We start from the raw sequence: 144,179 nt of genomic DNA, 5'->3' as shown, positions 1-144,179 counted from the left end.
GGGTCAGACTAATTTGCATGTAGCCAGGTTCTGAACTGGGATGGTGCAGTGAGCTAAAAAACGGTGATGGATCAAGCCCTGATCTTTTGACTGGGTAGGAGTGTTCTGCTTAATTCAGATACTCTGTCCATCACCACCTCCTTTTATGAATCGTTTTGGCCACCACAAGTGTGGAAGGGTATACTCAGATGTGAGTCCCTTGCTCACTGCACCATCAGGATTCAAGCAAGCCGGCCGAAGACGGCTGCAATGCCAGAAACCGGTCCCCGGAAGCTTGTTTCCTTTCCAGTAAAGAATTGACTTGGTAGTTTGGTCTGCCCTGTTCCCATGATGCACTGGGCCAGGGTCAGACTAATTTGCATGCAGCCAGGTTCTGAACTGGGATGGTGCAGTGAGCTAAAAAACGGTGATGGATCAAGCCCTGATCTTTTGACTGGGTAGGAGTATTCTGCTTAATTCAGATACTCTGTCCATCACAACCCCCTTTTATGAATCGTTTTGGCCACTACAAGTGTGGAAGGGTATACTCAGATGTGAGTCCCTTGCTCACTGTACCATCAGGATTCAAGCAAGCCGGGCCGAAGACGGCTGCAATGCCAGAAACCGGTCCCAAGAAGCTTGTTTCCTTTCCAGTAAAGAATTGGCTTGGTAGTTTGGTCTGCCCTGTTCCCATGATGCACTGGGCCAGGGTCAGACTAATTTGCATGTAGCCAGGTTCTGAACTGGGATGGTGCAGTGAGCTAAAAAACGGTGATGGATCAAGCCCTGATCTTTTGACTGGGTAGGAGTGTTCTGCTTAATTCAGATACTCTGTCCATCACCACCCCCTTTTATGAATCGTTTTGGCCACCACAAGTGTGGAAGGGTATACTCAGATGTGAGTCCCTGCCGGGCCGAAGACGGCTGCAATGCCAGAAACCGGTCCCCGGAAGCTTGTTTCCTTTCCAGTGAAGAATTGGCTTGGTAGTTTGGTCTGCCCTGTTCCCATGATGCACTGGGCCAGGGTCAGACTAATTTGCATGTAGCCAGGTTCTGAACTGGGATGGTGCAGTGAGCTAAAAAACGGTGATGGATCAAGCCCTGATCTGTTGACTGGGTAGGAGTGTTCTGATTAACTCAGATACTCTGTCCATCACCACCCCCTTTTTGTAATTATTTTGGCCACCATGAGTGTGGAAGGGTATGCTCAGACATGAGTCCCTTGCTCATTGCACCATCAGGATTCAAGCAAGCCGGGCCGAAGACGGCTGTAATGCCAGAAACCGGTCCCCGGAAGCTTGTTTCCTTTCCAGTGAAGAATTGGCTTGGTAGTTTGGTCTGCCCTGTTCCCATGATGCACTGGGCCAGGGTCAGACTAATTTGCATGTAGCCAGGTTCTGAACTGGGATGGTGCAGTGAGCTAAAAAACGGTGATGGATCAAGCCCTGATCTTTTGACTGGGTAGGAGTGTTCTGATTAACTCAGATACTCTGTCCATCACCACCCCCTTTTATTAATCGTTTTGGCCACCACAAGTGTGGAAGGGTATACTCAGATGTGAGTCCCTTGCTCACTGCACCATCAGGATTCAAGCAAGCCGGGCCGAAGACGGCTGCAATGCCAGAAACCGGTCCCCGGAAGCTTGTTTCCTTTCCAGTAAAGAATTGGCTTGGTAGTTTGGTCTGCCCTATTCACATGATGCACTGGGCCAGGGTCAGACTAATTTGCATGTAGCCAGGTTCTGAACTGGGATGGTGCAGTGAGCTAAAAAACGGTGATGGATCAAGCCCTGATCTTTTGACTGGGTAGGAGTGTTCTGCTTAATTCAGATACTCTGTCCATCACCACCTCCTTTTATGAATCGTTTTGGCCACCACAAGTGTGGAAGGGTATACTCAGATGTGAGTCCCTTGCTCACTGCACCATCAGGATTCAAGCAAGCCGGCCGAAGACGGCTGCAATGCCAGAAACCGGTCCCCGGAAGCTTGTTTCCTTTCCAGTAAAGAATTGACTTGGTAGTTTGGTCTGCCCTGTTCCCATGATGCACTGGGCCAGGGTCAGACTAATTTGCATGCAGCCAGGTTCTGAACTGGGATGGTGCAGTGAGCTAAAAAACGGTGATGGATCAAGCCCTGATCTTTTGACTGGGTAGGAGTATTCTGCTTAATTCAGATACTCTGTCCATCACAACCCCCTTTTATGAATCGTTTTGGCCACTACAAGTGTGGAAGGGTATACTCAGATGTGAGTCCCTTGCTCACTGTACCATCAGGATTCAAGCAAGCCGGGCCGAAGACGGCTGCAATGCCAGAAACCGGTCCCAAGAAGCTTGTTTCCTTTCCAGTAAAGAATTGGCTTGGTAGTTTGGTCTGCCCTGTTCCCATGATGCACTGGGCCAGGGTCAGACTAATTTGCATGTAGCCAGGTTCTGAACTGGGATGGTGCAGTGAGCTAAAAAACGGTGATGGATCAAGCCCTGATCTTTTGACTGGGTAGGAGTGTTCTGCTTAATTCAGATACTCTGTCCATCACCACCCCCTTTTATGAATCGTTTTGGCCACCACAAGTGTGGAAGGGTATACTCAGATGTGAGTCCCTGCCGGGCCGAAGACGGCTGCAATGCCAGAAACCGGTCCCCGGAAGCTTGTTTCCTTTCCAGTGAAGAATTGGCTTGGTAGTTTGGTCTGCCCTGTTCCCATGATGCACTGGGCCAGGGTCAGACTAATTTGCATGTAGCCAGGTTCTGAACTGGGATGGTGCAGTGAGCTAAAAAACGGTGATGGATCAAGCCCTGATCTGTTGACTGGGTAGGAGTGTTCTGATTAACTCAGATACTCTGTCCATCACCACCCCCTTTTTGTAATTATTTTGGCCACCATGAGTGTGGAAGGGTATGCTCAGACATGAGTCCCTTGCTCATTGCACCATCAGGATTCAAGCAAGCCGGGCAGAAGACAGCTGTAATGCCAGAAACCGGTCCCCGGAAGCTTGTTTCCTTTCCAGTGAAGAATTGGCTTGGTAGTTTGGTCTGCCCTGTTCCCATGATGCACTGGGCCAGGGTCACACTAATTTGCATGTAGCCAGGTTCTGAACTGGGATGGTGCAGTGAGCTAAAAAACGGTGATGGATCAAGCCCTGATCTTTTGACTGGGTAGGAGTGTTCTGATTAACTCAGATACTCTGTCCATCACCACCCCCTTTTATGAATCGTTTTGGCCACCACAAGTGTGGAAGGGTATACTCAGATGTGAGTCCCTTGCTCACTGCACCATCAGGATTCAAGCAAGCCGGGCCGAAGATGGCTGCAATGCCAGAAACCGGTCCCCGGAAGCTTGTTTCCTTTCCAGTAAAGAATTGGCTTGGTAGTTTGGTCTGCCCTGTTCCCATGATGCACTGGGCCAGGGTCAGACTAATTTGCATGTAGTCAGGTTCTGAACTGGGATGGTGCAGTGAGCTAAAAAACTGTGATGGATCAAGCCCTGATCTTTTGACTGGGTAGGAGTGTTCTGCTTAATTCAGATACTCTGTCCATCACCACCTCCTTTTATGAATCGTTTTGGCCACCACAAGTGTGGAAGGGTATACTCAGATGTGAGTCCCTTGCTCACTGCACCATCAGGATTCAAGCAAGCCGGGCCGAAGACGGCTGCAATGCCAGAAACCGGTCCCCGGAAGCTTGTTTCCTTTCCAGTAAAGAATTGGCTTGGTAGTTTGGTCTGCCCTGTTCCCATGATGCACTGGGCCAGGGTCAGACTAATTTGCATGCAGACAGGTTCTGAACTGGGATGGTGCAGTGAGCTAAAAAACGGTGATGGATCAAGCCCTGATCTTTTTACTGGGTAGGAGTGTTCTGCTTAATTCAGATACTCTGTCCATCACCACCCCCTTTTATGAATCGTTTTGGCCACCACAAGTGTGGAAGAGTATACTCAGATGTGAGTCCCTTGCTCACTGCACCATCAGGATTCAAGCAAGCCGGGCCGAAGACAGCTGCAATGCCAGAAACCGGTCCCCGGAAGCTTGTTTCCTTTCCAGTAAAGAATTGGCTTGGTAGTTTGGTCTGCCCTGTTCCCATGATGCACTGGGCCAGGGTCAGACTAATTTGCATGTAGCCAGGTTTTGAACTGGGATGGTGCAGGGAGCTAAAAAACGGTGATGGATCAAGCCCTGATCTTTTGACTGGGTAGGAGTGTTCTGCTTAATTCAGATACTCTGTCCATCACCACCCCCTTTTATGAATCGTTTTGGCCACCACAAGTGTGGAAGGGTATACTCAGATGGGAGTCCCTTGCTCACTGCACCATCAGGATTCAAGCAAGCCGGGCCGAAGACGGCTGCAATGCCAGAAACCGGTCCCCGGAAGCTTGTTTCCTTTCCAGTAAAGAATTGGCTTGGTAGTTTGGTCTGCCCTGTTCCCATGATGCACTGGGCCAGGGTCAGACTAATTTGCATGTAGCCAGGTTCTGAACTGGGATGGTGCAGGGAGCTAAAAAACGGTGATGGATCAAGCCCTGATCTTTTGACTGGGTAGGAGTGTTCTGCTTAATTCAGATACTCTGTCCATCACCACCCCCTTTTATGAATCGTTTTGGCCACCACAAGTGTGGAAGGGTATACTCAGATGTGAGTCCCTTGCTCACTGCACCATCAGGATTCAAGCAAGCCAGGCCGAAGACGGCTGCAATGCCAGAAACCGGTCCCCGGAAGCTTGTTTCCTTTCCAGTAAAGAATTGGCTTGGTAGTTTGGTCTGCCCTGTTCCCATGATGCACTGGGCCAGGGTCAGACTAATTTGCATGTAGCCAGGTTCTGAACTGGGATGGTGCAGAGAGCTAAAAAACGGTGATGGATCAAGCCCTGATCTGTTGACTAGGTAGGAGTGTTCTGATTAACTGAGATACTCTGTCCATCACCACCCCCTTTTTGTAATTATTTTGGACACCATGAGTGTGGAAGGGTATGCTCAGACATGAGTCCCTTGCTCATTGCACCATCAGGATTCAAGCAAGCCGGGCCGAAGACGGCTGTAATGCCAGAAACCGGTCCCCGGAAGCTTGTTTCCTTTCCAGTGAAGAATTGGCTTGGTAGTTTGGTCTGCCCTGTTCCCATGATGCACTGGGCCAGGGTCAGACTAATTTGCATGTAGCCAGGTTCTGAACTGGGATGGTGCAGTGAGCTAAAAAACGGTGATGGATCAAGCCCTGATCTTTTGACTGGGTAGGAGTGTTCTGATTAACTCAGATACTCTGTCCATCACCACCCCCTTTTATGAATCGTTTTGGCCACCACAAGTGTGGAAGGGTATACTCAGATGTGAGTCCCTTGCTCACTGCACCATCAGGATTCAAGCAAGCAGGGCCGAAGACGGCTGCAATGCCAGAAACCGGTCCCCGGAAGCTTGTTTCCTTTCCAGTAAAGAATTGGCTTGGTAGTTTGGTCTGCCCTGTTCCCATGATGCACTGGGCCAGGGTCAGACTAATTTGCATGTAGCCAGGTTCTGAACTGGGATGGTGCAGTGAGCTAAAAAACGGTGATGGATCAAGCCCTGATCTTTTGACTGGGTAGGAGTGTTCTGCTTAATTCAGATACTCTGTCCATCACCACCTCCTTTTATGAATCGTTTTGGCCACCACAAGGGTGGAAGGGTATACTCAGATGTGAGTCCCTTGCTCACTGCACCATCAGGATTCAAGCAAGCCGGGCCGAAGACGGCTGCAATGCCAGAAACCGGTCCCCGGAAGCTTGTTTCCTTTCCAGTAAATAATTGGCTTGGTAGTTTGGTCTGCCCTGTTCCCATGATGCACTGGGCCAGGGTCAGACTAATTTGCATGTAGCCAGGTTCTGAACTGGGATGGTGCAGTGAGCTAGAAAACGGTGATGGATCAAGCCCTGATCTTTTGACTGGGTAGGAGTGTTCTGCTTAATTCAGATACTCTGTCCATCACCACCCCCTTTTATGAATCGTTTTGGCCACAATAAGTGTGGAAGGGTATATTCAGATGTGAGTCCCTTGCTCATTGCACCATCAGGATTCAAGCAAGCCGGGCCGAAGACAGCTGCAATGCCAGAAACCGGTCCCCGGAAGCCTGTTCCCTTTCCAGTAAAGAATTGGCTTGGTAGTTTGGTCTGCCCTGTTCCCATGATGCACTGGGCCAGGGTCAGACTAATTTGCAAGTAGCCAGGTTCTGAACTGGGATGGTGCAGTGAGCTAAAAAACGGTGATGGATCAAGCCCTGATCTTTTGACTGGGTAGGAGTGTTCTACTTAATTCAGATACTCTGTCCATCACCACCCCCTTTTTATGAATCGTTTTGGCCACCACAAGTGTGGAAGGGTATACTCAGATGTGAGTCCCTTGCTCACTGCACCATCAGGATTCAAGCAAGCCGGCCGAAGACGGCTGCAATGCCAGAAACCAGTCCCCGGAAGCTTGTTTCCTTTCCAGTAAAGAATTGGCTTGGTAGTTTGGTCTGCCCTGTTCCCATGATGCACTGGGCCAGGGTCAGACTAATTTGCATGTAGCCAGGTTCTGAACTGGGATGGTGCAGTGAGCTAAAAAACGGTGATGGATCAAGCCCTGATCTTTTGACTGGGTAGGAGTGTTCTGCTTAATTCAGATACTCTGTCCATCACCACCCCCTTTTATGAATCGTTTTGGCCACCACAAGTGTGGAAGGGTATACTCAGATGTGAGTCCCTTGCTCACTGCACCATCAGGATTCAAGCAAGCCGGGCCGAAGACGGCTGCAATGCCAGAAACCGGTCCCCGGAAGCTTGTTTCCTTTCCAGTAAAGAATTAGCTTGGTAGTTTGGTCTGCCCTGTTCCCATGATGCACTGGGCCAGGGTCAGACTAATTTGCATGTAGCCAGGTTCTGAACTGGGATGGTGCCGTGAGCTAAAAAACGGTGATGGATCAAGCCCTGATCTTTTGACTGGGTAAGAGTGTTCTGCTTTATTCAGATACTCTGTCCATCACCACCCTCTTTTTGTAATTATTTTGGCCACCATGAGTGTGGAAGGGTATGCTCAGACATGAGTCCCTTGCTCATTGCACCATCAGGATTCAAGCAAGCCGGGCCGAAGACGGCTGTAATGCCAGAAACCGGTCCCCGGAAGCTTGTTTTCTTTCCAGTGAAGAATTGGCTTGGTAGTTTGGTCTGCCCTGTTCCCATGATGCACTGGGCCAGGGTCAGACTAATTTGCATGTAGCCAGGTTCTGAACTGGGATGGTGCAGTGAGCTAAAAAACGGTGATGGATCAAGCCCTGATCTTTTGACTGGGTAGGAGTGTTCTGCTTAATTCAGATACTCTGTCCATCACCACCTCCTTTTATGAATCGTTTTGGCCACCACAAGTGTGGAAGGGTATACTCAGATGTGAGTCCCTTGCTCACTGCACCATCAGGATTCAAGCAAGCCGGCCGAAGACGGCTGCAATGCCAGAAACCGGTCCCCGGAAGCTTGTTTCCTTTCCAGTAAAGAATTGACTTGGTAGTTTGGTCTGCCCTGTTCCCATGATGCACTGGGCCAGGGTCAGACTAATTTGCATGCAGCCAGGTTCTGAACTGGGATGGTGCAGTGAGCTAAAAAACGGTGATGGATCAAGCCCTGATCTTTTGACTGGGTAGGAGTATTCTGCTTAATTCAGATACTCTGTCCATCACAACCCCCTTTTATGAATCGTTTTGGCCACTACAAGTGTGGAAGGGTATACTCAGATGTGAGTCCCTTGCTCACTGTACCATCAGGATTCAAGCAAGCCGGGCCGAAGACGGCTGCAATGCCAGAAACCGGTCCCAAGAAGCTTGTTTCCTTTCCAGTAAAGAATTGGCTTGGTAGTTTGGTCTGCCCTGTTCCCATGATGCACTGGGCCAGGGTCAGACTAATTTGCATGTAGCCAGGTTCTGAACTGGGATGGTGCAGTGAGCTAAAAAACGGTGATGGATCAAGCCCTGATCTTTTGACTGGGTAGGAGTGTTCTGCTTAATTCAGATACTCTGTCCATCACCACCCCCTTTTATGAATCGTTTTGGCCACCACAAGTGTGGAAGGGTATACTCAGATGTGAGTCCCTGCCGGGCCGAAGACGGCTGCAATGCCAGAAACCGGTCCCCGGAAGCTTGTTTCCTTTCCAGTGAAGAATTGGCTTGGTAGTTTGGTCTGCCCTGTTCCCATGATGCACTGGGCCAGGGTCAGACTAATTTGCATGTAGCCAGGTTCTGAACTGGGATGGTGCAGTGAGCTAAAAAACGGTGATGGATCAAGCCCTGATCTGTTGACTGGGTAGGAGTGTTCTGATTAACTCAGATACTCTGTCCATCACCACCCCCTTTTTGTAATTATTTTGGCCACCATGAGTGTGGAAGGGTATGCTCAGACATGAGTCCCTTGCTCATTGCACCATCAGGATTCAAGCAAGCCGGGCCGAAGACGGCTGTAATGCCAGAAACCGGTCCCCGGAAGCTTGTTTCCTTTCCAGTGAAGAATTGGCTTGGTAGTTTGGTCTGCCCTGTTCCCATGATGCACTGGGCCAGGGTCAGACTAATTTGCATGTAGCCAGGTTCTGAACTGGGATGGTGCAGTGAGCTAAAAAACGGTGATGGATCAAGCCCTGATCTTTTGACTGGGTAGGAGTGTTCTGATTAACTCAGATACTCTGTCCATCACCACCCCCTTTTATTAATCGTTTTGGCCACCACAAGTGTGGAAGGGTATACTCAGATGTGAGTCCCTTGCTCACTGCACCATCAGGATTCAAGCAAGCCGGGCCGAAGACGGCTGCAATGCCAGAAACCGGTCCCCGGAAGCTTGTTTCCTTTCCAGTAAAGAATTGGCTTGGTAGTTTGGTCTGCCCTATTCACATGATGCACTGGGCCAGGGTCAGACTAATTTGCATGTAGCCAGGTTCTGAACTGGGATGGTGCAGTGAGCTAAAAAACGGTGATGGATCAAGCCCTGATCTTTTGACTGGGTAGGAGTGTTCTGCTTAATTCAGATACTCTGTCCATCACCACCTCCTTTTATGAATCGTTTTGGCCACCACAAGTGTGGAAGGGTATACTCAGATGTGAGTCCCTTGCTCACTGCACCATCAGGATTCAAGCAAGCCGGCCGAAGACGGCTGCAATGCCAGAAACCGGTCCCCGGAAGCTTGTTTCCTTTCCAGTAAAGAATTGACTTGGTAGTTTGGTCTGCCCTGTTCCCATGATGCACTGGGCCAGGGTCAGACTAATTTGCATGTAGCCAGGTTCTGAACTGGGATGGTGCAGTGAGCTAAAAAACGGTGATGGATCAAGCCCTGATCTTTTGACTGGGTAGGAGTGTTCTGCTTAATTCAGATACTCTGTCCATCACCACCCCCTTTTATGAATCGTTTTGGCCACCACAAGTGTGGAAGGGTATACTCAGATGTGAGTCCCTGCCGGGCCGAAGACGGCTGCAATGCCAGAAACCGGTCCCCGGAAGCTTGTTTCCTTTCCAGTGAAGAATTGGCTTGGTAGTTTGGTCTGCCCTGTTCCCATGATGCACTGGGCCAGGGTCAGACTAATTTGCATGTAGCCAGGTTCTGAACTGGGATGGTGCAGTGAGCTAAAAAACGGTGATGGATCAAGCCCTGATCTGTTGACTGGGTAGGAGTGTTCTGATTAACTCAGATACTCTGTCCATCACCACCCCCTTTTTGTAATTATTTTGGCCACCATGAGTGTGGAAGGGTATGCTCAGACATGAGTCCCTTGCTCATTGCACCATCAGGATTCAAGCAAGCCGGGCAGAAGACAGCTGTAATGCCAGAAACCGGTCCCCGGAAGCTTGTTTCCTTTCCAGTGAAGAATTGGCTTGGTAGTTTGGTCTGCCCTGTTCCCATGATGCACTGGGCCAGGGTCACACTAATTTGCATGTAGCCAGGTTCTGAACTGGGATGGTGCAGTGAGCTAAAAAACGGTGATGGATCAAGCCCTGATCTTTTGACTGGGTAGGAGTGTTCTGATTAACTCAGATACTCTGTCCATCACCACCCCCTTTTATGAATCGTTTTGGCCACCACAAGTGTGGAAGGGTATACTCAGATGTGAGTCCCTTGCTCACTGCACCATCAGGATTCAAGCAAGCCGGGCCGAAGATGGCTGCAATGCCAGAAACCGGTCCCCGGAAGCTTGTTTCCTTTCCAGTAAAGAATTGGCTTGGTAGTTTGGTCTGCCCTGTTCCCATGATGCACTGGGCCAGGGTCAGACTAATTTGCATGCAGACAGGTTCTGAACTGGGATGGTGCAGTGAGCTAAAAAACGGTGATGGATCAAGCCCTGATCTTTTTACTGGGTAGGAGTGTTCTGCTTAATTCAGATACTCTGTCCATCACCACCCCCTTTTATGAATCGTTTTGGCCACCACAAGTGTGGAAGAGTATACTCAGATGTGAGTCCCTTGCTCACTGCACCATCAGGATTCAAGCAAGCCGGGCCGAAGACAGCTGCAATGCCAGAAACCGGTCCCCGGAAGCTTGTTTCCTTTCCAGTAAAGAATTGGCTTGGTAGTTTGGTCTGCCCTGTTCCCATGATGCACTGGGCCAGGGTCAGACTAATTTGCATGTAGCCAGGTTTTGAACTGGGATGGTGCAGGGAGCTAAAAAACGGTGATGGATCAAGCCCTGATCTTTTGACTGGGTAGGAGTGTTCTGCTTAATTCAGATACTCTGTCCATCACCACCCCCTTTTATGAATCGTTTTGGCCACCACAAGTGTGGAAGGGTATACTCAGATGGGAGTCCCTTGCTCACTGCACCATCAGGATTCAAGCAAGCCTGGCCGAAGACGGCTGCAATGCCAGAAACCGGTCCCCGGAAGCTTGTTTCCTTTCCAGTAAAGAATTGGCTTGGTAGTTTGGTCTGCCCTGTTCCCATGATGCACTGGGCCAGGGTCAGACTAATTTGCATGTAGCCAGGTTCTGAACTGGGATGGTGCAGGGAGCTAAAAAACGGTGATGGATCAAGCCCTGATCTTTTGACTGGGTAGGAGTGTTCTGCTTAATTCAGATACTCTGTCCATCACCACCCCCTTTTATGAATCGTTTTGGCCACCACAAGTGTGGAAGGGTATACTCAGATGTGAGTCCCTTGCTCACTGCACCATCAGGATTCAAGCAAGCCAGGCCGAAGACGGCTGCAATGCCAGAAACCGGTCCCCGGAAGCTTGTTTCCTTTCCAGTAAAGAATTGGCTTGGTAGTTTGGTCTGCCCTGTTCCCATGATGCACTGGGCCAGGGTCAGACTAATTTGCATGTAGCCAGGTTCTGAACTGGGATGGTGCAGAGAGCTAAAAAACGGTGATGGATCAAGCCCTGATCTGTTGACTAGGTAGGAGTGTTCTGATTAACTGAGATACTCTGTCCATCACCACCCCCTTTTTGTAATTATTTTGGACACCATGAGTGTGGAAGGGTATGCTCAGACATGAGTCCCTTGCTCATTGCACCATCAGGATTCAAGCAAGCCGGGCCGAAGACGGCTGTAATGCCAGAAACCGGTCCCCGGAAGCTTGTTTCCTTTCCAGTGAAGAATTGGCTTGGTAGTTTGGTCTGCCCTGTTCCCATGATGCACTGGGCCAGGGTCAGACTAATTTGCATGTAGCCAGGTTCTGAACTGGGATGGTGCAGTGAGCTAAAAAACGGTGATGGATCAAGCCCTGATCTTTTGACTGGGTAGGAGTGTTCTGATTAACTCAGATACTCTGTCCATCACCACCCCCTTTTATGAATCGTTTTGGCCACCACAAGTGTGGAAGGGTATACTCAGATGTGAGTCCCTTGCTCACTGCACCATCAGGATTCAAGCAAGCAGGGCCGAAGACGGCTGCAATGCCAGAAACCGGTCCCCGGAAGCTTGTTTCCTTTCCAGTAAAGAATTGGCTTGGTAGTTTGGTCTGCCCTGTTCCCATGATGCACTGGGCCAGGGTCAGACTAATTTGCATGTAGCCAGGTTCTGAACTGGGATGGTGCAGTGAGCTAAAAAACGGTGATGGATCAAGCCCTGATCTTTTGACTGGGTAGGAGTGTTCTGCTTAATTCAGATACTCTGTCATTCACCACCTCCTTTTATGAATCGTTTTGGCCACCACAAGGGTGGAAGGGTATACTCAGATGTGAGTCCCTTGCTCACTGCACCATCAGGATTCAAGCAAGCCGGGCCGAAGACGGCTGCAATGCCAGAAACCGGTCCCCGGAAGCTTGTTTCCTTTCCAGTAAATAATTGGCTTGGTAGTTTGGTCTGCCCTGTTCCCATGATGCTTTGGGCCAGGGTCAGACTAATTTGCATGTAGCCAGGTTCTGAACTGGGATGGTGCAGTGAGCTAGAAAACGGTGATGGATCAAGCCCTGATCTTTTGACTGGGTAGGAGTGTTCTGCTTAATTCAGATACTCTGTCCATCACCACCCCCTTTTATGAATCGTTTTGGCCACAATAAGTGTGGAAGGGTATATTCAGATGTGAGTCCCTTGCTCATTGCACCATCAGGATTCAAGCAAGCCGGGCCGAAGACAGCTGCAATGCCAGAAACCGGTCCCCGGAAGCCTGTTCCCTTTCCAGTAAAGAATTGGCTTGGTAGTTTGGTCTGCCCTGTTCCCATGATGCACTGGGCCAGGGTCAGACTAATTTGCAAGTAGCCAGGTTCTGAACTGGGATGGTGCAGTGAGCTAAAAAACGGTGATGGATCAAGCCCTGATCTTTTGACTGGGTAGGAGTGTTCTACTTAATTCAGATACTCTGTCCATCACCACCCCCTTTTTATGAATCGTTTTGGCCACCACAAGTGTGGAAGGGTATACTCAGATGTGAGTCCCTTGCTCACTGCACCATCAGGATTCAAGCAAGCCGGCCGAAGACGGCTGCAATGCCAGAAACCAGTCCCCGGAAGCTTGTTTCCTTTCCAGTAAAGAATTGGCTTGGTAGTTTGGTCTGCCCTGTTCCCATGATGCACTGGGCCAGGGTCAGACTAATTTGCATGTAGCCAGGTTCTGAACTGGGATGGTGCAGTGAGCTAAAAAACGGTGATGGATCAAGCCCTGATCTTTTGACTGGGTAGGAGTGTTCTGCTTAATTCAGATACTCTGTCCATCACCACCCCCTTTTATGAATCGTTTTGGCCACCACAAGTGTGGAAGGGTATACTCAGATGTGAGTCCCTTGCTCACTGCACCATCAGGATTCAAGCAAGCCGGGCCGAAGACGGCTGCAATGCCAGAAACCGGTCCCCGGAAGCTTGTTTCCTTTCCAGTAAAGAATTAGCTTGGTAGTTTGGTCTGCCCTGTTCCCATGATGCACTGGGCCAGGGTCAGACTAATTTGCATGTAGCCAGGTTCTGAACTGGGATGGTGCAGTGAGCTAAAAAACGGTGATGGATCAAGCCCTGATCTTTTGACTGGGTAGGAGTGTTCTGCTTTATTCAGATACTCTGTCCATCACCACCCTCTTTTTGTAATTATTTTGGCCACCATGAGTGTGGAAGGGTATGCTCAGACATGAGTCCCTTGCTCATTGCACCATCAGGATTCAAGCAAGCCGGGCCGAAGACGGCTGTAATGCCAGAAACCGGTCCCCGGAAGCTTGTTTTCTTTCCAGTGAAGAATTGGCTTGGTAGTTTGGTCTGCCCTGTTCCCATGATGCACTGGGCCAGGGTCAGACTAATTTGCATGTAGCCAGGTTCTGAACTGGGATGGTGCAGTGAGCTAAAAAACGGTGATGGATCAAGCCCTGATCTTTTGACTGGGTAGGAGTGTTCTGCTTAATTCAGATACTCTGTCCATCACCACCTCCTTTTATGAATCGTTTTGGCCACCACAAGTGTGGAAGGGTATACTCAGATGTGAGTCCCTTGCTCACTGCACCATCAGGATTCAAGCAAGCCGGCCGAAGACGGCTGCAATGCCAGAAACCGGTCCCCGGAAGCTTGTTTCCTTTCCAGTAAAGAATTGACTTGGTAGTTTGGTCTGCCCTGTTCCCATGATGCACTGGGCCAGGGTCAGACTAATTTGCATGCAGCCAGGTTCTGAACTGGGATGGTGCAGTGAGCTAAAAAACGGTGATGGATCAAGCCCTGATCTTTTGACTGGGTAGGAGTATTCTGCTTAATTCAGATACTCTGTCCATCACAACCCCCTTTTATGAATCGTTTTGGCCACTACAAGTGTGGAAGGGTATACTCAGATGTGAGTCCCTTGCTCACTGTACCATCAGGATTCAAGCAAGCCGGGCCGAAGACGGCTGCAATGCCAGAAACCGGTCCCAAGAAGCTTGTTTCCTTTCCAGTAAAGAATTGGCTTGGTAGTTTGGTCTGCCCTGTTCCCATGATGCACTGGGCCAGGGTCAGACTAATTTGCATGTAGCCAGGTTCTGAACTGGGATGGTGCAGTGAGCTAAAAAACGGTGATGGATCAAGCCCTGATCTTTTGACTGGGTAGGAGTGTTCTGCTTAATTCAGATACTCTGTCCATCACCACCCCCTTTTATGAATCGTTTTGGCCACCACAAGTGTGGAAGGGTATACTCAGATGTGAGTCCCTGCCGGGCCGAAGACGGCTGCAATGCCAGAAACCGGTCCCCGGAAGCTTGTTTCCTTTCCAGTGAAGAATTGGCTTGGTAGTTTGGTCTGCCCTGTTCCCATGATGCACTGGGCCAGGGTCAGACTAATTTGCATGTAGCCAGGTTCTGAACTGGGATGGTGCAGTGAGCTAAAAAACGGTGATGGATCAAGCCCTGATCTGTTGACTGGGTAGGAGTGTTCTGATTAACTCAGATACTCTGTCCATCACCACCCCCTTTTTGTAATTATTTTGGCCACCATGAGTGTGGAAGGGTATGCTCAGACATGAGTCCCTTGCTCATTGCACCATCAGGATTCAAGCAAGCCGGGCCGAAGACGGCTGTAATGCCAGAAACCGGTCCCCGGAAGCTTGTTTCCTTTCCAGTGAAGAATTGGCTTGGTAGTTTGGTCTGCCCTGTTCCCATGATGCACTGGGCCAGGGTCAGACTAATTTGCATGTAGCCAGGTTCTGAACTGGGATGGTGCAGTGAGCTAAAAAACGGTGATGGATCAAGCCCTGATCTTTTGACTGGGTAGGAGTGTTCTGATTAACTCAGATACTCTGTCCATCACCACCCCCTTTTATTAATCGTTTTGGCCACCACAAGTGTGGAAGGGTATACTCAGATGTGAGTCCCTTGCTCACTGCACCATCAGGATTCAAGCAAGCCGGGCCGAAGACGGCTGCAATGCCAGAAACCGGTCCCCGGAAGCTTGTTTCCTTTCCAGTAAAGAATTGGCTTGGTAGTTTGGTCTGCCCTATTCACATGATGCACTGGGCCAGGGTCAGACTAATTTGCATGTAGCCAGGTTCTGAACTGGGATGGTGCAGTGAGCTAAAAAACGGTGATGGATCAAGCCCTGATCTTTTGACTGGGTAGGAGTGTTCTGCTTAATTCAGATACTCTGTCCATCACCACCTCCTTTTATGAATCGTTTTGGCCACCACAAGTGTGGAAGGGTATACTCAGATGTGAGTCCCTTGCTCACTGCACCATCAGGATTCAAGCAAGCCGGCCGAAGACGGCTGCAATGCCAGAAACCGGTCCCCGGAAGCTTGTTTCCTTTCCAGTAAAGAATTGACTTGGTAGTTTGGTCTGCCCTGTTCCCATGATGCACTGGGCCAGGGTCAGACTAATTTGCATGCAGCCAGGTTCTGAACTGGGATGGTGCAGTGAGCTAAAAAACGGTGATGGATCAAGCCCTGATCTTTTGACTGGGTAGGAGTATTCTGCTTAATTCAGATACTCTGTCCATCACAACCCCCTTTTATGAATCGTTTTGGCCACTACAAGTGTGGAAGGGTATACTCAGATGTGAGTCCCTTGCTCACTGTACCATCAGGATTCAAGCAAGCCGGGCCGAAGACGGCTGCAATGCCAGAAACCGGTCCCAAGAAGCTTGTTTCCTTTCCAGTAAAGAATTGGCTTGGTAGTTTGGTCTGCCCTGTTCCCATGATGCACTGGGCCAGGGTCAGACTAATTTGCATGTAGCCAGGTTCTGAACTGGGATGGTGCAGTGAGCTAAAAAACGGTGATGGATCAAGCCCTGATCTTTTGACTGGGTAGGAGTGTTCTGCTTAATTCAGATACTCTGTCCATCACCACCCCCTTTTATGAATCGTTTTGGCCACCACAAGTGTGGAAGGGTATACTCAGATGTGAGTCCCTGCCGGGCCGAAGACGGCTGCAATGCCAGAAACCGGTCCCCGGAAGCTTGTTTCCTTTCCAGTGAAGAATTGGCTTGGTAGTTTGGTCTGCCCTGTTCCCATGATGCACTGGGCCAGGGTCAGACTAATTTGCATGTAGCCAGGTTCTGAACTGGGATGGTGCAGTGAGCTAAAAAACGGTGATGGATCAAGCCCTGATCTGTTGACTGGGTAGGAGTGTTCTGATTAACTCAGATACTCTGTCCATCACCACCCCCTTTTTGTAATTATTTTGGCCACCATGAGTGTGGAAGGGTATGCTCAGACATGAGTCCCTTGCTCATTGCACCATCAGGATTCAAGCAAGCCGGGCAGAAGACAGCTGTAATGCCAGAAACCGGTCCCCGGAAGCTTGTTTCCTTTCCAGTGAAGAATTGGCTTGGTAGTTTGGTCTGCCCTGTTCCCATGATGCACTGGGCCAGGGTCACACTAATTTGCATGTAGCCAGGTTCTGAACTGGGATGGTGCAGTGAGCTAAAAAACGGTGATGGATCAAGCCCTGATCTTTTGACTGGGTAGGAGTGTTCTGATTAACTCAGATACTCTGTCCATCACCACCCCCTTTTATGAATCGTTTTGGCCACCACAAGTGTGGAAGGGTATACTCAGATGTGAGTCCCTTGCTCACTGCACCATCAGGATTCAAGCAAGCCGGGCCGAAGATGGCTGCAATGCCAGAAACCGGTCCCCGGAAGCTTGTTTCCTTTCCAGTAAAGAATTGGCTTGGTAGTTTGGTCTGCCCTGTTCCCATGATGCACTGGGCCAGGGTCAGACTAATTTGCATGTAGTCAGGTTCTGAACTGGGATGGTGCAGTGAGCTAAAAAACTGTGATGGATCAAGCCCTGATCTTTTGACTGGGTAGGAGTGTTCTGCTTAATTCAGATACTCTGTCCATCACCACCTCCTTTTATGAATCGTTTTGGCCACCACAAGTGTGGAAGGGTATACTCAGATGTGAGTCCCTTGCTCACTGCACCATCAGGATTCAAGCAAGCCGGGCCGAAGACGGCTGCAATGCCAGAAACCGGTCCCCGGAAGCTTGTTTCCTTTCCAGTAAAGAATTGGCTTGGTAGTTTGGTCTGCCCTGTTCCCATGATGCACTGGGCCAGGGTCAGACTAATTTGCATGCAGACAGGTTCTGAACTGGGATGGTGCAGTGAGCTAAAAAACGGTGATGGATCAAGCCCTGATCTTTTTACTGGGTAGGAGTGTTCTGCTTAATTCAGATACTCTGTCCATCACCACCCCCTTTTATGAATCGTTTTGGCCACCACAAGTGTGGAAGAGTATACTCAGATGTGAGTCCCTTGCTCACTGCACCATCAGGATTCAAGCAAGCCGGGCCGAAGACAGCTGCAATGCCAGAAACCGGTCCCCGGAAGCTTGTTTCCTTTCCAGTAAAGAATTGGCTTGGTAGTTTGGTCTGCCCTGTTCCCATGATGCACTGGGCCAGGGTCAGACTAATTTGCATGTAGCCAGGTTTTGAACTGGGATGGTGCAGGGAGCTAAAAAACGGTGATGGATCAAGCCCTGATCTTTTGACTGGGTAGGAGTGTTCTGCTTAATTCAGATACTCTGTCCATCACCACCCCCTTTTATGAATCGTTTTGGCCACCACAAGTGTGGAAGGGTATACTCAGATGGGAGTCCCTTGCTCACTGCACCATCAGGATTCAAGCAAGCCGGGCCGAAGACGGCTGCAATGCCAGAAACCGGTCCCCGGAAGCTTGTTTCCTTTCCAGTAAAGAATTGGCTTGGTAGTTTGGTCTGCCCTGTTCCCATGATGCACTGGGCCAGGGTCAGACTAATTTGCATGTAGCCAGGTTCTGAACTGGGATGGTGCAGGGAGCTAAAAAACGGTGATGGATCAAGCCCTGATCTTTTGACTGGGTAGGAGTGTTCTGCTTAATTCAGATACTCTGTCCATCACCACCCCCTTTTATGAATCGTTTTGGCCACCACAAGTGTGGAAGGGTATACTCAGATGTGAGTCCCTTGCTCACTGCACCATCAGGATTCAAGCAAGCCAGGCCGAAGACGGCTGCAATGCCAGAAACCGGTCCCCGGAAGCTTGTTTCCTTTCCAGTAAAGAATTGGCTTGGTAGTTTGGTCTGCCCTGTTCCCATGATGCACTGGGCCAGGGTCAGACTAATTTGCATGTAGCCAGGTTCTGAACTGGGATGGTGCAGAGAGCTAAAAAACGGTGATGGATCAAGCCCTGATCTGTTGACTAGGTAGGAGTGTTCTGATTAACTGAGATACTCTGTCCATCACCACCCCCTTTTTGTAATTATTTTGGACACCATGAGTGTGGAAGGGTATGCTCAGACATGAGTCCCTTGCTCATTGCACCATCAGGATTCAAGCAAGCCGGGCCGAAGACGGCTGTAATGCCAGAAACCGGTCCCCGGAAGCTTGTTTCCTTTCCAGTGAAGAATTGGCTTGGTAGTTTGGTCTGCCCTGTTCCCATGATGCACTGGGCCAGGGTCAGACTAATTTGCATGTAGCCAGGTTCTGAACTGGGATGGTGCAGTGAGCTAAAAAACGGTGATGGATCAAGCCCTGATCTTTTGACTGGGTAGGAGTGTTCTGATTAACTCAGATACTCTGTCCATCACCACCCCCTTTTATGAATCGTTTTGGCCACCACAAGTGTGGAAGGGTATACTCAGATGTGAGTCCCTTGCTCACTGCACCATCAGGATTCAAGCAAGCAGGGCCGAAGACGGCTGCAATGCCAGAAACCGGTCCCCGGAAGCTTGTTTCCTTTCCAGTAAAGAATTGGCTTGGTAGTTTGGTCTGCCCTGTTCCCATGATGCACTGGGCCAGGGTCAGACTAATTTGCATGTAGCCAGGTTCTGAACTGGGATGGTGCAGTGAGCTAAAAAACGGTGATGGATCAAGCCCTGATCTTTTGACTGGGTAGGAGTGTTCTGCTTAATTCAGATACTCTGTCCATCACCACCTCCTTTTATGAATCGTTTTGGCCACCACAAGGGTGGAAGGGTATACTCAGATGTGAGTCCCTTGCTCACTGCACCATCAGGATTCAAGCAAGCCGGGCCGAAGACGGCTGCAATGCCAGAAACCGGTCCCCGGAAGCTTGTTTCCTTTCCAGTAAATAATTGGCTTGGTAGTTTGGTCTGCCCTGTTCCCATGATGCACTGGGCCAGGGTCAGACTAATTTGCATGTAGCCAGGTTCTGAACTGGGATGGTGCAGTGAGCTAGAAAACGGTGATGGATCAAGCCCTGATCTTTTGACTGGGTAGGAGTGTTCTGCTTAATTCAGATACTCTGTCCATCACCACCCCCTTTTATGAATCGTTTTGGCCACAATAAGTGTGGAAGGGTATATTCAGATGTGAGTCCCTTGCTCATTGCACCATCAGGATTCAAGCAAGCCGGGCCGAAGACAGCTGCAATGCCAGAAACCGGTCCCCGGAAGCCTGTTCCCTTTCCAGTAAAGAATTGGCTTGGTAGTTTGGTCTGCCCTGTTCCCATGATGCACTGGGCCAGGGTCAGACTAATTTGCAAGTAGCCAGGTTCTGAACTGGGATGGTGCAGTGAGCTAAAAAACGGTGATGGATCAAGCCCTGATCTTTTGACTGGGTAGGAGTGTTCTACTTAATTCAGATACTCTGTCCATCACCACCCCCTTTTTATGAATCGTTTTGGCCACCACAAGTGTGGAAGGGTATACTCAGATGTGAGTCCCTTGCTCACTGCACCATCAGGATTCAAGCAAGCCGGCCGAAGACGGCTGCAATGCCAGAAACCAGTCCCCGGAAGCTTGTTTCCTTTCCAGTAAAGAATTGGCTTGGTAGTTTGGTCTGCCCTGTTCCCATGATGCACTGGGCCAGGGTCAGACTAATTTGCATGTAGCCAGGTTCTGAACTGGGATGGTGCAGTGAGCTAAAAAACGGTGATGGATCAAGCCCTGATCTTTTGACTGGGTAGGAGTGTTCTGCTTAATTCAGATACTCTGTCCATCACCACCCCCTTTTATGAATCGTTTTGGCCACCACAAGTGTGGAAGGGTATACTCAGATGTGAGTCCCTTGCTCACTGCACCATCAGGATTCAAGCAAGCCGGGCCGAAGACGGCTGCAATGCCAGAAACCGGTCCCCGGAAGCTTGTTTCCTTTCCAGTAAAGAATTAGCTTGGTAGTTTGGTCTGCCCTGTTCCCATGATGCACTGGGCCAGGGTCAGACTAATTTGCATGTAGCCAGGTTCTGAACTGGGATGGTGCAGTGAGCTAAAAAACGGTGATGGATCAAGCCCTGATCTTTTGACTGGGTAAGAGTGTTCTGCTTTATTCAGATACTCTGTCCATCACCACCCTCTTTTTGTAATTATTTTGGCCACCATGAGTGTGGAAGGGTATGCTCAGACATGAGTCCCTTGCTCATTGCACCATCAGGATTCAAGCAAGCCGGGCCGAAGACGGCTGTAATGCCAGAAACCGGTCCCCGGAAGCTTGTTTTCTTTCCAGTGAAGAATTGGCTTGGTAGTTTGGTCTGCCCTGTTCCCATGATGCACTGGGCCAGGGTCAGACTAATTTGCATGTAGCCAGGTTCTGAACTGGGATGGTGCAGTGAGCTAAAAAACGGTGATGGATCAAGCCCTGATCTTTTGACTGGGTAGGAGTGTTCTGCTTAATTCAGATACTCTGTCCATCACCACCTCCTTTTATGAATCGTTTTGGCCACCACAAGTGTGGAAGGGTATACTCAGATGTGAGTCCCTTGCTCACTGCACCATCAGGATTCAAGCAAGCCGGCCGAAGACGGCTGCAATGCCAGAAACCGGTCCCCGGAAGCTTGTTTCCTTTCCAGTAAAGAATTGACTTGGTAGTTTGGTCTGCCCTGTTCCCATGATGCACTGGGCCAGGGTCAGACTAATTTGCATGCAGCCAGGTTCTGAACTGGGATGGTGCAGTGAGCTAAAAAACGGTGATGGATCAAGCCCTGATCTTTTGACTGGGTAGGAGTATTCTGCTTAATTCAGATACTCTGTCCATCACAACCCCCTTTTATGAATCGTTTTGGCCACTACAAGTGTGGAAGGGTATACTCAGATGTGAGTCCCTTGCTCACTGTACCATCAGGATTCAAGCAAGCCGGGCCGAAGACGGCTGCAATGCCAGAAACCGGTCCCAAGAAGCTTGTTTCCTTTCCAGTAAAGAATTGGCTTGGTAGTTTGGTCTGCCCTGTTCCCATGATGCACTGGGCCAGGGTCAGACTAATTTGCATGTAGCCAGGTTCTGAACTGGGATGGTGCAGTGAGCTAAAAAACGGTGATGGATCAAGCCCTGATCTTTTGACTGGGTAGGAGTGTTCTGCTTAATTCAGATACTCTGTCCATCACCACCCCCTTTTATGAATCGTTTTGGCCACCACAAGTGTGGAAGGGTATACTCAGATGTGAGTCCCTGCCGGGCCGAAGACGGCTGCAATGCCAGAAACCGGTCCCCGGAAGCTTGTTTCCTTTCCAGTGAAGAATTGGCTTGGTAGTTTGGTCTGCCCTGTTCCCATGATGCACTGGGCCAGGGTCAGACTAATTTGCATGTAGCCAGGTTCTGAACTGGGATGGTGCAGTGAGCTAAAAAACGGTGATGGATCAAGCCCTGATCTGTTGACTGGGTAGGAGTGTTCTGATTAACTCAGATACTCTGTCCATCACCACCCCCTTTTTGTAATTATTTTGGCCACCATGAGTGTGGAAGGGTATGCTCAGACATGAGTCCCTTGCTCATTGCACCATCAGGATTCAAGCAAGCCGGGCCGAAGACGGCTGTAATGCCAGAAACCGGTCCCCGGAAGCTTGTTTCCTTTCCAGTGAAGAATTGGCTTGGTAGTTTGGTCTGCCCTGTTCCCATGATGCACTGGGCCAGGGTCAGACTAATTTGCATGTAGCCAGGTTCTGAACTGGGATGGTGCAGTGAGCTAAAAAACGGTGATGGATCAAGCCCTGATCTTTTGACTGGGTAGGAGTGTTCTGATTAACTCAGATACTCTGTCCATCACCACCCCCTTTTATTAATCGTTTTGGCCACCACAAGTGTGGAAGGGTATACTCAGATGTGAGTCCCTTGCTCACTGCACCATCAGGATTCAAGCAAGCCGGGCCGAAGACGGCTGCAATGCCAGAAACCGGTCCCCGGAAGCTTGTTTCCTTTCCAGTAAAGAATTGGCTTGGTAGTTTGGTCTGCCCTATTCACATGATGCACTGGGCCAGGGTCAGACTAATTTGCATGTAGCCAGGTTCTGAACTGGGATGGTGCAGTGAGCTAAAAAACGGTGATGGATCAAGCCCTGATCTTTTGACTGGGTAGGAGTGTTCTGCTTAATTCAGATACTCTGTCCATCACCACCTCCTTTTATGAATCGTTTTGGCCACCACAAGTGTGGAAGGGTATACTCAGATGTGAGTCCCTTGCTCACTGCACCATCAGGATTCAAGCAAGCCGGCCGAAGACGGCTGCAATGCCAGAAACCGGTCCCCGGAAGCTTGTTTCCTTTCCAGTAAAGAATTGACTTGGTAGTTTGGTCTGCCCTGTTCCCATGATGCACTGGGCCAGGGTCAGACTAATTTGCATGTAGCCAGGTTCTGAACTGGGATGGTGCAGTGAGCTAAAAAACGGTGATGGATCAAGCCCTGATCTTTTGACTGGGTAGGAGTGTTCTGCTTAATTCAGATACTCTGTCCATCACCACCCCCTTTTATGAATCGTTTTGGCCACCACAAGTGTGGAAGGGTATACTCAGATGTGAGTCCCTGCCGGGCCGAAGACGGCTGCAATGCCAGAAACCGGTCCCCGGAAGCTTGTTTCCTTTCCAGTGAAGAATTGGCTTGGTAGTTTGGTCTGCCCTGTTCCCATGATGCACTGGGCCAGGGTCAGACTAATTTGCATGTAGCCAGGTTCTGAACTGGGATGGTGCAGTGAGCTAAAAAACGGTGATGGATCAAGCCCTGATCTGTTGACTGGGTAGGAGTGTTCTGATTAACTCAGATACTCTGTCCATCACCACCCCCTTTTTGTAATTATTTTGGCCACCATGAGTGTGGAAGGGTATGCTCAGACATGAGTCCCTTGCTCATTGCACCATCAGGATTCAAGCAAGCCGGGCAGAAGACAGCTGTAATGCCAGAAACCGGTCCCCGGAAGCTTGTTTCCTTTCCAGTGAAGAATTGGCTTGGTAGTTTGGTCTGCCCTGTTCCCATGATGCACTGGGCCAGGGTCACACTAATTTGCATGTAGCCAGGTTCTGAACTGGGATGGTGCAGTGAGCTAAAAAACGGTGATGGATCAAGCCCTGATCTTTTGACTGGGTAGGAGTGTTCTGATTAACTCAGATACTCTGTCCATCACCACCCCCTTTTATGAATCGTTTTGGCCACCACAAGTGTGGAAGGGTATACTCAGATGTGAGTCCCTTGCTCACTGCACCATCAGGATTCAAGCAAGCCGGGCCGAAGATGGCTGCAATGCCAGAAACCGGTCCCCGGAAGCTTGTTTCCTTTCCAGTAAAGAATTGGCTTGGTAGTTTGGTCTGCCCTGTTCCCATGATGCACTGGGCCAGGGTCAGACTAATTTGCATGCAGACAGGTTCTGAACTGGGATGGTGCAGTGAGCTAAAAAACGGTGATGGATCAAGCCCTGATCTTTTTACTGGGTAGGAGTGTTCTGCTTAATTCAGATACTCTGTCCATCACCACCCCCTTTTATGAATCGTTTTGGCCACCACAAGTGTGGAAGAGTATACTCAGATGTGAGTCCCTTGCTCACTGCACCATCAGGATTCAAGCAAGCCGGGCCGAAGACAGCTGCAATGCCAGAAACCGGTCCCCGGAAGCTTGTTTCCTTTCCAGTAAAGAATTGGCTTGGTAGTTTGGTCTGCCCTGTTCCCATGATGCACTGGGCCAGGGTCAGACTAATTTGCATGTAGCCAGGTTTTGAACTGGGATGGTGCAGGGAGCTAAAAAACGGTGATGGATCAAGCCCTGATCTTTTGACTGGGTAGGAGTGTTCTGCTTAATTCAGATACTCTGTCCATCACCACCCCCTTTTATGAATCGTTTTGGCCACCACAAGTGTGGAAGGGTATACTCAGATGGGAGTCCCTTGCTCACTGCACCATCAGGATTCAAGCAAGCCTGGCCGAAGACGGCTGCAATGCCAGAAACCGGTCCCCGGAAGCTTGTTTCCTTTCCAGTAAAGAATTGGCTTGGTAGTTTGGTCTGCCCTGTTCCCATGATGCACTGGGCCAGGGTCAGACTAATTTGCATGTAGCCAGGTTCTGAACTGGGATGGTGCAGGGAGCTAAAAAACGGTGATGGATCAAGCCCTGATCTTTTGACTGGGTAGGAGTGTTCTGCTTAATTCAGATACTCTGTCCATCACCACCCCCTTTTATGAATCGTTTTGGCCACCACAAGTGTGGAAGGGTATACTCAGATGTGAGTCCCTTGCTCACTGCACCATCAGGATTCAAGCAAGCCAGGCCGAAGACGGCTGCAATGCCAGAAACCGGTCCCCGGAAGCTTGTTTCCTTTCCAGTAAAGAATTGGCTTGGTAGTTTGGTCTGCCCTGTTCCCATGATGCACTGGGCCAGGGTCAGACTAATTTGCATGTAGCCAGGTTCTGAACTGGGATGGTGCAGAGAGCTAAAAAACGGTGATGGATCAAGCCCTGATCTGTTGACTAGGTAGGAGTGTTCTGATTAACTGAGATACTCTGTCCATCACCACCCCCTTTTTGTAATTATTTTGGACACCATGAGTGTGGAAGGGTATGCTCAGACATGAGTCCCTTGCTCATTGCACCATCAGGATTCAAGCAAGCCGGGCCGAAGACGGCTGTAATGCCAGAAACCGGTCCCCGGAAGCTTGTTTCCTTTCCAGTGAAGAATTGGCTTGGTAGTTTGGTCTGCCCTGTTCCCATGATGCACTGGGCCAGGGTCAGACTAATTTGCATGTAGCCAGGTTCTGAACTGGGATGGTGCAGTGAGCTAAAAAACGGTGATGGATCAAGCCCTGATCTTTTGACTGGGTAGGAGTGTTCTGATTAACTCAGATACTCTGTCCATCACCACCCCCTTTTATGAATCGTTTTGGCCACCACAAGTGTGGAAGGGTATACTCAGATGTGAGTCCCTTGCTCACTGCACCATCAGGATTCAAGCAAGCAGGGCCGAAGACGGCTGCAATGCCAGAAACCGGTCCCCGGAAGCTTGTTTCCTTTCCAGTAAAGAATTGGCTTGGTAGTTTGGTCTGCCCTGTTCCCATGATGCACTGGGCCAGGGTCAGACTAATTTGCATGTAGCCAGGTTCTGAACTGGGATGGTGCAGTGAGCTAAAAAACGGTGATGGATCAAGCCCTGATCTTTTGACTGGGTAGGAGTGTTCTGCTTAATTCAGATACTCTGTCATTCACCACCTCCTTTTATGAATCGTTTTGGCCACCACAAGGGTGGAAGGGTATACTCAGATGTGAGTCCCTTGCTCACTGCACCATCAGGATTCAAGCAAGCCGGGCCGAAGACGGCTGCAATGCCAGAAACCGGTCCCCGGAAGCTTGTTTCCTTTCCAGTAAATAATTGGCTTGGTAGTTTGGTCTGCCCTGTTCCCATGATGCTTTGGGCCAGGGTCAGACTAATTTGCATGTAGCCAGGTTCTGAACTGGGATGGTGCAGTGAGCTAGAAAACGGTGATGGATCAAGCCCTGATCTTTTGACTGGGTAGGAGTGTTCTGCTTAATTCAGATACTCTGTCCATCACCACCCCCTTTTATGAATCGTTTTGGCCACAATAAGTGTGGAAGGGTATATTCAGATGTGAGTCCCTTGCTCATTGCACCATCAGGATTCAAGCAAGCCGGGCCGAAGACAGCTGCAATGCCAGAAACCGGTCCCCGGAAGCCTGTTCCCTTTCCAGTAAAGAATTGGCTTGGTAGTTTGGTCTGCCCTGTTCCCATGATGCACTGGGCCAGGGTCAGACTAATTTGCAAGTAGCCAGGTTCTGAACTGGGATGGTGCAGTGAGCTAAAAAACGGTGATGGATCAAGCCCTGATCTTTTGACTGGGTAGGAGTGTTCTACTTAATTCAGATACTCTGTCCATCACCACCCCCTTTTTATGAATCGTTTTGGCCACCACAAGTGTGGAAGGGTATACTCAGATGTGAGTCCCTTGCTCACTGCACCATCAGGATTCAAGCAAGCCGGCCGAAGACGGCTGCAATGCCAGAAACCAGTCCCCGGAAGCTTGTTTCCTTTCCAGTAAAGAATTGGCTTGGTAGTTTGGTCTGCCCTGTTCCCATGATGCACTGGGCCAGGGTCAGACTAATTTGCATGTAGCCAGGTTCTGAACTGGGATGGTGCAGTGAGCTAAAAAACGGTGATGGATCAAGCCCTGATCTTTTGACTGGGTAGGAGTGTTCTGCTTAATTCAGATACTCTGTCCATCACCACCCCCTTTTATGAATCGTTTTGGCCACCACAAGTGTGGAAGGGTATACTCAGATGTGAGTCCCTTGCTCACTGCACCATCAGGATTCAAGCAAGCCGGGCCGAAGACGGCTGCAATGCCAGAAACCGGTCCCCGGAAGCTTGTTTCCTTTCCAGTAAAGAATTAGCTTGGTAGTTTGGTCTGCCCTGTTCCCATGATGCACTGGGCCAGGGTCAGACTAATTTGCATGTAGCCAGGTTCTGAACTGGGATGGTGCAGTGAGCTAAAAAACGGTGATGGATCAAGCCCTGATCTTTTGACTGGGTAGGAGTGTTCTGCTTTATTCAGATACTCTGTCCATCACCACCCTCTTTTTGTAATTATTTTGGCCACCATGAGTGTGGAAGGGTATGCTCAGACATGAGTCCCTTGCTCATTGCACCATCAGGATTCAAGCAAGCCGGGCCGAAGACGGCTGTAATGCCAGAAACCGGTCCCCGGAAGCTTGTTTTCTTTCCAGTGAAGAATTGGCTTGGTAGTTTGGTCTGCCCTGTTCCCATGATGCACTGGGCCAGGGTCAGACTAATTTGCATGTAGCCAGGTTCTGAACTGGGATGGTGCAGTGAGCTAAAAAACGGTGATGGATCAAGCCCTGATCTTTTGACTGGGTAGGAGTGTTCTGCTTAATTCAGATACTCTGTCCATCACCACCTCCTTTTATGAATCGTTTTGGCCACCACAAGTGTGGAAGGGTATACTCAGATGTGAGTCCCTTGCTCACTGCACCATCAGGATTCAAGCAAGCCGGCCGAAGACGGCTGCAATGCCAGAAACCGGTCCCCGGAAGCTTGTTTCCTTTCCAGTAAAGAATTGACTTGGTAGTTTGGTCTGCCCTGTTCCCATGATGCACTGGGCCAGGGTCAGACTAATTTGCATGCAGCCAGGTTCTGAACTGGGATGGTGCAGTGAGCTAAAAAACGGTGATGGATCAAGCCCTGATCTTTTGACTGGGTAGGAGTATTCTGCTTAATTCAGATACTCTGTCCATCACAACCCCCTTTTATGAATCGTTTTGGCCACTACAAGTGTGGAAGGGTATACTCAGATGTGAGTCCCTTGCTCACTGTACCATCAGGATTCAAGCAAGCCGGGCCGAAGACGGCTGCAATGCCAGAAACCGGTCCCAAGAAGCTTGTTTCCTTTCCAGTAAAGAATTGGCTTGGTAGTTTGGTCTGCCCTGTTCCCATGATGCACTGGGCCAGGGTCAGACTAATTTGCATGTAGCCAGGTTCTGAACTGGGATGGTGCAGTGAGCTAAAAAACGGTGATGGATCAAGCCCTGATCTTTTGACTGGGTAGGAGTGTTCTGCTTAATTCAGATACTCTGTCCATCACCACCCCCTTTTATGAATCGTTTTGGCCACCACAAGTGTGGAAGGGTATACTCAGATGTGAGTCCCTGCCGGGCCGAAGACGGCTGCAATGCCAGAAACCGGTCCCCGGAAGCTTGTTTCCTTTCCAGTGAAGAATTGGCTTGGTAGTTTGGTCTGCCCTGTTCCCATGATGCACTGGGCCAGGGTCAGACTAATTTGCATGTAGCCAGGTTCTGAACTGGGATGGTGCAGTGAGCTAAAAAACGGTGATGGATCAAGCCCTGATCTGTTGACTGGGTAGGAGTGTTCTGATTAACTCAGATACTCTGTCCATCACCACCCCCTTTTTGTAATTATTTTGGCCACCATGAGTGTGGAAGGGTATGCTCAGACATGAGTCCCTTGCTCATTGCACCATCAGGATTCAAGCAAGCCGGGCCGAAGACGGCTGTAATGCCAGAAACCGGTCCCCGGAAGCTTGTTTCCTTTCCAGTGAAGAATTGGCTTGGTAGTTTGGTCTGCCCTGTTCCCATGATGCACTGGGCCAGGGTCAGACTAATTTGCATGTAGCCAGGTTCTGAACTGGGATGGTGCAGTGAGCTAAAAAACGGTGATGGATCAAGCCCTGATCTTTTGACTGGGTAGGAGTGTTCTGATTAACTCAGATACTCTGTCCATCACCACCCCCTTTTATTAATCGTTTTGGCCACCACAAGTGTGGAAGGGTATACTCAGATGTGAGTCCCTTGCTCACTGCACCATCAGGATTCAAGCAAGCCGGGCCGAAGACGGCTGCAATGCCAGAAACCGGTCCCCGGAAGCTTGTTTCCTTTCCAGTAAAGAATTGGCTTGGTAGTTTGGTCTGCCCTATTCACATGATGCACTGGGCCAGGGTCAGACTAATTTGCATGTAGCCAGGTTCTGAACTGGGATGGTGCAGTGAGCTAAAAAACGGTGATGGATCAAGCCCTGATCTTTTGACTGGGTAGGAGTGTTCTGCTTAATTCAGATACTCTGTCCATCACCACCTCCTTTTATGAATCGTTTTGGCCACCACAAGTGTGGAAGGGTATACTCAGATGTGAGTCCCTTGCTCACTGCACCATCAGGATTCAAGCAAGCCGGCCGAAGACGGCTGCAATGCCAGAAACCGGTCCCCGGAAGCTTGTTTCCTTTCCAGTAAAGAATTGACTTGGTAGTTTGGTCTGCCCTGTTCCCATGATGCACTGGGCCAGGGTCAGACTAATTTGCATGCAGCCAGGTTCTGAACTGGGATGGTGCAGTGAGCTAAAAAACGGTGATGGATCAAGCCCTGATCTTTTGACTGGGTAGGAGTATTCTGCTTAATTCAGATACTCTGTCCATCACAACCCCCTTTTATGAATCGTTTTGGCCACTACAAGTGTGGAAGGGTATACTCAGATGTGAGTCCCTTGCTCACTGTACCATCAGGATTCAAGCAAGCCGGGCCGAAGACGGCTGCAATGCCAGAAACCGGTCCCAAGAAGCTTGTTTCCTTTCCAGTAAAGAATTGGCTTGGTAGTTTGGTCTGCCCTGTTCCCATGATGCACTGGGCCAGGGTCAGACTAATTTGCATGTAGCCAGGTTCTGAACTGGGATGGTGCAGTGAGCTAAAAAACGGTGATGGATCAAGCCCTGATCTTTTGACTGGGTAGGAGTGTTCTGCTTAATTCAGATACTCTGTCCATCACCACCCCCTTTTATGAATCGTTTTGGCCACCACAAGTGTGGAAGGGTATACTCAGATGTGAGTCCCTGCCGGGCCGAAGACGGCTGCAATGCCAGAAACCGGTCCCCGGAAGCTTGTTTCCTTTCCAGTGAAGAATTGGCTTGGTAGTTTGGTCTGCCCTGTTCCCATGATGCACTGGGCCAGGGTCAGACTAATTTGCATGTAGCCAGGTTCTGAACTGGGATGGTGCAGTGAGCTAAAAAACGGTGATGGATCAAGCCCTGATCTGTTGACTGGGTAGGAGTGTTCTGATTAACTCAGATACTCTGTCCATCACCACCCCCTTTTTGTAATTATTTTGGCCACCATGAGTGTGGAAGGGTATGCTCAGACATGAGTCCCTTGCTCATTGCACCATCAGGATTCAAGCAAGCCGGGCAGAAGACAGCTGTAATGCCAGAAACCGGTCCCCGGAAGCTTGTTTCCTTTCCAGTGAAGAATTGGCTTGGTAGTTTGGTCTGCCCTGTTCCCATGATGCACTGGGCCAGGGTCACACTAATTTGCATGTAGCCAGGTTCTGAACTGGGATGGTGCAGTGAGCTAAAAAACGGTGATGGATCAAGCCCTGATCTTTTGACTGGGTAGGAGTGTTCTGATTAACTCAGATACTCTGTCCATCACCACCCCCTTTTATGAATCGTTTTGGCCACCACAAGTGTGGAAGGGTATACTCAGATGTGAGTCCCTTGCTCACTGCACCATCAGGATTCAAGCAAGCCGGGCCGAAGATGGCTGCAATGCCAGAAACCGGTCCCCGGAAGCTTGTTTCCTTTCCAGTAAAGAATTGGCTTGGTAGTTTGGTCTGCCCTGTTCCCATGATGCACTGGGCCAGGGTCAGACTAATTTGCATGTAGTCAGGTTCTGAACTGGGATGGTGCAGTGAGCTAAAAAACTGTGATGGATCAAGCCCTGATCTTTTGACTGGGTAGGAGTGTTCTGCTTAATTCAGATACTCTGTCCATCACCACCTCCTTTTATGAATCGTTTTGGCCACCACAAGTGTGGAAGGGTATACTCAGATGTGAGTCCCTTGCTCACTGCACCATCAGGATTCAAGCAAGCCGGGCCGAAGACGGCTGCAATGCCAGAAACCGGTCCCCGGAAGCTTGTTTCCTTTCCAGTAAAGAATTGGCTTGGTAGTTTGGTCTGCCCTGTTCCCATGATGCACTGGGCCAGGGTCAGACTAATTTGCATGCAGACAGGTTCTGAACTGGGATGGTGCAGTGAGCTAAAAAACGGTGATGGATCAAGCCCTGATCTTTTTACTGGGTAGGAGTGTTCTGCTTAATTCAGATACTCTGTCCATCACCACCCCCTTTTATGAATCGTTTTGGCCACCACAAGTGTGGAAGAGTATACTCAGATGTGAGTCCCTTGCTCACTGCACCATCAGGATTCAAGCAAGCCGGGCCGAAGACAGCTGCAATGCCAGAAACCGGTCCCCGGAAGCTTGTTTCCTTTCCAGTAAAGAATTGGCTTGGTAGTTTGGTCTGCCCTGTTCCCATGATGCACTGGGCCAGGGTCAGACTAATTTGCATGTAGCCAGGTTTTGAACTGGGATGGTGCAGGGAGCTAAAAAACGGTGATGGATCAAGCCCTGATCTTTTGACTGGGTAGGAGTGTTCTGCTTAATTCAGATACTCTGTCCATCACCACCCCCTTTTATGAATCGTTTTGGCCACCACAAGTGTGGAAGGGTATACTCAGATGGGAGTCCCTTGCTCACTGCACCATCAGGATTCAAGCAAGCCGGGCCGAAGACGGCTGCAATGCCAGAAACCGGTCCCCGGAAGCTTGTTTCCTTTCCAGTAAAGAATTGGCTTGGTAGTTTGGTCTGCCCTGTTCCCATGATGCACTGGGCCAGGGTCAGACTAATTTGCATGTAGCCAGGTTCTGAACTGGGATGGTGCAGGGAGCTAAAAAACGGTGATGGATCAAGCCCTGATCTTTTGACTGGGTAGGAGTGTTCTGCTTAATTCAGATACTCTGTCCATCACCACCCCCTTTTATGAATCGTTTTGGCCACCACAAGTGTGGAAGGGTATACTCAGATGTGAGTCCCTTGCTCACTGCACCATCAGGATTCAAGCAAGCCAGGCCGAAGACGGCTGCAATGCCAGAAACCGGTCCCCGGAAGCTTGTTTCCTTTCCAGTAAAGAATTGGCTTGGTAGTTTGGTCTGCCCTGTTCCCATGATGCACTGGGCCAGGGTCAGACTAATTTGCATGTAGCCAGGTTCTGAACTGGGATGGTGCAGAGAGCTAAAAAACGGTGATGGATCAAGCCCTGATCTGTTGACTAGGTAGGAGTGTTCTGATTAACTGAGATACTCTGTCCATCACCACCCCCTTTTTGTAATTATTTTGGACACCATGAGTGTGGAAGGGTATGCTCAGACATGAGTCCCTTGCTCATTGCACCATCAGGATTCAAGCAAGCCGGGCCGAAGACGGCTGTAATGCCAGAAACCGGTCCCCGGAAGCTTGTTTCCTTTCCAGTGAAGAATTGGCTTGGTAGTTTGGTCTGCCCTGTTCCCATGATGCACTGGGCCAGGGTCAGACTAATTTGCATGTAGCCAGGTTCTGAACTGGGATGGTGCAGTGAGCTAAAAAACGGTGATGGATCAAGCCCTGATCTTTTGACTGGGTAGGAGTGTTCTGATTAACTCAGATACTCTGTCCATCACCACCCCCTTTTATGAATCGTTTTGGCCACCACAAGTGTGGAAGGGTATACTCAGATGTGAGTCCCTTGCTCACTGCACCATCAGGATTCAAGCAAGCAGGGCCGAAGACGGCTGCAATGCCAGAAACCGGTCCCCGGAAGCTTGTTTCCTTTCCAGTAAAGAATTGGCTTGGTAGTTTGGTCTGCCCTGTTCCCATGATGCACTGGGCCAGGGTCAGACTAATTTGCATGTAGCCAGGTTCTGAACTGGGATGGTGCAGTGAGCTAAAAAACGGTGATGGATCAAGCCCTGATCTTTTGACTGGGTAGGAGTGTTCTGCTTAATTCAGATACTCTGTCCATCACCACCTCCTTTTATGAATCGTTTTGGCCACCACAAGGGTGGAAGGGTATACTCAGATGTGAGTCCCTTGCTCACTGCACCATCAGGATTCAAGCAAGCCGGGCCGAAGACGGCTGCAATGCCAGAAACCGGTCCCCGGAAGCTTGTTTCCTTTCCAGTAAATAATTGGCTTGGTAGTTTGGTCTGCCCTGTTCCCATGATGCACTGGGCCAGGGTCAGACTAATTTGCATGTAGCCAGGTTCTGAACTGGGATGGTGCAGTGAGCTAGAAAACGGTGATGGATCAAGCCCTGATCTTTTGACTGGGTAGGAGTGTTCTGCTTAATTCAGATACTCTGTCCATCACCACCCCCTTTTATGAATCGTTTTGGCCACAATAAGTGTGGAAGGGTATATTCAGATGTGAGTCCCTTGCTCATTGCACCATCAGGATTCAAGCAAGCCGGGCCGAAGACAGCTGCAATGCCAGAAACCGGTCCCCGGAAGCCTGTTCCCTTTCCAGTAAAGAATTGGCTTGGTAGTTTGGTCTGCCCTGTTCCCATGATGCACTGGGCCAGGGTCAGACTAATTTGCAAGTAGCCAGGTTCTGAACTGGGATGGTGCAGTGAGCTAAAAAACGGTGATGGATCAAGCCCTGATCTTTTGACTGGGTAGGAGTGTTCTACTTAATTCAGATACTCTGTCCATCACCACCCCCTTTTTATGAATCGTTTTGGCCACCACAAGTGTGGAAGGGTATACTCAGATGTGAGTCCCTTGCTCACTGCACCATCAGGATTCAAGCAAGCCGGCCGAAGACGGCTGCAATGCCAGAAACCAGTCCCCGGAAGCTTGTTTCCTTTCCAGTAAAGAATTGGCTTGGTAGTTTGGTCTGCCCTGTTCCCATGATGCACTGGGCCAGGGTCAGACTAATTTGCATGTAGCCAGGTTCTGAACTGGGATGGTGCAGTGAGCTAAAAAACGGTGATGGATCAAGCCCTGATCTTTTGACTGGGTAGGAGTGTTCTGCTTAATTCAGATACTCTGTCCATCACCACCCCCTTTTATGAATCGTTTTGGCCACCACAAGTGTGGAAGGGTATACTCAGATGTGAGTCCCTTGCTCACTGCACCATCAGGATTCAAGCAAGCCGGGCCGAAGACGGCTGCAATGCCAGAAACCGGTCCCCGGAAGCTTGTTTCCTTTCCAGTAAAGAATTAGCTTGGTAGTTTGGTCTGCCCTGTTCCCATGATGCACTGGGCCAGGGTCAGACTAATTTGCATGTAGCCAGGTTCTGAACTGGGATGGTGCAGTGAGCTAAAAAACGGTGATGGATCAAGCCCTGATCTTTTGACTGGGTAAGAGTGTTCTGCTTTATTCAGATACTCTGTCCATCACCACCCTCTTTTTGTAATTATTTTGGCCACCATGAGTGTGGAAGGGTATGCTCAGACATGAGTCCCTTGCTCATTGCACCATCAGGATTCAAGCAAGCCGGGCCGAAGACGGCTGTAATGCCAGAAACCGGTCCCCGGAAGCTTGTTTTCTTTCCAGTGAAGAATTGGCTTGGTAGTTTGGTCTGCCCTGTTCCCATGATGCACTGGGCCAGGGTCAGACTAATTTGCATGTAGCCAGGTTCTGAACTGGGATGGTGCAGTGAGCTAAAAAACGGTGATGGATCAAGCCCTGATCTTTTGACTGGGTAGGAGTGTTCTGCTTAATTCAGATACTCTGTCCATCACCACCTCCTTTTATGAATCGTTTTGGCCACCACAAGTGTGGAAGGGTATACTCAGATGTGAGTCCCTTGCTCACTGCACCATCAGGATTCAAGCAAGCCGGCCGAAGACGGCTGCAATGCCAGAAACCGGTCCCCGGAAGCTTGTTTCCTTTCCAGTAAAGAATTGACTTGGTAGTTTGGTCTGCCCTGTTCCCATGATGCACTGGGCCAGGGTCAGACTAATTTGCATGCAGCCAGGTTCTGAACTGGGATGGTGCAGTGAGCTAAAAAACGGTGATGGATCAAGCCCTGATCTTTTGACTGGGTAGGAGTATTCTGCTTAATTCAGATACTCTGTCCATCACAACCCCCTTTTATGAATCGTTTTGGCCACTACAAGTGTGGAAGGGTATACTCAGATGTGAGTCCCTTGCTCACTGTACCATCAGGATTCAAGCAAGCCGGGCCGAAGACGGCTGCAATGCCAGAAACCGGTCCCAAGAAGCTTGTTTCCTTTCCAGTAAAGAATTGGCTTGGTAGTTTGGTCTGCCCTGTTCCCATGATGCACTGGGCCAGGGTCAGACTAATTTGCATGTAGCCAGGTTCTGAACTGGGATGGTGCAGTGAGCTAAAAAACGGTGATGGATCAAGCCCTGATCTTTTGACTGGGTAGGAGTGTTCTGCTTAATTCAGATACTCTGTCCATCACCACCCCCTTTTATGAATCGTTTTGGCCACCACAAGTGTGGAAGGGTATACTCAGATGTGAGTCCCTGCCGGGCCGAAGACGGCTGCAATGCCAGAAACCGGTCCCCGGAAGCTTGTTTCCTTTCCAGTGAAGAATTGGCTTGGTAGTTTGGTCTGCCCTGTTCCCATGATGCACTGGGCCAGGGTCAGACTAATTTGCATGTAGCCAGGTTCTGAACTGGGATGGTGCAGTGAGCTAAAAAACGGTGATGGATCAAGCCCTGATCTGTTGACTGGGTAGGAGTGTTCTGATTAACTCAGATACTCTGTCCATCACCACCCCCTTTTTGTAATTATTTTGGCCACCATGAGTGTGGAAGGGTATGCTCAGACATGAGTCCCTTGCTCATTGCACCATCAGGATTCAAGCAAGCCGGGCCGAAGACGGCTGTAATGCCAGAAACCGGTCCCCGGAAGCTTGTTTCCTTTCCAGTGAAGAATTGGCTTGGTAGTTTGGTCTGCCCTGTTCCCATGATGCACTGGGCCAGGGTCAGACTAATTTGCATGTAGCCAGGTTCTGAACTGGGATGGTGCAGTGAGCTAAAAAACGGTGATGGATCAAGCCCTGATCTTTTGACTGGGTAGGAGTGTTCTGATTAACTCAGATACTCTGTCCATCACCACCCCCTTTTATTAATCGTTTTGGCCACCACAAGTGTGGAAGGGTATACTCAGATGTGAGTCCCTTGCTCACTGCACCATCAGGATTCAAGCAAGCCGGGCCGAAGACGGCTGCAATGCCAGAAACCGGTCCCCGGAAGCTTGTTTCCTTTCCAGTAAAGAATTGGCTTGGTAGTTTGGTCTGCCCTATTCACATGATGCACTGGGCCAGGGTCAGACTAATTTGCATGTAGCCAGGTTCTGAACTGGGATGGTGCAGTGAGCTAAAAAACGGTGATGGATCAAGCCCTGATCTTTTGACTGGGTAGGAGTGTTCTGCTTAATTCAGATACTCTGTCCATCACCACCTCCTTTTATGAATCGTTTTGGCCACCACAAGTGTGGAAGGGTATACTCAGATGTGAGTCCCTTGCTCACTGCACCATCAGGATTCAAGCAAGCCGGCCGAAGACGGCTGCAATGCCAGAAACCGGTCCCCGGAAGCTTGTTTCCTTTCCAGTAAAGAATTGACTTGGTAGTTTGGTCTGCCCTGTTCCCATGATGCACTGGGCCAGGGTCAGACTAATTTGCATGCAGCCAGGTTCTGAACTGGGATGGTGCAGTGAGCTAAAAAACGGTGATGGATCAAGCCCTGATCTTTTGACTGGGTAGGAGTATTCTGCTTAATTCAGATACTCTGTCCATCACAACCCCCTTTTATGAATCGTTTTGGCCACTACAAGTGTGGAAGGGTATACTCAGATGTGAGTCCCTTGCTCACTGTACCATCAGGATTCAAGCAAGCCGGGCCGAAGACGGCTGCAATGCCAGAAACCGGTCCCAAGAAGCTTGTTTCCTTTCCAGTAAAGAATTGGCTTGGTAGTTTGGTCTGCCCTGTTCCCATGATGCACTGGGCCAGGGTCAGACTAATTTGCATGTAGCCAGGTTCTGAACTGGGATGGTGCAGTGAGCTAAAAAACGGTGATGGATCAAGCCCTGATCTTTTGACTGGGTAGGAGTGTTCTGCTTAATTCAGATACTCTGTCCATCACCACCCCCTTTTATGAATCGTTTTGGCCACCACAAGTGTGGAAGGGTATACTCAGATGTGAGTCCCTGCCGGGCCGAAGACGGCTGCAATGCCAGAAACCGGTCCCCGGAAGCTTGTTTCCTTTCCAGTGAAGAATTGGCTTGGTAGTTTGGTCTGCCCTGTTCCCATGATGCACTGGGCCAGGGTCAGACTAATTTGCATGTAGCCAGGTTCTGAACTGGGATGGTGCAGTGAGCTAAAAAACGGTGATGGATCAAGCCCTGATCTGTTGACTGGGTAGGAGTGTTCTGATTAACTCAGATACTCTGTCCATCACCACCCCCTTTTTGTAATTATTTTGGCCACCATGAGTGTGGAAGGGTATGCTCAGACATGAGTCCCTTGCTCATTGCACCATCAGGATTCAAGCAAGCCGGGCAGAAGACAGCTGTAATGCCAGAAACCGGTCCCCGGAAGCTTGTTTCCTTTCCAGTGAAGAATTGGCTTGGTAGTTTGGTCTGCCCTGTTCCCATGATGCACTGGGCCAGGGTCACACTAATTTGCATGTAGCCAGGTTCTGAACTGGGATGGTGCAGTGAGCTAAAAAACGGTGATGGATCAAGCCCTGATCTTTTGACTGGGTAGGAGTGTTCTGATTAACTCAGATACTCTGTCCATCACCACCCCCTTTTATGAATCGTTTTGGCCACCACAAGTGTGGAAGGGTATACTCAGATGTGAGTCCCTTGCTCACTGCACCATCAGGATTCAAGCAAGCCGGGCCGAAGATGGCTGCAATGCCAGAAACCGGTCCCCGGAAGCTTGTTTCCTTTCCAGTAAAGAATTGGCTTGGTAGTTTGGTCTGCCCTGTTCCCATGATGCACTGGGCCAGGGTCAGACTAATTTGCATGTAGTCAGGTTCTGAACTGGGATGGTGCAGTGAGCTAAAAAACTGTGATGGATCAAGCCCTGATCTTTTGACTGGGTAGGAGTGTTCTGCTTAATTCAGATACTCTGTCCATCACCACCTCCTTTTATGAATCGTTTTGGCCACCACAAGTGTGGAAGGGTATACTCAGATGTGAGTCCCTTGCTCACTGCACCATCAGGATTCAAGCAAGCCGGGCCGAAGACGGCTGCAATGCCAGAAACCGGTCCCCGGAAGCTTGTTTCCTTTCCAGTAAAGAATTGGCTTGGTAGTTTGGTCTGCCCTGTTCCCATGATGCACTGGGCCAGGGTCAGACTAATTTGCATGCAGACAGGTTCTGAACTGGGATGGTGCAGTGAGCTAAAAAACGGTGATGGATCAAGCCCTGATCTTTTTACTGGGTAGGAGTGTTCTGCTTAATTCAGATACTCTGTCCATCACCACCCCCTTTTATGAATCGTTTTGGCCACCACAAGTGTGGAAGAGTATACTCAGATGTGAGTCCCTTGCTCACTGCACCATCAGGATTCAAGCAAGCCGGGCCGAAGACAGCTGCAATGCCAGAAACCGGTCCCCGGAAGCTTGTTTCCTTTCCAGTAAAGAATTGGCTTGGTAGTTTGGTCTGCCCTGTTCCCATGATGCACTGGGCCAGGGTCAGACTAATTTGCATGTAGCCAGGTTTTGAACTGGGATGGTGCAGGGAGCTAAAAAACGGTGATGGATCAAGCCCTGATCTTTTGACTGGGTAGGAGTGTTCTGCTTAATTCAGATACTCTGTCCATCACCACCCCCTTTTATGAATCGTTTTGGCCACCACAAGTGTGGAAGGGTATACTCAGATGTGAGTCCCTTGCTCACTGCACCATCAGGATTCAAGCAAGCCGGGCCGAAGACGGCTGCAATGCCAGAAACCGGTCCCCGGAAGCTTGTTTCCTTTCCAGTAAAGAATTGGCTTGGTAGTTTGGTCTGCCCTGTTCCCATGATGCACTGGGCCAGGGTCAGACTAATTTGCATGTAGCCAGGTTCTGAACTGGGATGGTGCAGGGAGCTAAAAAACGGTGATGGATCAAGCCCTGATCTTTTGACTGGGTAGGAGTGTTCTGCTTAATTCAGATACTCTGTCCATCACCACCCCCTTTTATGAATCGTTTTGGCCACCACAAGTGTGGAAGGGTATACTCAGATGTGAGTCCCTTGCTCACTGCACCATCAGGATTCAAGCAAGCCAGGCCGAAGACGGCTGCAATGCCAGAAACCGGTCCCCGGAAGCTTGTTTCCTTTCCAGTAAAGAATTGGCTTGGTAGTTTGGTCTGCCCTGTTCCCATGATGCACTGGGCCAGGGTCAGACTAATTTGCATGTAGCCAGGTTCTGAACTGGGATGGTGCAGAGAGCTAAAAAACGGTGATGGATCAAGCCCTGATCTGTTGACTAGGTAGGAGTGTTCTGATTAACTGAGATACTCTGTCCATCACCACCCCCTTTTTGTAATTATTTTGAACACCATGAGTGTGGAAGGGTATGCTCAGACATGAGTCCCTTGCTCATTGCACCATCAGGATTCAAGCAAGCCGGGCCGAAGACGGCTGTAATGCCAGAAACCGGTCCCCGGAAGCTTGTTTCCTTTCCAGTGAAGAATTGGCTTGGTAGTTTGGTCTGCCCTGTTCCCATGATGCACTGGGCCAGGGTCAGACTAATTTGCATGTAGCCAGGTTCTGAACTGGGATGGTGCAGTGAGCTAAAAAACGGTGATGGATCAAGCCCTGATCTTTTGACTGGGTAGGAGTGTTCTGATTAACTCAGATACTCTGTCCATCACCACCCCCTTTTATGAATCGTTTTGGCCACCACAAGTGTGGAAGGGTATACTCAGATGTGAGTCCCTTGCTCACTGCACCATCAGGATTCAAGCAAGCCGGGCCGAAGACGGCTGCAATGCCAGAAACCGGTCCCCGGAAGCTTGTTTCCTTTCCAGTAAAGAATTGGCTTGGTAGTTTGGTCTGCCCTGTTCCCATGATGCACTGGGCCAGGGTCAGACTAATTTGCATGTAGCCAGGTTCTGAACTGGGATGGTGCAGTGAGCTAAAAAACGGTGATGGATCAAGCCCTGATCTTTTGACTGGGTAGGAGTGTTCTGCTTAATTCAGATACTCTGTCCATCACCACCTCCTTTTATGAATCGTTTTGGCCACCACAAGGGTGGAAGGGTATACTCAGATGTGAGTCCCTTGCTCACTGCACCATCAGGATTCAAGCAAGCCGGGCCGAAGACGGCTGCAATGCCAGAAACCGGTCCCCGGAAGCTTGTTTCCTTTCCAGTAAATAATTGGCTTGGTAGTTTGGTCTGCCCTGTTCCCATGATGCACTGGGCCAGGGTCAGACTAATTTGCATGTAGCCAGGTTCTGAACTGGGATGGTGCAGTGAGCTAGAAAACGGTGATGGATCAAGCCCTGATCTTTTGACTGGGTAGGAGTGTTCTGCTTAATTCAGATACTCTGTCCATCACCACCCCCTTTTATGAATCGTTTTGGCCACAATAAGTGTGGAAGGGTATATTCAGATGTGAGTCCCTTGCTCATTGCACCATCAGGATTCAAGCAAGCCGGGCCGAAGACAGCTGCAATGCCAGAAACCGGTCCCCGGAAGCCTGTTCCCTTTCCAGTAAAGAATTGGCTTGGTAGTTTGGTCTGCCCTGTTCCCATGATGCACTGGGCCAGGGTCAGACTAATTTGCATGTAGCCAGGTTCTGAACTGGGATGGTGCAGTGAGCTAAAAAACGGTGATGGATCAAGCCCTGATCTTTTGACTGGGTAGGAGTGTTCTGCTTTATTCAGATACTCTGTCCATCACCACCCTCTTTTTATAATTATTTTGGCCACCATGAGTGTGGAAGGGTATGCTCAGACATGAGTCCCTTGCTCATTGCACCATCAGGATTCAAGCAAGCCGGGCCGAAGACGGCTGTAATGCCAGAAACCGGTCCCCGGAAGCTTGTTTTCTTTCCAGTGAAGAATTGGCTTGGTAGTTTGGTCTGCCCTGTTCCCATGATGCACTGGGCCAGGGTCAGACTAATTTGCATGTAGCCAGGTTCTGAACTGGGATGGTGCAGTGAGCTAAAAAACGGTGATGGATCAAGCCCTGATCTTTTGACTGGGTAGGAGTGTTCTGCTTAATTCAGATACTCTGTCCATCACCACCTCCTTTTATGAATCGTTTTGGCCACCACAAGTGTGGAAGGGTATACTCAGATGTGAGTCCCTTGCTCACTGCACCATCAGGATTCAAGCAAGCCGGCCGAAGACGGCTGCAATGCCAGAAACCGGTCCCCGGAAGCTTGTTTCCTTTCCAGTAAAGAATTGGCTTGGTAGTTTGGTCTGCCCTGTTCCCATGATGCACTGGGCCAGGGTCAGACTAATTTGCATGTAGCCAGGTTCTGAACTGGGATGGTGCAGGGAGCTAAAAAACGGTGATGGATCAAGCCCTGATCTTTTGACTGGGTAGGAGTGTTCTGATTAACTCAGATACTCTGTCCATCACCACCCCCTTTTATGAATCGTTTTGGCCACCACAAGTGTGGAAGGGTATACTCAGATGTGAGTCCCTTGCTCACTGCACCATCAGGATTCAAGCAAGCCGGGCCGAAGACGGCTGCAATGCCAGAAACCGGTCCCCGGAAGCTTGTTTCCTTTCCAGTAAAGAATTGGCTTGGTAGTTTGGTCTGCCCTATTCCCATGATGCACTGGGCCAGGGTCAGACTAATTTGCATGTAGCCAGGTTCTGAACTGGGATGGTGCAGTGAGCTAAAAAACGGTGATGGATCAAGCCCTGATCTTTTGACTGGGTAGGAGTGTTCTGCTTAATTCAGATACTCTGTCCATCACCACCTCCTTTTATGAATCGTTTTGGCCACCACAAGTGTGGAAGGGTATACTCAGATGTGAGTCCCTTGCTCACTGCACCATCAGGATTCAAGCAAGCCGGCCGAAGACGGCTGCAATGCCAGAAACCGGTCCCCGGAAGCTTGTTTCCTTTCCAGTAAAGAATTGACTTGGTAGTTTGGTCTGCCCTGTTCCCATGATGCACTGGGCCAGGGTCAGACTAATTTGCATGCAGCCAGGTTCTGAACTGGGATGGTGCAGTGAGCTAAAAAACGGTGATGGATCAAGCCCTGATCTTTTGACTGGGTAGGAGTGTTCTGCTTAATTCAGATACTCTTTCCATCACCACCCCCTTTTATGAATCGTTTTGGCCACCACAAGTGTGGAAGGGTATACTCAGATGTGAGTCCCTGCCGGGCCGAAGACGGCTGCAATGCCAGAAACCGGTCCCCGGAAGCTTGTTTCCTTTCCAGTGAAGAATTGGCTTGGTAGTTTGGTCTGCCCTGTTCCCATGATGCACTGGGCCAGGGTCAGACTAATTTGCATGTAGCCAGGTTCTGAACTGGGATGGTGCAGTGAGCTAAAAAACGGTGATGGATCAAGCCCTGATCTGTTGACTGGGTAGGAGTGTTCTGATTAACTCAGATACTCTGTCCATCACCACCCCCTTTTTGTAATTATTTTGGCCACCATGAGTGTGGAAGGGTATGCTCAGACATGAGTCCCTTGCTCATTGCACCATCAGGATTCAAGCAAGCCGGGCAGAAGACGGCTGTAATGCCAGAAACCGGTCCCCGGAAGCTTGTTTCCTTTCCAGTGAAGAATTGGCTTGGTAGTTTGGTCTGCCCTGTTCCCATGATGCACTGGGCCAGGGTCACACTAATTTGCATGTAGCCAGGTTCTGAACTGGGATGGTGCAGTGAGCTAAAAAACGGTGATGGATCAAGCCCTGATCTTTTGACTGGGTAGGAGTGTTCTGATTAACTCAGATACTCTGTCCATCACCACCCCCTTTTATGAATCGTTTTGGCCACCACAAGTGTGGAAGGGTATACTCAGATGTGAGTCCCTTGCTCACTGCACCATCAGGATTCAAGCAAGCCGGGCCGAAGATGGCTGCAATGCCAGAAACCGGTCCCCGGAAGCTTGTTTCCTTTCCAGTAAAGAATTGGCTTGGTAGTTTGGTCTGCCCTGTTCCCATGATGCACTGGGCCAGGGTCAGACTAATTTGCATGTAGTCAGGTTCTGAACTGGGATGGTGCAGTGAGCTAAAAAACGGTGATGGATCAAGCCCTGATCTTTTGACTGGGTAGGAGTGTTCTGCTTAATTCAGATACTCTGTCCATCACCACCTCCTTTTATGAATCGTTTTGGCCACTACAAGTGTGGAAGGGTATACTCAGATGTGAGTCCCTTGCTCACTGCACCATCAGGATTCAAGCAAGCCGGGCCGAAGACGGCTGCAATGCCAGAAACCGGTCCCCGGAAGCTTGTTTCCTTTCCAGTAAAGAATTGGCTTGGTAGTTTGGTCTGCCCTGTTCCCATGATGCACTGGGCCAGGGTCAGACTAATTTGCATGTAGGCAGGTTCTGAACTGGGATGGTGCAGTGAGCTAAAAAACGGTGATGGATCAAGCCCTGATCTTTTTACTGGGTAGGAGTGTTCTGCTTAATTCAGATACTCTGTCCATCACCACCCCCTTTTATGAATCGTTTTGGCCACCACAAGTGTGGAAGAGTATACTCAGATGTGAGTCCCTTGCTCACTGCACCATCAGGATTCAAGCAAGCCGGGCCGAAGACAGCTGCAATGCCAGAAACCGGTCCCCGGAAGCTTGTTTCCTTTCCAGTAAAGAATTGGCTTGGTAGTTTGGTCTGCCCTGTTCCCATGATGCACTGGGCCAGGGTCAGACTAATTTGCATGTAGCCAGGTTTTGAACTGGGATGGTGCAGGGAGCTAAAAAACGGTGATGGATCAAGCCCTGATCTTTTGACTGGGTAGGAGTGTTCTGCTTAATTCAGATACTCTGTCCATCACCACCCCCTTTTTATGAATTGTTTTGGCCACCACAAGTGTGGAAGGGTATACTCAGATGTGAGTCCCTTGCTCACTGCACCATCAGGATTCAAGCAAGCCGGCTGAAGACGGCTGCAATGCCAGAAACCAGTCCCCGGAAGCTTGTTTCCTTTCCAGTAAAGAATTGACTTGGTAGTTTGGTCTGCCCTGTTCCCATGATGCACTGGGCCAGGGTCAGACTAATTTGCATGCAGCCAGGTTCTGAACTGGGATGGTGCAGTGAGCTAAAAAACGGTGATGGATCAAGCCCTGATCTTTTGACTGGGTAGGAGTATTCTGCTTAATTCAGATACTCTGTCCATCACAACCCCCTTTTATGAATCGTTTTGGCCACTACAAGTGTGGAAGGGTATACTCAGATGTGAGTCCCTTGCTCACTGTACCATCAGGATTCAAGCAAGCCGGGCCGAAGACGGCTGCAATGCCAGAAACCGGTCCCAAGAAGCTTGTTTCCTTTCCAGTAAAGAATTGGCTTGGTAGTTTGGTCTGCCCTGTTCCCATGATGCACTGGGCCAGGGTCAGACTAATTTGCATGTAGCCAGGTTCTGAACTGGGATGGTGCAGTGAGCTAAAAAACGGTGATGGATCAAGCCCTGATCTTTTGACTGGGTAGGAGTGTTCTGCTTAATTCAGATACTCTGTCCATCACCACCCCCTTTTATGAATCGTTTTGGCCACCACAAGTGTGGAAGGGTATACTCAGATGTGAGTCCCTGCCGGGCCGAAGACGGCTGCAATGCCAGAAACCGGTCCCCGGAAGCTTGTTTCCTTTCCAGTGAAGAATTGGCTTGGTAGTTTGGTCTGCCCTGTTCCCATGATGCACTGGGCCAGGGTCAGACTAATTTGCATGTAGCCAGGTTCTGAACTGGGATGGTGCAGTGAGCTAAAAAACGGTGATGGATCAAGCCCTGATCTGTTGACTGGGTAGGAGTGTTCTGATTAACTCAGATACTCTGTCCATCACCACCCCCTTTTTGTAATTATTTTGGCCACCATGAGTGTGAAAGGGTATGCTCAGACATGAGTCCCTTGCTCATTGCACCATCAGGATTCAAGCAAGCCGGGCCGAAGACGGCTGTAATGCCAGAAACCGGTCCCCGGAAGCTTGTTTCCTTTCCAGTGAAGAATTGGCTTGGTAGTTTGGTCTGCCCTGTTCCCATGATGCACTGGGCCAGGGTCAGACTAATTTGCATGTAGCCAGGTTCTGAACTGGGATGGTGCAGTGAGCTAAAAAACGGTGATGGATCAAGCCCTGATCTTTTGACTGGGTAGGAGTGTTCTGATTAACTCAGATACTCTGTCCATCACCACCCCCTTTTATGAATCGTTTTGGCCACCACAAGTGTGGAAGGGTATACTCAGATGTGAGTCCCTTGCTCACTGCACCATCAGGATTCAAGCAAGCCGGGCCGAAGACGGCTGCAATGCCAGAAACCGGTCCCCGGAAGCTTGTTTCCTTTCCAGTAAAGAATTGGCTTGGTAGTTTGGTCTGCCCTATTCACATGATGCACTGGGCCAGGGTCAGACTAATTTGCATGTAGCCAGGTTCTGAACTGGGATGGTGCAGTGAGCTAAAAAACGGTGATGGATCAAGCCCTGATCTTTTGACTGGGTAGGAGTGTTCTGCTTAATTCAGATACTCTGTCCATCACCACCTCCTTTTATGAATCGTTTTGGCCACCACAAGTGTGGAAGGGTATACTCAGATGTGAGTCCCTTGCTCACTGCACCATCAGGATTCAAGCAAGCCGGCCGAAGACGGCTGCAATGCCAGAAACCGGTCCCCGGAAGCTTGTTTCCTTTCCAGTAAAGAATTGACTTGGTAGTTTGGTCTGCCCTGTTCCCATGATGCACTGGGCCAGGGTCAGACTAATTTGCATGCAGCCAGGTTCTGAACTGGGATGGTGCAGTGAGCTAAAAAACGGTGATGGATCAAGCCCTGATCTTTTGACTGGGTAGGAGTGTTCTGCTTAATTCAGATACTCTGTCCATCACCACCCCCTTTTATGAATCGTTTTGGCCACCACAAGTGTGGAAGGGTATACTCAGATGTGAGTCCATGCCGGGCCGAAGACGGCTGCAATGCCAGAAACCGGTCCCCGGAAGCTTGTTTCCTTTCCAGTGAAGAATTGGCTTGGTAGTTTGGTCTGCCCTGTTCCCATGATGCACTGGGCCAGGGTCAGACTAATTTGCATGTAGCCAGGTTCTGAACTGGGATGGTGCAGTGAGCTAAAAAACGGTGATGGATCAAGCCCTGATCTGTTGACTGGGTAGGAGTGTTCTGATTAACTCAGATACTCTGTCCATCACCACCCCCTTTTTGTAATTATTTTGGCCACCATGAGTGTGGAAGGGTATGCTCAGACATGAGTCCCTTGCTCATTGCACCATCAGGATTCAAGCAAGCCGGGCAGAAGACAGCTGTAATGCCAGAAACCGGTCCCCGGAAGCTTGTTTCCTTTCCAGTGAAGAATTGGCTTGGTAGTTTGGTCTGCCCTGTTCCCATGATGCACTGGGCCAGGGTCACACTAATTTGCATGTAGCCAGGTTCTGAACTGGGATGGTGCAGTGAGCTAAAAAACGGTGATGGATCAAGCCCTGATCTTTTGACTGGGTAGGAGTGTTCTGATTAACTCAGATACTCTGTCCATCACCACCCCCTTTTATGAATCGTTTTGGCCACCACAAGTGTGGAAGGGTATACTCAGATGTGAGTCCCTTGCTCACTGCACCATCAGGATTCAAGCAAGCCGGGCCGAAGATGGCTGCAATGCCAGAAACCGGTCCCCGGAAGCTTGTTTCCTTTCCAGTAAAGAATTGGCTTGGTAGTTTGGTCTGCCCTGTTCCCATGATGCACTGGGCCAGGGTCAGACTAATTTGCATGTAGTCAGGTTCTGAACTGGGATGGTGCAGTGAGCTAAAAAACTGTGATGGATCAAGCCCTGATCTTTTGACTGGGTAGGAGTGTTCTGCTTAATTCAGATACTCTGTCCATCACCACCTCCTTTTATGAATCGTTTTGGCCACCACAAGTGTGGAAGGGTATACTCAGATGTGAGTCCCTTGCTCACTGCACCATCAGGATTCAAGCAAGCCGGGCCGAAGACGGCTGCAATGCCAGAAACCGGTCCCCGGAAGCTTGTTTCCTTTCCAGTAAAGAATTGGCTTGGTAGTTTGGTCTGCCCTGTTCCCATGATGCACTGGGCCAGGGTCAGACTAATTTGCATGTAGCCAGGTTTTGAACTGGGATGGTGCAGGGAGCTAAAAAACGGTGATGGATCAAGCCCTGATCTTTTGACTGGGTAGGAGTGTTCTGCTTAATTCAGATACTCTGTCCATCACCACCCCCTTTTATGAATCGTTTTGGCCACCACAAGTGTGGAAGGGTATACTCAGATGGGAGTCCCTTGCTCACTGCACCATCAGGATTCAAGCAAGCCGGGCCGAAGACGGCTGCAATGCCAGAAACCGGTCCCCGGAAGCTTGTTTCCTTTCCAGTAAAGAATTGGCTTGGTAGTTTGGTCTGCCCTGTTCCCATGATGCACTGGGCCAGGGTCAGACTAATTTGCATGTAGCCAGGTTCTGAACTGGGATAGTGCAGGGAGCTAAAAAACGGTGATGGATCAAGCCCTGATCTTTTGACTGGGTAGGAGTGTTCTGCTTAATTCAGATACTCTGTCCATCACCACCCCCTTTTATGAATCGTTTTGGCCACCACAAGTGTGGAAGGGTATACTCAGATGTGAGTCCCTTGCTCACTGCACCATCAGGATTCAAGCAAGCCAGGCCGAAGACGGCTGCAATGCCAGAAACCGGTCCCCGGAAGCTTGTTTCCTTTCCAGTAAAGAATTGGCTTGGTAGTTTGGGCTGCCCTGTTCCCATGATGCACTGGGCCAGGGTCAGACTAATTTGCATGTAGCCAGGTTCTGAACTGGGATGGTGCAGAGAGCTAAAAAACGGTGATGGATCAAGCCCTGATCTGTTGACTAGGTAGGAGTGTTCTGATTAACTGAGATACTCTGTCCATCACCACCCCCTTTTTGTAATTATTTTGGACACCATGAGTGTGGAAGGGTATGCTCAGACATGAGTCCCTTGCTCATTGCACCATCAGGATTCAAGCAAGCCGGGCCGAAGACGGCTGTAATGCCAGAAACCGGTCCCCGGAAGCTTGTTTCCTTTCCAGTGAAGAATTGGCTTGGTAGTTTGGTCTGCCCTGTTCCCATGATGCACTGGGCCAGGGTCAGACTAATTTGCATGTAGCCAGGTTCTGAACTGGGATGGTGCAGTGAGCTAAAAAACGGTGATGGATCAAGCCCTGATCTTTTGACTGGGTAGGAGTGTTCTGATTAACTCAGATACTCTGTCCATCACCACCCCCTTTTATGAATCGTTTTGGCCACCACAAGTGTGGAAGGGTATACTCAGATGTGAGTCCCTTGCTCACTGCACCATCAGGATTCAAGCAAGCAGGGCCGAAGACGGCTGCAATGCCAGAAACCGGTCCCCGGAAGCTTGTTTCCTTTCCAGTAAAGAATTGGCTTGGTAGTTTGGTCTGCCCTGTTCCCATGATGCACTGGGCCAGGGTCAGACTAATTTGCATGTAGCCAGGTTCTGAACTGGGATGGTGCAGTGAGCTAAAAAACGGTGATGGATCAAGCCCTGATCTTTTGACTGGGTAGGAGTGTTCTGCTTAATTCAGATACTCTGTCCATCACCACCTCCTTTTATGAATCGTTTTGGCCACCACAAGGGTGGAAGGGTATACTCAGATGTGAGTCCCTTGCTCACTGCACCATCAGGATTCAAGCAAGCCGGGCCGAAGACGGCTGCAATGCCAGAAACCGGTCCCCGGAAGCTTGTTTCCTTTCCAGTAAATAATTGGCTTGGTAGTTTGGTCTGCCCTGTTCCCATGATGCACTGGGCCAGGGTCAGACTAATTTGCATGTAGCCAGGTTCTGAACTGGGATGGTGCAGTGAGCTAGAAAACGGTGATGGATCAAGCCCTGATCTTTTGACTGGGTAGGAGTGTTCTGCTTAATTCAGATACTCTGTCCATCACCACCCCCTTTTATGAATCGTTTTGGCCACAATAAGTGTGGAAGGGTATATTCAGATGTGAGTCCCTTGCTCATTGCACCATCAGGATTCAAGCAAGCCGGGCCGAAGACAGCTGCAATGCCAGAAACCGGTCCCCGGAAGCCTGTTCCCTTTCCAGTAAAGAATTGGCTTGGTAGTTTGGTCTGCCCTGTTCCCATGATGCACTGGGCCAGGGTCAGACTAATTTGCAAGTAGCCAGGTTCTGAACTGGGATGGTGCAGTGAGCTAAAAAACGGTGATGGATCAAGCCCTGATCTTTTGACTGGGTAGGAGTGTTCTACTTAATTCAGATACTCTGTCCATCACCACCCCCTTTTTATGAATCGTTTTGGCCACCACAAGTGTGGAAGGGTATACTCAGATGTGAGTCCCTTGCTCACTGCACCATCAGGATTCAAGCAAGCCGGCCGAAGACGGCTGCAATGCCAGAAACCAGTCCCCGGAAGCTTGTTTCCTTTCCAGTAAAGAATTGGCTTGGTAGTTTGGTCTGCCCTGTTCCCATGATGCACTGGGCCAGGGTCAGACTAATTTGCATGTAGCCAGGTTCTGAACTGGGATGGTGCAGTGAGCTAAAAAACGGTGATGGATCAAGCCCTGATCTTTTGACTGGGTAGGAGTGTTCTGCTTAATTCAGATACTCTGTCCATCACCACCCCCTTTTATGAATCGTTTTGGCCACCACAAGTGTGGAAGGGTATACTCAGATGTGAGTCCCTTGCTCACTGCACCATCAGGATTCAAGCAAGCCGGGCCGAAGACGGCTGCAATGCCAGAAACCGGTCCCCGGAAGCTTGTTTCCTTTCCAGTAAAGAATTAGCTTGGTAGTTTGGTCTGCCCTGTTCCCATGATGCACTGGGCCAGGGTCAGACTAATTTGCATGTAGCCAGGTTCTGAACTGGGATGGTGCAGTGAGCTAAAAAACGGTGATGGATCAAGCCCTGATCTTTTGACTGGGTAGGAGTGTTCTGCTTTATTCAGATACTCTGTCCATCACCACCCTCTTTTTGTAATTATTTTGGCCACCATGAGTGTGGAAGGGTATGCTCAGACATGAGTCCCTTGCTCATTGCACCATCAGGATTCAAGCAAGCCGGGCCGAAGACGGCTGTAATGCCAGAAACCGGTCCCCGGAAGCTTGTTTTCTTTCCAGTGAAGAATTGGCTTGGTAGTTTGGTCTGCCCTGTTCCCATGATGCACTGGGCCAGGGTCAGACTAATTTGCATGTAGCCAGGTTCTGAACTGGGATGGTGCAGTGAGCTAAAAAACGGTGATGGATCAAGCCCTGATCTTTTGACTGGGTAGGAGTGTTCTGCTTAATTCAGATACTCTGTCCATCACCACCTCCTTTTATGAATCGTTTTGGCCACCACAAGTGTGGAAGGGTATACTCAGATGTGAGTCCCTTGCTCACTGCACCATCAGGATTCAAGCAAGCCGGCCGAAGACGGCTGCAATGCCAGAAACCGGTCCCCGGAAGCTTGTTTCCTTTCCAGTAAAGAATTGACTTGGTAGTTTGGTCTGCCCTGTTCCCATGATGCACTGGGCCAGGGTCAGACTAATTTGCATGCAGCCAGGTTCTGAACTGGGATGGTGCAGTGAGCTAAAAAACGGTGATGGATCAAGCCCTGATCTTTTGACTGGGTAGGAGTATTCTGCTTAATTCAGATACTCTGTCCATCACAACCCCCTTTTATGAATCGTTTTGGCCACTACAAGTGTGGAAGGGTATACTCAGATGTGAGTCCCTTGCTCACTGTACCATCAGGATTCAAGCAAGCCGGGCCGAAGACGGCTGCAATGCCAGAAACCGGTCCCAAGAAGCTTGTTTCCTTTCCAGTAAAGAATTGGCTTGGTAGTTTGGTCTGCCCTGTTCCCATGATGCACTGGGCCAGGGTCAGACTAATTTGCATGTAGCCAGGTTCTGAACTGGGATGGTGCAGTGAGCTAAAAAACGGTGATGGATCAAGCCCTGATCTTTTGACTGGGTAGGAGTGTTCTGCTTAATTCAGATACTCTGTCCATCACCACCCCCTTTTATGAATCGTTTTGGCCACCACAAGTGTGGATGGGTATACTCAGATGTGAGTCCCTGCCGGGCCGAAGACGGCTGCAATGCCAGAAACCGGTCCCCGGAAGCTTGTTTCCTTTCCAGTGAAGAATTGGCTTGGTAGTTTGGTCTGCCCTGTTCCCATGATGCACTGGGCCAGGGTCAGACTAATTTGCATGTAGCCAGGTTCTGAACTGGGATGGTGCAGTGAGCTAAAAAACGGTGATGGATCAAGCCCTGATCTGTTGACTGGGTAGGAGTGTTCTGATTAACTCAGATACTCTGTCCATCACCACCCCCTTTTTGTAATTATTTTGGCCACCATGAGTGTGGAAGGGTATGCTCAGACATGCGTCCCTTGCTCATTGCACCATCAGGATTCAAGCAAGCCGGGCAGAAGACGGCTGTAATGCCAGAAACCGGTCCCCGGAAGCTTGTTTCCTTTCCAGTGAAGAATTGGCTTGGTAGTTTGGTCTGCCCTGTTCCCATGATGCACTGGGCCAGGGTCACACTAATTTGCATGTAGCCAGGTTCTGAACTGGGATGGTGCAGTGAGCTAAAAAACGGTGATGGATCAAGCCCTGATCTTTTGACTGGGTAGGAGTGTTCTGATTAACTCAGATACTCTGTCCATCACCACCCCCTTTTATGAATCGTTTTGGCCACCACAAGTGTGGAAGGGTATACTCAGATGTGAGTCCCTTGCTCACTGCACCATCAGGATTCAAGCAAGCCGGGCCGAAGATGGCTGCAATGCCAGAAACCGGTCCCCGGAAGCTTGTTTCCTTTCCAGTAAAGAATTGGCTTGGTAGTTTGGTCTGCCCTGTTCCCATGATGCACTGGGCCAGGGTCAGACTAATTTGCATGTAGTCAGGTTCTGAACTGGGATGGTGCAGTGAGCTAAAAAACGGTGATGGATCAAGCCCTGATCTTTTGACTGGGTAGGAGTGTTCTGCTTAATTCAGATACTCTGTCCATCACCACCTCCTTTTATGAATCGTTTTGGCCACCACAAGTGTGGAAGGGTATACTCAGATGTGAGTCCCTTGCTCACTGCACCATCAGGATTCAAGCAAGCCGGGCCGAAGACGGCTGCAATGCCAGAAACCGGTCCCCGGAAGCTTGTTTCCTTTCCAGTAAAGAATTGGCTTGGTAGTTTGGTCTGCCCTGTTCCCATGATGCACTGGGCCAGGGTCAGACTAATTTGCATGTAGACAGGTTCTGAACTGGGATGGTGCAGTGAGCTAAAAAACGGTGATGGATCAAGCCCTGATCTTTTTACTGGGTAGGAGTGTTCTGCTTAATTCAGATACTCTGTCCATCACCACCCCCTTTTATGAATCGTTTTGGCCACCACAAGTGTGGAAGAGTATACTCAGATGTGAGTCCCTTGCTCACTGCACCATCAGGATTCAAGCAAGCCGGGCCGAAGACAGCTGCAATGCCAGAAACCGGTCCCCGGAAGCTTGTTTCCTTTCCAGTAAAGAATTGGCTTGGTAGTTTGGTCTGCCCTGTTCCCATGATGCACTGGGCCAGGGTCAGACTAATTTGCATGTAGCCAGGTTTTGAACTGGGATGGTGCAGGGAGCTAAAAAACGGTGATGGATCAAGCCCTGATCTTTTGACTGGGTAGGAGTGTTCTGCTTAATTCAGATACTCTGTCCATCACCACCCCCTTTTATGAATCGTTTTGGCCACCACAAGTGTGGAAGGGTATACTCAGATGTGAGTCCCTTGCTCACTGCACCATCAGGATTCAAGCAAGCCGGGCCGAAGACGGCTGCAATGCCAGAAACCGGTCCCCGGAAGCTTGTTTCCTTTCCAGTAAAGAATTGGCTTGGTAGTTTGGTCTGCCCTGTTCCCATGATGCACTGGGCCAGGGTCAGACTAATTTGCATGTAGCCAGGTTCTGAACTGGGATGGTGCAGGGAGCTAAAAAACGGTGATGGATCAAGCCCTGATCTTTTGACTGGGTAGGAGTGTTCTGCTTAATTCAGATACTCTGTCCATCACCACCCCCTTTTATGAATCGTTTTGGCCACCACAAGTGTGGAAGGGTATACTCAGATGTGAGTCCCTTGCTCACTGCACCATCAGGATTCAAGCAAGCCAGGCCGAAGACGGCTGCAATGCCAGAAACCGGTCCCCGGAAGCTTGTTTCCTTTCCAGTAAAGAATTGGCTTGGTAGTTTGGTCTGCCCTGTTCCCATGATGCACTGGGCCAGGGTCAGACTAATTTGCATGTAGCCAGGTTCTGAACTGGGATGGTGCAGAGAGCTAAAAAACGGTGATGGATCAAGCCCTGATCTGTTGACTAGGTAGGAGTGTTCTGATTAACTGAGATACTCTGTCCATCACCACCCCCTTTTTGTAATTATTTTGGACACCATGAGTGTGGAAGGGTATGCTCAGACATGAGTCCCTTGCTCATTGCACCATCAGGATTCAAGCAAGCCGGGCCGAAGACGGCTGTAATGCCAGAAACCGGTCCCCGGAAGCTTGTTTCCTTTCCAGTGAAGAATTGGCTTGGTAGTTTGGTCTGCCCTGTTCCCATGATGCACTGGGCCAGGGTCAGACTAATTTGCATGTAGCCAGGTTCTGAACTGGGATGGTGCAGTGAGCTAAAAAACGGTGATGGATCAAGCCCTGATCTTTTGACTGGGTAGGAGTGTTCTGATTAACTCAGATACTCTGTCCATCACCACCCCCTTTTATGAATCGTTTTGGCCACCACAAGTGTGGAAGGGTATACTCAGATGTGAGTCCCTTGCTCACTGCACCATCAGGATTCAAGCAAGCCGGGCCGAAGACGGCTGCAATGCCAAAAACCGGTCCCCGGAAGCTTGTTTCCTTTCCAGTAAAGAATTGGCTGGGTAGTTTGGTCTGCCCTGTTCCCATGATGCACTGGGCCAGGGTCAGACTAATTTGCATGTAGCCAGGTTCTGAACTGGGATGGTGCAGTGAGCTAAAAAACGGTGATGGATCAAGCCCTGATCTTTTGACTGGGTAGGAGTGTTCTGCTTAATTCAGATACTCTGTCCATCACCACCTCCTTTTATGAATCGTTTTGGCCACCACAAGGGTGGAAGGGTATACTCAGATGTGAGTCCCTTGCTCACTGCACCATCAGGATTCAAGCAAGCCGGGCCGAAGACGGCTGCAATGCCAGAAACCGGTCCCCGGAAGCTTGTTTCCTTTCCAGTAAATAATTGGCTTGGTAGTTTGGTCTGCCCTGTTCCCATGATGCACTGGGCCAGGGTCAGACTAATTTGCATGTAGCCAGGTTCTGAACTGGGATGGTGCAGTGAGCTAGAAAACGGTGATGGATCAAGCCCTGATCTTTTGACTGGGTAGGAGTGTTCTGCTTAATTCAGATACTCTGTCCATCACCACCCCCTTTTATGAATCGTTTTGGCCACAATAAGTGTGGAAGGGTATATTCAGATGTGAGTCCCTTGCTCATTGCACCATCAGGATTCAAGCAAGCCGGGCCGAAGACAGCTGCAATGCCAGAAACCGGTCCCCGGAAGCCTGTTCCCTTTCCAGTAAAGAATTGGCTTGGTAGTTTGGTCTGCCCTGTTCCCATGATGCACTGGGCCAGGGTCAGACTAATTTGCATGTAGCCAGGTTCTGAACTGGGATGGTGCAGTGAGCTAAAAAACGGTGATGGATCAAGCCCTGATCTTTTGACTGGGTAGGTGTGTTCTGCTTTATTCAGATACTCTGTCCATCACCACCCTCTTTTTGTAATTATTTTGGCCACCATGAGTGTGGAAGGGTATGCTCAGACATGAGTCCCTTGCTCATTGCACCATCAGGATTCAAGCAAGCCGGGCCGAAGACGGCTGTAATGCCAGAAACCGGTCCCCGGAAGCTTGTTTTCTTTCCAGTGAAGAATTGGCTTGGTAGTTTGGTCTGCCCTGTTCCCATGATGCACTGGGCCAGGGCCAGACTAATTTGCATGTAGCCAGGTTCTGAACTGGGATGGTGCAGTGAGCTAAAAAACGGTGATGGATCAAGCCCTGATCTTTTGACTGGGTAGGAGTATTCTGCTTAATTCAGATACTCTGTCCATCACAACCCCCTTTTATGAATCGTTTTGGCCACCACAAGTGTGGAAGGGTATACTCAGATGTGAGTCCCTTGCTCACTGTACCATCAGGATTCAAGCAAGCCGGGCCGAAGACGGCTGCAATGCCAGAAACCGGTCCCCGGAAGCTTGTTTCCTTTCCAGTAAAGAATTGGCTTGGTAGTTTGGTCTGCCCTGTTCCCATGATGCACTGGGCCAGGGTCAGACTAATTTGCATGTAGCCAGGTTCTGAACTGGGATGGTCCAGTGAGCTAAAAAACGGTGATGGATCAAGCCCTGATCTTTTGACTGGGTAGGAGTGTTCTGCTTAATTCAGATACTCTGTCCATCACCACCCCCTTTTATGAATCGTTTTGGCCACCACAAATGTGGAAGGGTATACTCAGATGTGAGTCCCTTGCTCACTGCACCATCAGGATTCAAGCAAGCCGGGCCGAAGACGGCTGCAATGCCAGAAACCGGTCCCCGGAAGCTTGTTTCTTTTCCAGTAAAGAATTGGCTTGGTAGTTTGGTCTGCCCTGTTCCCATGATGCACTGGGCCAGGGTCAGACTAATTTGCATGTAGCCAGGTTCTGAACTGGGATGGTGAAGTGAGCTAAAAAACGGTGATGGATCAAGCCCTGATCTTTTGACTGGGTAGGAGTGTTCTGCTTAATTGAGATACTCTGTCCATCACCACCCCCTTTTATGAATCGTTTTGTCCACCACAAGTGTGGAAGGGTATACTCAGATGTGAGTCCCTTGCTCACTGCACCATCAGGGTTCAAGCAAGCCGGGCCGAAGACGGCTGCAATGCCAGAAACCGGTCCCCGGAAGCTTGTTTACTTTCCAGTAAAGAATTGGCTTGGTAGTTTGGTCTGCCCTGTTCCCATGATGCACTGGGCCAGGGTCAGACTAATTTGCATGTAGCCAGGTTCTGAACTGGGATGGTGCAGTGAGCTAAAAAACGGTGATGGATCAAGCCCTGATCTTTTGACTGGGTAGGAGTGTTCTGCTTAATTCAGATACTCTGTCCATCACCACCCCCTTTTATGAACTGTAAGAATCTGGGCACACGATTATACAAAGAAGCCTTACAAATTCTACGCTTCAACTCTTCTCCCAGGTATGCAATCCCTGTGGCCAAGTTTTTGAGGTGGATGTGGCAGATCCACTCTAAATTATCCAACACGAATATGCAGGTAAACTAAGCTAAGTGGGGCTCATTTAAGCTCAACCGGGCGTATGAGATCGATTTCAATCAATGTGTTATTTTTTAGTCTTGTTTTAATATGTAGTTCTTGAAAAGATGGCTCTACTTGCTTTTCTGCACAAATATATTAACTTAGATTCTAACCTTGATCTTAACTTTTGTATTCTGGAGCTATTTTCAATCTATTTGTTTTTTCCTGTATGTTTTTTGTTTTTTTTATAGACTTTATTTCGATTTAAAAAAATCACAAAAGTCAGCAGTACAAACACAGGGTCTAAAAATCATTGTAGACATTATATTACACTATTCCAATGCACGTGACTGTGGCTGAATCCTATAGTACACTTTGATAAAACTATAAATAATTTAATACAACACTGAAACCCACCTATTAGTGGACCAAGAACAGTTCACCTTTAAAAAGAGCATCGAACAGTACATTAAAATCATGAGAAACAAGTGACACAAGTTAAAAAGCAAAAAGAGGGGGGAGAATTACATACGCCTCCCTGCAGACCAGCGAATCACCCACGCCCAGCCCAAAAACTTAGCTAGGGCAATCACATAGGGGCCATCCACTGCGGTTTTAAATAGTCTAAATGCCTCGCTGTGGACCCTGGTCCCCATAGAAATACACGTGGGTTTTAGCCAATATCTCCTCGGGTTGTGATACGCTGGTCTGCAAATAACATATGGCCCACAGATTCATCCTTATCTGGGCAAAAAGGACATTTACTATTGACTGATCAATAAATAACATCTTTTATTGAACACGCCCGTCTCTTCCTTTTCTCTACAATCTGGTGAAACTAAGAATGCACGTACTGACTGAGTAAAATAAGTTGTCTTTTGTTTTTACACGACTCTAGAGATACACTCTTGATTAGGGGAGAGCAAAGTTGTCATGTTCTATGGTTGTCAGAAACTAAATCCCTTCTTGTCTATCCAGGGAGGTTCAACTCCTCCTTGCCTATTCGAGAAAGTTTCTAGTGAACTCTGAGCTAGCTGGCAAACCCAAAACTTTAAGTCTAATATCGACAGTAGAAGACCTAGTTAACGTCTGGTCTAGGTCTATACTATTGGAGGTATTATTCCAATGCGCAGAGCCTATTGGGATAATAGGAACTACACTACATGGCGCCCAACGTGGGGCGCCATGTAGTGTAGTTCCTATTGGGATAATAGGAACTACACTACACTGGGATGCAGGTTAGACCACTTAGAAGTAAAGACCTTGGTGGGTAAAGTACCAACTCTGAGCTGATGGAATAATTTACGGTCTTGAGTTGAGGAAATTAAATCCCAGTACTGTTCATATTTAGGTTCGGATTTAAAGTATAGGAAGGTGCTTGACAATATGAGACTGTTGGAAGATGTATACTGTCTGGAATAGATCCAGTACCAATCGGCTGTCTTTAGCTTTTTGTTTGAGGGGAAGTCACTTCCCTCAGGTGAAGTCCACAATCGGTTCAATCCCAACTCACAAAGAATAGTTTAACAGCCCTGAACAACTCTATTTTATTATTCACATCCATATCCCGAATTTCCCGCACGGCCAACGCGTAGTTGGCTAGTTCGGGAGTCACCCAGAGTCTTCGCCAGTATATTATTGATCTATACCGGGCAACATCTCTTATGGAATGACATCCCAGGTCCATATAGAGAGGAATTAGGAGGGTTGATTGCGGCAACCCCGTTAAGGATCTTAAAAATTTGTTTTGTGCGACCACCAGCACTTCCAGATTCTCTTGCGCCCACAACTCTGAACCGTACAAAATTGCGGCACTGATTTTGGAATTGTAAATCTGCAGTACTGGGGCCACGGATTTGGTATAGGAGCGACTATGCTCCCTAAGCAATACACCCTAGAGTTGGGCATGTTTAACCATGACACAGTCGATTTGGAGCTTCCAGGACATCTTCCTGTCAAGGGTTTCCCCGAGATAAGAAAAAGTCTCTGTTAGCTCCAAAGACCCTTTCTACATCCTAACTTCACCGATATGTTTAGCGGAGTTCTGGAGGACCATAAACTACGTTTTGTCAACATTGACAACGAGGCCATGGTCCTCACGAACTCTTCGAATCTCATCAGGGCATGTTGGAGACCCTGTCTTGTTTTGGATACGATGAGAGTGTTGTCGGCGAACATTAGGAGTGGGATCTTTTTTCCACCTAGGCTGGGGGCATCAGTTGAACAGTTTTCAAAGAATTTCAATACCCCATTTATATAGATGGAAAATAGAGTGGGAGCAAGGACGCACCCCTGCCTGACCCCCTTCTCAACCGGGAACTTGTCGGTGGTATGACCTGCCCTATCCCACCTAACCTGGGCAAAATTGTCTGTGTGCAATATAACAACAAAAGACAAAATCTCCAGTGCCATACCCAACTTTAAAACGCTATGCCAGAGTTTGGAGCATGGCACTAGGTCAAATGCAGACCTATGGTCCACAAATGCTGCATAGATGGAACCTTTCCCCAAAGTAACAGTACGCCAATAGATGAGAATGAACCTTAACACCTGGTCCACTGTACTGATAGATCAACGGAAACCAGCTTGTAGGTCTGACAGGATGTTACTGTCATCCATCCATGCCTGTATTCTCCCTAGAAATACTCTTTCTGTATGCAATCGATCAGGCTGATCGGTCTATAGTTACCTGGATGGGAACGATCCCCCTTTTTAAAAATAGGAAGGATGACAGCACCAGCCCAGGAACTTGGAACCAATCCCCCTTGAACAATGGCATTCATTAAAAGTTGGATATATTTTGCCCAGGATGGCAGATCTTGTACAAAAAGGTCTGTAGGAATGCAGTCTAAACCCGAAGCCCTTCCTTTGGGAACTTTGAGGAGGGCTACTTCTACCTCCTTACTGGAGATGCTAAGTGGGAAGGAGGATGATGGCACAACAAAGGTGTCCTGGGTGCCCGAGTTAGTAGTAAATTGGTCTTTGAAGTGGCAGACCCACTGGTCCGGCTCCACATGATTTGTGTGCTTTTATGACTTGCTCAGTCGAATAAAGCTATCTCGATGATGATGATGATATTGCTCTACATGTGAACTTGGCTCCAGTGTGCCATTTGTCATGGATAAATACTGATCCCGTAATGCTAAGACCTAGTCTGTTCGCACAGTCAGGTGGTAGAGGGTTAGCTAAATAGTTACTACATTCAGACGATGGGTAAGACTTCAAAAAATGCCTCGGTGCAGTAACTCTTTTTCCCACTGTGTGTGACCCCTCTCTTGCCCTGACTTCTCCATTGTTGATATCTCTTCCATTATTTCTTGTTTTTCTGTCAGGACTTGTAGGACTTCAGGGGTGTTGTCAAATCTATGTGGGTTGTTTTAACTCGTGGAGTTACAGGGATAACGAGTCGGTTGTAGATGTGCTTTTATGCTGCATAAAAAGAGGTGCGTGCGATATTTGGGGATACCTCTTTAAGGAGATGCAATCTGTCAACTGCAGCAGCATGGGGGATGAGGGAGCATACATAACAACTGTTGTTGCATGTGGATGCATGTATACCATGCATGTGCTGGTAATACATATTTGCTAATAAAGCAGTATGGAGAGGGTGATGGCCAGCATTATTATCAACAGTTGTGCGCATGCATGTAATAATTGATATAGGATCAAAGGAATAAAAATGCACTAGGGCTAAGAATAGCTAGTAAAATATTTAGGTTTTGGCAGGCTGTCCATGGAGATGATAAGTTGACAATGTCTGTTCGTTATTCCTAACAAGGTGGTGAGGCGGGAGGAAATATTATTGTAAACATGGGTGCCAAAGTCGGACCTGGTCCCCTTCAGGAAAATCCCACTGGGGTATGTACCTCATGAACCAGAAAATTAACAGTAGACTTGACATCACAGTGGACACAACGGTCCGGCTTCTTAAGAATGGGCAGACTGCAACTATCAGATAGTGATAATGATTAAATCTGTCAATCACATCATTGTAGTCAATGTGCAGTTCCTTAAAGGGTCCTTGAAGTCCAGGTATTATGGAAGCTATTAGCTTAAAGGTGAGGCATGGGGAATACTGCTGGCACACGGTACAGATGTGTATAATAATGCAAATTAATATTTTATAGCAGTCTTGTTAAAGCATGCATTTCTTTCTATGCTTGTTCCTTTTAGAATCTATTATGTCATTGCTTCTGTGTTAGAATGTTATGGTTTGAACTGGAAGGGACGGTTGTTGAGTGTCCCTGGAAACTGTGGAGACAAACAGTCATTAAACTAATTGATCTCACACTTACCTGTTTCAGTGTGATTACTTCAAATTGGCGACAAGTTGGATGACTGGTTGTGTCTCCATCCACGCGGGTGGCTTCAGATGTGTCCTCCCTAAAGTCTCCTGTGTTTTATTTTTCTTTGTTCGGAGCTGTTTGTTCTACTTTTTCTTCTGCAGTGGAGTTTTTGGCATCATTGGTAGTGTGACATGTGTGTGCCGATGGGACACTGTGTCTCGACATTGTCCTGCAGCTCTGTGCCCAGCTGTTTTGTGAATTTGTCACATTGCTGAGGGATCTGATATTTGGATGGTCCGTAGGTCATTCCCATCCCTCGAGGATCTTCTCGACACTCTTTGGCTGCTAGTGATATTGCTCCCGGTGAGTGCCGTTCATTTCTCTTGCTGACTGCCGCCTGCCTACCTTTATTGCCTGCGTGCTCCTAAGGGGATCCAATGCGTTGCCATTGTGATCCGCTCTTCCCCGACGTTGCTCCTCATCTGATGATGTTGTAGAACGTAGGTGTTGTAATGCCCGTCGTCAATCACAGCTCCACGTCCATTCGGAGAATTATGACGTACACCGTCAGCCATTGTCCTGCTCACAGTGGAATTTCGAACGGAGTACAGTCTGCGACAGACTGCATGTTCTGTCACTTACGTGTTGTGAGGAGATCGCAACACATTCAACATCACGCATCTTGTGGAACTTCATCCTGTTGTGGGTGAGCTAATTGTGTGCGAGTTGAGGCTGAATGCTACGCGCGGGGATTCTATTTCCTCTACATCAACGTTATTTTATTTCAGTCTGAATGTTCTTTTGTCAAGTTCAGACGCGTTGAGGCTGACTCTCAATTTGGTTCTTCTCCTGTATGATTTATCTGCTGCCTGAACACTTTGCTGTCTCTATTTTTTACGAGTTATTTTTCAAATGTGTCACGAGTCATAACACTGTTTTCTTTTGGGTACTACTTCTTTATCAAACTGCAGTTTGGCTTTCATCATTCTGCTTATACTATTTTATAGACAAATCTATGTTTTTCAATTCTGTGCAATGTGTGTAACAGTTTTTTAACTTCTTTCCCTTTACAGGATCAGTTTATTGACTTCAGTGTTTTAATTCTTTTTTTAAACCTGTATTAGTTCATCAATATTGTGTATGATGCAAAATGTACAACCCCCCCTCCTTTTTTACAGCTTCCAGGTGGTCCACCAATTTGGTGGGAAATATGGTATAGGGCGTTTGAGAAATATTTAGCAGCCATGGGAGATACCAGGTTTGGTGCTGAGAGGAAGAGATTCATTTTAGAGCACAATTTAGGATTTGAGGGGGTCAAGCTGTAATAGAACATTTACCTTCCCTTGATGTTGTTGAAGGTGAAGAGGATTTAAATGAATTTGATCAAGCAGTCAAAATGTTAGAAAAGCAATTCGATGGGGAAAGTAGTCTGGTGGTAGCAAGACACACGTTTTTCACAAGAGTACAAGATGTTGATGAAAGCATTGTATCCTATGTTGCAGCGTTACACATTCTTGCTTCTGAGTGTGAATTTGAGCATTTTTCTTCCCAACTTATTTGGGATCAGATAGTAGTTCATTGTAAAGACAAAAAAGTTAAAAAAAATTGTTAACCTTAAAGAAAAGAGCATGGTGGGTGTGGTCAAGGAATGTAAAGATCAGGGGATAAGCCTCAAGTACATAGACACAAATTACACAGTGAACACTTTCGAAAGATTCCTGTACTAAATGTGGATTTTCGTCGCATTTCCCGAATTCACGTATTTGTCCCGCCAGGAATGCCTCTTGTTGGAAATGTGGTAGACAAGGATACTTTGCAAAAGTTTGTGGTTTTAGGGGTAATGTCAATGTTGTTTACTCCGTGGAGGACAAAGACGACCCAGAGAGTGAAATTGAGAGTTCTTTGACTGATGTTGTGGTGGTTGTTCGTGATGGTTCGGAAAATTGTGTTGATCCTGTTGTAAAGGTCTTGGTTGTTGGAAAAGCTTTACAATTGTTGGTGGATTCTGGCGCGTGCATGACAATGTGTTATATCCTGCTCTTCCTCTCTCTTTGTGCTCTTCCTCTCTCTTTGTCCTTCCTTAGTGTTAGTGTCTGCTTGTCTCTGTCATGTCTCTGTGATGTCATCCAGGATTCTACCTGTTGCTGTTCAAGGGATTTATCAGTTACCTGGAGGCTGAGCAGGAAGTTATCTGCTCCCGGTGGGGTTTCTTACCATATTACATTCCTACTTGAATGCTGTACCTGACTATCTAATCCCAAGAATAAATATACTACATGAACATTACAACAAGGACCCATCATCTTTATTTTACTGAGTGTAACCCTGGCGACGAGGTAAAAAAGGACCCATTTAAAAGGAAAAGGACTTCTTTGAATTTAAAAAGGACATCATTGCAACCAAAGACAAGAAGAGAAACGTTTAAAGTTACTTTCCTGCTTCTGGGTACCCCACCGGTGTCTGAATCCAACCGATAGCCTGCCTTTCTACTTCTGCAACCTCCTGTTTAAATGGAAGTGTGCCTGTGTATATTTCTGGAATCTGCTGTTTAAAATATTGTCAGCTCACTTTGTGACTTCAGTTTATTGCCTGTGCAACTTGTGCCAACCTGCTGTTTCAAGGTCTCCTGTTTACAAAAGCGCTACTTACTGGGACCGTTACACCCTGCAGTTAAAATTAAAGTCTACCTGCATCAATCTGTGTGAACTCCGTGTTTTGGTACCTCAGAGGTTGTGCACTGGCAGTTTTAGTGAAGAGACGGCTATTCTACTTTGTTATTTGGCTTGCCGTGTGGCCTACGCTGAGACCTGATGCCTATTTCTTGACAACTGTCTTTTTCAAAATTTAAAAATAAAGATGTAGCTCGAGCTCCAGGGCACACTCACCTTACTTCTAGCGTCGCGTGGAGGCAGAGTGCTTCTGTTACGTCTTTCTCTCCTCGTTCCTCCATGACGCCTGTTCAGCTGCCTATCGACGCCTGCATGTTTCTGCGTGCCTTGAGCCACCCAGCTTGGCTTCAAGAAAAGTACCACCATGTTGTGGTTGGTACCGTCATTGCAGTTTGGCTTCTTGCCAACCACGTCCTGCGCATACTCTGCAGCAGTACTACGTGTACTTCTGGTGTGTACTTTTGTCAATTTCTCTGTCATGCAGCACTACGGCGTTTCTTCTTTAACTTCCAATCTTCGATATTTGTGCATAATTCACATGCCAGCGCTTGGCTCTACACCATTCGGGAGTCTGTCTACATTCCTGACTTCGAGAACTTGATCTGCACACCATTTCACTACGTTTGGATCTACAACCCGGGCGAGAGATCGCTCACCGGTGTTTGCTGTTTCATGATTTATTTATTTATTCATTTATTTATTTTCCTTAAACAAAAGGGTGTTCTCCAACAAGGTACTGTTTGATTTTCTTTACATTTTCCCATGGAGATTTCTACAGACCTGTTTGTGTCTCCCTTCATTCAAATGACAACGGTGACTACTTTTATTATTTTGATTTGTTATGTTTAAGATGTTGTGTACAGTTTTGCATATTTCCTAATTTATGCAAGGTGTAGTTTGCGCTGTAATTTATTCTTGAGTGCATTTCTTCTAAGTACTGTGGTGTGCTAAATATCGATTTATATGCTCAATGCTTAGAATTCTGTTTCTAGATTATGTATGTATGCTGTTACATGTTCTTTTCTGTGTGGATTTGTAAATGATGCATTTTGAAATAATTTATTCTAATATTACCTACTTTACTGGAGCCACATTTTTGCTCAACCTTTGTTGAGGTGCTCATTTGCTTTCAATTTGGTGATGATTTGTAGGCGTTATGCTTATTGGGGTCATTCATGTGCTCAACTATGTTGAGGTGCTCCGGTTTGTTTTCATTCTTAGTGATGATGAGCTAGGGTGATGCTCAATTTTGATGTTTATTTCTGTTATGAACCATTTTATAGTGCTCTTTTGTTAGAGGTGTTCATGTGCTTGCTATTAGAAGCCATAGGGGCTCAATTTTTCTGTCATTTCAGATGAACCACTTATAGTGCTCTATGGTTAGAGGAGTTCATCTATTTACTGTCAGGAGCCGAGGGCTCAGTTTTATTGCTGATTTTCTGTTACTTACTGTGAGGAGCTGCATGGTCTCAGTTTTATTCTATTGATAGAGAAGTTGTGCATTTTCTGTGAAGAGCCGTTTTGCCATGAACTACTTTTACTGTGCTCTATGTTTAGAGGAGTTCATGCATTTACTTTGAGGAGTTGGGCTCATTTTTATTGTGCTTTATTTTGGAGGAATTGAAAATATTCTAATTTTAGGAGTTGATATTTCATTTTCTATCTACGGTACTGAGCCATACTGTACCTTTGCTCATTTGTGTATTGAGATGTTCAGTTTTCATTTCATTTAAGCTTACATTCTTTTGTTAGCATACAGTGCTTGTACAACCTTTGTACCTGCGCCCCTTTGATATTACCTCTACTTTCCATCTTGTTGAAGAGGGTGTTTATTTCTGGTGCATATATGTTCTTTCTTTCTTCTGTCTTTCTGCTTCTGCCATCTTCTGTTTCATCTTATCCATTTTTTCAATTAAAGGAGGGAGGTGTGTTATATCCTGCTCTTCCTCTCTCTTTGTGCTCTTCCTCTCTCTTTGTCCTTCCTTAGTGTTAGTGTCTGCTTGTCTCTGTCATGTCTCTGTGATGTCATCCAGGATTCTACCTGTTGCTGTTCAAGGGATTCATCAGTTACCTGGAGGCTGAGCAGTAAGTTATCTGCTCCCGGTGGGGTTTCTTACCATATTACATTCCTACTTGAATGCTGTACCTGACTATTTAATCCCAAGAATAAATATGCTACATGAACATTACAACTGGGAGTTATCATCTTTATTTTACTGAGTGCAACACAATGCTTACTGAAGAATTCTTTGAGTGTGTAGGGGGATAAACCTCTCAATCCACCAGTCAGACGTCCTGTCTCGTATGCAGGGAGGAGGATTGAGTTAAAGGGATTTTTCAAAACGAGTTTGGTTTTTAAAGGCAGACATATTAGTGGAAAGGTCTACGTGGAAAAGAAAGGTCTTAACATCCTCGGATGGTATCATCAGGGTTTGTTTGTCATGACTCTTAGGCTGCTACTACTGAACAAGTTTCAGTGGTGGATGACGTCCCTTATTGTGAGGGTTTGGGTACAGGGTCAAACAAATTCCCTAGTGTTTTTGCTGACAGTTTGGGATGTATCAAAGGTTTTAAACATTTTATCAAGGTCAAGGAGCAGGCCATCCCGGTTAAGCACAAGCTATGCAATGTTTCCTTTAGTGTCAGAGATGATTTGTTGAGTGAACTCAAAAGGATGTGTGAATCGGGCGACATCGAACCGATAGAGGCTTCCCTTTGGTTGTCTCCTTTGGTTGTGACCCATCCTCTTCCTTGCATTGACGATATTCTTTTCAAGTTTGAGGGTGCTAAATCTTTTTCAAAAATAGACCTTGCCTCTGCCTACCACCAGGTGGAATTGGATCCGGAGTGTAAACATTTGACTGCATTCGTGTTTCCCGTTGGGACTTTTCAGTTCAAAAGGATGCCTTTTGGGCTAGCTTCGGCAGCCTCAGTTTTCCAGCATGTTATGGAGAAGGTTTTGGACGGTGTGTCTGACACTGTGGTTTTTCAGGATGATATATTGGTCGCAGGTAGCTGCAGAGAATCTCATGACAAAAATCTTGCAGTTGTTTTGGAGAGATTAAAAGAGATAGGGATCGTTGCCAACAAACTCAAATGTGTTTTTGGGGGGGAACCATTGAGTATTTGGGTCATCGCTTTTCGGGTGATGGTATTGTACCTAATCAATGCGATTATAAATGCTCCATGTCCCACTTCAAAAGAACAAGTCTCCTCATTTTTGGGGGGGTGAGTTTTAAACAAAATGTATTTCAAATTATGCGGCAAAAACTGTGCATATGCGGAGTTTACTGAAGAAAAGAGCTACTTTTGTCTGGGACAATTCTTGTGAAGATGAGTTCACACGTATTAAGCAAGAGTTGGGATCCTGCAAAACACTTACTCCGTTTGATCCCCATTACCAGTGTACTCCATCTGTGGATGCCAGTTTGGATGGATTGGGATGGATGATTTCTTAGTTTAAGCATGGGAAGGAACACACCATTGGGTTTGCCTACCGTGCTTTACGTCCAAATGAAAAAAATATTCTGTAATGGAGCAAGAGCTGCTGGCATGTTGTTGGGCTGTAGAAAGAGTCATATGTTTTCCTTGGGGCAAAACATTCAGATTATTGACCGCTCATAAACCGCTCATCCCCATACTCAATGGTAACAAAGTCAAGGACCACACACCTAGAATCCCCAGATTAAGCTCAAAATTGTTGCAATATGATTTTGATGTTGCGCACATTCCTGGTGGGAAAACACAAGGGCTGATTTTCTTTCGAGATCACCCTTACCGTTGACGATGCATGAACTTTGTGATGATGATGCGGATGAAGAATTTGTAACAAGGAAGCATTCCTTGTTATAGAAGAAGAAATACACAAATCCGGTATGTCCAGGTAGTGAGCACTTTATTCCATGTACGAGTTCAGTCGTGTCCCAGTTAAGAATGCCGGGAAACCGCCCGACTCTCCCACTATCGTCTTTCGTTCCCATTCAAAACATAACCTACCACGCGATCCCACCAACATCCCCCCACACACGCGGCAGCCTTCAAACAACAACACATGACCAACATGATGTTCGTTGTTGATGCGCGTGCATCGCGTGCGGGTCAACTACTAACACAACACACCTCCCTCCTTTTATTATTATTTTTTTTGTATGTAAGTACAAAATCCTTGAATTTGACAGGTGGCCTACGAATTCTTGCACTTTTCAATGTATCCAAAGCATAGGATTCATTCAAAGACGCAACAGGCTCACATTCCTCTATATTCTTAGTTGCAACATCCCAAAAAATGTTTGAAGAATCATCAAAAGAAATACTTCCTCTATTACTATACTTAGATACCCTACTAAAATTCCAAACACTACCATCCATTACCCTTACTGCATTCTTGAATACTTCAATTACCTCTATAGGATCAGACCACTTTGCTAACCCCTTGTGTACGAAATTACCCTTTTTTAATTGCAAAAAATCTCCCACCTGAACATAAACTTCCTTACCATTTTTCCTCTGTAACAAATCATTTTTCATCTTCATTTTATATGCATCAACTTTCCTACGAATTTCCTTGAAGTCAACCTCAGCAAAGTCAATACGACCTTTATCTTTGTTTTTCAACCACCATGGTACCAACTGTGTACTAGGTTTACGCCCTCTTAACAACTCAAAAGGTGATAAAAGTGTAACAACATTGGGAGTTGTCCTATATGACAACAACATGGATTGAATAGCTTTGTTCCAACACAATACTCCTTTAACTGCCAGTTGAATTGCCTCCTTACCACTCTGTTAAACCTCTCTATCTGACCATTCGCTTCAGGATGGAACACTGCGATCCTCTTATGAGAAATACCACATCTTGAGAAATAGTTCTCCATGCGCTTGCAAACAAATTGAGGCCCATTATCCGTAACAACCTCCTGGGGAATGCCTTCTCTACAAAAAATGTAATCCATACATTGTATAATAGCATCAGTAGTCACTTCCTTAACCATTTTAATCTCTGGCCATTTAGAAAAAGAATCCATAAGTACTATTCCAAATGAAGACTGTTGTGGTAAAATACTAAAAGGCTCAATAATGTCAATGCCAAGTTTATTCCAAGGCGAAACAGGTAATTCCACCGGGTGTGGAACAGTAGATAAAGCTTTTGCTGATTTATCACTATTCATACACAATCCACATGACCTCACTTGGTGTTCCACATACGAATCAATCCCTGGCCACCAAAAATTGTCCCTCAACCGTCTTCTGGTAAGTGATATACCAAAATGCCCCTCATGGGCTAAATCAAGAATTTTCTTCCTGAGTCCAAATGGTGGAACAATTTTATCCCCTCTTAACACAATACCATTCTCCACCGCTAGTTCATCTTTAACTTTGTGGTAACTCATCAAACCTCCTTCAAATCCTTTCCCTGCAGGCCAACTACCAAATATGAATTTCTTCACTCCCTTAAGTTCCAAATCTTTATCCATTTCCTCATTCCACGTTTGTTCCTGTACTACTGAGTCCTCGCCAAATACTAAATTCACATCACTTACAACATAAGCCACTTCACATTCATCCTTATCAACATTGTCAGAACCTTTACACGCTAATGGCAGCCTTGACATGCAATCAGCATGAATATTAGATTTCCCAGGAACATATTCTAAGGAATATTGGAAGTTTTGCAACCTGGAAGAAAGTCTCGCTAATCTTGATGAAAGCATACGTCCTCCACCAGGTGACAATATATGCACTAAAGGTTTATGATCTGACTTAATAACAAATTTAGTTCCCCACAAGAATGGTCTAAAATGTACGGCCCCCCAAACACATGCTAAAAGTTCCCTTTCGATCACAGAGTAATGACGTTCGGACTCTCTTAATGTTCTTGATGCATATGCTACTATCCATTCCTTACCCCATTCCTCTTGAATCAGAACAGCCCCCAAACCACAATCACTAGCAACAACCATTACTATACACTTTTTCCCAATAACAAATGGTTTAAGACAAGGAGCCTTGACAATCATTTCTTTCACAGAATTGAGTGTCGTTGTCATAGAATCTGTCACACTAGCATAGTTTGGAATGAACTTAGCATAAAACTCTACAAATCCCAAAAAGGCTACTAATTGATCCTTGTTCTGTGGAATCGGTGCTTTGCTGATATTTTCCAAATGTGATGCCTTTGGCTTGATTCCACTTCCACTAATGCAATGGCCCAAATATTCCACTTCCTTCTTTCTGAATCTGCATTTGTCAGCGCGGAGCGTCAACCCTTTGTTCGAAAGAGCATTCAATACATCCATCAAATTTTTGTCATGTTCGTTATCATCTTTGCCAAACACCAAGATATCATCTTGGAAAGCCACTGCCCCTGTTAGACCATTTAAGGTTTCTTTCATCAACCTTTGGAAGACAGCAGCAGCACTGGCTAACCCAAAAGGCATCCTACAAAATCTATATAAGCCTTCAGGCGTCACAAAAGCAGTTAAGTCCTTTGTATCTTCATGAAGAACCACTTGGTGATATGCGCTTGCAAGATCCAAGCAAGAAAACACTTGTGCATTATCCAACGTCGATGCCATCTCATATAAATTTGGTAGAGGATGTGAATCTACGCAGATGGCATTGTTTAAACTGCGTAGATCAATGCATAAACGAAGATCCCCTCCAGATTTAATTGAAATTACAACTGGAGAAACCAAGGGAGATGACTCAATAGGTTAAATTATTTAATTTTCACACATATCATGTAGCATTTCTTTCAATTTAACTCTATATGACAATGGAACATTCCTGACTTTATGGCGAATAGGTAAGGCATTGGGATGTACTTTTATACAATGTTCAAATCCTTTATATTTGCCTAATTCGTCACTAAACTAAGAAGGAAATTTCTTTTTGATCTCAACTAGCAATGAGTCACTACTACTTATTAACATATTCGAGTCATCAATAGAATACACAGGCGGATCAGCATTAGGATCCAGTTTGATACCAAGCTGTTCTTGATGAGGCCAACCAAGTAGCGATTCTCCGGCTTTTGTAACATACATTTTCCCCTTAGTGCTTTGTTCTTTAAAGCTGAGTTCAGATATAAAATATCCATTTAGTTGTAATTTATGACCAGTGTAGGCACTAGGCGCTATATCAGGTTGTATCAATTTCACATTTGGCCAATTAGATTCAACCAAGGTGCAAGTCAGAATAGTATACCATGAACATGAGTCAACAAATACTTTAGTTGAGACTCCATCAATAATGATGTCACAAGAGGGAAATTTCTTGCAACTCATGTTTTTGTTTATGCACATTATGGTGTTGACATCAAATTCACAGTCACTTGTATCCTCTTGTCCTTGTCCGTGAATAAGATTGATTCTCCTAGGAGCTGATCTACATACTCTTGAAAAATGTCCCTTTTTATTGCACGTTGTGCACACCTTCTCCAAAGCTGGACATGACTTAGAATTCCCAAAATGATAACCACTCCCACATCTGAAACAGTAAGTACCATACATTCTTGAATCTGGTCTTTGCCAATAGTTCATTCTTGAATCTTGTTTTTGCCATCTATTCCAACTTCCTGATTTAAATTGAATTTCATTCTTTTGATTTGTAAATTTCTTTTGTTTGTCTATATCTTTATGCTGATCATTTTCCTTGTTGACAATATGAACATCTGACTTATCACTTGATCTAATTTCATCTACAAACTTCTCTGAATGCTCAATAGCTTTTGCTATTTCAATTGCTGCATTGAGTGACATATCAGTAGTAGTCCAAAGCCTTTGTTGTATTTTTATAATATTTGTACGCATAAGAATCTGATCTCTTAAAACTTGATCATAATTTATGTGCTCAAAGTCACATGTAACTGCTAATGCTCTCAGTGCAGAAACATAATTGTCGATGGACTCATCACTATTTTGTTTCCTTGAATAGAATTTAAATCTTTCCATAACCAGATGTATTTTCTTCCCATATCTGATAGAAAGTTGTTTAGATGCAATTTGATATTTATTCAAATTAGAAGTGCTGCTCAAAGGAGGTAGATTTTTGAATTCCTTAAGAGCAATACCCCCAAGACAATGTTTGAGTAAAGCTAATTTCCTGTCAGCTTCACATTCTTCTCCTTCAAGAACATCCACATAAGCTAAAAACATTGCTTCCCATATTTCCCACTCAGTTTGAGGATCACCAGGCATAGATAAAATTGAAGGCCAGACATATTTCCTATTTCTTATTACCAATTTTCTAGAAAACACAAATAGGTTATATAAAATATATGGCAATGTATTCCAATAAACACTCCTTCCCTTTGTTTGCTATAATTTATGACACGCGGAAAATGTGTGCGTGTCACATTGGTTTTACTTACAATTGTTCTTGTGGTTGTGGTCACAGCACTAGCATTGAAAACATATGAAAAATAATCGCGTAGTTTTCCAGAAAAGAGAAGGTTTTGTTATCGGTATAAAAATTAAACAACACAACAGACTTTCCCCGATATAAGAAGAAGGATAATTTGTTGTTACAAACAACATGATTGGTTGAAAATTCCTTTGACCAATAACAAGCGAGGAAGCCTATCCAATGAAAATCAATAAAGAAACTTCCCCGAGTTGTTTATCCAATCGCACTTGCAGGGTCCTTCCAATAGCAAGGCACACAGTGAACTGCTTCCAAGAAAATCCTTCGCTAGTAAACAGGAAACTGTCGACACAAATCACCATAAAATCCTACGCAGGAGTGCGTTCCTGATCGTCGCCAGTGTAACAAGGAAGCATTCCTTGTTATAGAAGAAGAAATACACAAATCCGGTATGTCCAGGTAGTGAGCCATTTATTCCATGTACGAGTTCAGTCGTGTCCCAGTTAAGAATGCCGGTAAACCGCCCGACTCTCCCACTATCGTCTTTCGCTCCCATTCAAAACATAACCTACCACGCGATCCCACCAACATCTCCCCACACATGCGGCAGCCTTCAAACAACAACACATGACCAACATGATGTTCGTTGTTGAAGAGCGTGCATCGCGTGCACGTCAACTACGAACACAACATACAACAGAATGTTTGATCACTGCGTGGATGTTTGCAGTCAGGGTTGTTTCACTGAACGTGAATGGTCCTCGGCTATGAAGTCGGACTCTGTACTAAAGAAAAGCATTTGGATAGTGAGCTCCTACTTTTTGCCAAGATTGCTGATGAGCTTACCTTGGAGGCTGGTGAAATGGTTATGTGTGGGGATAAATGTATTCCTCCTGAGTCTTTGAAGGCACGCATTATCAATTTCGGTCATACGGGTCACCTTGGACAAGCTAGCACCAAAAGAAGGATTCAAAGTATTTACTGGTGGCCTTCTGTGGATTGCAAGATCAATGATATTGTTGAGGGTTTTGTTAGGAGTTGTACAAGTGACAAAGTCATAAAAATTACTGTTCCTCCCTTACAAGAGGTCGATTTACCTAATGCTCCTTGGTTGAAGTTAGCCATAAATTTTGTGGGTCCTTTTAACGTATTACCCAACAAATGTAAATTTGCTTTGGTTGTTGCAGATCATTTCAGTAAGTGGTGGGAGGTTCAATTTGTGCCTGACCCCAATACACTAGAACTTATCAAATTTCTTCAATGTCTTTTTGCCAGAGAGGGTTTCCCGAAAGAGATTGTATCGGACACCGAGGTGCAATATACCTCCAAGGAAATGTCTTTGTTTTTGAGTCAATCTGGAATCTCACATTGTCGTGTGGCTCTCTATAACCTGGAGGCTAATGGTTTCATTGAGCGCACAAATCGATTCTTAGTTGAGTATGTTCAGTGGGCTGTTTCTACTTAGATTGACATCAAGGAAGCAGCTCAAAGAATGTTGTGGGCGCATCACACTACTCCCAGTCCTGTCACAGGTTCTAGCCACTTCACGGTTTGCTGCGAGAGTCAATGGAAGGAGTTGGTAGAATTTATCAAGAACCTACAAACTTCCTTTGAGGGTTGTTTTGCAATGGAGTCTAGAGTCTGGTAGTGATCCAGCTCAGGCTCAAAGGAGGGGTTTGCAATCTGTTCATACTACTAAGGTCCATCAAGGTTGTTTGCATTCTTTTCTTCCTTCGAAGTTGTCATTGGAGTATGTCACTCCTCGCAAGAGTGGAAGGAGAATTGTTCCATCTAAACATTTAGATCTATAAGTCTTTCCTCTTTTACTATGCATTATGTATTATTGCATTGTTTGTTTTTTTCTTTTGTTTTATGTTTAATTTAGTTCGGTCTTTTTATTTATGAAAGAAAGGAGATGTTATAGCCTCATCCCTGGTGGCCAGTGGTAGGCCGTAGGTAAGTTTTTGTCCTGCTGTTACTGTTCAGGGGAGAGGTGTGGCGCCGCGGCTAGGGTAACTGACGCTGGATGCTGGGGATCACGGTTCGATGCCTGGCTTCGGCGGCAGGGGTCTACTCAGCACCATGCGACTCTGGGCAATAGCTCGCTTAATCTTCCCAACGGCCCCCAGCGCCAAAAGACCCCTTCGGGGGTGATTCGTGCGCTATACAAGTACTGGATTTACATTTACATTCTGCTCCCCTTTTTGTCTCATGTAACTGTATCGCCTTATTTGTTACTATTCTTCCTCCTTGCTCCCCGTTTCATTCTGTGCCCCGTGGCCCTCTTTCTCCTCCGTAACTGTATGTATTACTGTACTGCTGCCCATTTCGTTGTTTGAAACTGTATTGCCTTATTTGCTACTGTTTTCTTCCTCCTTGTTCCCCGTTTTACTCTGTGCCCCGTTTCTCTGTTCCCTTCGCCGCTCCTGCCCCCGTTTCTCCCACCGCTGCATCCCCTGCGACCCGCCCCCCGCACACCCATTTGTCTGCTCCCTCCTCCCTGCTGCCTCCTCCCTCCCACCTCCCCTTCTTATGGCGGCCACGCAGCGGACATGCAGCAGACAAGCGCAGCTGGCGCGCCGCTGGTGTGCAAATGCGCACCTAAGGTATGCCCGTCTGCGCCCGGCCAAGCCTGGACTGTGCCCAGCACCAGAACCCATGGCCCCCATGAATGCCACGTCGCCCACCTCCGCTACGACTCCAGCACCCTCCACGCACTCAACGCCGGACTATCACACACCTGCTGCCTGGCGCACCCAAGGACCCTTTTCCTGCCAGAACATCAGCTTCACCAGCATCCAACCTGCCAACCCACCCGCCGGGAAAGAACCCAACCACCTCAGATGCATCCTTCTCAACACCCGTTCCACCCGCAAATACGCAGTTGAACTCTGGGACCTACTCGACTCAACCTCCCAAGGCGTCGCCTTCCTGACAGAGACCTGGCTGAACGCTTTCTCGGCACCCGACATCGCCATAGCCATCCCGGACGGCTACAAGATCTCCCGCAGGGACTGCACCAATGGAGTAGGAGGAGGTATCGCCATCGTCCACAGGAACACTATCAGAGTCTTGACCAACACCGACGACACCCTTGCACTGCCATAACACCTGAACTTCCAGATCCACACCGATATCAACACCACCCTCAGAGGAACCCTCGTCTAAAGACCCCCCGGACCTTGGCCACAGTTCAGCGACTCCATCGCCAACTTCGTCAGCTCACACACCATCATCTCCACGGACTACATCCTCCTCGGGGAGCTGAACTTCCACCTTGAGAACAACAACAACACCAACGCCACCACCCTGATCGCCAACCTTGCCAACCTCGGACTCCGACAACTCATCAAAACACCCACCCACTCCGCCGGCCACACACTCGACCCCATCTTCTCCGCAAGCTTCCACGTCTCCTTCAACCACACCACCGAATTCTACTGGACAGACCACCACTGCAACCACTTCATCTTCCAGAAACCCACCACGCACCACGCACCACCACACCCAACAGACCCCTCACCAATGCTGGAGCAAAGTCACTAAAGACCAGCTAACCACCCCCCTTGGCCGGAGCCCACCCGCCGACCCCACCGACCCGGACACTGCTGCTCGCAACCTCAGACAGTGAATCGACGACTGAGCCAACACCCTCGCCCCGCTCAAGAAACCCTCCAGCAGCCACACCAGCAAGAAAGCCAGCTGGTTCACTGAAGAACTTCAGGCCTCCAAGCAAACCTGCAGATAGCTAGAGAAGAAATGGCACCGTGAACGAACACCGGACAACTACGCAACCCACAAGATCGCCACCCGCAGACACCATCACCTCATCAGATCTGCCAAAAGGGCCTCCTTCAAAGACCGCCTAGACAACAACGCGCACAACAGCAAAGATCTGTTCAATATCGTGAAGGAACTCTCCAACCCCAGCTCCAACACCAACGACATCCCACCCTCACAAGACCTGTGCGACGCACTTGCCACCTTTTTCCATCGCAAGATCGCAGACATCCACGAAAGCTTCAACGCCACAACCGCCTCGACAACCACTGAGACCTCCGCCCCCACCACCACCATCCGCAATGACCGCCTGCTCTTCTGGACCAACATAAACGACGATGACACCATCAAAATCATGAACACCATCCACTCCGAATCTCCGTCAGAACCTTGCCCACACCACATCTTCAACAAAGCCAGCACCACCATCGCACCCCATCTCCGGAAAGCCATCAACATCTCCTTCGAGACGTCAACCTTTCCAGAGAGCTGGAAGCACTCCAAGATCAATGCCTTACTCAAGAAACCCAAGGCGGACCTCAAAAACTTCCGGCCCATCTCCCTGCTCCCATTCCCGATAAAGGTCATCGAGAAGACCGTCAACAAACAACTGACCCGCTCCCTCGAGAAGACCAGCATCCTGGACCTGTCCCAGTCCGGATTCCGCAGGAACCACAGCACTGAAACTACCCTCATCACCGCCACCAATGACATCAGGGCCCTGCTTGACAACGGAGAAACCACAGCCCTCATCCTCCTGGACCTGCCAGCCACCTTCGACATGGTCTGCCACCGCACACTACGCACACGCCTCCACGATGCCGGGATCAAACAGAAGGCCCTGGACTGGACCACCTCCTTCCTCTCTGGCAGAACACAGAGCGTGCGCCTTCCCCCTTCTGCTCCGAAGCCACCGAGATCATCTGCGGCGTACCCCAGGGCTCATCCCTCCGCCCAACGCTGTTTAACATCTACATGGCACCGCTCGCCCACGTCACCCGCACGACCTCAACATCTTCTCTTACACCGATGACATCCAGCTGATCCTCTCCCTCACCAAGGACCCCCACGCTGCCAAAACCAACCTCCACGAAGAAATGACAGCCGTCGCCAAGTGGTTGAAGAACAGCCGACTGAAGCTGAACTCGGGATCCCCCACGGCAGCCACATCCCACCCCACCTGAGAGACCTGCACTTGCTCCCCATCAACAAAAGGATAACCTTCATGCTCTTCACCCATGCACACAAGGCACTCCGCAACACCGGATCAGCATACCTCAACAGACGACTCAGCTTTCACACCCCCACCCGCCAGCCTCGCTCCGCCGACCTCACCCTCGCCACAGTCCCCCGCATCCGAAGAGCGACCTCTGGTGGCAGATTGTTCTCCTACCTCGCCGCCAAGACCTGGAACACCCTCCCCACCCACCTACGCCAGACCCAAGACCTGCTGACCTTCAGAAGATTCCTCAAGATCTGGCTCTTTGAGCAGTAGCAGCAGCATCCCCCCCCCCCAGCGCGCTTTGAGACCCTCACAGGTAAGGAGTGAGCGTTGCAAATGTTCTGATTGATTGATTGATTGTTAAAGCATGCATCTCTTTCTATGCTTGTTCCTTTTAGAATCTATTATGTCATTGCATCTGTGTTAGAATGTTATGGTTTGAACTGGAAGGGAGGGTTGTTCAGTGTCCCTGGAAGCTGTAGAGACAGACAATCATTAAACCAATTGATCTCACACTTACCTGCTTCAGTGTGATTACTTCATATTTGCATATTTAGAAGAACATGTTGTCTCTGGTAATGTGTAAAAAGAAGATGTATCTAGTTTAGGGCTATCAGTAGCAATGCTTAAGGCATGACAGGTTTTCGTGTGGGTATCTCTCTTTATATTAAATCTGTTAATATCGGTGTGCCTTCTCTAGCTTCCCACAACTATTTCTTATGCTCTGGGTCACTTTCTTATATTCTGTCTAAGATGGAGGAAAGCTGTCTCAGTGTAATGTCTTGATGCATCCAAAGGGTCAGATGGTGTTGATGTTTCACTAGCTACCAAAACTGTAATGTGTGTGTCACAAAGGGGGTGTTTAGCTGCATTTTCGGCTGCCCAATCAACCAGGGTGTTTACACAGGATATACAATCCTGAGCACTAGTGTGGGGTGTGCACTTCACTGCTGCAACTACATGTGGCAGTGTTAAAGCTTTTATCAAGTCCTCCAAGAGGGGATGGTGCATGACGGGACTTCCATTAAACTTAAGGAATCTGTGTCTGCTCCACCTCTTGATGCTAGAGTGCACTGTTGTGGTAACATAGGCTGAATCAGAGTATACTGTTATTGTTTCTCCTTCCCTTGTTTGAGAACTGCCACTAAAGTTACTTGTTCTGTAGCCTGGGCTAAGTAATGAAGTGGTAACGTTATTTGGTCTGTTATCTAGAATACATCTAAAGAGTTAAATTACATGACTTTGACCACTACTGCACCTGTGTGTCTCAATCCCATGTCCTAATCATTTGTAGTAAACCCATCTACAAAAAAATGCAACATTACCTGGAAGAAGGTAGCAAGGTTGACTATATGGCACTTAACTATTTGGAAGGATGGTATTGATAATATCTTTTCATAGCCTGATATTCTCTGTGTTGGTTTTGCTTTATGAATGGTCGCAAATACTGCATTTTCAGCACACAATGCCAGAGGTACACCAACAACAATGGAGGCACTTTTCTTCACTACAAAGGCTGCCATTGCTAGTGCTTATATGCAGTTGGCTTGTGGCCTAAAGGATATTTTTGAGTGAGGACAGCCGTCATCACCTGGCCTTTACAGTGGCAAAAAAGGAAAAATGAATTATTGTAGTCTGGTGTTCCTAATACTGGTGCATTTATTATCTATGGGGCAGATGTATCAATGTATTTTTTAGTTGCAACCGCTGCGAATCGCAAAAAAACAGTTTGCGACAAAAAAATATGAAAACGGCGTGTATGTAAAAAATCGCATCGCAAATTAAGAAATCGCAATATTTGCGATTACTTAATTTGCGAGAACTGGTATTCTGAGAATTTTTTGCGATTCCTCATTTTGCGTGTTTCAAGTTTAGCGAAATTCGCAAACAAGAAATCGCAACAAGATGTATGAAAAATTTGCAATTAGCAAATTTCATAAAATCGCAAATTAAGAAATCGCAGTTAACACAAACTACATGCAGGTGGTAACTAGAAAAAAAATATAAAAAGGCACCCACAATGCACTTAGTTTTTTTTCAAAATGGCTGGACTATATCTGATAGCCAGGAGGCTGCGTATTCAAGCTGTTGCACAGAGGAGACAGAGACAGGAGAGAATTTTCAGACTACGCATCACGCTGTTCCAGCAGACTGAAGAGGACATATATGACAAATACGGACTTCATCCAAACACCATTTTGGATCTCATTGATGAATTGAAACCTTTTTTGGAGCATCCAACAGGCAGAACACAATCAATTCCAACCCGTGTGCAGGTATTGTGCTCACTGCACCTTTTGACTTCAGGGTCTTTTCAAAGCGTCATTGCAGAGGTTGGGGGGGGTGGCCCAAAGTACCCTTTCACACTTTTTCCATGTCTTCTTGGATGCAATGCTGAACAGGCTTCAACATCACATCTACTTCTCAAAACACCCAACAAGCCATACAAGAAACCAAGTTGGATTTCTATCAAATTGCCACGTGTGATTGGATGCATTGACGGAACCCATATTGCCATCACTCCACCAGCAGCCACAGAATATGTATTTCGAAATAGGAAAAGCTACCACTCCCTCAACATCCAGATTGTGTGCAATGCCAAATATATCATCAATGATATAGTGTCAAAGTACCCAGGCAGCACACATGACTCCTTCACTTTCAGACATAGTGGAATTCATAGACGTTTGAGTGCTGGACAGTTTGGAGAGGGATACCTGCTAGGTAAATCACACCCATGCATCCATCATTCATTTGACAATGGAACATACAGCTACTCTTTTGTTTCTTCCATGCAGGTGATAGTGCCTATGCAGTGCGTGACTTCATCCTAACGCCATACTTGAACCCAGCAAATGCAAGTGAGAGAAGATACAACAGGGCACACAGGTCAACACGTGGGGTCATTGAACGCACATTTGGCATTTTAAAAAGCCATTTCCGCTGCATACACAAAAGTGGAGGAGCTTTGCAATACAGTCCTGAAACCTGTTGCAAAATTGTAACTAGCTGTGCAATGCTGCATAACATGGCTATGCGCAAAGGCACAGACATTGAAGTGAGTGAGTCAGACACATCTGATGATGATGACATACCTCCACCTAGAAGGGCTGCAGCTGGAGTAGGAGCAGTGGCTGGCCGTCAAAGACGGTCTGAGATTACACGGAATTACATTTAGGTAAAACAAGCAATCTCACAAAATTTCTCATTTTTGCAAGTGTTGTTTTTATTCACAACACACAAACATTTTGCAAGTGTTGCTTTTATTCACAACACACAAACCATAGCACATTTTTAAAACTGAAAATGTTAGTTCACAGGAAGGGTAAAGTAACACAAATGTGAAAGAAAGCCATGTTAGACAATGCATTATTGAAAAAAGTATTGCACTGTAAACTGTCACTTCTTGCGCTGGTGGCTTGGCGCAGGGCGTTCTTCTGATTGCATGCTTTCATGATCAGGTGCAGTGCCAGCACGCCTTCCACTTCTGCGCTGGGTCATTTGAGAAGTTGGTGTGGGGTTTCTTCTACTCCTGCTGGAGGTGTCCTCGCTGTCAGCTGAAGCAATGAGAGCGCTTGCGCCAGAGTTTGCAGTTTGTAACATTTCAACTGCAGAGGTGACTTTATCCAAGCCGTTTGCCATGTTATGAGTGCATTCACTCATTTCACGCTGCATGTTGATGCTGCGCCTAGTGAAGTTGCATGTCACGGTACATAGCCGGTTAATGGCTTTTGTATAACCTTGCATTCTCACATGTGCATGGTGCGCAGCCCTGTTGCGGGAAGTCTCAGTACGTTCGAGGGTCAGACACAGTCTGTCTATTGATGCTGCCATGCTTTCTTGATTTTTGTTTAATTTTAATAGCTGTCTATTTATTGATCGAAGGGCCTTATGTTGCAGGCACTGCACGTGAAGCATAACCTGCTCTAAACCAGCAAAAACTGTTGGTGTTTCCAGTTGACCACTGCTGCTCCTACATGGATCCAACCTGTATGTACGTGGCCTCCTTTGACTTTGGGGTTGCTCTTGAGAGTCACGAGGGCACACTGTGTCATGGCCACTGTCTACTGTACCCCCATCATTATTGACATCTTCTTCCAATGGTGGCAGAGGAGCTACCTGCCTGCGCTTTCTGCTCACAATTGGAGTGGAGACAGTCTCATCAGTGCATCCTCCTTCAGCATCAGATACAACATAGGGAGGTGAATCATCGCCCTCACTTTGATCCCTGGATTCCCTTGATTGTTCTGTGGATGTAGAGTGAGACATATGAGTTTGTATTTGTATGTGCATTTTCTGACAAATAAAGTTGTTTTATTTTGAACAACTAACTTTCACTATACTATATTTCTGCCTTCAAAGTAAATTACAAACTTTTCATGTGTATCTGTGATGGAAATTTGATATAATTATGAGTGCACTGCAACTCCCATGATGCATTGCTTGCTATATGTTAAACTGTCTCCCAGGACTACTGCATTCCTCACACTGAGTACATACACTACACAAACACACATGCATTAAACTCTTCTTCTGGACTTCTTTGCATGCCTCTTACCTGGTGCAGTTGGTATAGGGTCAGAGCTGTCTATATCAGCCACTCCACTCACACTCTCTGGCAGCAGAGTGGATTCAACAAGTTCCTCGTGTGGTGTCGGTTGATCTGCTGTTGAAGTTCCACCACCAGTTTTGTTTGATTCCTTAATTCTTTCAGCAACCCTCTCTTTAGATCTTTGACGCATGTCATACCATCTTTTTTTCAGTTCTTCTATGGTACGGGTTGTCACTCCAACAGCATTGACTTTTTGCTGAATCTTCAGCCAGATTTTTCTTTTCCTTGATTCAGGGACTTTTAATGCCTTTTCCCCAAAAAGTAACAAATGGCTGCACACCATTTCTTCAATCAGAATTTCGTGTTCCTTTTCTGAAAACTTGTGTTTTCTTTTCCTTTTGTCTCCTGCCATTCCCTCCTGTGTGTTCTGGGGCTCCATTACACTCCAAACAGGTCTGCTCTGCCTCCAAACTGTCTTCCAACTGCCACTGGGTGTGGCTCAGGCTAGCAGGTGCAGGAAATCAAGCCCTCTTCCTGGGTGTGATGTCATCAGCCTGTACCTGGATTGCAGATTCCCGTTTTTTGCGATTTCTTAATTTGCGAATTTCGCAATTTAAGAAATCGCAAAATATACTCAGAATTTTTTGCGATTCTTAGGGAATCGCTATAAAATCGCAAAATACTACGTACATACCATTTTGCGATTCTGCAATTGCGATTCACTAAAAATCGCAATTACAGAATCGCAAAACACAATATTGATACATCTGCCCCCAAGTTATTTAATTTGTCCTGCACTTCAGCTGGTAGTCCCTTCTTCACTATGCTATCACTAGGACCCTCTGACTTTGGCCATTTTTTGGGGCCCTTCTCTCGACCTCTTCTGAGCTTGTGCACCTACTACTTGTTTCTGTGATTGAATTTTCTTTGTACTGCCTTTCGGTCTGTCCCTGGGTCTCTTCTGAGTAGGAGGGCAGGCATGCTCCTGGGGCTATGGGTGTGTGTGGTGTTTAGTGGCTTTGTAGCATTTTGAACACTGTTTTCCTATCCGGTCTTTGTCTCCGTGGAAGACTTCGACCACATGTTCTACAGGGGACCCAATGTCTCTACGGCAAACTGGTAATTTGAATAGGTAGGTTGATCTGGACAATGCATCAATATTTACTCCATTATTGGATCATCCATTTCTCTCTCTAACCTCCCAAAACTCCCTACTTGGTAGGCTTGTTGCCCTAACATCCTTATTTTAACTTTTTGTATTCCTCCATTATTTTATATGATCATATCCTTTCATTTGTTCCTTAGTTTTCTTATACAATCTACTTTTCTTGTCTTTCAATTCACATATTCTCATACATTCTTCTAAATAATCCAGTTTCTTTTAGTTGGTGAACCTATAAGCAGAGACTAGTTTAACGTCTTATAGTCTCTACACGTGTAGATATATAACACAAATATTTTATTTTACTTTTAAATGTATGTTAAAATATGACTACAATGTCCAAAAACATTTTTATACAACAGTTTTAATCTGCTGAGTCCCACGATGGGAAAATGTTGACAAATACTGAATGTCTGTTTTTAACGCTGTCCATTAATCTGTCTATTATTTCAATTTTTAAGTTTGTTACAATTTCTGTCCCTGAACACCATGTCTCTATTTGAATATTCAAAGACCACTGTCAATTCAGTTTTATTTTTATTTTATTATTCCTGTATGTCTGTCATTTTCTCCATGTCAATTTTAGTGTAATATTAACAGGAACATTTGGTGCCATGTTGAAGGGTACGCCCTTTAGTATTATTAGGACTATCATTTATATTTCATTCCCTAATGAGAACCTTTCTATTTTGTTATCATAGGGTCATTTAATATATAAAAAATTACCTACAAATATATTCATACAGTTCATTTAGTGGTATTTAGTCGGTGGCATGGTCAGAGAGGAAGACTCAATTAGAATCAGTTGTTAGTTGTAGAGTCTTCAGGCATTTGCCTAATTCAGTCAATTGCTTAAATTGTCTTTCCAAACATTATACAACATTGGTTACAAAATAGGAAATCCTAACTTATACACTACGTGACACAAAATAAAAAATACAAAAATGATAGTCTGTAGCCGCATTCCTCCTTACATAGTCATCAATGCTAAATGACATACTAAGGCAACCAAAACACTACTGCATCCATTCTAAATTGCATACTAGGGCAAACAAAACACTACTGGTTACTTTTCTCTGGATTCATAGAAAGGACAACTTTCACTATGTGCATCTACCAATTGTGACTTCCAGACTTAAAGTCTGGTAAGTTTGAGTGTTCTACTCTTATTCGAAGTCAAGTTCAAGGGAACACCAGGTTTCTCACCTGTCCCTTTGCTACATTTCGGAACATACGCTGATTGCTCAGCCTCAAACCCTACCTTGACCACTTTTTTAGTTGAGTCCCCAGTATCTTTTAGACTTACCCCTGGAATCCCGTAATTTTGTGTCAATGCTCAATCTTCCATCTGAACAATAAAATGATATATTATTGTAAAAATTTTTAATGTCTTTACATATAAAAATGAACCCACCTGGTACTATTAATGCCTTAAAAACACCAAACATCCAAGCCCTACCTTCCCCTTAGAAATGCAGAGACTTTTACTGAACAACGTAGTCTCTTTCTACCTTTCAAAAGTGCACCAGTCACTTCTTGGGGGACAGGCGGTATTGTGGGCTTGCAGTTCGTGAAGTCAAGCAGAAGTTCTGGCTGGTCACGCCAATATGTTGGAGGGAAAATCTGTTAATGAATCAAAACAGAACAATTTCACACAATAATATTGTTTTACTCAATCAATCAATTGGCAAAATCAGAGAGTTTCAAAAATAACCTAAAGTTAAGAGTCCTGGATCACAGGCAATAGTATATATACTGTAAATGCCACACAAAAAACACGAGTTACAAATTCCTACATGATGCAAATAGCAAGCTGGGCAGATAAGATATTGTCATAACAAGTAAATATTTCCAAGAATTGTGTATGTGTCCATGTTTAGCAGTAGCCCCTTCCTTATGGTTTTTCTTTTAATTCTCAGAATGAGGGTGAGATAATACAGAAAAACATATCTGTTTTCTGAATGCCAAATGATTATCTCTTGTTTTACGTCAGTGGGCCCAGCCCAGCCTATCTGACTATTTCACATTCTCAACAGACTTGGGCTAGGCAGAATCCACCCTTGTTTACAGCCTGTACTCAATGCCCATTGACAATGCCTTTTCTGTGACACTATTGGATCAAAATACTTAATTCAACTCAAAAAGAGCCATGAAGGTTTGTATACATACATTTCATTAAAAAACAAATGAACATAAAAATAGTAAAATACAGATTAATAAAAATACCTAATATTTACTAAAAATCTTAAAAACAGTAAAAAGGTAGTTCCCATATATAATATTTGTAGTTCCTAAGGAAAGCAGGCAAACCATCGCCAACTCATGAGTTTTAATCCATGATGTTTTTTAATAATAAATAAAATAACTGCCTCCTCTGGGTAATATAACATTTACAAAATGAAATAAAGTGCTTAGTGTTTTGAGATGAAAGGCTGTCAGAAGGACAGACAAGAAGTGAGGAGAGCCATGTGCCCTGGGTAGGAAATGCAGCCAGAAAATGTATGGTTTTGAAACAGCACCTGGTCAGCAGAAATGTTGCCTTTCATTCCGACTCATTTGCAAATAAAAGGCAAATTGTATATGTGGCTGACAAAAAAGCTCTGAATGTCCAGCGGGATTCGTGTAATATTCTGAAACGCCCATATTACCAAAACTCGTGTAGTGTAGTTCCTATATCCCTGATAGCCTCTGCGCATTGGAATAATATACACTATATTTGTGGCATAGGACTGAGGTCAGTTCATTAAACTTAAATACTTGTGTGTGCCACAGAGGTTACTAGAAACTTCTCGAATAAACAAGAAGGGATTTGTTTCTGACAACCGCATAAACATGACAACTTTGTTTCCCTTAGAATCGTAACAGTCTCAGAATCGTGGAAACAATAGATAACAGTTTCACTCAGTCAATCGTGCATGCTTCGTTTCTTCAGAGTTAACACAGAAATAGGTACACAGGGGTTTCAATAAAAAGGAATTATTGAACAGTCATATTTCTCGTGCAAGAGATATGAACTGCTACAATCATAAGACAGTATGCAAAATATAATACGTACAGCGTTAGCAGTAAGATAAAATAATACTGTAATAGCATGGTTTGTAGCTATGACATATATTCATAAAAATACATACATATATAACACAGGCTTAAATGTGAATACTCATCTGGTGCTTCTAGCTAGTTCTACCCCAGTGTACCTAACCTAAGCGTAGTATGAGGTAAGAAGTAGGTGCTGTTTTTTTTAAGTGTAGTTTAGCTATAGTTAGGATTGCTGTTGCCAAGATTTGCCGAAAGTCCCTTTAGGTTCTAGTCTGCTCCATACCTTAGAATGAGAGAGGTTGGAATCTCTTTCCGGGTCTCAATCTCTAACACTTCGCAAGGGGAGTCAGAAACACTGGAGCTGGATTCTCTGCGAGGAGAATGACAGCGTCTGGTCAGTGCGTCAGGCGGGGACTCGACTTCCTTCCGAACTTGCCATGGCGAGCAGTGCAAGTATGCAGCCGTGACTTGCCATGGCAAGTAAGGGTATATTTATACGTTGAAGGTGTTTAGGAATGCCAGTATTGACGTAAAAGTCGGGCAGAGGAACGTCATAAATGAACCCCTAAGGAATAGATGTTCATGCATAATAAATGAGTTCTTGGAGAAATCAATAATCCAAGCAAGGGGAAGTCCTAAAGGCTTAAGAGTCTGGTTTCCCAAGAACTCGTTGTTACATGGATGGACGGATGTAGGTGGCCATGCCAGTTTTTGGTTAGCATGGAAAATGCCTAAATAAGGGTTGGATTTCTATGCCTAAATAAGGGCAATGTGAATTGTGCCTACATAAAGGCATAAATCGGGAAACCTATATACGGTATCTAAATCAACACATAACATTTTAATGCATCTTAGCCGGGGTGTGTCGAAGCAGTTGTCCAATTTCATACAGTCTGCTAATATTGTTCCTCAAAAAACTACCTCTGGATTATTCCAAATTCTTACACAGAGCAATAATGGCTGCAATGTAATGTAATCTATTAATAAACTCAGTCCAACTTCCTCATGATAGAAAGAGGTAGAAGAACTCTGAGGCACTGCAAGAAGTCTCCTTATAAACTATAAACTTCTGCTACTTGGAGTGATTTACAATTTACATATCCCCAGACGCCAGTCCCAAAAGTTACTACTGAAAGTCTTTTGCTCTTATAGACACATTCAATTTCTTTGATTGACTTCTGGCCTAATCTCTTAGCAAATCTTCAAATGGTGTAAATTGACGTTTAATAGGGATTTCCACGTCCAATGGGACCCCCAGGTAAGTGAAATGAGGGTCTTTCTTAATTTCTTCATTTCCGACAAAAGTTTCCTTGTTTTAGACTTTTTGTGGTCCTCATTTCATTATGAATAATTTGGAACAATTGACCTTAAATCTTAGATCGTTCATGAAAGCATTAAAATTATCAAGCAACATTTGTAAGCCATTAGCTCTCCTGGCTATCAGGACAGCATTGTCTGCATATAGTAATAGAGGAATTCAGCATGCGTTAGTCCTCAGGGTGTCCTTTCCCACCTTACATAATTGTTCACCTAACCCATTAATGTATTATAAAAAAACAAAATGGGGCCAGAACACACCCCTGCCTAACCCCATGTCAGAGTAGAATTCTTCTGTTAAATCCTCCTTCCTGTTATACCTACTGAGGCTGATGTGTATTCCTGGAGCCTACTAACCAAGGTAATAATTGCTTCATCGATCCTTAACTGTGCCATTATGGACCATCATTTAGGACGGACCACTGTGCCGAATGCATATGTTAAGTACATGAAGGCTAAGTGCCCACAGCCGTTTTGTACCTTTGTATATTTGTGAACAATTAGTGCCAGATTTAGCATCTGCTCAATGGTTCAGAGTCCTGGCCGAAACCGAAACTGATAGATTGCTTGGGACTCAACCGCCCCAATTCAAATTTAGCCAATGCTTAATTTGGAAAATATGAAGTCCAAGTGCTTAAATGTTTTTTGTGGGTGTTTGACCAACACCCACTTTCCCTGGCTCCACCCACTTACTCTATTGGCCCCACCCACATCCTTAATTGGCTCTACTGAAAGCCAGATGTTTTTTTTTTTAAAACATTTTCTTTTATGGGTGTCACAAGCAAGTTTTAACACAAACGAAAAACAGTATTTCATTTTACAATACATCCAGCATCTGCGCTGATATTACAAGAAGCAGTTTAACAAAGGAAAAAAGACACGAAAATAAGAGAAATGAGAGAGATTGGCGCAAATAAAAAGTAAGATCAAAATTAAGATTAATCAGGGCTTCAGATCACATTAGTTCATTTCACAAGTAGGAAACATGCATCCCCAGATTCTCTCTATTTTAGTCATTGCTTTAACACCTCTTTTCCTAGCTAAAGATAACTCCATATGATGTATCTCTTTGACCAAGCACCACCATTCATTTACATGAGGCGAGTGATCCGCAATCCAAGCTCTAGCTAAAACCAGCCTTGCGCATGCTAACAGAATAAAAATTACATTTTGAAATGGAGATGGAATAGGCTGAAAACCTAAAAGGATCATTTCAGATGTTAATGGTGCATCAATTATTTGTTTCAATCTCAAAATTCTTTCTAAGCTGTCCCAAAACGGAGCAAGAACTGGACAGAGGACCAACATATGTTCTAAGTCGGCAGCTTGGAGGTGGCACTTTGGGCACTTAGTGCGATCACTAAGGACATTATTAGAGGCCCATTTACTTATTTGTAAGGGGGTATGATAAAGTTGGCATATTGTTTTGTATGCTTGTAGTTTTAAACTTGAGGAGTGGACTAACGTGTCCATTTTGTATAAGAAGGAGGAGATTTCATTCGAAGTAATACCGGTAGGAAATCGTAAAGCCCATTTCTGTGCTATTTTGGGGCATTCATCTGATTTGTTTTCAGTAAAGCATCTGTATCCTTCGCTGATGGTAGCTTTCTTATCCCCCACTCCTTTATACATACATTGCCAAAAATCTGAGCCCACAATCTCTTCAAGTTTTTGTTTCCCTATAAGGAAATTGCGTATTTGTATATACTTAAAATAAGTGTGTTCTGGTAACTTGTATAATAACCTTAGTGTATCGAATTCCAAAAAAGCCTGATGAGCCGTATAAGTCCCCCAATTTCATTATTCCTTGTTTTGCCAATATCTTACATCCTAAATCAGTAAAGATACTTGGTAAGCCCGGATTGTTCCAAACACTTAAAAGAGAATGGTAAAATGATACTTTATTCTGGATCATTAATATCCTCCATATACTGATTATATCTTTCGCAGTCTTAAACCTCACTCTTTTAAAGTAATTCGGGTCATTAATTCTAGCCAAAAACTGTAAGCAATCTGATCCTAGCATGAATCGATGGAAAAAATATGGGTTACTGGAGTTAAACAGGCTCTGTAGCTGCCCCAAAAATGAGGCAAAATAGAACATTCTGAAATCTGGGAAGTCTAGCCCTCCTTTTATAAATGGTAGTTTCAAAGAAGAGAGTGATCTGCGGTTCTTTTTAAAGCCCCATATAAAGCTGCCCAGTATGCCAACAAGTTTCCTGAAAAATATTTTATTTATCTTCAGAGGAATGCATCTAAATAAGTACAAGAATCTTGGCAAGATGTTCATTTTAATAAGATTAATTCTCCCAATAAGATTTAGAGGCACTTTATGCCATTTTTTAAGGAGAGCCTGGGTATCTTTTAATAAAGCATCATAATTCAATGATATTATATCCCTAATATTAGATGTTATCTTGATGCCTAAATAGGTAGCAGCATGGCATATTCCCGTTACTTGCATCAGTGGTTTGTGATTAACTATAATTTGAGTCTTTCCCAAGTTTAACTTATATCCCGAAACTTCTCCAAAAGATTCTGCTTCTTTGGCGATTCCTGCCATAGATTCAATCACATCACTTGTATAAACTGCCAAATCGTCTGCGTAAGCTGTAATTTTAAGCGAGTTTGCCCCAGATGTAAATGGTTTTATCATCGCCTGGGATTGTATGGCATTAATGAAGGGTTCCATGGCGAGAGCAAATAATAGAGGTGATAATGGGCATCCCTGTCGGGTCCCTCTTCTTATTGGGAATTTAGTAGAGAGTAAGCAGTCGTAACCTATTAAAGCGTTAGGTAGGTAATAAAGTGCCTGGATCTTCATTAAAAATTTAATTTTGAACCCCATTGCTTTCAGAATTGCCCATATATAATCCCACCCCACTCGGTCAAAGGCTTTTTCAGCGTCAAGTAATATCATACCGAGTGGGGAGGGATTGGTAGCAGCCATATCGAACAATGTGATATCCGTGTTTACATGCTGAGTGGTATCCCTGCCTACTACAAAACCATGCTGATGTTCACTGACCAATCTAGTCATAAGGGGAGAGAGTCTTATGGCTATTAATTTAGCAAATACCTTGGCGTCAGCATTGATCAGAGAAATTGGGCGGTAAGACCCGCATTTCGTAGGTGTTTTATTCTTCTTTAAGAAGAAGATAATTTTAGCAGTATTCCAGGAGGTCGGGGCCCCATCGATTGTGATAATCTGATTAATGACCAAGCAAAGTACAGAGATAAGTTCATCGCAACAAATTATATAAATTTCAATAGGCAAAGTGTCCTCTCCTGCAGCCTTCCCAGATGGAAGAGAAAAAATTGCTAATTTTAGTTCTTCCTTAGTGAAGTCTTTTTCTAGTTCTTCCATACTTCCGGTATCAATCTCAGACCGCCAGTTATTTCTAATATAGTTTTCCACAAGCTCCATTGGGGGTACACTCTCAGGGGTGTACAGCTTGATGTAATAATCAGCAAATTGTTGCAGTATCTGATCAGGGTGAGTATAATTAGTACCATCTGCCCCTTTTATGCTCTTTATTAGTGAGGTGGCTCTGTCGTCAGCTATTTTATAAGCAAGAATTTTTCCTATTCTGTCGCCACTCTCATATTGTGAAGTCTTATATTTGTGTAATTTAGCAGTGACTTTGTCTCTTAAAAATTTCTTAGTTTCACAGCGTAGGGTGGTTAGTTTAAGTTCCAGTCTATCTTTATTTAAGTTGTGAGAAGCACCTGCACCTTCTTTTCTAGCAATCTCAGCCAAGTGTTCTTCTAGCCCCCTTATCCCTGATGTTATACGACCGATCTCTTCTTTCCGGTTGGCATTCTGCTGTATAATAAACTGCTGGGCAAAACCTCTGATACTGGCCTTGCAACAGTCCCATACTGAAGTGATTTTAGCCGTGTCGATATTGAACTCTAAAAATTCTTTTATATGTGCTTTCAGGAGAGGAATAAATGAAGTATCGGATATCAGATGTCTGGGGAAAGAAAATAATCTAGGTTCCTTCTTTTTAGATATAATCTTAAAGGTTACCACTATGGGATTATGGTCCGATGTTACCTTTGGGCAAATCTCCATTTTGCAGCTCTCCAAAATATGACTCGTTGCCCAAGCCATATCTATGCATGAATACATTTTATGGGGTATAGAGTGGTAAGTGTATCCGGCCAAGGTAGGATATAAATGTCTCCAAACATCTTTCAATTTATGTATACGGGCTAGCTCTAAAATAGATGCCCTGGTCTTGCACATTCGATGTGAGGGAGTGCTCTTAGTTGTATCTTTTGCGTAATTTATGACACAGTTAAAATCCCCCATAAGTAGTATCTCTGCCTCCCACCCTAATAGTTCAATATTTAGACGGTCGAAAACTGCTGCATCGTCATAATTAGATCCGTATACTGCACATAAGGTATATTTGAGACTAGATAGCGTGATTTGAGCGATTACCCATCTTCCGGCTTTATCAGATGCTACCCTACTGATCTCAGCCTTGAATAATTTTTTCTTAAGTATAGCCACCCCACGGATGGACGCATTCAGAGGTGTACAGCTTACAAGCTCATACACCCCTTGCTCGAGCATTTTCCTATCTTGGTATCGCATATGTGTTTCATTTAATAATGCAAAATGAGGATTGTACATTCTTAACTCTTCAAACACAAGCTGTCTTTTGCTTCTATTATTGAGCCCTGAAACATTCCATGCAAGGCAGTTAACTTGACACATGTCTTAATTCAGAGATGTTTTGAATAACTGCTTCAGGAAAAAAAAAAATATACCAATTCTAAGATTATAAATTTGTACCACACATCGTACCTGCTTGTGTCACCCTTTTCAGTTGCCCCCCCACCCCTCCCACAACCTCCCCCTGGCCTAAACTTAAATCCCTCCCCCCAACCTGTACCTCCCCGGAAGCCTAACCCTATCTTCTGCTGCCGCTGGATGGGCAGCCAGTCAGTGGGAGCTCCCCAAGGACCCTCTCCCTCCGTGTTAAATCATACACAGGTATCATATTGAAGGAATAGAGCGCATGAGCAATATGAGTAAAAATAAGACACAAAAAAGAGAAAAAAAAAAAAGAATAACCAATCAGCTATCTGTGATCAATCAAAAAAACTGTATTTCTGGTGGTTAGCGATCAGCTGCTAATGAGGCCAGGAATTGTTCGGCTTCCTTGAAGTCATTGAATATACGGGTGTGGCCTGCTTTTATAACTTTAAGCCTGGCGGGCTCCTGGAGATAGACCACTGCCCCCATAGATTTTAAAGGATCTATCAGTTTGCGCAGTTCCCACCGCTTGTCCATTGTGGCCTTGCTAAGATCTGATTTCGTAAAAAATGTAACATTATCCACAGTCACTGGGGAGTTGGGTCTAGCCTTAATAGAGATTGCCTGTCTTAATAAGAAATTTCCCAAACAAATCAGAATGGGTCTAGGGAATCTACTATCCTTATTGTTAGAAAACATTGCCAATCTGTGAGCTCTTTGTATTTGGGAATCCCAATCCCAATCGGATAAATCTGGGAAAGCTTTACGCAAAAGCTTAACCATGTATGCTCGGGCATCGGCCCCTTCTGACCCCTCGGGAATTCCAAAAAAACGCAGGTTCTGGCGCCTTTGGCGATTTTCCAGGTCCTCAACCTTGTTCTTAAGTGTCATAATATCTCTATCCTGGCAATCTGAGGATATAACAGTGGTGGCCAGAGTTTCCTCTACAGTGACAATCCTCTGTTGAATTTCAACTATCTCCTCCGTAACATTATGCAGTTTGCCTGTAACCTCTTGCAGACAGCTTGCAGTTATCTTCCCTTAGTTGAGAAAAGTTGTGTAGAACCTCTTGGCGATGTTCTAGAAGTGTCTTCAGAATTAAATCCAAAGAGGTTCCCGCGGGGGAAGCTGCGGGTACAGCAGGTACTGGGCATGATTGTTGAGGTAAGATTGGTGTCGATATTGAGCATCATGCCAAATGAGATGCTTGGCTGGGCTCTATGCAACCGGATGAAAGAAGTGATGAAGAGCCGGCAATCTCACCTTCTATATTGGGGAGGCCGGGAGCGTTACTTACTGCTTTTGGTGCTGCTGCCTGCAAAGGGTCTGTAAGTGCATTGCTATTAGCAGAAATCTTAGGGTTATTCATACCCTCTGTAGGGCTATTGCCAGAGAGACGCATAGCTATAGTTTTAACACCTCCTTTAGCCTGTATCCACTTACGTAGTGGACTCTGATCTTTCAATAGTTTCTCCCGGGCACTAGCATTGGCAGATGTTAATGTTGATGACAAAGTGTTAAAGTTCAGACTTCTGCCCTTCTTGGCCTTGGTCTTTGCTTTCCCTCTCCTTTTAAGTAAACCCATGTTTTTGCCATTCATCATTATTGCAGAGTCGTCTTCAGTCTCGTCACCCTCGAGGCCATCCTCGATAACCAGGTCCTCATAGTCATCCTCATTAGAATCCACCGGTGAGAGGTCATTTTTAGCTGAGTCCTCTCCTTTCCCAATTAAAGTCTCATCCGATACACTTATTGCATTTACATTTGTCTGGTTCTCCGTCTCGATATCTATATCAATGTTAGTGAAGCATTGACTTAGCACAGCTGGCGAACCTGGTTGATTAGAAACATCATCCTCAGTGATCAGCTTAGCGTTCTCCATATCTATATCCATATCCAAGACTAGGGTCTGTGCTGCCTTACTCGCCCCCCTCAGAAAGTTGGTAAGTCTCTACGTCGTTTAGTGTAGTATCTCCAGAGTTTTCCTCAGACCGACCTGTCTTAGTAGTAACAGCTGCGGGAGCTGCAATAGTGACTCCCTTAGTAGTAGGGGCGCCAGCGTCTGTGTGATTATTAACCATCGGCACAAGTGAATTATCACATAAGTTATGACCCCCACCGCTGGAGTGGCCCATAGTATTACGAGAGACCTGAGGGCTAGCTGGGCCCTTGTTATTCACAGTAGCGTTCTTTCCTAATGCGTTTTTAGAAACACTTGTTGCTATTTCATTCCCCCCAGGAATCAATAATACTGGTGGTCGTATTATCATTTGCTTACCGCCTTGTTTGCATGGTGTGGCGAGAGAGAGTGCAGTACCAGATTTAACAGTCGCTGCTACTACTGCTGTTGCTGTTGCTGGTAGTGTTGTTGCCTCTTTAGCTGCTGCTGGCTCCAAAGTCTCTTTTCCTTTGGTGGTCTCCTTCTGGGATTTATTCTGCCGAGGGGGGTTTTTGGAAGCGTTCTTGGGGGCCATTATTGCGCTGGTTTCCAGCCTCTTCTTGCTCCTGGTCCTCGCCACAGCGAGGCTTTCGTCTGACCCTTTGCTGCCGCTATTCCGTCTGCTTCGTCTACTTTCGTCTCTCACCTAGCAGAGCACGGGATCACTCAGTTGCCGGCAAGCAGAACACTGCTCCACTCTGCTCCCTAGAGGTCCCGCTTCGCGTAGCTGCTGTTGCCGGTTGGCTGCCTACACCCCTTGCACTGTCTTACTCCGCCTCAGAAACCGCCTCTTGCTGCCGCCGCCGCCACCTCCGCTGCCTCCGAGGATCACAGTACAACGCTGCCAGTTCCGTGGAGCCTGCTTTACTCGCCCACTCCGATGATGAAAACCAGAGGACACATGTGAGTAATGCCTTAAAGCATCCGTTTACTCGTTTCAGTTGCTCGTTTCAGTCAAGTCAATGACTGCCGTGCTCGCTGTGAGTCCCCCGTTGAGGTCCCGCGTGATAGTACCCACGTTCAATGCGAGTCTTGTAGTCTTATAATCACACAAGTGCTTGTTTTTTCCCGGGTCTCCGCAGAAAAGGGGCTTTTGTGACCGAACGCTTCACATAGCATATCTCTGCTTCATGCGCTCAAACCAGTTCAGCCCGAAACGGCCCGATTCAGTACATCACTCCACGGAGGTCGGGAGATCCTGCAGAGGCGTCCTCACTGTGGCGGCTTCAGTCCGCCATCTTGCTTCCGCCGGATCCCTACTGAAAGCCAGATGTAATACCCAATCTAAAGTTCAGCATGGGAGCCTTCCTCAAGTAAGGTTTTGATAGGAAGTTCCTCCTCCCCGCGAAAAGGTTGAAAAAGAAGAAATCAAAAGTTAATTTAAAGCACAATTTTGTAATAAATTAGCTAAAATGGCTACTCCATTGAAAAGGGCATGTGAAATATTCCAGTGCTCTATGTGCCGAAAGGACAAACAGGAATATGTGCAAAGGTGCTTTTTGTTGTAATTTTTAGCAGAGTCTAATTGTGTGTCATGAGTTCAAAGATGCAACCTTTACATGTCTTATGGCACAAAATAAACTAAAATGTTCTGAAAACACTCTAAACAGATGCATTCAATAAAAATCCATCTTTCAAAGCGGTGCTATTGCAGCTCATGCACTAATACAGAGAAATTCCAAGTTAAATGTCTGCACTTTACTCAAAGACTATCACTTAAAACAGGAGCCTCATGACGAAGGTATTCATTGATGAAGGACTTAGCTGTGAGTCTAGTTTTATTTGAGTGTGTACTTCATAGCATATACATTTAACCTGGAATTTTTCTGAGTTAGTGCAGGACCTGCAGAGAGCACAGCTCAAACGATGAGAAGCAATCAGCGCTCAGTGTTCATGAGCTGTGAATTCAATTGAGCATTAACACTGGGCAAAGTCTGAGTTAACTGTATTTGCTTGGAACAGTGCAATAGCGGTAAAAAAAGAGATTCACTGACCAACAACATCAGGCTCACCCTGGGATGACCAAGAGTTCTGGGGAGAACCCAGGAACGTAAGGCGGTCCATGCAGCGCGCGTGGCACCTTTCAGACCACCCCTATCCAGGCCCAGCTCTATGAATCATGGCCAGACTGGCTGTACCGGGCATCAGGTGTTTCCTTGGAAGGGTGGAAGGTCGGTTTTGTAACTGGTAGGCCTGTTTTGTTACAGGGGGACTGGTTTTGCAGTGCTGCACTGTCGCCCTCCAGTAACAAAATCACCAGACCAGCCTAACACAGCACTCACTTTCGTGTCCAGCCTCCCTGTGTTTTTAAAGCAGTGGCTGTAGTGTTCTTTGTATATCAAGCAACAGTAAACTTGTCAAGATATCTCTGGAGATACATCTTCCTGCTGGAGTGAGCTGGAGTTTTGTATAGTGGCAGTTTTAACTCATCTATAAGGGAGTGCAGAGGCTTAATATGCCATCTGTAATTAATGTGTAGCATGCAGATCACATAAATGTACTTTGTGTGCATAGCTCTGTGGGTTACTGCTTTTGTCACAAAAGATCCTTTTGTTACTGTACAGTTCATATGTTACAATAGTAACCTTGCACAGTGAGCTATGAACTGCCATCAAAGAGCTGCATACAAACTACATGGTTCAGATTAGAAAGTTATGTTTTTTCCAGTTTTTCATTATCCAAATGCTGCTAAAAAGGGTATGTTTGGGTAGAATTAAATTCTTATTAGCAAATGTAACCTTAAGCGCTGTGTTATGTTTTGAATCCCAAGTTTGCACTCCTAAAAACTGCCTACACCTCGGAGTGCCCTTGGTCTGATGTGACATTTTCTATACACTGACTTACACATATATTATTAATTGTCTCTGTGTGTTTGATGTAAAGTGCTCTAACACCATAACCTGGTATGATAAGCGCTATAAAACAAATGAAATACATGAGACAGGGGCTATGGAGAGATAAGGGGCACTGTTGGAGGGTGATAGTGAAGGAACCATTTAAGGGCCCAATTAAAGATTGTCCTATCCTAGTGCACTGTAAGCCCTTAATTTACTGTGCTTTACAAGCTAATTCAATTGAATGTATATAGAAAAATGTGTTGTAGAATGAACCATTTTTGAAATTTCCCCCCAAGTTTTCTTGGAGGGAGAAACCCCCAAACCCTACTTGTGGCCAGGCTTCTTTGCTACGCAACCTAAAGGAGCTAGTCTGACAAAATTTGCCTGGGCTGCTTTGGGTTCTCAGTCCAGACCAGCTACGAACAGGATCAAATTGGGAAGGCTCGCAATTGGGCATTGGGGGAAAGGGTCTGTGCTCTAGGGTCACCTGTGGGCCAGATTTTTAGGGTCTCTGAAATCCAGCCCAAGAGACTTACCCCACCAGGCCACCACAATGTGGTGCCAGATTCACAGCACTCCCTTGCCATAATGCAAATTGGACCTGGGGGGGCACGTGTTGCTTTGGCATTTGAGGGCATTCTCACTGCGGCCTCTGGCCTCGTGTAACCTTCCTTGCCAGAAACCGTGTCATCCCCTGCTGAGCCATCACGGTCAGGCCATGGCGGTGTGGGGAGGGTGGGAGTATGCAGGGGCCTTGCTGGGGGGGATGGAGCAGGGGATTGTGTACCTTTGGGCCATTCTTACCTGAGAATCAGCAGCCGTGTGCTTTTCTTGACCATGACCCCTCCCAGGTCATCGCCCTAAGGCTATAGTGAGCTGGGGAGGAGGTAAGTAAGAGAAGTAGCCGCCCTAGGAGCCAGGTGTTGTCACCTGTTTGGGGCCTTGTTTGGGAGGGATGGGGGAATAGTGAGCTCTTGCATAAGCCTTGCTGTGAGACCACCTTTCCCAGGGGAAAAAACGAACTGGACGTAGCTCATAGAGAGAGCTGCTGGTGTTGGAACGAGGTTCAAGTCCCAACGTCAGCTCAACTTCCTGTAATTCTGGCAAATCATGTAATCTCCCTTAAATAAAAATACATTGGATCTTGTGTAATGTTACTAGTGCTCATGTACACTGCCCTAGTGCCTTTGGGCTGAGTTCATGCTATATAAAACTACCAAAACAATAATACCAAAAAATAACCAGCCACATTCCAATGAGAATAACTAGATGGTGTGATTCATGAAAGGGACGATCCAGGAATGTGGGTCAGTTTTCTGTGAGTGCCAGGGCCTAATTGTGTTCCCAATCCAACCCTGCTGATAAATCTCACTGAGACATGGGAGTCTCGGTGCTCCCGCTCCACATTCTGCAGAGGGGTCCCATTACTTTGCACCAGGCCAGTAGTTAAACCGTGGCCTCACTGTGATTCCCACTTTGAGTTTGCACTTCAGAGCTGGCTGCACACGTGTTCACCTGAGAATGCTGACCTAAATGCCTTCGCTTTCCTCCCTCCACCTCTGCCCTTTTTATATAAATTCCAATACCAGAAATGTTGCCGCAGCCTCCGTGTGCCCCAAGCAAAGGCTGATTATTCAACAGCCCGAGCTACAGCAGAAACTGGCTAACCACACTTTGCCTTTGATCCCGAGGTGATGCCAGGAGGCCTGAAATATTTCTGCATCGGGTGAGTTTTTTTATAGCACCTGGTACTGTTTAGTATCAATGTGTGTCAAATTCTGCAGCGCTCCACAGTCTGGCTACGAGCACTGAAGGAGCAAGAGCCAGCCCTACATTAAACTCCAGTGCCAATGATTGGGATGGCCAATACTTAGGATGGGAGTGAGGCTATTTATCTATTTATTTAAAGAGTTTTATATAGCGCTGACTAGACCCGAAGGTATCAGAGTGCTTTACATCAGGTTCCACAATGTAACAGAAAATGATAACAATTACACATTATGTCAAAAAATAAGCAATACATTGAGAGAGCAGAGAAATAAATAGAGGGAGGATGCAGGAAGAGACGACAGGAGAGATGAAAGGAAGTCTGTCTAAAGACCGACTGGGTAGATGACGTCCAAGGAGGGAATCCCCGGCCGTCTCCCCTTTAGCTATGCAAGGTAGCTTCATCGGGCATCAGTCAAAATAGCTAGGTCTCAATTGACGAGGGACATTTCACAGATAAACAGGGTGGGGACTAAGGGCCAGGACAGGTGAGGGCAAAGGTCAGTAGCTGGAAAGTGGGGAAGAATAGAGCAGAGAGGGGTAGGGGGTAGTGGGAAGGGGGAGGAGGGAGATAAGGTCAGGAGAGACGCAGGAGAGTTTGCCCAAAGACCGGCTGGGTAGGTGATGGTCAAGGAGGGAATCCATAGCCCATCTCCCCTTTAGCTCGCAAGGTAGCTCCACCAGGCATTAGTCAAAATGGCTAGGTCTCAGCAGTCGAGGGAAAGTTCTCTGAATAAAGGTCCTGGTGGTTGAGCGGGAATAGTGTCAAGTGAAGGCTGGTCGAGGTCCGAACGATGGCCAATGATTTTAGACCTGGAGAGGAAAGAGTATCGCGGAGGGTCTCACTGAGGTGGCCATCTTGAAATTTGGCAGGGGGGGACGAGTCTTTGAAAGTTTGAATTCAGTCTGCCCCCATGATTCTCTATTGCCCAGAGGAAAGTGGGAGGGCGCCTGTAGGAAGGTGGATATCTGACTATGGTTACCCCCAAACTTTTTGCCTGGTGTTTAGCTGGTTTTTGACTTTAGTTGGCCTGGGATCCTGCTATCCAGGGCCCCAGGCTAATTGCTCTCTCCTTAAAATGGACTCCATGTACCTTAGGTACATACACAATTGGAATTGGCTCACCTTATTGGCCCCTGTAACAGTGTACCCAGGTACCCAGGGCATAGGTGCTCCTAAGGCCTACCAGGGGCTGCAGCATGTATTGTGCCACCCCTGGCCTGGCCTCCATATTTGACACAACTGGTTGATCAGTCAGCTGGGGTAAGTCGGTGTAATCACCCCTTACTTAGGTGTAGTATGCCTATACCTAACCTAAAATGGACACATATGTCCCTATCAGCCACTCCTATGGAAGGCCTCATCAATCCTGGAGGCAGAGTGCTTGGGAATATGTGAGATAGTGCTCTGGCATGAGCTGAGCCTGTCTGCAGCTTTCGGAACCATGTCCTTTAGCTGTTTCATGATACTGTCATACCATATACTCTTAAGTGCATTATGAACCTCGCGGTTAAATGCTATCTTGGGTTTGGCTTTATCAAAACATGTCGAGTAAGGTGTCATACGACTTGGAATACTACCCCCTCGCCAGTTCTGGCAACGGGGGTAGCATTCCACCCTTCTAGAGGGACACGACATGTACCTAGCCTGAACCCCGGTTAAAGTTAAACAGAGCCTTAGCATCACAAAATGGATGCTGCCACCACAGACACAAGTCTGACCTCCTGCTGCTGGGAGTCCTTCCAGCGAGGGCAGCTTGGACAAAGGGTTTCCTGCCTGGGGAGGTGCTAGCACCACTCCAGACAGGATTTTGTGTATTGGGTAGGACAGGGCTGAATAGAATCAGACCTGCCTGGGGCACACAAGGTGTCCCTGTGCATAGGCCAGTTCAAACCGGTGCTGGGGCTTTCCAGCCCCAGTCCTGGCGCGAAACTGGACAAAGGAAAGGGGGTGTAACCACCCCCCTTCCTGGTTCCACCCAGAGGAGGGACCTAGTAGGTGATCCGGCCCCCCAGATTCGAATAAGAGTGGGAGCTGTGTCCTGAGACTTCAGATCATCCTGAATCAACTTGAAATAAAGAAGAAGACTGGACTTCAACATTCTGCTGCACAGAAGACGGAAGAGAATCTCCCTTGTGGCCAAGGAGTGACCACCCTGTGAACACAGGCACCAACCAGCAACTCGACGTCTGCTTTGCCGCCGCCTCCCGCCAGAGCCCGAGCCCAGAGCCTGACAAGACCCAGACTCCCAGACTTCTCACAGCCCGATCCACAGTCCCTGCAAAGAAGGGACCCGTGGAGACACCGAGAGACGTGGGACCGGACATCTTGGAAGACCCCCGAGACGCTGACTGCGCAGCATCAGAGGCACCCTCGATGCTGTGCTTTGGGGTTTGAGAAGCCCCAACCTCGAGCAGCCCTTGCACCGAAGATCAGCCCCCCAGCATCTCCACGATCTGCGTGGGGCCCTTTTGCATTGTGCCACGCGACGCGCCATCCCGGCCACTTGCCACGTGGCTAGCGGCCATCTTGGCAACGAAACCTACAACTTTCACAGCGGGTCTGGTTGCTCCAGACTTGCCCTTGCTCCTGTAAAAAGGAGTACCTGCTCTGACCTTGCTGGTCCGAGTAACAAGCCTTTTTCGATTCCTGCGTGGCTTGCATTAGCCAAGGCCTGTTTGCTTCTATCAAGTCGCCAACACCGCCAACAGCGAGAAGCCTGCGTGGGACAGCTCGTGACCGACTCCTGGACGTCTTCGACCCCTCGTGTCCACGTGGCTGCAGAGAGAAGCTACACCTCGACGCCTGTTTGCACCCGACATCGCCTGGTTCCACTCTGGTTCCACGGTAGTCACTGGCTAGTGACTTTGAACATTGTCCCCTCTGCTTTCAGGTCTTCACCTCTTCAGATCCACCCTTGGATCCACCGGAACTCTTCACATCGAGCCGCCTGCAGCATCTTCAGCTCCAAGCACCATCGACCTGCGTGACGAAACCCGACACTACTTCGACCCCATGCACCTGCTTCCTGTGGGTGAGGTAACTCAGCTCCGCCGGTGTTCCCACACTGGTACACACCTCTAGTGTCTGTGTCTCAAGTTTCAGCTTTCTAGGTCACTCGGGAGGTTCCTTCCTAACTAACTTTGTACTTTTTACGCACCATTGACATTGCATTGGTAAAGCGTGCACTTTCCGCACTGCTCCCGAGTCCTGCGGGCCTTTCCCGACTTCTTCACTGCTAGTCCCGAACAGCTCCAGCGATTCCCCAGGCCCTAGGCCTCTTCACTTTCCCCATAGTGGTTCTTATACCACTATTTTAGTATATGGTTTAGGTAGCCCCTAGGGCTCATCCATATTGTGCAACTTTTGTGTATTTAAACTGTGTTTTGTTTTAACGCATTTGCTTCTGTGCTCATAAAGAGTATCAGGGATATTTGTAGTAATAAATCTATATATATTTTCAATATATATCTGTGTGGTGTCCTTTCATTTGGTATTCAAGGGATTGTGTATGGTAAAACAGCTTGCTTCACATGCCTTTACAGAGTTTAGCCTAAGACTGCTTAGTCCATGCTACCCCTAGGATAGCTTGTCTATAAGGTTGACTTTACTACCTGCACCATAAGGGTTGCTTGGCATGATACAAGGTGATCACTAGAACTAGTGAGCATCATATATCAGGCCAACTTCTCACAGCGCCATCTTGAGATCAGGTCTAAACATTGGGGCAGAGATTATTGAGCCAGGTCGGTGTTCTTTTGATGAGTGAAGCCCCGTGGTGCAAGTGAGGGGGGTATCCGTGGATGGACCGGGTCAATCGCGTAACTTCGAGTGGTCAAGAGTTACAGGGTGTCGGCCATCACAGGGTCTGGCCAATCCAGTCATTGAGTGGTGGTGGAACTTTCCTGGATGCCCACCGACTGGCCATAAGATGAAGGTGAGTTGTTAGTAATTGAAGACATTGAAAATAAGGAGCAATCCGCGTTGAATAGAGTCTGGGTATGTGAGTTTTCACGGGGTTAAAGAATCTCCGGGGGGGGACGGAGTCAGCCATCTTAGGGTCAGGCAGTCTCAACTTACGAGACGACGCTCATTGTAGGTCCACTGCCGGTGTCTTAAATCAAAGGTCTCCTCCGGTCTGGGCATGGTGGGAGGAAGTCGGGATATGCTCCGCTGTGTGTTCCGGTGCTTTGCAGGGTGTATTAAAAATTGGGGGGAGAGCTGTGAGTGGAGTGGGAGCAGTCATTTTGGGGTCAGTCTCTCTTTCAGGATGGCATTCTAGACAGAACCGGCGGAGAAATGCACTCCGATCCAGGCTCGGAGCAACCCGTGCCCAGGTTTGGCCAACTGTCGGTCTCACAACTCCCACGGGTCCAGATCAGGGCTGTCCAGGGGTTGTTTGGCATGCACCGTCGTGACTACCACCTCAGACAGGAGCGAGAACACTGAACTCACTCCGATTCAGGCTCTCTGTCACCCCGGTTCTTCTCCTGATCAGTTCCGGTGAGTCCTGATTCTTTTGGCAGAGTGGATGTGGGGGGTCGGGTGGGATTTTCAGTTTATTAGTAATCCCCGGTCGGGAGCTCGCATTCCGACCTCCTACCCTGCAGCCATTTAAAGCATATAGTAAGTGATTCTTCAGCACACAAGGCCATAATCAGAGAGCAAAGAAACAAAATCAGGTTTGAGTGAGCTACTTTTTTTCCGTCCGTGGGACAACGTCAGATCTCCCAGCATCTTTGTATTTCTGTACAAGTCACTGCTTCCGAGATGCGAAGAGGAATCTAATGGGCATGTAACTAACCCACCCCAAGTCTCACATCCTGTAGCGGTAAGGTTCAAGCCAACCACCACACTCATGAAATTTAACTTTGGTTACTTACTGGTTAACAGCTGCTGCATGACACGCAGCTTCAAATAATAGTGCAGAACTGCCTGTGCGTCATGCGTGTGTCTTCATAATAAGGCGGGCAGTGGCATGCAAGTTTAAGAAGGTTACGCATGCTGCCTAGGCTGCTGCAGCCCCACATGATCAAATCGAGCCCATTCAGTGGCCTGCCCACCGGCAATACTTACTGAAGGCATGGATTTGTTATCGGCTCAGCTCTTCACGGGGACTCTGAGACAGAGTGTGAATGTGAACACTTATTTTATTGTGCGACACACTTATGCACTCAGGTCTAGACCCGGCCCTAATAAATAAGTGCCGAAACAATCAGCAAAAATAAGGCACTGAATTAGCCAAGTTAACCCTGCCCGAGATTTTAACTGAGCCAGGCCTTCTCCTTCAGATACGTTTTCCTTTTTGTAATTATCTTTGTAGCCTTTCCTAGCTTTTGATACTTCATCCATATTCCTATGAGCTTCTGAGCATGTACTATTAAACCATCTTGGTGTATCAGATGTTCTATTTCCACATTTAGTTAATTTATCTGCCATAAATCCATTAAGAATTGCAAAAGCCAAGATAACATCCTCTAGGGTAGCAACATCTGAAAGGACTACCTCAATTTGTGCCTGATTATTTGCCATAAGATCTCTGAGGAAGGACGCCTTATCAAAGTTTCTCTCATTTAATATTCACACCCTTATTTTTGTTATATACTGCCCTATGTTTTAATTTCTTTTCCCTCTTATTACTCACGGCTGGGTTTAGAGTTAATATAATGGGATTATGATCGCTTATACAACTAGCCATTACTACACATCCTTTAAAAACTGTAATAGACTTTTACCAATTATAATGTTATCAATAATTGAGTTAATTATTGATGTCCTGTCAAGCTAGAATTAGCAAAGAAATTTCATTTATTTGTGTGTTTCAGCTCAATCCATTTGACCATGCAACATTCATGTATGTTTTCTAAAATTAATGTGCATCTAAGACCTACATTATTTCTGCAGAACCCACAGTAATCTTTTTCAGCATGTCCATGTATTAGCCTAGGCTGGTTCTCTAAATACAGGTTTAAAACTATCCCTTACCTGAAATGTTTGCATTGAGGTTTGGGATTTTATATGTGTGTGTATGTGTCTAAAAAATGTATTCCTATCCTTTCCCTACAGCAGCTCAATGAAAGAAGATATAACATAAAACACTCATGGTATAGAATGTACTTTTGGACACTTGGATAACCATTGTTAGAAAGAAGAGTTTGAAATCCGTAATCACTCCAAAATTCCTCAGCTTGGTCAAGGATGTTGAAGACAGTTGTGGTGTTTACACTACTTTCATTTCTATCAATGTTGGTTTCTATGTGATGATGTAAAGGTTAAGAATGTGGGTGGTTGCTGGGGTAGTATTAAGAATGTTGGAATTGGCAGTTAACCCTGGCTTTCTGGTGGATGAGGTCTTTGCATCTGCAGCTCTTAAGTAAACCTACTATTTCTTTGACCTTGAAGGATTTATTTTCCAGGTGGTCGGAGATTAAGATTGTCAACTCAGTTGAATCAAGTGTGGTCATTGAATTTTTGGAGTAACTGTCTGAGCAAGAGGGGTTTCCATCTGCCATTTTGTCTGATAATGGAGTGCAGTTCACTTATGGGGTGGTGGAGAGTTTTAAGAAAGAGGAATCATGCATAAGAAGTCAGCTCTATACCATCCTGAAAGTAATGGCATTGTTGAAAGATATAGATTTACTCCACATTCTTTAACTGGTGTTTCTCCTTTTCGGTTATTTAAAGGCAGATTTCCCAACAATAAACTTACTCCCTTGTGGGATATTGCCAAACGAAGTGCTGTGGGTGTTGGGGTGAACTGTATGGAAGGGTGGAGAAAAAGAGAAAAGCAGAAGATGGAGAAAAGAAAGATATTGTTTGATGGAAGGAAGGCTGTGAAGAGAACTGTGGTGTGTGTGGGAGATTGGGTCAGGATAAAGTCTCCACGGAAAGACAGCAAGAAGTCCAAGTTTAGTCAGCCGGTTAAGATTCTTTAGTTGTTTAAGAAGGCTTTCAAGACACATGACCACAAAATATGGAATCTCAATAGGGAGGTGAAGCGCCAAGCAACAAAATCCGTGCAGGAGGATATTGGAAGACCTACTCATGGAAACAAGCATTGAAAATGCAATAGGTCTCGCAATAGAAGAGTTTGACATTTTTCGTTTTGCAAATGGATGAGTGGCGTTGCGTGGATGAGTGGCGTTGCGTGGATGAGTGGCGTTGCGTGGATGAGTGGCGTTGTTTGTGTGAGTGGCGTTGCGTGTGTGAGTGGCGTTGCGTGTGTGAGTGGCGTTGCGTGTGTGAGTGGCGTTGCGTGTGTGTGGCGTTGCATGTGTGAGTGGCGCTGTTGTTTGAGTGGCGCTGTTTTAGTGGCGTTGCGTGTGTGAGTGGCGTTGCATGTGTGAGTGGCGTTGCGTGGTTGAGTGGCGTTGCGTGGTTGAGTGGCGTTGCATGTGTGCATGGCATTGCCAATAGGTCTCGCTTTTGGGACCTTATAAGTACTTAGTTATGCAGCACAATATCCTTGGTGCAACAACATCAACTGTTGCATGGCTAAACACTTATAAGGTCCCCACGGTGAGACCTATTGGCTACGCCAATGCTTGTTTAAATGTGTCCCCTTTTCACCTCGAAAAAACTTATGTGGGGTAGAACATACCCCTCCTTGTGACCAGTGTACGTTTTAATTTCTAAGTGTCACATGTTAAATGTTACCTCATGTAGCGATTGGCTGGCACTGTCCTGCGATCTGCTTCAGACGATGATGAGAGCTATGTATAATGCCTTTGAATATCCCCAAATGCCTGAATTGTACACACTCCTAAGCCAGAGTGGGCTACGGAGAACGCACTAAAGGCTGGTCACTCGCAGGGCTGGTGGGGCTGCAGAGTCACTCATATGATGGCTCCCTCTGCTGTGCCACTCAGTACTAGTCCTAAACCGACATCCAATCAGTACCTACAAGAATGGTCTTCGTGATAAATGCCATGTCCTCTATGAGAGATCCGTGAATGCATGCCACCTTTGTGGGGAAGCACTCACCGGCTGCCATGTCCTCTATGAGACATCCATAAAGGCATGCCACCTTTGTGGGGAAGCACTCACCGACTGCCATGTTGTCTATGAGACGTCCGAAAGATTTGAAGTTGAACAAGGACAGGATGGTGAACCCGCTAAATACAGACAGCAGAGCATATCTGTTGTCACTTCATTTTACACATTCGGAATTCAAGTGCTGAGATGATTATTTTCAAAGAAGCGCCTTTAGTATTGTGAATACATCACAGTATCTTCACTAAAGATGCCATTAAAACCATGAAACTGCCTTTGAGGCGAACATGTATGAAGAGAGGCTCCAGGGCTCAACAGGCAACATTAAGAAACAAATTTCGGGACCGACAAAAACATTCACTCCTTGCCGACAGTATAAAAGCAACGGGTGCATGGGAGGCGATGCATTCTGCTGATAGGCACTACTTTTATGAGCACATGAAAATGTAAACTTCAAAGCAGTATTACAATTTTTTTTACAACATTGCATGTGTTTCAGCCCCATGGTTCATCCTGCTCTAATGAATGAAAACAAGGAATGGAGTAGGATACAAAACGCGCATCGTAGTAGCAGCGTGTGGTCTGAAAGGCTGCACTGCACACAATATTTCCTCTCAATGACACATGTATTCGGGATGCGTCCCCGGTACGGTGTGCGTGTCGGTCGGATCAAAGCACGGGAAACGCCAAAGGGGAAAGGGGATGGCCGAGAAGAAAGGGGATGGCCGAGGAGAGATGGGGGGTGCAGCTTCCTATCTCCCGCCTGGATCACTAGCGGGGATATGGGTGACCTGGCACAGCTGCTGAAAGTTTGGCGGCTGTATGCCTGGGCAGACTACAAGGAACAGAAGGGTAGGTGCGCAGTGCGGATCAAAGCACGAAAACGCCAAAGGGGAAAGGGGATGGCCGAGAAGAAAGGGGATGGCCGAGGAGAGATGGGGGGTGCAGCTTCCTATCTCCCGCCTGGATCACTAGCGGGGATATGGGTGACCTGGCACAGCTGCTGAAAGTTTGGCGGCTGTATGCCTGGGCAGACTACAAGGAACAGAAGGGGAGGTGCGCAGTGCAGTGTAGGTGGAACAAAGATGAGCCACTCATATTGGGAGACAGAGCGCACACGAGGCGTACTGATCTTCCAGGAGTAACAGGTTTCACCCCAGATCACACTACTGCAATGGAGCAACAAGACGGAGGGATTAAACAAGACGGAGGGAGAGAAGGGGAGGGGGGAGGAGAAATGCGACACGGCGGGCAGGGGAGGGGGCGGAGCGGGGAGAGGATGTTAAAGCAGCCGAGAGAAGGGGAGGGGGGAGGAGAAATGCGACACGGCGGGCAGGGGAGGGGGCGGGGCGGGGAGAGGGTGTTAAAGCAGCCGAGAGAAGGGGAGGGGGGAGGAGAAATGCGACACGGCGGGCAGGGGAGGGGGCGGAGCGGGGAGAGGGTGTTAAAGCAGCCGGCTGAGGGAACTGATGTGCACGCGCTTTTAAGCTCAATGCACATGCGCATTGAGCTTAAAAGTCACGGGCACTGCAAGGAATCGCCACGATTCCTTGCAAGTTAGTTAAAGACTGTTTAAGCCCCAATAGTCTCGCAAGCTCGATGCGCATGCGCATCGACAGGCGAGACCTAAAAAGGTTCCTGGTCTATTTCAAGACTTTGGGGCATATTCTCAAGGAGTTATCTGCACTTTATCGCAGCCAAAGTTGCGATACATTCACCTCCCCATTCACAAGCAGGTGCTCACAGCCCATATCACCAGTTTACCTGCGATATCAGCTGCAAAAAACATCGCCACAGATGACCCCGGCAACTATCGCTAATGAGATGTATAGGAGGCGTTCCCGTGCAAAAAGCTGCGACAACACCACTCCGCAACCTTCTCAATGACCAGCCAGATTAGCGATAAGATCCCAAAACAGGCAATGAGGTGCGTTAGCAGCATGACATTAATACCTGCTCTGACCTGGTATAAAGTCGGACGACAGCCTGCACCAGAAAAGGGAGCCCAGCCCAGAGCTACACATGAAGAACAAATGCTATGGATCCACTGATCATGCAAGCTGGACACCCAAGAGGGCCACAACACCCACCCCCACCACCCCCAGGACGCCCCGGCCTCCAACGACCCCGACCAACACTGAGGCAGCGCAGACAAAGACAGCAACCTTCAGAAAACGCACCAACCTCAAAGACCCACACCAGAGAATGTCATTGCCCACCACAGGCCCAAAGGGACAACCATTCTCCGCATCCTGACCACCATTGCCCACAGGCTGACAGTACCAACACAGCGTACAACCAACATCCCACCTCAGACAAAGCTGCTGGCAGTGCTACACGTGTTGACCTCTGGTACCTTCCAAACAACAACTGCCAGAGTCGGAGGGGTCTCACAGCCAGCCCTATCCAAGTTCCTCACTACGGTTGTGGATGACACCATCAGCTTGGTACCCCACTATCTATACTTTCCCCACACTGCGCCGGAACAGCTGGAGACCAAGCAAAGCTTCCACGCCATAGCTGGCTTCCCGCATGTGTTGGGGCAATCAACTGCACACATGTCCTACTTGTGCCCCCTGGCAACGCTGCACACAATAACAGCGCAGAAAGCACACACATTCCATCAATGTGCAGGCAATAATGGACCACCAGGAAACCTCCACCAACATCGACGCAAACCACCCAGACAGTTAGCATGATTCCTACTTCTTCTGACAGTCCATCATCAACCAGCTCTACCAGGATGGCACCTACGGAAATGCACTGCTCGTTGCTAAGTACCAAATGAACACACCACACATCTCAACTCCACAATCATGCAACTCACAATACTGGGAATGCACAAGTTACAAACTCACATACAACATGCCAAACAACATGCCCGCCCAACAGACACGACAGACAGCACAACTTACTGTGTGAACCTGGGCCAGCCATGCACATAACCATCAATGGCCTGGCACATCAGCCACACAATAGCAGAATGTAGGTAGAGGTGGGAACCAGGCATGTGCGAAGGAGGAAAGTGACCGATGAATGAGAAGGTACACAATGCCAAGTGTGGCATGGCTGTGCTGGCCTGACTGCAGTATGCAGACCACATACATATCCATGTTGATATATACCACTGGTGTTTGGAGTGTAGTGGACAGTGGACGCAACCATGTCGCCCCAGCCAGTGGGGAAGCTTGCGGAAATGTAGCTTGTTACATCCCCCCATGTAAGCGTGAGCAGAGTGGGCTGGCCTGGCGTACGCCAGGCCAGCATAGGGGTGTGAATAAAAATCACATAGCTCTGGGCTCTGGGCATGGTTCTCTTCTGGAATGTCCAAAGTCTCTGCCAGGGCGGCGCCCCTCAGCTCGCCACGAGGCTGACGTCGTGAGCAATGTTCCCTCTAATTTTTTTCCTCTGTGTGCGGCAGTGGAGGGTCTCTGTGCGCTGCAACCATGGCTATGTGCGCCAGGAACCAAACCGCGCGTGTCTGCGGCGCCAAATGGCACTCTCGCCGCTCGGCCCCGCGCTGCGGCCGTGTCTCATTTCTCCTCCCCCTCCCCACACCAATGCCCTCCGTCTTGTTACTCTCCCCTCGCCACTCTCCCCTATAACAACTATCTTCTCGCATCCCACCTCACCAGTATGCACTCTCACCACTCTCCCCTCTCACCATCACTCTCCCCTCCCTTCTCTTTTTCCCCTCACTCTTCACTCTCCCATCACTTTCCCCTCCCCCTCTATCCCCACTCTACCCTCCCTCTCACCACTCTCCCCTCTCACAACTCTACTCTCTCCTGTCTCCTCTCTCTCCTCTCTCTCTCCCCCCTCTCCCCTCCCCTCCACTCTCTCCTCTACCCTCTCTCCTCTCTCACCACACTCTCCTACCTTTCTCCCCTCTTTCCTCCCTCTCCCTTCTTTCCCCTCCCCTCTCCCATCTCTCCTCAAGGTACACACGATTGTCAATGAGCACTAACACAGCATCATTTATACCATTTCGGCATTAGTCAACACCACTAGTTTTTCCCTGTTGCTCTCATCTTCATCTCCCCCATGGTTACTCCTTTCCCTGGTCTATCTCCATTGCTCTGCCTTCCACCTCTCATGCCTCTCTCCCAAACTCATCTTCTCCCTTTCTATGCTCAACTCTCTCCCTTTCTATAATCTCAGACTCCCTCTCCTGCTTCTCTCTTGGGCTCCCTGTCCGTACTTCTCGCCCCTGATACACTCTGTCTCCCTCTCCATGCTTCTGTCCCCTGCTGCACTCTCAGGCTCCCTGTCCGTGCATCTCACCCTTGTTTCACTCTTGGGCTCCCTCTCCATGCTTCTCTTCCTTGCTGCACTCTCTACTCCCTCTCTGTGTTTCTCTCCCCTGCTGCACTTTCGTGCTCTCTAGAGATGTGGCCTAACGACCAGAGCTGCCATCTAAGTCACGTAAATAGAAAACATGTTGCATTCCAAATGCTATAGGTGTCACATTCGCGAAAGTTATAACTATTGGCATTGTAAATGGCAAAGCTATCCATTTAGCTATTTTAAAAACCAACACATAAATAAAATATTTGTCATTTACAAGACCAATAGCTCCAACTTTTCTAATGCGAGACCTATTGCATTTCCAATGCTTGTTGTGCCTTTCTGTCCTGTTTCCAACTCGTTTTTGGTGCCCTTCTGCCCCACTCGTTTTTTGTGCCTTTCTGTCCTGTGCCCCACTCGTTTTTTGTGCCTTTATGCCCTGTGTCTCACTCGTTTTTTCTGCCCTTCTGGCCTATGCCCCACTCGTTTTTTGTGCCTTTCTGTCCTGTGTCTCACTCGTTTTTTGTGCCTTTCTGACCTGTGCATCACTCGGTTTTTGTGCCTTTCTGTCCTGTGCCTCACTCGTTTTTTGTGCCTTTCTGACCTGTGCATCACTCGTTTTTTGTGCCTTCCTGTCCTATGCCTCACTCGTTTTTTGGGCCTTCCTGTCCTGTGCCTCACTCGTTTTTTGGGCCTTCCTGTCCTGTGTGACACGCGTTTTTTGTGTCTGCTGTGGCCTTTTGTTTAAATATTGACAATCAGAGCCCCCTCACGGGCTCCGATTAACAGCAATACTTAAACAGTGAAAGATAGGGCTAGTCTAGACAGAAATATTTCGGTCACCTAAGCGGCAAAGCGGTCAACTTACCATATGTAGCTTGCGTACAATTGCCAATAATAGTCAGTGAATACCGAAAAAAAACAAGTTTTCCTTGTCTGCAGTATGTTATCATTTCTTCCAAGGTACATTCGTGGTCATAATAATAGTCCAGTCAAATATGTATTCTAAGTGTACACGGCGTGTCTTCCAAGCGCCTTGTTTTCATGAACGCACCGACCAATTTGCAGACAATGATTTTTAATTCAAGCGGCGTGGCAGAAGGCAAAACAGAACCTAAAGATTTTGTGCTGACCCGTAATTAAATGTCTCCAAACCCCCATGCATCTTTTGGCGAAAGCAATCACCGGCATTGTGGAGCGAGAATTAGAAAAGGAAAACACCAGAGCGCCCGCGCCCCTGCTGCTAGACACTCAAGCATGGCGAACATACACCTCTCTGGATGGCTAGTTTTCCTTATTAAACAAGCACAGTAGGACTCGCAGTAGGGGCACGCACTAAAACAAGGCTCTCGAGTCATTTCCGTCAGCCAAATTTCCGAGGACAGTAACTTGAAAAGCTTTTAATCTTGTGACAAGGCTTTTTAAGAAGGCTTTCTATCGGCAGTCTGGAGAATACTCAAACCCCTGACAAGCCAATTCTCCTGCTCCCACACTGCCATAATCCCCACAATAACCACCAGTTCCCCCCGCCTCCCGCCTCCCGCCTCCCGCCTCCCGCCTCTCGCCTCTCGCCTCTCGCCTCTCGCCTCTCGCCTCTCGCCTCTCGCCTCTCGCCTCTCGCCTCTCGCCTCCCGCCTCCTGCCTCCCGCCTCCCGCTCCTTACCTGCAACTCCTCACGCCCGCACCGCCGCCACCACTGGAAAAGTGCCGCATGTCATGTTCGCGCCACTCGCTTTTTACAAGCGGCGGGCGGCGCGAATCTCTTGCGACGGCCTGTGTGCGCGCTCCACGCTAGGTGGTGCGCGCTGACGTCAGGGAAGGTGCGCGCGCGCGCGCGCGCGCGCGGCCTAGAGGGAACAGTGGTCGTGAGCAGTGTTGCCTGCAATCCTGTGCGCCTGCTGCACCCCGGGCCGTTTCGCCCCAAACACGTCTTACCCACCCGCTGTGCACCCAGGCTTCTCTGCTCACCTGCTGACAATGACGTGTGTCAAAGAGGGCCCGCCACGTGCCGGTGCAAGCTCCAAGCCTGAGTGCCGCGACCCTGGCAGCCTGCTCAGACCATCACGGCCTCCGCGACACAGGCCAGCAGCACTCCTATGTCGTTGACGTACTCCACCGGCATACACAACGGACTAGTAGGTCACACATTTGGAACTGTGTCTTGATTACACTATGGCAGAGAGCATTATTCATGGCTGAGTTTAAGTCACTATACTCCCTTCGATGTGGTGCCACCAAGTCTGTGCATAGCATTCCGACCACACGTATGTATGGGCCCACGCGGACCACTGCCCTTGAGACACACTAAGCGTGAGTAGGTCACACATTTGTAACTTGGTCTTGATTTTTCAATGGCAGAGTACAGAAGAAGAGGTGTAAGAGGATGACACATTTCAGTCAGGAGGAAAAAAGAATCATCGTTAAGGAGGTGATCAAACACTACAGACAACTACCCAGGTGTCACAACCTGTGCATCGCGAGCAAATGACACGTGGCTGTGGGCCACTGCTGACCGCTGCCTCCGGCCTACACTGCTTTTGAGTAGGTCACACATTTGGGACTGGGTCTTGATTTAACAATGGCCGAGTTGATATCATTGTACAGGCATCATCACAGACTGGATCCCCTCTCAGCCCAGGTGCCACTAAGTCTGTTCCCCGACAGTCATGGACATTCTCTGGTTGAACTTTGGTGACGTCTGAGTCTATGCACTGGGGGTTGTCTTCATCCTCATGTAGCTGATACTGACGTGCTGGTAATAATGCGGCAGTAGCATTCAACTCCTCAATTTGACGCTTCCGGATGGCTTCTCCCTCTGCATCATGCCCTGCAGGATATCTTCCACTGTCCCCCGCAACCCTCCACCACATTCACCTCGGACATCGATGAGGACCCGCTCAGTCCGCGTGGCCCTACCTCAGTGTACCGCAAGTCACCATCCTGTGGCGATGTGCCTATGCCAGCCGCAATACATTCGGGGCCCCTAACTCTGTGCAGCTGAAGTCATGGATCCTGTCTGATAGAATATTGGATGACCTCTGTGACGATGGCCTTGGGGTTATCAACGCCATGTGTATGTGGCCCTGTGCAGTCCGCTGCCTCCAGCCTCAACTGCAGCCCACCAGGGCTTGCACGTTAAATCAAGTCGAGACCGGCACGGATGTCGCATCACCATTGGAGGCACACGTCACCACTGCCAGGTCCACCTCCAACTGCCAACTGCCACAATCAAAGCAGTCGTACTGGCAGACTAACGGAGTTGCTCACGCCTGTCATGGATACCATCATCTGCCTGATACCCTGACTAACGGAGTTGCTCACGCCTGTTGTGGATACCATCATCTGCCTGATACCCTGCTAAGCCCTCCAGGTGCCACTGACTCAGTGCACCGCAACCCATGGACCGTTACTGATTGAGTTTTGTGCTGTGGAGAGGTTACGCAGCAATGTTACCTCAGGCAGTGTGGGAGGCCTGGGATGATGATGAGAAAGATGATGCAAGTGTAACACACCCCTCTGCAGCTGCATCAGAAATGAAATGAAAAGGAATTTATAAAGTGCATGGCTGCCCTCGAGCGTCCCAGCGCTAAAACAAAAACACAGGACCACCACCAAATGTAACTGAGGAGAAAGCCTACAGGGGGAAAAGGTGAGTCTTCAATGCTTTGCGGAATCTCGCTAGGTTAGGTTCTTTCCGCAGTGCCAGCGGTAGAGCATTCCATAATTGGCCTGCGTTAATGGAGAACCGGCTGCCGCCGGACCTCACCTTTTTTGCTCTGGGTATCACCACAAAATTACCATCATCAGAGCGAAGGGCTCGCGTTGGTTTATAAGGGCGAACCAAGTCCCTAAGAATTGGAGGGCCCGATCCTTGCAAAGCTTTAAACACAATGCAGAGGGATTTGAATTTTATGCGAGCTCGGATTGGAAGCCAATGCAAGGCCTTAAGTGCAGGCTTGGCTGAGGATCTTTTGGCAGTACCAGTGAGCATTCGTGCTGCCGCATTCTGAGCTCTTTGGAGCACATTCAAATTGGATTCTGGTGAAGCAAGGAATAGGGCATTGCTATAATCCAGCCTTGATATAACTAATCCTTGCACCAGTAGTTTCCGGGAATTTTCAGGGAGAAGCGGGAGGATCTTCCGCACCGACCGGAGCAGTCCGTAGCAGGTCCCTGCCACTCGTTTAGCTTGAGTACTCATTGACAGCTCAGGTTCCAGCCAAACCCCGAGACTTTTTATTGCTTCTTTGGGAGCTGGGGGGGCACCTAGACTGGCCGGCCACATGGATTTAGGGAGTGTCGTACACAGGTTGCCAAGGAGCATCAGCTCCGTTTTAGTCCCATTTAGTTTAAGCCGGGAATCCGACATCCATGACATGATGTTAATTAAACATGATGCGAACTTTTCCCCCTGGTTTTCCAAGGGAAGGTATATCCCGAAGGGACACAATCCTGGACAATTTCCTCACATGAGCGCGCTCAGCTCAAGTGGCCCAAACTCAGTGCACTGCAACTCACGGACACTTCTGTGTGCATATTGGCTGACCTCTGTACTTCCTCCGGCTACCTCCATGATGCTGGTCAGTTGTCTCTGTTATGCTGGTGTTTTCAGGTTCCGTTTTAATGGGGTTTGCTCTTCAAGTTGTTGCCTGCACCAACCACTCCGTGAGGGCTGGCTTACAATTACTCCACACACATCCAGCACAGGCGTCACTGTACATGTGGCCCTGCCAATAAAGGGGCCGGGTACACGTGCACGTGGCTAATTCCACAAACTATCTGCGTGTGTCCGTGTGGTCATAATGTATGCATGAGGGCCTCGGGCCCTACCACATTACATTGTGCTGTGTACAGCGGGCGCAACCATGTCACCGCAGGCAGCAAGTTAGATCTTGGACATGTAACTTTGTCGTCTTCCACTCAATACGTAAGAGGAGTGGACTGGGCCGTCGTACGCAGGTCCAGCATGGGTATGTGAATGACAATTGCGTGCCTCTGGGCATGGTTCAGTACTGGAAATGTGCAAATGCATGTGTCTCTGTCGCAGTGTGGGTCTCCTTTGTGGGGTGTAGGTGTTCCCTGAAGGGAATTGGACACCTACGTATGTGATCTAGTTCATCTTCCATGGTTTCGGACCCCACCCGCACCTGTTCGGCCACCTCCTATTGGCATTCTGCCACCTGGCATTGGAATGCCATGTGTGGCTCGGTGAAGTGTTGGGAGCCAGCCGTGCTGGCGGGTGCGTCCTGCTGTGTGGTCTGTGCAGGGGCTGGGTTCTCCTCTATGTAGCTTGGATGCCCTGGTCCTGTTGGTGTGTTGCCTGGGATGTCCATGAGCTGTTGTAGGGCGTCGGTGTTGAAGGTGTGGTGAGAGGACCACCACACCTTCAACACCGACGCCCTACAACAGCTCATGGACATCCCAGGCAACACACCACCAGGGCCAGGGCATCACTGATGGGTTGTCTGGTCTGCTCTACTGGAGTTGTTGTTTGTCCCTCCTCAATTTGAAGGGGAGATGCATGTTGACATTGTGTTGACAGGTATGTTGGCGCATTGTTCTTGTTTACATGCAGACTGTATGACAATGTACATTTTGACTGTTTGGGAGGTGCTGGATTTTGATGTGGGATAGTGTACATTTGGACTACATGACGGAGGTGAGGTTGTACGTGTACATTTCCATCTCACAGTTTCCTGCTCTGTTACATGCAGTTGGCCTGTTTCTGCGAATGAGCGGAGCCAGTTGTGTCCGCTGTTCTGCAGCGGCGGGGTTGCACATTGTGCCACATTGTCGTCAATGTGGATGTGCTGTGATTGCTATCTGTGTGCTGCAGTGTGCCACAGGGATCAGGGACATGATTCAGGGTCATTGTGGGTGTGCAGGGTGCTGCACATCGTTGTGCATGTGTGCCATTGTGCCCATCTCCCCCTCTTACCCAGTCCCTGGTCGTCACTCACCCTGTTGATGTTGTGTCAGGTCCTTTCGAGCTGTATCCGTACTTCCAACTCCTTGCACCATCTCCACACTGATGACTGTGGCCGCCATTTCCTTCAGCTCCTCCTGTGGTGCAGGACTCCCCCCTCCTGTCGCTGTCGCTGCCTTCCTGTTGGCAGCGGGGTTGTGCTTGGTTTTGCTTTCCACATCATGTCAGCTCCTCTTGGCCTCCTCCATTGACCTCCTCGACACTCCCACTGCATTCATGTTAGTCTAATTGTGGTTCAGTTGATGGTAATGTTCTGTCACCTCCGTGACGCTGATCTGGTTTTGCTGCGGACTGCACCCCGTCTTCCTCTTCCACTACTCCTTGCCCTTCCCCGACCCGAGGTTCCTTGCTGGTGGTCTGTGGGGCTTGTGGGGTTTGCGTTGGCCTCTGCACTCGGTCCGGGTGCATTCATAATGCTACACACTTTGAATAGTTATTGGTGTGTTCTTTTTGTTGCTTTTATAGTGCATTTTCCTACATGATGTGTGGGATTTGCAGGCCTGTCGCTAGGTTTTCACTGCTTTTTGTATCCGGATTGGCCTCATCGCATCTTTTTTTGCGTTCGTGTTTTGCATTTTTTCGGCATCGCGTTGACTTTCTCGCGTACCTTTGACGCGTTGTCGTGGGACTATAGCATGGTACCTCCGTGTTGTGAATACTTTGTTAACACAGCATTATTTTCCCCACTATGCACTGCGATATGAAGAGTTGCGTTAAGCTAATTTTACGGTAATTATCACACATTCTTGAGAATATCCCCCGATGTTTGTTGAGGCTAAATGTTTTTGTAGGGGTTATCTTTCATTTATTTGGTCTGCAAAAGGGTAGGTGATGTGGTGTTTACACTTTCATTTCTATCAATGTTGATTTCTATGTGATGATGCAAAGGTCAGGGCTGGACTAGCCGTAGCGGGCAATCACCCGGTGAGCCGCATGGGTGGGGGCCGGTTTTGGCCCCCTGGGGGCCATTTTTGTTACAGGGCTGTGTTTGCAGCATAGCTGCAAAATCGTCCCCATAACAAAATCGGCAGAAAACCGGCCCTGGCAAAGAGCTCGGCGGCACCCCCAACCCCCTGTGGGGGGAGGGAAGCGACCAAGCACTTTGGCAGGGTCGGTTTTGGTTCCCAGTCCGGCCCTGGCAAAGGTTCAGAACGTGAGTGGTTGCTGGGGTTCAATTAAGAATGGTGGAATTGGCAGTTAACCCTGGCTTTCTGGTGGATGAGGTCTTCAATAAACCTACTATTTCTTTGACCTGAAAGTGTCTACTATTCATTTGTGGCCAAGCCGCCATTCACAACAGTCTTACATCCCGAGGCTTTTAACTTCTAGGGTTGGAAGTAAACTAGGAATTGTAGGGGAGAATGTCTGTTTTAGAGGAGCTGAGGGTCAGATTGTAATGGTCAACTGCTGGCGAGCAACAACTGAGGGCTGTGGTTTCAAATTACTTTTACATGATCTGTGTTGTATATGATATGTGCATCAATGGTGTAGTTGTAGCAGGTCAGGTGCAATTTTTTATAGAGGTCCATGATGTGGGCTTAAGAGTGAAAGGGGGTGGGAGGTGGACTTGAGGGATCACAACGCTGAAGGAAAACTGCAGAAAAAAAGGAGGATAGGTAACAACTTCTAAGCTGTCCACAAGGTAAGAATCGATCCAGTCTAGGAGAGTACCCAGAATTCCGATGTTGTTTAATCTCTCCAAGGGGTAGCTGGTCAATAACTATGTCAAAGGGAAATGTGAGGAACACACACGCACCACCCATGGAATACCTTCATCGGGCAGAGTAGCGCAATGCAACCCAGTGATTTGAGCTGCATTGCATTACTCTGGATTTATCAAGTCACTAAGGTCCACACAAGGTATCCTTGCTTGGCTTGATAAATTGCACTCATGATTCACCCATGCACCCCGTTGCATGGTGCAAAAGCGACACAGCCCTTTGATTAATATGGCCTTAATCTCTGAAATGGAAGTTCAAATCTTCCAGTGAGGCTAGGCTGGGGCTGGCAAGGGTTAACAAAGTAAAATACATCATTGCCATGCTTCCGCTGAAGCCGTTGGTTTTGGCTTAAAAACTCTGCGTCAGACCGAGGTGGAATTCGTGGCCTCTTAGGGTGCTTCACTGATCAAATAGATTTGCTGCTTCACCCATTTCCCAGTTTTTACCTTCAAACTTATGTCATGTTAGATGTGTTTGTATAGTGCACAACTCACCTGGGAGGGTATCCTTGTGCTGATACTTGTCCCTTTTTTGGAAGTCAAAATACTCAACCTTTTTATTAAGCAGTTATTTGAGAACAACTGAGTTTTAAAGAGCAGTGAGCAAAAAACATTGTAGGACGCACACAGGGGGCCTGGACATCACTGATTATCATTGTATTGTCCAATCCCCCATCCCGAAAGCAACATACTACATTGTGTAGTGAACTGTCAACCGTCTATCTGCTTACCACAGTAACCCATTTCCCACCCTACCTCCCCTCTCATCCTGTTACATTACCTTCCCTATGTACCATCCACGGCCCCAGTTTGCGGGGGCAGCCTTGGGCCGGTATGTTTTATGTTCTACTAATTGACACCAGTCAAGATCTTCTTCCCATTCTCTGACTGTAGGAGGTCTGTTTGCTTCCCAGAGTCTGGCCAAGTTGTGCTTTGCCAACCCCGCACCAGTGTTTAGCCAAGTGTTTGGGGCATTTTTCTCCCCCTGTTATGCCTAGCAACAGACCCTTGGCCTCTAGCAGGATCATTAATCCCATACCTTGCTTCATCATCTCTATCACCCCATTCCAAAAGCTTTGGATTAGTGGGCGGACCCAGAGTGTGTGGTAGAAAGTGCCTATGTTCCCACATCCCCTCGTGCATGCAATCGACTCGCTGCAGCCCATCTTGTGTATCCTGTACCTAGAGAGGTATGACCTGTGTAGCACACAAAGTTGCACCTGGTAGAATCGTGCTCAAATTGGCTATCTCTGTGGGACTCCACAGACCCTCACTCCACCCGTTATCCTCCAGGTGGCCCAGGGTTTCTGTCTAGGCCTCTCTCAGTTGGGCAAGGGAGTCTGGTGAAGTGTTCATTCTCTTTTTATATATTAGAAAGACTGCCTTGGTGGGCATAGGTTCTAGAAGCAGCTGATCCTCCATAGGGAAGTAGTCTGGGAGTTGTTCGGGCAGGTAGCATTTTAAAGGGTGCTGTAGTTGCAGGTATCCAAAAACCTCCCCCTGCTCTAGTTCATATTCAGACTGCAGCTCTCTGAACGATAGCACATCTCCAGACATCTCCCAGCTTGTCTATTCCTATGGTGTGCCATCGTGTGTGGCTGCGCAGTCTCTTCACTTCTCCCAGGCTATCGCTATCCCACAGTGAGGGTTAGGCAGTTAGTTTGTCATTCCACCCCAAATGTTGGTTGGTTGCTTTCCATGCATGTAGTACTCTATGGGTATGGAGCGGGAGCAATCCTTTCTTTGCACTTCCGTAGAGATGTGCTGGGTAAACCCCTTTACCCATGGTCCAATGGTCAACCCTAAATGCCAGTTTGTCTCTCCCGCCAAGCACTCAGTCATTCACCACTACCAGATGGGCCTTCCAGTAGTAAGCTCGGAGGTTAGGACCACTAAGTCTCTGACAAAAACTCTGCGCTGTAATTTCACTAAGGATATTTGTGCCGCACCTCCATCCCACAGTAGTCACCTCAGTATGCTGTTGATTTTACAAAAGTGTGTGTCAGGGACTTTGTACGGGGTGTTTTGGAATATGTAGAGCATGCACAGGAGGGTCATCATTTTTAAGAGCACACCCCTTCCTATTAGCGATAGGAGTAGTGTATGCCAGTCGGCTGCGTCCACTTGGAAGCGGTCCAATTGGGGAAGCAAGTTATGATCCAGAAAGTCTTTCTCATTTCTTGTTATGTGGATCCCTAGGTATCTGAACCTTTCCCTTGCCACTGGGGCTGGGCAATGGAGAGGCAGGGACAACTCTCCAATCGAGAGCGGGAAAATCAGGGACTTATCCCAGTTAATTTGGTAGCCTGCGTAGTTCTGAAAAAGGTTAATAAAAATGTGAAGTATTCTCGATATCTAGAGGCAGGGCTTTGTCACATAAATCAGGATAAAAAACACAAGAGTAAGAGAGGGTCTAAAGGGGAGAGAAGTTTACCGACCAAAGTGCACCCTATCCCCAAATCTAACTAGTAAGAAACACAAAAGGGGTGCTACTGGTCTGAGTGGACTAGAGAGTGTCTGCTTTCTCCTAAATAGTGTGTGTATATAGACTGAAGAGTAGTGAGAGAAGATAAGAAAACCCATCAGCCCACCCATTGGCAGAGCTTCATCATCTGGGATTTTTTTAATCTAAACTGGTATCCACTAGGTTACTCACTGTTGTTATTGTGAGTAGGTTCTAGTAACGGATCCACCAGTGATGGAAAAAGGCCAAAGAGAGTAGTGGTGTAAAGAGCTGTGGGCAGAAAGGTTGCAGTGCTCGAAAGATATGTGCTAGTGAAAAAGTGGTGTGTTAAAATTGACTAACATGGTGCCTAAGGGTAACTTTTATTCTGGTGGTCACCATGATGACAAGGTTAAAAAAACACAGAGTGTGGATAGAATTTCAGCAAATACTTCTATCCTGGTGGTAAGTTAACTGGTCGACATGTTTCAGCCGGAAATGGCTTTCTTCAGGACCTATGATGACAACACTACTGCAACTATAACCAAAAAGTGTAGTGAGGGTTACATACCATGCATGAATAGCTTACCATCTGACAGGTTAGTGAGTGGTAGCGTCGAAGGTCATGGATGTAGAATCACCTCTCCTAGAAAAAAACAGTTTATATAGACACACAGGGGCAGATTCATGATAACTGGCGCATCCCCAGGGATGTGCCAGTTATTCTGCGCCGCTGCTCCGACACCCATGGTGCGCCGCATTTACAATGCGGCGCACCATGGGACAAAAACTGTGAGCGAGACTGCCTTTTGGGGCAAGAGTTCCTCAAGGAGTCTACATTCCAGAGGAAATGATTCCAGGATTTCCGTTTCCCGGGGCACTGCTGCTTGAATTACATGTCGGATCTGTAGGTAACGGATGTACTCCGTCCGGGCCAGCTCATGTGTTTTTTGCAGGTGTTCAAATGAGTCCATCTCTGTCCCCGTGTGTAGGACCCCCAATCTCAAGATTGCTATTATGTCCCATTTAGCTAAACCTTTTCTTATTTCTTATGCACCCATCATGTGGCTTTGGTGAGTCTATTCTTCCACCCTAATTTGACTAGAGCCGAGTGCCACTGGCGGATTGTCACCGCCGTGGGACCCTCCAATGGGAGTCGTCGTAGTTCAGTATAAAGCACAATAAGATAACCTTTTGGATGTAGTACCAGCCAATCCATGTGGTACGCCAGCTCTGTTAGTGTTTGGTGGACCCATTGGTTAACAGTTGCGAGTTGAGCCGCCCTTTAATTCATTTGGATATGTCGCAACGCGATTCCCCGGTCATACCAGCTATGGGTCAATTTACTGAGGCCGATCCTTGGGGAGCCACCGTCCCACAGGAGGGAGCACACCTCACTGTCTATCGAATTGAAGTATGAGTCAGGAACCGGGAAGGGCACATTTTGTAATACATATAAGAATGTCGGCTGCGCCATCATTTTAAACAGCGCTGCTCTACCGAGGAGTGAGAGAGGAAGGGCTCACCAGTGGTGGACATCATTTTTAAGGTGCTCCAAAGGAGGTTGCAGGTTTTGGGCAAGAAAACGTGCCTAATATGTTATAAAAATGCCCAGGTCTCTAAATCCGTCTGTGGCTATCCGTGCCTCACAGTCCACTGGTAGCTTCGATCTCTGTCCACTAAGAACAAACACTACAGATATGGCTCAGTTGTTGACGTATTCTGGGTTCCTACCAAACATAGCACATTTTTTTAATATTCTTTCTATAGAGGCTCGGGGAGATGCCACATATAAAAGGATATTGTCGGCATATAGCGAGATCCTGTCCTCACAGTCCTCCGACCATCGTAGGCCATGTATTATTGGATCTCTCCAGATCCATGCCGCCACTGGCTCAAGTATCAACGCAAAGACTACGGGGGACAGGGGGCATCCCTGTTTTGTGCCACGCTGCAGCAGAAATATACGCGACCTTTCACCGTTGACCACTTCCTGTGCCTGATGTGCTGAGTATAGGAGGCTGAGCCAGGATATAAATTGTGGTCCGAATCCCATGCATTTGAGCACCACCATCATATAAGGCCACTCAACGGTGTCAAAGGCCATCTGAGCATCTAGGGACAGGACCGCAGCGTTTTCGCTGATTCTGTGCACCCGTCCCAAGGCAAGATGCAGGCTTCTGAGGTTCGGGTGGTGTTGCATCCTGGCATACATCCTGATTAGTCTGGGTGGACCAGGGCCAGGAGTAGAGGGAGAAGCCGCTGCGCCAATAGCTTCACAAGAATATTTGCCTCTGGATTCAGCAGCGTAATTGGCAGGTACAACATACTGGTCTCTCGGCCTTCCCTCCTTGTGTATTACTACTATAGTCCCCAGTGTCTGATCTAGTGGGAGTCTGCCAATAGTGTTGCTCTCCTCAAACATTGTTAGTAAGTGAGGCACAGTCACCTGCGCCGTCAGCTTGCATAATTCAATTGGGACCCCAATGCTTTTCCCGACTTCAGGGCTCCAATCGCTTGAGTTATTTCAGCTATCGTAAGGCCCTCCTCGTGAGGCTGGCACTCTTCCTCCATCAACCCTGGGATTGAGATATCTCTGCTCTTTGTGCTGGTTTGCCGTCCTTGGGCTGCTCTGTGTGTTTTGCTGCACCAACCCCGGATTCCACCCAAGCCCGGATTAAAACCAACACCTCGCGGCTCCCGCTCCGCGGGACCCGCTTCGCCATAAGGATCCCGAGGCTTGGAAAGGACTCACCAGGGTATAGAAAGGGCCGAGCAGGGCTGCGAGCGCGCAGGGACTCGATGTTCCAGGAGTCCCTGCCGGCCAATAGAACACACCTGGCCCGCTCTCCCTGCTAGCCCCGCCCCCCTGAGCACCGGGGGATTGAAAGCCTCACTTCATTCCTTGCTCTACGGGACTCTCTGCTCTTTGTGCTGGTTTGCCGTCCTTGGGCTGCTCTGTGTGTTTTGCTGCACCAACCCCGGATTCCACCCAAGCCCGGATTAAAACCAACACCTCGCGGCTCCCGCTCCGCGGGACCCGCTTCGCCATAAGGATCCCGAGGCTTGGAAAGGACTCACCAGGGTGTAGAAAGGGCCGAGCAGGGCTGCGAGCGCGCAGGGACTCGATGTTCCAGGAGTCCCTGCCGGCCAATAGAACACACCTGGCCCGCTCTTCCTGCTAGCCCCGCCCCCCTGAGCACCGGGGGATTGAAAGCCTCACTTCTATTTGTCCCAATCACCATTTAAGTGGATTAAGACCCCGCTGCGCGGGAGCGCGCGGGAGCGTCCCGGGAGAAGCCCGGGACAAGGGCGGGACCGTCTGTGGCCGTCAGGGGCCAAATTGTTAAAAAGTCAGCCCCTATCGCACCCGATGCCCAGGCTACTGGTGCAGGGCGACTCTTCGTTCTCACCTTGAATAATTACCAAATAAGGAGACGGGCACTGGAAGTAGGAAAACAAGAACAGAGTTTATTACTCATGAGGAGAGCATGTCCTTTGGGACACTCGCATGGTGTCTTCGGGAGGTGCTCTAACAAGTTTCTCTGAGGCTTCGTCTTTTATACACAGGTTTATGGCACACAGGCATCCTTTATTACAATCAACACATTGTATAGTATGGAGGTATTCCAACACGTGGCTACAGTAGGGCCCTTATTCTCCATGCAAATAGGAGGGGGCTATCACGCGGCTGAGTGTCCTGCTGATTCCATTGGAATGTGTGTGTCTGATCGAGTCTCAGGGGGTGGGGTGGCCATGATCAATAGTAGCTTCTTCCAAGAGAGACGAGTGCATAAAGTAGTGGGCAATAAACCGTATCCTCAGGCTAAGGGATGACCAGCGGTCCGTGCAAACATTCAGGCTCGGAGGAAGAGGTCATCAAAGGAGGGGTATTCACGGAGGGACAGGAGGTGTTGGTCAGGCGCGGGGTGCGATTCTTAGGGACAGAGTCATGCGGGAGGGGTGGGCTCATGACTCGCGCATGTGGGAGAGGGGGCAGCCAGGCTGCATGGGGGAAGCTTGCAGGGTCAAGGAAGGGGCGCTGGCGATCGACCGCAAACTGAGAGACCATGGTGCCTAAAGTGGCTGTCGTGTACGTGTGTGCATGGGTCTATGCTAGTGGGACAACACAGTCAGAGTTTTAACGATATCCATTCTGTTTACACCAAGGGGTACTGTGAGCATAAATGAACGCCGCTTATGTACATACACATTGCTATTTTTAACAAAAGGAGGCCGGGCTGGGCCACCCCACTGACATTTACTGTCCTGGTATTTTATTTCTGTCACTTGTGGGAGTGCTTGTGATCTAATCTACTTTGAATTTATTGAGGTGAAAAAAAAGTTCGCTCGTATGGCTTGCTCCACTAACACTTCTATCTTGCTGCCCTCTTTGAATGAGTCAGGGGCTGCTGTTATGGGCCCCCTAGATACCTATTTTAAACGGTTGCCACAGGATATTGATAGGGAAATCGCCCTGGCAGAAAGACGTGCGGGACGCAGGTTGTCCATCGAGCTTCTAAAAACACCTGTTGACAAACGTACAAGTCCAAGTTTTCCATCATTGGTCACTCCTTTATCATCCATTACGTTGCCTGTTGCACAGGAAATCCCACCCCTCTCTCCCCCAACAATTGAGCCATTGGCTACCGTCCCTTTGGAACTAGTAACCTCTACTTTGCCTGCAATCCCTCCTAGTGTTCCTACTAACCCATCCACTGGGCAACAGTCTACACCACAATCTACTGTTTTAAAACAATCTGTAAAGACTAAACCCTGCTCCAAAAGGAAAAGGAGTGTAGTTATAAAGAAATGTCATGCTCCAAAACCTCCAAAAAAATATAGGAAATTAGGGACATGTACACGACCATGTGACACTACTGGGAATAACTTTGTGCAAATAATGGGCGAGGGAGAAGCTGTTTTGCCAGGCTTAGAACCCATAATAATAGCATCCCCTGGGAAACCATTACCACCAGGCTCAGATCCCATAGTTATAGACCCTATATCTATAGCATCTCCTGGGACACCACCACCTAAGTCGCAACTATTCTTGGAGTTGGAAAAATTAATACAGTCCCTTTTGAACCCCTTTGAAGACAGACTAAAAAAACTAGCTGACCAGCTGGACCATCTAGAGCAGGCTAGTCTAGATAATTTTTTCTCAACTAAATCTTTAATCAAGTCTTGTCTTAAAACGGGCGAGAATAGGAACCAACAGCAAATAGCTGAGCGAGATCTAGGTGCCCCCTCGGTTGAATTACATCCTCCCGTTGCTAGTATTGCAACTGATCACCGGGGGAAGGGACAAAGTAGTAAGACTACTACCGAATTGCCAACAATCCTAACGAAAAGTAATTGCGGGAAAACCAAGCAACATAGTATGGTGGCCAAAGGTAGTAAGGAATGCCCAAAAAATGTCATCCCTGTTAGTAATGCTATCCAACTTCTACCAAGCACCCTGATAACTTCCCAGGGTCCTTTGGCTAGCAATGACAGAAATTCCTGCAAAAATAGTGTTGGAATAAATAAGTCCCATGTTCCACAAGTCCAAATCAGGGATGGTTCTGTAAGTGGTGGTAATGATAATTCTGAGAAAAATAAGGCCTCCTTGGTATCAAAGAATGCTCCCCTATCACGCCTTGTTGCCCCAGAACAAAGTCGACCTACACCCTGTGTGATAAAACCTCCAACCAGGATACCTCCAATAAATCTTACTCCGGATTCCTATCCCTATGTGGCTATTCTTACCAATGCCCCACCTCTTTTGGTAGGGCAAAGAGAAACCTACCAGATGTTAAAAAATCAAGGTTATGTACTGGTTAAGGGTTAATAGACCATTGTCCGGGGAAGTGGATGGTTTGATTATCGGGGTAAGAAACTGGATAGGATGTACCCCGAAAAACCTGGGGGGTGAATGTATTATAATTAATTTCCAAGGGTGGTAGGATTGATCACGAGGCTAGGCTGGAGCACTAGTAGTAGTGGGATTGGTATTGTGGATCTCACTTTTTTCTATCCTAGACCAGTTGATGCCCGTCTTGGTGGGAATAATGAGCTAGGGAGATTTAGCTTCCCTCCACAGGTAGAGACCATCCCTTTCAACGTTCCTTTCCCACGACCAAATGCCTGTTATGATCAAGTTTATAACTCTCATGATGGGCAGGAAAATTCGAGGTGGGGATGGTGACGAAAATCGGCTGTTTTCAATGAAATTGGGGACAAGATGTGTAGGGAAGACAAAACCGAGAAATCGGTGGCATCAATTATGGATGTAATAACAAGTCCAAAAGAAGTGATTATTAATAGGAAGAATGAGAATTGGAGGGTGGACAGTGGGGTGTGTATGGAAATTTTGGGGGGTGAAACAAGACCCATATTAAATACTGGTGTTATACAGGGAACTGATGTTAACTGTGTGGATATTGTCATAGATGAGGAAGGTAATTGTGAGAGTCTGGCCAACCTCCCGCCTATGTCAGTCATCGATGTGGGGATCTGTAATGACACTAGCCCGGGGAGGCTGTTCTCGTGGAATATCGCGGGGCTAGGTACTAGACTATTGTCACAAAATTCGATAGACTTTGTCAACAGGTTTGAAATGTGTCTATTTCAGGAGACATGGGCTTGCGACCCGATCTTCCTCCCAGGCTACTTAAACTTTTGTATCCCAGCGAGTAGAGGCCCTAGGGGTAGACCCATGGGAGGCTTGACAGTTTGGATCAAGCAAAGTCTACAAGCTAAAATAAAAATGCTGGACCTGGGTTGCAAGGATATACAATTGCTAAGAATGTCATCTGATAAGGGGGGTGTGATAGACATATATAATATTTATGCTAGGGGTACCAATGTTGGGAATTCCCCCACCATAGAGGCCCTATCCACCTTCCTTGAATCACATTCCCTAGGAAATAGAGTGATTGTGGCTGGTGATCTCAATAGGACTTTCGAACCGTTGGAAAATCCGATAGGTCAAGAGGAAGATGTCCAATGGGGTGTCCCGATCCTAAATCTTGCACCAGTCAAACGGTGGACAAAAGACATATTGCTATTAAATGCGCTATGTTTGGAATATGGGTTGAGGGCCCTTAATGGAAGGACAAAGTGTGACCAGGGAGGCAACTGTACATTTGACAATGGTCATAGTAAAAGTAGAATAGACTATGTCATTTGTAGCCTTAATTTATGGTATGGGATAGGCGATATGGAAATAAAGGGTAGATTAGAAAGCGATCATAATCCCCTTTGTGTCACCCACACTTGGTGGACGGCCACGCCGGTTAATCGAGAGTCAAGTAGTGAAGCAGTACTTGTTATGGCCAATGATATGCGTAGAGTTAAATGGCCAAACGTGCTGGCAAACGTAGCGACCATGAACTACATAAGTTCGGAGGTGGACAATGCAATTGCCGCCATGGAGATAGTAAATCCTGTAATACCTGGGTCCGCTTCAACGACAGCCATACACGATAAGTTCTTCTCTCTTTTAAAACCACATTTTATGAGATTGAATAATGCAAATAGAAAAGCCCCACTTAAAATGGCTAGGTGGTTTAATAAGCAGTGCAGGTTAGCTAGGTTGGAACTGGGTAGGGCAATCAGAAGCAGGGATAAGGTTCTGATCAGCGTAGCCAGGAAACACTACAATGTTAGTATTCGCCAGGCCAAGAAAAAGTGGGATGAAGAATACTGGGATGAGTTGCTGGAAGCCTCTGGGGCAAGGGATTCCAGATTTTTCTGGAAAATCGTGAAGTGGGGCCGAGGTGGTACCCCTAATAACCCAGATAATAATGTCAATGAGGCATCATGGGTCGAGTATTTTAAACCCCAATACGCAGAGAACAGGGAGATGGTGGCCATAGAACCAATTCCAGTTGTATTTTGTAAAGAAAACTTGTTTTCAAGCAAAGAAGTAGAATTGGTAATCTCATCTTTACAAGGGGGAAAGGCACCGGGTTTGGACGGGATACCGTCTGATATATTTAAGAATGACAAGGTACGGTGGGCTAGGTATGTGACTTTACTGGGAAACGCATTAGCTAAAGGGGCTGTAATCCCAGAAATATGGAAGGGGGCAATAATCATACCGATCTATAAGAAAGGTGATCGGTCATTCCCGGCCAATTATAGGCCGATAAGTCTGATCACCACTGTCCAAAAAGTGGTGGGGAGGATGGTGACTAATAAACTTATGGACTGGGTAGAAGAGAATAATGCTCTTTCCCCCTACCAGGCAGGCTTTAGGCGGGCTACCAGCACGGTAGATCAAATATTTCGATTTACCATGTTGCGATGGGGGACGGTACTCCTTGGCGAAGGCAGTCTATATGTCGCGTTTGTAGACTTGAGGGCTGCCTTCGACCTGGTCCCAAGGAGCAAGCTTTGGGCAGTTCTGAAAGGGATAGGGGTCCCACCTGAGTTGCTTACCTTAATAATGCGACTCCATGAGTGTAATTTTGCCAAAGTTCAATGGGGGAGGAACGGGGAATCTACTGTTAACTTTCCCGTCGAGCGGGGTGTACGGCAGGGATGTGCAATGGCACCCCTGCTCTTCTCCTTATTCATTAATGGTATTGTGGATAGGATGTTGGACGCAGGTGTGGATGCACCTTCGCTAGCGGGCATCAGGGTTCCGATCCTGATGTTCGCTGACGACACCCTAATTGTGTCCAAAACCCCAGCTGGACTGCAGCGTGCCCTAAATATATTTGACACTTTTTGCAGGGAGCATGGCCTTGAAGTCAATGCTGGCAAAACAAAGCTGATGGTTTTCTCCCAAAGGCGCCGACCCCAACCAAGGGTATCTCTGAATACCATCAAGCTCGAGGTAGTAAATGTTTTTACTTATCTTGGGGTAGAGATATCGAGTAAGCCAGGTTGGTCACACCACATAGAAAAAGCGGTACTTAGACATCAGCAGATTGCAGGGGCGCTTCGGGTAGAGCAAGCTAAATCAAAAACTAGGCCTATAAAACCGGTCCTTATGGTTTATGATGCCAAAGCTTTAGGGGCAGCCCTATATGGGGCAGAAGTATGGGGTTTTGAGAGGCTTCCTACCCTACAAATATCAGAGAATAGGTTTCTGAGGGGATTTACGGGTCTCCCCCAGAGTGCGCCATTAATCCCGCTTGGCCTTGATCTAGGGAGGAGATCGGTTAGTGACCGTGCTCGATTAAGGCCTATCCTTTATTGGAGACGGCTTTGGACGACCCCAGAGATCCGACACTATGCTAATGGGTTTTTAGCCTTAATTGAATCAGACACGTTCCACAAAATATCATGGTTGAAGACACTCAGGGTTGTTCTTGGTGAGCTTGGTCTTTCTAACCTTTGGGAAAATCCCTCCGGGGAAGTTTTCCCAAGTAAAATACCATCAAGGACATCTATTGGGATTATGTAGAGGAAAGGCTCTGGAGGAGTACACAATCAGAAACAATGGGGGGTAGATTCCTGGAAATCAAAACGAGACCTGTATTAGAAAAGTATTGGGACAGTATTACTGTCCGGATAGACAGGAAGTTATTTTTTCAGCTAAGGTCAGGTTCTCTCCCCCTGAGGTCATTGACGGGTAGGTGGAGGAGTACTAACACCCCATGTTGCCCGGTGTGTGGTGCCCCCAACGAAAGCATAGCCCACTTCCTATTTCTGTGTGAGGCCTATGCAAACCCAAGGAGAGTATGGTTGGCTCCAGTCTGTAGAAACCTTGGGGTATCCAGTGGTGTTGAGGGGTTGAGAATTATTTGTACCTCCACTGACATGCCCATTGTGCTGGGAACAGCAAAGTACTTGGGGTGGGCATGGTCCATTAGGCGGAAGGCTCTATCTCTCAATATGAATTGAAATTTTATAGTAATTTTAAATATTCTCTTTGCTAAAGCTTGCACAACTGCTCAAAATTTATTTTTATATATGAAACATGAATTTAATTGCAATGTATTTTAAAATGTATGAATTTTAAAATGTATGTTGTGCTTTTATGAGTTTGTAACTCGAATAAAGCTTTTTCAATCAGATATCCTTTAGTAACTCTAGGGATTCCTGTTCTGGGTATTGTGTACTGGTGGAGTATACCTCCGCAAGGTAGTCTGCAAAGGCCTCTGCATACCTAATTGGTTTTTGATCTCCTCCCCGGATCTAGAGGTGAGTGATGGGACCCATTTATTTGCTTTCTGGCACTGTTCCAAACAGCCCAGTAGTTTGCCTGCTTTATCGCCAGTTTCATATATCTGGTGCTGTATCTCGTTAATTCTATTCCTGGCCTCCTCTGTAATGCTGTCTCTATAGTCTTGTTGTTGAAGTTTTAACGTCTGTTATTCGTCATCCTAGTTTCGTATGTTTGAAGTTCTAAATCAAGGATTTCCTGTTCTAGTTTCATAAGTGACGCTCTTTTCTCTTTTTTGTGTCCAGATATAAGCGAGAGGGCCTGACCCCTGACCACCGTCTCATATGCTTCCCATAATATCTGTGACAAAGTGACTGTATTAACCTTTTCCTTAAAGTAGAGATTAGTTGCTTCTTCCAGACCCTTTCTTATTTTGGGTACCTTAATGTACCAGGGATTTATTGCCACCGGCCCCTGCGTCGCGGTCCAACCACCTTATATTTTGCCCATATGGGAGAATGGTCAGAGTAACCTCTCACCAAGTGTCGGACCTCCGAGAAGTGAGGGAGGAGTGTGGGGAGTGAAATCAAGAAGTCAATTTGTGAACGACTACCATGTGCTCCTGAGTGGAACGTATACTCTGGTGTAGTGGCTTTTAGAGAGCTCCAGACATCTTTCAAGCTCACCGCAGACAAAAAATCTACCAATCGTGTCTGCCTGGGGGTTTGGGCTCTAGGTGGCAAACAATCCAGCTAGTCGCAGCCTGCCATGTTAAAGTCTCCTCCCTTATATAGACAACCCACAGGGAGTTCCAATATTTGTGCCCCCAGGTCTGTCAAGGTTGAGTCTACTAACATGGGGTGTATACAGACAACATAAAAATTACGTTGCCTGCCCATATCACCGAAATCACCACATAACTACCCGGTCTGCCTGTCCATGTTTTTTCTATGATGAGGGGTAGGCTTTTCTTGAGGAGCATTATAGTACCTCTTGAATCGGACGTGTAGCCTGCGTGCGCCTTCATTTCATAGCCCCAGTGATTCAAGGCCTTACAGCTGTTACCCACTAGGTGGGTCTCCTGCAAGAGAACCACATCGGGGAGTGTCTTTTAATAAATTGAAGCACGACACCTCCCTTAACTTTACTTCTTAGCCCATTTACATTCCAGGACATTATTTTCATTTCAGCATGGGCTTTCCCTGTCATGTGAACGCTGTTCTGTTTTCCTTATTAACAGTGCGTTGGGGCTTCACTGGATGTCCCCCTTCCCAGTGCCCCTTCAGTCCCCATGTGTCAGACCCAGTGTTCTGGTTGTATTAAAGAGTGCTATCTGCTCTTTCTCTGTAACATAGAAAATGACATAACGGACCACCTAATAAACATGTAACAACTCCCCTCCCTTCCCTTTCCTCTGCTACACCCCACCCTGCAACTCTACCAGACGGTGCCCCAATGGCCCGCCCCCAAACTCAGCAGAGAGCCTGTCGACCCTACCCAACGTTTAAGCATAGGGAACGTATACTTTCCCATCAACTCTTGCCCCGCCCCCTCTCCGGTCTTGCAGTTAATCTGTCCACCATTAATATAGAGCTGTGATATTCCAACAGTGCTAAAGTAGTTTTATTGTCTCAGTACCTTCCTGCCCATGCCACTGGGTGGGTTTTACGCTGTGCTTAGTTTCTCCTAGTCCGATAGCTGGATGGGAGGTCGACCAAACCGACATTGTTTCAACAAACCTGCCCTCCAGTCTTTTGATGAAGCCACGTTATTCTTACCCACTTTCCCTCGGGCTCAGTCAACCTTGTTCGCAGTCACTGTTCTCATGGCACAGCACTCATGATCCCCTCTTCAGGAAGCCACCTATTTGGATCCGTCGTTGTTTTCTTTGGTCTTCCTCAACGGGCCTCGCCACTTTTGCCTCCAACTGTCCTCCAACCCCCTAACCAGTCCCATCCCTCCTCCAGTGTAGCGAAGAATCAAACCCTCCCTCGGACTCCACTCACAGGCATGCTGGAAAGAGCATGGAGTATTTCACCCCTTTATCCCTGAGCGCCCTCTTCACTTCAATGAAAATGTGCCTTAGTATTTAGGATGAACTCTGTGAAGGTTATCTGCGAGTTTTCAAACAGGACTGGGGGGGTCACCTGGGCCACATGCAGAACAGCGTATTGATCTCTGTAGGTAAAGAAGCGTGCTATAATAGGTCTTGGGGTGACCCCCCGGGACACGGTGAGCTCTCTCCACCGAGAAAATCTTTGAGAGACCATTTGGTTGGAGTTGCCCCTGAAACAATTTTTCCATGAAGAGGTCAGCTGTTGGGCCATCTGCCCTTTTGGGGACCCCCAGGAGACATACTTTGTTGCGTCCTGAGTGCCCTTCTTGATCTTCGAGTCTGACCTCCAGTTGGACAGTGCGCAATTGTATTTCCTTCATTTGGGCTTTAAGGGTTGAGGTGTCTTGAAGCAGAGTTTTTGTAGAATCTTCTACTGTTTGTACTCTTGCCCCATATTACACAGGTCTGCACGGATTAAGCAGACTTCTGTTGTAATGGAGTCTATTTGGGTCTCCAGCGCTGTTTGTAGCCCTTGTATCGCCACCATGATTTCATGCAAAGATAATATACCTTTGTCGGGTGCTGCCTGACCTTCTGAGGGGACTTGGGCTCAGTTCCTTTCGGGAGGGTGAATTTGTTTAGTTTGGTTGGAGTTTTTGGAGTTCTTTCCCTGGACATCTTCCCATCTGGGTTGCTTCCCTTTGTAGGTTTTCTTTTGGGCTCCCCGGGTGTGCTGCTGCTGCTTGCAAAGGGTGACCATAGTGGCCTCTGGCCTGTCAGGTTTACACCCTGTTTCCCCGACGTTCTTCCTCTCCCACTCTCCGGCCAGTGGTTTTTAGGATTGCCTACCAACCCATAGACACTACCCGGTAGGGTCCTCCTGATCAGACCCACTCGATATCTTCTGTTCTGTATTCTCTTTTTTGTTCCTCTGCCGCTTTTGTTTATGGAAAGGCTCTCACCTGACCACTGGGGGTTTGAGCCGCCTGTAAAGTTCAATCTGTGTAGCCCACCTGGGCCAAGACTGCTGGTGAGCCTGCGGGCAGAGACCTTACTTCCATGGTGCTTTCCATATGATCCCCTTAGCCTCCACCTCTAACGCCCTGCAGCCGTTATCTCACTCTTTTTCTTGCTGGCCGCATTTCATTGCTCTCCTGCATTTACCTCTGCTCTCAATTGGGCCGCAGACACCACTCCAACCGTATCAGCCACCGCCTCCCTTTCTTCTGTTGGCTAATCTGTAGTCTCTTTGCTGCTGTCGCTCTGCTGGGGACGGGCCGCATCTGCGTGCCTTTGTCACCTCCATGGGCCACTTGGGAGGTTCCTTGGGTTCCTCTGTTGGGCGTCGGTCACCCCGTAGTGCCGCCACGTCTCTTCTTTGTTCACCCCAGGCCCTAGTCAGCCGGTTTGAAGGGTGGCTCTGAATCTTATGAGGACTCGGCCATGCCCGGATCGGGCCCCCGCAATGCCGGTGCTCAGTGTCCAGTGTACGCAGAGCAACCGTGAGCTGGTACCGGCTCTCTTCCGTTAAGCTGTGCAGCTGCTCCTCTTCCTACTTGGCGACCACCTCCTCACAATTGCGCCGGTGCCCCCGTGTGTGCTCTGCCTCACTCGCCACTCCAGGCCAGTGCTCTGCAACCTCCACCAGGCCACGAGCGGGAGTGTCCGCGATCCGACCTCGGAACTACAAAAGGCGCATGATGATGTCAGATTCAAATTATATCTGGATTTATGGTGGAAGAAGGGGAAAGAGTTACGGAGCTGCTCTAGGAAGCGGCCATCTTCCTTCGGGCAAGCCACACCCTGTCGAATGCAATTCTTGTATCTAGAAAGAGAACAGGTGCATCCTCCATTCCCTGCTTTTCTCCACGTACAATACCCCATATAGGCATTGCAGGTTCAAGTGGGTGCTCCGTCTCGGCATAAAGCCGGATTGGTTAAAATGAATCAAAGACAAGACGTTATAACCACTGGCAATTGGTTTGCTAGAACCTTAGAAGGTACTTTCGATTTCATATTGAGCAGCAAAATAGGATGGTATGAGCTACGGTCTGTCGCTGGTTTACCCTTTTTGGGATAACTACTATTGTGATTGTCCTCTGGTCTTCAGGGGGAGCCCCAGTGTCTCTTGTGGCTAGTAACATTTTAAGGAATTGAGGTGCTATCCTGTGGGCCACATTTTTCGAGGGGTAGGCTATTGGGCCAGAGTACTTTCCCCGATAGTAACCCCTGTAGTGCCCCTTCTTTTTCCGCTACAGTCAAATCACCTTCCAAAGACTCCCAAGCCTCCCCTGACAGGCCACTTAACATCATTGTTTCCCAGCGTTCTGCACAGTCTACCCCGTACCTCCATGATTTAGAGGTGGATGTGTAGTTTGTAGGGCACTGCAAATGTCTCATCTATATCCCTGCCTCCGATATGTACTCCACCTTCTGTCCAGGCTTTGTCTCCCACCTCATAGAGCCTCTTTTGCACCGTTAGGGTGTGGCCCTAGCTGCATTTTCAGCAGTGTCTTTTCATTCTTGTCGCCGAAGGCGCAGTTGATGTATCAGGTCCCTTCCCTGATCTCCTGCCTTTAGTATCTTTAGTATACCCTTTCCCCGTATCACCGCTTTGTAGGCCTCCCAAAGGGTACAATATGATGTCACCGACCCCTTGAAAGCATCATTGGGTGCCCTCCACTAGTTGGTGTTTTAATTTTCTATCTTTTAGGTTCTATGTGCCCAATCGGGGTGGTAGGACGTTGTCCACCACTTGTCCCAAGAACCAAGTGGCCACTGGGCAATGGTCCGATACGCCTCGCGCTAAGTGCTGAGGGCCTCATTTATGAGAAGTGAAAGCAGCGATGCGTCACTTCTCAGTGCGCCCTCCTTGTGACATGATGGATGTGTCATATTTACTGTATGACGCATCATGTTGCAAGGAATTACAGATACGTCAGTATTTCTGACGTATCTGTATGGCACAAAAGTGACGCATTGCTGAGGTGTGTCATAAAAGTGACGCAACTCCAGCAATGTGTTCTTTCACATTAGGCAAGCTCCATGTGAAAGGGCCTGCGTCAGTCTGACGCCTGTATGAGGCAGGCGTAAGATATTGACGCATTTGCACCCTAGAAGTGGCGCAGTGAAATCTGGTAGATTTCACTGTGTCACTCCTTTGAGGCTTGCTTACGTGGGAACGCCCACCCTGATTACATTATACCTGACACAGGTATAATGTAGTGCAGGGGTTTACAAAGTGACGCATCTGCTTAGATGCGTCACTTTGTAAATAGGGCACATCAGGAGGCATGTTTTACGCCGCCGATGCGTGACAAAAAGTGATGCAACGGAATCGCAAAACTGTCGCAAGGCCTCATAAAGAAGGCCCTGAGTGTTTTGAAAGTGACCTATTCTGTCCCTGAGGGTAAACAAGTAATCTAATCTCTTGAAACTTTCATGTTGTGCTGATAAGTGTGTATTTCAATGTTCCATCAAGCTTTGGGTCCTACACAGGTCTGCCCACCCCACTGCCTCCTCGAAAGTTTTAAGGGGAGTTCCTCTTCTTTTCCATCCTTTTTCCGTCCATTTATCATTCGACATAGACATGAAATCGTTTATGTCTGCTCCCAAGATCAGGAAGCCTATTGGTAAATCGAGGAGTGTCGCATTGAGGGAGGAGATGGTGGCTCCCTGCATCCGTGGTGGGGCGTATATAGAGCTCAGATTCAAGACCTGTCCCTCCCACTTGCCTGTTTGGAGTACAAATCTACCTAGAGGGTCTCTCTAGGTCCTGCCCGGGGTATATGCTGTTGCGGACCGGAGAAGGATTATTGTGCCCCGTGACCCCGAAGAGTAACACACCTCTGCCACTAGGGTATATCCCCTTCTTTCCAGGACCCTGCAGTTTTGTCCTTTCAGGTGGGTTTCCTGCAGGAAGACTAGATCTGGCTTTTTACCATTTAATGTATTATAGCACCAATGTGCGCTTAATCTTGGACCCAAAGTCGTTGATGTTCCAGGATATAATTTTAAGTGTAGTCTGGTTGTGTACCCTATCATATAGTGTTTTGAAAGCTGTTTCTTTAAAGGTCTGGAACTCACAGCTTGGTGTGGACTCACGTCCCCTGCCCGTGCCATGTGTTTGCACTTGACTCACTGTGTTCCTTGTAACTGCTGCTAAAACTACATAAAACGTTTGCTCAACTCCCACATCCCTACTACCCTGTACTGTGGGATTAAAACTGCCACCATCCCAATTTGTATAGCCCCTTTCACCCTCAACTGACCATGTTAGGGAATTGGCCACCCCAACTTGCCATCCCCGTGAGCCCTCACCGCCCCTGACCCTCTGTAGTCTGGAGGAACACTGGGCCCATCTACCCAGGCCCTATGAGGCCATTCAGCCTCCCCTGTTCACCCGACCGTGAAAAATATAGACGAATGCAGGAGAATCAAGTTATTGTGTTTTGACCTCCCTACCTGGTCTCCGACCCTCACCTCTAGTATCACTTGCTGTTTTGACAGCTGGCATATCTGTTCCTCCTGGTACTAGGAGGAGGTCTGGAGGTCCCGGATGTGGATCTCTGCTGTTCTCACCTTGCCCAATATCTTCTGGAAGTCCGTCCATAGGAGCCCCACATCAATAGTGACTGAGTCTATTTTGGGTTCAATGGAGGCCTTGAGATCCTGTATTGCCACTATGATTACACCTTGGGAGGGCTTCGGGGTTGCTGGGTCTATGGACGGGCCCAGCTCCCCCAGGTGCTGTACGGGGACTGCGTATTTGTCCATTTTGTTGGTTTGCAGTAGTTCCTGACCCTTGGGCTTTACCATCTAACAAGGGCACAGGATCTGTTCGAGTTCTGTTTGTTTTGTTTCCACGCCGTCTGTTGCCTCCCCATGTCCCTCTGCAGTCAGGCCCCGGGTATGGTGGTGGGCTGTATTCCTACTCAGAGCACATTCGAGTCACACTGCTTTTGTCAGGGCGTCTTGGGGTGTGGGGAGGGTTTATTCTTGACCACCCCACTCAAGGTCTTAGGAGTCCATCTGGCTATGTCCCCGGTCGAGGTTCAGGTCCTCTTGACTATTGTTTTGGGGGTGGATCAATGGGTAGGTGCGGGGTGGTTCCCGAGGAGATTTGCTCTGCTCTCTCTAGCCTCTCGAGCCCTTCAGCTGCTCAATTGTAATGTTAATGGAGCTGGATTCTGTGAAGCGTTTCAAGACCCCCACCAGGTATCTGGCTCCCACAATCGCTCCCCACCGCTGGCCGGACCTCTGCCAACTTCAATCTCCCAAACTGGTACTGGCAGGGGGAGGAGGGTTCACTGGGCCACCCAGCCATTATGGAACATCATGTATCTTAATGGGGCTCTTCCTCCATGCCCTCTCGTCATCCTGTTGGAGTGAGACCCGCTATCATGTGTTGGGGTCTCGCTATGGGTGGCAGTCAGGGGGTCGCCCGCTATTTTCTGGGCTCTTTGTCTCCCGTGCTGATTCAGCCTGGCACCTCCTCTATTGTCTCTGCTTGGGGGCCCGGGCATGTCCCAGCGTTTGATGTGTTTGTGCTTTACAGCAGTTTTTGGCCAGGCATGACTGTGCAGGTCCCCTGCGTTGCTCCCCTATGGCTGCGTGCCCTCCTGCAGCCGGGGAATTATGTGTCTTGTCGTCCCCAGGCCCTGGAATCGGGCCAGTCATCCTGCACGCCCATCCGAGATCTCAGCCACAGAATGGTCCCGTGTCCCTCCGGAACAGCTGCAGGTGTGCCTTCCTTTCAGGATCCTGTCACCGCTCCCAGGAGTCTAGAGTCGTCGCCTCCTCCGGGGCTTCCCTCCAAAGGCCTTACTGGAGGTCTCTCACCGGTATGCGCATTGCAGTAACTTAGTCTACTCCATAGAGATGGTCCCTCTCTTGTCTCGTCGACTCCGGCCGGGCATTTGCTGTCTGGTCGCAAGGTCCAGTTTTGGCTTGTTCTGGGCTACAGCGCATTCCCATTGCAGTGTGAAATGGCTTTTTCAATGGTACCTCCCCAGAAGAGCTCTTGGTTCCCCTGGAGCCAAAGGGATGGTTATACCCCCATTAAAAAAGTCAACTGGGTTGGATGAAGCTTCATCACATGTGCTGCAAGGGCGTAGGATGAGCTTCATTTCCATCTTAGGAATGCCACTGAGTTGGTGCCATTTAGGAAAGGACTGAAAACCTGGCTTTTCACTACATAAATCATCACATACCTCGCTGATCGAAAGGCAGTTGCGTGCGCCAGGACACCGTCGGGTAGGGTTGTGCTTAAGAAATTAAATTAACATAACTTTGTGTAAGCCACGGTTGCAAAGGTTATGGATTTCTCTACGGATTGCAGGTCACGGGCTGCACGTTTGCGGGAACTCCACTATTCTACACCCATCTTTTGTCGGTGCCAGGCCACGCCCCCTACTGAACCTGTTTTTGGTCTGGAAAAACCTCTGAGTGGGACGAACATGGTTTTCTAGCCCACAACTGCTGGGAAAGTTCTGTTTGCTCAGACATTAATATATGAGAAATTACATGTATAAAAATAGGTTTTGCTACATGTTAAAGACAATTTTAAGCCATTATTTACTGCAGTGTCTTTAAACTGCATCAATGAGTAAGTGCCTTCTGTGAATACCAAAATGAGTAAGTGCCTTCTGTGAATACCAAAATGAGTAAATGGTAATACGTTTAGGATTTTGTCTTAAGTTAGTTCTGTGAATCAGGCCCATAGTATTTTTCTTAAAATGCATTTTTTGGATTTTAAAATGTTTAATGTTATTTAATGTCTACAGCTTTATTTATATATATATATATATGTGTGTGTGTGTGTATATATACACAGTTACATAATTAATAAAAATTAATAATACAATTTTTATTTCACATTAAAATAATTCTTAGAACATTTTTAATGTATTAGTTTGTATTAGTACGAATGTATATAATACATTCAAACTATCAAAATATTAATTTAAAAATGTATATTATGTTATACTGTGTATACATATTTATATATAAATCTAAACATGTTTGTGTGTTTATATAAGTATATATATATACATTACATAGTTTTAAATATTAGTGAAATATGTTTAATTTACATCATATTAAAATATACATTTAAATATTTAACATTTACTACTTTAAAATCCATTTACATTTAAAAAATCGATGTTTATGTCATTATGAGTATGGGATCATGATATTGTAGTAAACGATAATTTTGACTTATTTTGTCAACTATATTTTTTACCCTGATATTGTGTCAGTGAACCCAAAGGAGGAGCATCGGCAATCGCTAATGTAAGGGAAAGAAAAGCAAATATCATGATAACATGTATTCAAAATTATTACCTTTAATAAAGTGATGAGCCAGGGATTTGTAAACCTCCTGAGCAGTAGCAAGTGGAAATGCCATCAGAAATTGAGAATTCTAAAATGATTTTCGACACTGCGCTGGCCATGTTGTTTGAGAGATGCAGTGGGTGTAGTTAGAACTCCTGGGGGAGATTTACAAACTGTTTGCACTGGGTAAGTGTCAAAAATGTTACTCTAACCAGCTCAAAATGTTCTTTTCCTAATAGTACCCTGAAAGTAATGCAAAGTAGCACAAACCAGTGGTTTGCGTTGCCAAATCCCATGCTACTATCCCTGCCTTTTGACACAAACCCACCGTATATGCAAACAATAGTAGAAAGTGTTTAGCGCCAACAATGAACAGTATTTGAAATGAGGAGTTAAGATGAGAAATGTTTTTATTTCTCCTTTCTTTTCCAACAATGCAGCACACCTACACATTTGGGAAAGCTCTAAAGTGTGCCTAAGCATAGCATTCTGTACAGTAAGACTACCCTTCCTGTACAAAACCTATTGTAGATACAGGCACACACACTAGCACTATGGCGCTAAGGTGTTTGCTTGGCGCACGCAGCTAAAATCAGTGCCAGCACTAGGAAGAGGGGAGGAGAGAGCCACAGCCGCTGCCGGTAGTGGGAGTACCGGCCGGGCCGTGACGTGGGGAGGGGGAGCGGCAGGGTGGGGGGTAGTAATGTATGGATTACGGACTTTAAAAGGTAAGTAAACATAAAAGTAAAAAAAAACGAATTTCATTGCACACACTGCGTCTCATTTGGTGGTGCAGTGTATGCAACGAAAAATAGTTTTATTTATTTTTATGTTTACTTACCTTTTAAAGTCCGTAATCCATACATTACTACCCCCCAACCTGCCCCTCCCCCTCCCAACGTCACCGCCCGGCCGGTACTCCCTCTACTGGCCGCGGCTGGAGAGCCATATCGCTGTAGAAATGGTGTTCTATTGCTCCCTACCTGTCACACAACGCAGCACAGTAATTTTCCCTGCTGCGCTGAGTTCCGTGCCTTGTTTGAAAATCTGTGCCTAGGTTTTGTTGAAGATTGCAATGTAGATTCTATACTGTTATACCGCTAGTTACTGTTATTGTGGCAGTGCCTTTATTTCCACTGCCTTTGAGGGATCCCTGTTTCAGTGCTTTAAAGCTTTGCATCAGAATTGATCCAGCCAGCCTTCTCGCAGCAAAGAAAATACCAATAGGTTTTAAGGTGGTGGTGGTGGTGGTGGTGTTAAACTCGTGACCTATGCTGACGACACCCAGCTTCTCTTCTCTCTCAGCCAGCTGGACCGCCCCACTGACAACCTTTTCACTTGCCTTCAAGACATATCCCACTGGATGGATTGCTCTCACCTCAAATTGAACAGCGAAAAAACTGAGATTTTGGTACTTGGCAACCAATCCCACTTTATACCCAAGTCTCTGTGGCCACCCTGTATGGAACCCGCCCCGGCCCCAAAACAGCACATTAAAAGCCTGGGTATGTGGCTGGACCAGGATCTCACGTTCAACACACAAGCCAGGAAAACAGCAGGGGCCTGCTACGGCATCCTCCGGACTACCCGCAAGATCCTCCCCCTTCTCCCGCAAGACTCCAGGAAGCTCTTAATTCAGAGACTCCTACTCTCCAGACTAGACTATGGCAATGCTTTGTATCTTGGAGCCCCGCCCCTAAGAAAGTCATTGCCAAATTGCAAGTGGTTCAAAACTCCGCAGCCAGGCTCCTAACAGGCACTAACAGTAGGAGCTCCGTAAAACCTGCCTTAAGATCGCTCCACTGGCTGCCCGTCCAGGAGAGAGTACACTTCAAAACCCTTTATACCACCCATAAAATACTTCATGGCAAGGGACCCCACATCCTAAAAAATCTTGTCAGACCACACGAAGTCTCCCGGAACCTCCAATCTGCACACTTACACCTTGCCCACGTTCCCAGGATTAGAAAGGCTCGCACAGGGGGCTGCCTTTTTTCCTACATTGCCCCCAAGCTGTGGAACTCTCTGCCCCTGACTCTGCGTGCCAAACCCAACCTTCTAGCCTTCCGTAAGCTTCTGAAGACTTGGCTTTTTCCATAGTACCACATTTTCATTTCGTCAGCTCATCCACTAGCGCTGGGACGCTCACGGGCAGCTATGCGCTTTATAAATCCTTCTTTCATTTCATTTCATTTCATCACTTTATCAAAAACATCATAGAGCCATAAATAGATTTTTTGGAAGCCATAAGTGACTGGAGGTAGTCGCAGAAGTCTCATACTAAAAGGAGTGTTGATCAAATTTCTTTCTTGGTTTTAGCTGTATTCTTTTGTAGGGAACAGCTGGTACAGAAGGAACTGTGGGAAGGTTGAACATGAAATATAGCATATGGTGATCACTGCTGGTGAAGAGATAATTATTCGGCACTTAAGGTTGCATAAAAGACTGATTAATAAGGGTAGTCAAATCCGAAGCCAACAGGAGGGCAATCTGTTTCATAATTTTAGCCACACATCTGTCTGAAGTAGAGTGTCAAGCAGAGGGGATAAGATTAACTACTTTAGAAACAGAACCCTGACTGAAGTAGGTTGTAATGACTTCCAGAGGCAAATGGGAAATCATGTAGCATGAAGTACCAATTTATGCATCAAGGTGTGTGTGTATGTATGAATGTAAGTGTATTTGTGAGTGTGTGCTGTGAATGAGTGTGTGTGTGTGTGCTTGAGAGTGAATGGGTGTGAGTGACTGTGAGTGTTTGGCCCGCCTCTCCTCTCTTGCTCGAATTACCGGCCACCTAGGATTTATCCAGGTGTAAATTTGCTCCACAGAGCCGATATTTTAAAAACGGACAGCAAGTTCATGGTTTTTGAAATCCTTCCAGTAATAAAACAAGTCGTTTTGTGAATCGACAAACAATGTTTCATTGAGCACTGTCTACAGAGCATATGCTCACTTATGATGATAAGGGGATGTATTACCTAAAGTGATCAGTGGAAGTGCCTTATTAAGGCAAGGAGTTGAAACACATAGCATTTTTGACCGGTGCTATTTCATGTTGTTGCTGAAAATTTACATCAGTTTATGCTCCAAACACCATTTTCCCACCGGGTTATTCAAACAGGATTCTAAATTGGCAATTATGACAAGAATTAATTGACACCTCTACTTAGTGGAATTTTGCTGTGGAAGTGTGTTCAATTTTTTTTGTGCTTCCTTGTTTTTTATGCAAAAAGAACAATTGATGGACAGAATGTAGAACAATGGCATACATTCACCTCAATACAGATATCTGGGCCTAAATCTATCGTTTTTTCTCTCACCATGCCATTCCAATTTGAACCCAGCCATATGCAACTCAGTCTTGACCCTGCGCCCAATGGGAACAGTCCAACCCAAACTGCCAGGATAGGTCCTCCCTGGCCTGGAAACAAGCATCTGAAGAATGATTTTGGGGTTTCACCTGTCATCAGCTAGGATAGCTTAACTCAAGTGGCATGGAGAGCACGGGAGCCTCGTCTGGCCATACCCGTCCCACTCAGGTGACAAATGCAAAAAGAACAATTGATGGACAGAATGCAAAACAATGTCATGCATTCACCCCCGTACATAGATCTGGGCCTAAATCCATAGTTGTCTTGCTCTACATGCCATTCCAGTTTCAACCCAGCCATATACAAATCAGTCTTGACCCTGCACCCAATGGGAACAGTCCAGCCTGAACTGCCAGGGCAGGTCCTCCTTGGACTGCAAACAAGCATCCTGGGACCGGTTTCACGGTTTCACCCCTCATCAGCAAGGAAAGCTTGACACCAGTGGCATGGAGAGCACAGGACCCACGTCTGGGCATACACGCCCCACTCAGGGTGGCAAATGGGAAGAAAAAACAATTGATGGACGGATGCAGTACAATGTCATACATTCACCCCAGTACAGAGATTTGGGCCTAAATACCTCGTTTTTTTGCTCACCATGCCATTCTTGTTTGAACCCCGCTATATGTATATCAGTCTTGACCCCGCGCCCAAAGGTAATAGACCAGTCTGAACTGCCAGACCAGGTCCTCCAAAATGTAGCATTGTCACAATAAGATTTTGCAATTTTGTACTGCAGTTGATATGTTGTATTCTGTTTTGACAGTTTTGTCTTGTGAAGTGCTCTGTTATGTTTTAAATGGGTTGTTACATTGTGTTATGTTATGATGTTTAGTATAGATATGTCATTCACTGTTGCTGTATTTCCAGCCAAAAGCAGCACATGACGTGAAACTTCCTGTGACAAACAGTACTTAATTTGTAAAATAATAAGTGCTAATGATCAAAGTTTTTCTTAAGAGCCT

This window comes from Lissotriton helveticus, chromosome 6 (genome assembly GCF_964261635.1).
Source record: "Lissotriton helveticus chromosome 6, aLisHel1.1, whole genome shotgun sequence".
Lineage (NCBI taxonomy): Eukaryota > Metazoa > Chordata > Amphibia > Caudata > Salamandridae > Lissotriton > Lissotriton helveticus.
The sequence above is the reverse complement of the archived record's forward strand: the minus strand, read 5'-3'. Positions refer to the sequence as shown.